General features: G+C 47.3%; 2 protein-coding genes and 1 long non-coding RNA gene across 6 annotated transcripts; 2 read left to right on the forward strand and 1 right to left on the reverse strand.

The window, feature by feature from the left end:
* Positions 1-3,266: 3,266 nt before the first annotated feature.
* CARHSP1 (calcium regulated heat stable protein 1) lies at positions 3,267-52,161 on the reverse strand. 3 transcript variants are annotated; one of them, XM_075899279.2, is made up of 4 exons: positions 52,003-52,161; positions 29,024-29,210; positions 21,000-21,122; positions 3,267-4,879 (listed from the first exon to the last, which is right to left on the reverse strand). In XM_075899279.2, exons 2-4 carry the CDS (start codon positions 29,188-29,190, stop codon positions 4,717-4,719), a joined length of 453 nt encoding a protein of 150 aa, XP_075755394.1. In that variant the 5' UTR covers positions 29,191-29,210; positions 52,003-52,161; the 3' UTR covers positions 3,267-4,716. The 3 variants fall into 3 exon arrangements, with proteins under 3 accessions (XP_075755394.1, XP_075755395.1, XP_075755396.1); XM_075899280.2 differs by lacking the exon at positions 52,003-52,161 and adding an exon at positions 51,841-51,970; XM_075899281.2 differs by lacking the exon at positions 52,003-52,161 and adding an exon at positions 51,837-51,857.
* LOC142818579 (uncharacterized) lies at positions 51,283-74,730 on the forward strand. The gene is made up of 2 exons (XR_012896112.2): positions 51,283-51,659; positions 73,776-74,730. It is a non-coding gene; the product is annotated as an uncharacterized LOC142818579 (long non-coding RNA).
* Positions 74,731-111,536: 36,806 nt separating this feature from the next.
* LITAFD (LITAF domain containing) lies at positions 111,537-142,810 on the forward strand. 2 transcript variants are annotated; one of them, XM_014574342.4, is made up of 5 exons: positions 111,537-111,719; positions 130,658-130,746; positions 138,847-138,906; positions 140,121-140,243; positions 142,415-142,810. In XM_014574342.4, exons 2-5 carry the CDS (start codon positions 130,671-130,673, stop codon positions 142,450-142,452), a joined length of 297 nt encoding a protein of 98 aa, XP_014429828.1. In that variant the 5' UTR covers positions 111,537-111,719; positions 130,658-130,670; the 3' UTR covers positions 142,453-142,810. The 2 variants fall into 2 exon arrangements, with proteins under 2 accessions (XP_014429828.1, XP_089638403.1); XM_089782277.1 differs by having other exon boundaries at positions 111,550-111,719; positions 140,121-140,286.
* Positions 142,811-144,179: the final 1,369 nt, after the last annotated feature.

Below are 144,179 nucleotides of genomic sequence, written 5' to 3' on the forward strand. Positions count from 1 at the left end.
TTTCTGGAAAAGGAATGCTAATGAGGCAAGTCAGAATTGCAAATGCCACGGGGGATTTAAATATTCCCCACGGCATTTGCATGGACATGGCTGCCGCTTTTTCCTGGCTCCGGGCTTTGCCAGAGATAAGCGCCAGTCTAGACAGGATCTTTTGGAAAATAAAGCCTTTTTCGGAAGAACCCTTATTCCTGATTTTAAGAGGAATAAGGGATCTTCCGGAAAAGGCTTTATTTTCCAAAAGATCCCGTCTAGACTGGCACTTTTCTCTGGCAAAGCCCTGAGCCAGGAAAAAGCGGCAGCCCTGTTCATGCAAATGCTGCGGGGAATATTTAAATCCCCTGCAGCATTTGCAATTCTGACTTGTCTCATTAGCATCCTTTTTCTGGAAAAAGGATGCTAATATGTAGACACAGCTGAGGTGTTTTTCTCCTACCAATGGACAACTTTGGCAGGGATTAAACCAGAGGGTCTTCTGCTAATGGACAAATAGCAAACAACAACTGGGCTGAAATAAAATCTGAATAACTAAATAAAGGGAAAACCAAGACTCAACTGTTAATAAAGGTGGCAAACAGGCAGCTGAGCGCATGTGCTTGTATCCTCCAGTGGGGCAACCAGAGATTCTGACTTATGAAACATTTCAGACAAATTGCTAGCCGATTACTATGTAAGCAGAAGATCCTGCCCTTATTTTATAGCACTCCACTCTGAGGAGTGCTTTTATATTATTTCCTGTTTGGACCCTGCCCTCTGTGCCAAGCTTTGCTCTGTGTGCGGGGAGGCTGGTCAGGTACCAATTCTGGCAAAGTTCTCAGGCATTGAAAGTGGCTTGCAAATCAGCTATAGAGTCAGACTACAAGTTCATCTAGCCTGGTATCTTGCCTTCCAACAGTGGCCAATGCCAGCCACAGGAAAGCATCAAGTGCTCCATTCTGTGCCACCCCTTGCCTTCTGGGCACCCATGAAGGTGTGATGGTCCCTTTGAAAGTTAAGCTTCTGGCAGATCATTAGCTATTGAATTTTCTGACTGAGAAATTTTGAGGCAGAGAACAAGCCAGCCAATAGCAGACTAAGGATGTTTGCAGTCAGTGCTCCCTCTAATTTCTATGTCCATGTGCAGAATGAATGTTGATATGTGCACCAATAGGGAGATGATGTGCACATAAAATTCATTCTGCGGATGAGCTGTGGTGGGGGAGGAGCTGAGGGATTTGGAATGTGGGAGGGGGCTCGGGTGTGGGGGAATGAGGGCTCTGGCTGCAGGTGCAGGCTATGGGATGGAGCTGGAGAACAGTTGTTTATGGTGCACAAGGGGGTTCCAGGCAGGTACCAATGGGTTTGGAATTTGGGAGTGGGCTCAGAGCAGGAAGTTGGGGTAGAGGTGTGGGGTCTGGCCAGGAGTTAGGGTGCAGGAGTAGGCTCAGGATTTTGATGTGGGGTCCAGGAGGATGATGGAGGGGGCTCTAGGCTGGGACCAGAGGCTTTATATGTGGGGTGCTTACTTGGGGCAGCTGCTATGGGGGGGAAGGAAACAGATGGTGGATTCCCTCTCTAAGGGCAGCTCAATGCTACATTGAAAAGTCAATCTGAGTTACACAATTTGAGTTACACTATGAATATAATTCAAGTCAATGTAGCTTAGATCTACTGACTGCAGGGTTCACACCACATTCCATTGACAGGAGAAGCTCCTGTGAACTCCCCTTATTCATCTCATGTGTAGTCAATGTGTAAGTCTTCACTAGACCTGCTAAATTGACCCCTGGTGGATTTGGTAGCTACAGCATCAATCCCAGCTGTAGTCGAGGCAAGCCCTGAGTGTATGGTACAAGTGTTGTTCCTCATGCAAAGGGATGCAGATCCATTACAATAGACACCTGACAGAAAAACTGCAGCGATCCTTCCATGATTGCGGAGAAATTCCCTCACAACTTCATCTTCTGATGAAATAAATTACAAACCATGAATGCAAAGTACCTGAAGACACCAGACCTCTGTGGCATAGTTTTCTTCTGACCCCTACTGCTGATTCTGTGTAGTTGGAGCTGGGAGGAGGGTGAGGCATGGGGAGATGGGTGCATCCCATTAGACTTGCAGGGATTTCACAGTAAATTTATACTGATCTTAAGTATGAAGTGAGTTCTTGTTCTGAATAACCTTCCCCTTCTCCTCTAAGACTTGCATAGGAGGTGGAACAAGAGAGCCCCTGGTTTCCTCATAGCTGGCTCCAGACTTTGGCAAGTCCCTGCAGAATTCTAGAGGTGCCAGAGTTTTCAAAACCTTCCCTTCCCATTGGAACTAGTACAGGAAATCCTGGGACAGGAATGCAAACCTGAACAAAGATTAGAGGAAATCTGATCTAATGCAATAAAAGATGAACTTTGGTTCATTAGGACCCCACAGCTCCTGTGGTCACAAACAGTTAACTTCACTCATCAGGCACAGATAATATTTTATTAGTAGGGCACAATTCATTGCCAAGCTGTTCTAGAACTGTTTAAAAAGTGACCTACTATCTAACAACTGGACCAGTTCTCTCTTGCAAACACTGACATCTGTTCACAGCAGGGTGAATTTGTGCTGCTGGACATCCAAAATAAGAAACTAGTTATACCACTTTCTTAAAACTGACAGTTCATTCAGAGTAATGTAGGCTATTGATACTGATCCTTTAAAATGGTACAACTGTAACCATTCACATGCTGTCAAAGGGCTGGGCAGAGAGCCAGTAAAGGACCAGCAGGATATCCTGACCTCTACACAGGGCTGAAATTCACATACACTGTTCCAAAAAGGTAGCAAGCAGCAGGTTTATAATCACCAATGTGGCGATGCCACAAACACAAGCTGATTATACGTGTTTTTGTGTGCTGGATCTTAAAGGTGTTACACCTACCTTAGTGATAGGCTGAAAAAGTCTCATTGGTCATGATTACACTGCTCAAAATAAACAAGCTTTGTGATTATCAAATAAACACCTGGATTTAAAAAAACAGAGTTTACTTAAAACCTAATGTCTTCTATAAAAGACAACACAGATCAGTCAACTTACACAACTGCTAGAATTAACTAATGTTCTTACCAGCTGGGAAACTGTAAAGTCACTCATTTTCTAACAAATAATCTGATATTGCACAGAAGTGATATTTGCAAACAACTTCACCCGCCCCAGGCCCACACCCATCCATATCCTCTACTTTTAATTCATACTAATGTTAAATACAGACTAGGTAGTGAGTGTGCATGCTGAAGATATCAAACAACAGTTATTAAATACATTTTTATTGTAAAGGAAGCAGGGAATATTAATAAACTACAGCTTACTAAACCCATAATAGAGGTTTTACATTTACAAGTGATTTAGTACAATAATTAAAAGTAAAACAAAAAATCACAGTAATTATTAACCTTCACATTTCTGTTCCTGTAATCACGGAAGATTAGAATTGGTTGGGACATTTCACCTTTTTCTGTGAAATAGCGTCATCATGCTTTCCACATCAGCTCAAGTACTGCTTTAGGGAACAGGCAAATTCCATGTAGCTAAGAGATGCAAGTGTCACTCCAACTGGGGGGGGACAACTCTTCATTTGGAAAACTTAGGAAGGACAAGCAGTATCAGAGCTGGTGCAGAAATGAATATAGTTACAGTAGTTTGCCTAAAAGCCTACAGAGACAGAAGCAGAGATTCTAGGTGGTGGTGGTAGCAATATTCAATGCAGAGCAAGTGTTGCAGGAAAACATGACTGCAAGCATTCACTATAAGGCTTTATAACTCAAGCTAACGAACTAACTTGCACAACATTTTATATACAGTGATCTGACCATGGCAGAACAAGCAAAGTGAATGTATAAATGCTAATGAACTATGGCAGTTACGAACTACTTTCTCAAGCATGCATATATGAAAAAAATCAAGGCAGCGTAAAGATTTCATTAAATTCAGGCACCATCAGAGGCTGTGAACCACTCCCACCTCTGCTGCTTTGCTACTGCTTAGAGTGAAGCAACCTACTTTTGTAACTACTGCCCTGTAAATCTGTTGCTAATCACCCACCCATCAAGGCACACAAAGTAAATTCATAAACAACCCACATTTCATAAAGCTAACAATTCCACACTCCTGCACATAGCTAATTTCCAACCCTTCCACCTGACAGTTACTAAGAAGGTGCTGTCAAAACTGATAACAGTTAGATTACACCTTTCTTGAGTGTGCTTGTTATTTAGCTTGTGAAGAAAACAAATTGAAGCAAGGAAACTTGCTCTCTCAAGTACATTTACTGAGAACCTTGCTAGCAGTAAGCCTGAGCAGTCTGCACATTTACAGCAATTTAGCTCAAGGGAGCAATATGTTACAGGTAGATACTGGGCCTCGAAGTGGAGTTCCTCAGTGCTGCCTTTTTGATAGAACAGCTATCATGCTGACCTGTTTTCAAGTTCCTAACATCTTTGGGCATCTACTATCCTTCAGGTCACAAAAGCAGACAAGCCCGGCTAGTTTTTCTTTCTCTTTTTAATAAATAAACTTGTGGAAACTTCCTTACGCTATTTTTTCCCTTAGAGTTTGTATACTGTTTTTAAGTATCATGCCTATTGTAAAAATGGTAATTTGGCCAATGCCAACCTTACCCGCTCAATATATAAAATAGTCATTTGTCAACGTGAAAGTCAGTTGCGCAGTGTGTTCAATGGTACAGCATCATGCTGGATACCTTAGGAACTGAGAACATGGCCTGACCAGGTCTCATGTTTTGTTCCAGGTGCTAGATGAGTAATGATGACGTCTACAGCCTGCAGCTTCTCATTCTTAGGTGGGATAGTGCACATCTTGTAGGTGACTTCATCGCCAGCCACTGGAACGTACTCTCCTTCAATGCTGTTAATGGGAAAAAAAGAGGACAGGCTCTAGGTGAATGTATTCTGGGACTGGAAGAATAAGTACAGGCTGAAGCTCTCTAATCCAGCAATCTCTGCTTTGGCAACATCCGTGGTCTGGCATGATCTGAGTTAAGTCAAATGTCCACTTTTCATGGGTGTGGTCAAGTGTCCAGTGGTCCTATAAAGTGTGTTTACAGCCACCAGTTCTGGCTCAGTGTTTTGTGCTGTTATTTAGCTCCAATTTAGCCCTAAATGTCTTCTAAGAGCCCAGTAAGCAGTGGAAGTGTTGGTAATGGTGCTAGATAATACTGACCTCCCGTCGTATGGCAAATTCTCTAATTCGGCATGGCTCAGGACCGGTGTTCCCTCTAAGGCAGTGGTCACCAACCAGTAGATCGGGATCTACTGGTAGATCTTGGAACCTCTGACAGGTGATCCTGAGAGGTTTGGCCAGGAGGCTATCAAGTGCTGGCACTTAAACTTCCCCTCTCAGCACTGCCGTGCTGCTCCTGCCCTCTGCCTTGGAGGTGCCCCTCACCCCTGGGAGCCTCCTGCTTGCTGTACAGGTCACAAGCACAAGGGGGAGTGCTGATGTCAGCGTGTCCCTCCCTCCACCCTGTACCCATCTCCAAAGAACAGAGGGGGGCAGGGATGGAGAGAGTTTGCTGGCTGCTTTGGGAGTGGTGCATGGTCAAGATAGGGGTGAGCCTGCCTTAGCCCCCTGTGGTAAGCAGTGCCCAGCTGTAGCTCGCATTCCAAACCCTGCCCCCAGTCCTGAACCCCTCCTGCACCCCAAACCCTTGCCCCCAGCCTGATAAAAGTGAGTGAGGATGGGGGAGGGAGGACGGAGTGAGCAGGGGCAGGGCCTCAGAGAGGGGGTGGGAAGGAGACGGGGCCAGGGTATTTGGGTTTGTGGTAGATCCTGGATTGTGCTTAAATTCAAAAAGTGATCTCATGCTTAAAAAGATTGGGGACCACTGCTCTAAGGTGTGTGGCAGCTCAGCTTCACAGGTGATTCATCAGCCCTGCCCAGTCAGACAGCTCTATGCACTGAGCCCTGAGCCTCTGATTGGGCAGGGCTGATTAAGGTGTGCTGCCGCGCAGCTTAGAGGGACGCTGGTCAGGTCCTCAGGGTGCCAGACTACAGAGGTTCTATCTTTACTTGCACTGCCTCTTCTATTGCTAAAGTCTTGCAAATCAGTGAATATCCGCTTTATAGCCGCAGGTACCCACAGACGGATGCAGATATCTGTGGCTCATTTTTGCAGATTCAGATTCAAATTTTGTACACAGAGCCCTGAAAATTTGTGGATATCTGCTTTACTCACAGTTAAATTACTCACAATTTAACATCCCTACTGCGAGATACCAAAGCAGCCTCTGTTTGCGGGAAGCTCCAGGCTCCCCAGGAGCTCCCGCCCTGGCAGGGTTCTTGTACATTTCAAAAGCAGAAATGGATGTGGACAGCCCCAGCTCATTTTGGATACGGATGTGGATGCAAATTTTGTCTCACCACAAGGCTCTGCCTATTGCTTGGTAGTGTCATCAGCTCCATAACCTGCACTTTTCTTTCACATTCAACTCCTGTCTATGGACCCACACGGCAACCCAGCCCTCTGACCTATATACACTCTTTCTGGACCCCCACTTTAAGAAAGGGAGAGCCCTATGGAGAGACTCCATTTCCTGCTGTGGTTCTTCCTGTGGGGTCAAAAGTTTCTATGCTCTCATTGGTGACTCTTTGGGACCCACACAAGCAGCAGAAGTTTTGCAGCAACCCAGAGCATCTGTCTGAAAACAAGCCAGCGGTTATTAGTCACCCGAACGCACTAGGGTAGGATCTCTAGATTCAAATAGAAAAGCAGAGCTTACACAGATATCTATGTGAGCAGTACACCCTGCATGTAGCCCAGAGCATCCAGTACTCAACTGGGGCTAGGTGGCACTTGGCAGCCAGGTTCTCAGTACAGTGAGCAGATACCTGTTTCTCGGTTTCAAATTGCAGTTTTGCTGATCACCACCACTCATTAGAAGTTAATATCTAGTCACCGTCTTCCACTGTATCTCCAAGAGCTACACTTGCCATGAAGATGCTGATGAGTCTTGAACATTGATCCACACCAGCGTCAAAGGTAAGGACTGCTTACGTGACTGTCCCAGGAAAGAAATTAACCCAAGTGAGGTGGGAAACTGAGTCACAGCTATTTGTCCATAAATACAGGTATTTCCCACCTTCTCCACACCTGGCTTTCAAGACACCTTTTTGCAGAGATGCCAGTCAGAGTGCCATGACACCCTGAGAAGAAAGAGACATGTGAAAGCACTAAGGCTGAATCAGATCAATCAATGCCTCAGTCATAATTGCATGGTTATTCCATGAGATCACTGCGGGCTACAATTAAAGATTTCCCTAAATTGTGTAGTTCTTAGCTTAACTGCCTTGGATTTCTTTTAAACATCATCTTAACTCCTGGACTTTGGGAGAATTACAATATCCTTGTGACGATTACTTTAGGTTACTGTGATATACTCTCAACCTTCATTCCCATTTTCCTCTAGGGGAACAGACCGGACACTGAAATGAATATACAAGAGCTGTGGTCTCCAACGAGGTGCCCGCGGGTGCCATGGTGCCTGCCGGGGCATTTATGTGCGCCCACCAAAACATCTGGGCTGGCCCCGCCCCTGGCGCTCGGCAGCCACGAAACGTTGGGGACCACTGTACAAGAGAGTCTCAAACGCCTTAGAGTTCTCTAAAGCTTCATGCTATGCAAAAATTCTAAATGTGGGCCCCAGGGAGCCGAATGTTGAGCCATCTTCTGTATCCTCTAGCACAATACTTGCCCCCTTTTACCTTATAGCTGTGAATAACAGTAGTGTTAAGCTTGGTACACAGGCCCACCGACCAAGTGCACTCAAACTGCATAGTCAGCTCATCACTTGGTAGATGTTTATGTGATCCAAGCAGAGCCCGCCTGCAAAGACTGCCTCTCCTGCATGCTCCTAGTTCCCAGTAGCAGGGTCAGTCATACAGAACTGTAAAGGTGACTGACCCTCCTCGCTTTCACTGACTGCTTCTAACTGTTGTAGCCCCCCACCCCCTCCAGCTGCCTGTGGCTAACAAAGCAAACACAGCAGGCAGCTGGGCTTACAGCTCAGCCCCAGCAGTGCACTCTTGAAGGCTGTGGGAGCCCAAGTGATTAATGATTTTCTAGCCAGCTCTCGCTACATGTTTCCCTAACACGAGTTAAAAAACAGCTGCAGAGCCGCTCCTCTTTCCCACAGAAATACCACTCCAGACAGACCAGCACAGAGCACAGCAGCCAACGGGGCCTCGGTGTAAAACTGCACGAGCAGTGGGAAAGTAACCTGAAAGCAGAAAAGCTTTCCCGGAGGACCTATGTTAAGGTTTCCATCCTGCTGTAATACCAGCTCCACATTCAATGCAGCCCCAATTCCACACACTCTGAGCCAACTGACCTTTCCCTCCCATGGCTCCAGGCTGCTCTGTCAACCCAATGCAGCAGCACATCCAGTGCCAGATTAGTGTATGGGCTTGTGGGGGCCTGGCCAGGTTAGAAGCAGGAGCTGGGCCATGGTAAGAGCTGTCCAGGGAGCCTGGGTCGCTGTGGGAGCCCTGGATCCTTCACCTGCCTGGATGGGGGGAGGCAGGGGAAGACCCCTCCCCCTGGCCTCCCAACAGCCACGGCAGGTGGGCTCTAGGGCAGGCTTTAGGGGTGAGCCACCAAAACAACCTCCCCAGGCCAAGGGAGAGGGGTGTCTGTCTCCATGTGGTAGTACAGAGGTACATGCTACTGGCTGGCAGGAGAGCCACAATCTCAGAGAGGGACTGATAGGAAGATAAAACAGGAAAACCTCTTGCTCCTATGTACCGATGAATATTTGAAAATAAGGCTGAGTTTGTCAACGCTACTTAAGGGCTTTGGACACTGTGATGGATAGGAGGAGTGCTGGCCAGCACTTGGTGACTAAAGGGTTAAACTCAGGTACCTAGCACAAGTGTGGGCAGAAGGCCAGAAGAACCAATAGGATACAGCGCTGAAATCTGAATTAAGATACAGATACTTCTTGTCTGCTCTTCCTTTGTGTGAAGGGCGGGAGGGAGCAGATGCAGTAATCAGAATGACCATGCCTATAGGAAATAGTGGACATGGCAGTGAACTGGGCATTGAAGTACGGAGCAGCACGGATCGTGAGTAGAGGGAAAAGGTGAATTTAGTCCTGATCAGGGCATTTTTCTTTGGTTTGCCTCATTGGTTAAACTCCTCTGTGTGACTCTGTGCCTTCCCTCCCCCATTCACTATCTAAGAGCAAACCCAGAGATGTTCTCTGCATTTTAATTTGTTTTACTCAGTTGCTCTGTAACACCTAGCAACCAAGTAAGCTTTATCGAGGATAGCTGTTTGTTTTGTTAATAAAATCCCCTTTTTTAAGGCAGCGAATTCATTCTTGTGTCTGTCTGTGTTATGCATGCATGAGACTAAGAGGTCAGATACCAAAGACTGATGTTTTGTTTTATCTCTGGGTTTTTTAAGCTCTCTTGTGGTAAAGCAGCTTGGGGGTACCCCTCTGGAAGAAGTCCAAGTGTTCCCTCCTGGGTTCAAGAAGAAAGAGGTTTTCCTTTTTTCACTTGGTGGTGGCAGCAACCCCCAAAAATCAGTGAATCTGTGACTCTGGGAAGTTTTGTAAGCAGAGGCTAGAGAGGCAAGGTATTTACGGTCTCTTGCGTGCTCCCACCTTCTGCACTTGGAGTACCAGAGTGGGGATCAGCCCTGGCAGACACCAACTGCCTTTAATTTTACATTTAAATTGAATTCTGTATTTAAGTCTTTTGGGGAGAATTTGAAAATCTCAGCCAAAATACTAAACTAGAAAATGTCGCAGACTAAGCATAGAATTGAGAAGTTTCTATGCTTAAAACATATATTAAGTTTTATACTGTCTATCAACTCTCACTTCCCATCACAATGCACTGTGATGATGTTGAGTATCTTACATTGCACTATTTTAGGAAGGTCAGTACATGAAGCAATGGAGGGGCACTTATTAAAAAATTGTCTAAATATGGAATGTTACAGTCTCACAGTTGCTATTCTTATCAACAAGGCTCTAGTTTACCCTTCAGGGATGAAGACAAGGTCCTTTAATACAAGCACTTTCAACATGATCAAAATATGTCAGAAGGAACAATCCTGCATGGCAGAGAGTTACCCTATATAGCTAGTTTCCATGCTTCTATGATCTACAAATCTTGCATACTTTGTGACACTGATTTAATTAGGGATGTTAGAGAACGTGATTTTTAGTAACGTAGTTTTTTGTGTAGCCGCAAATATTCTTATCAGTTACTGAAATGGCCCCTGGGGGCGGGGCCACAGCCAGTGCTCTCCCGGTCCCACTCCTGGGGAGCCCACTGCCAACCTGTGCTGCTGCCTCTATATCTGAGACAGCAGCGTGGGGCGGCAGGTCCCGGGGACCCCGAAATTCAGAAGGACAGAGGCCGCTCTTGCATCTCACAGTAGGGATGTTAAATTGCGAGTCACTGACCAATCAAATAGTCGATGCATTTTACATGGAGCCCAGGGTCAACTGGGGACCCCCCGCTGGCGCTGCTACTTTGAAACATCACAGGAGCCCGGCATCAGGCTCCTCGCAACATTTCAAAGTGGCAGCACCCCACGGAGACCAGGATCAGCTGGAGACTCCCCTGCTGACTCCGGGCTCCATGTGGGGCTGCTGCTTTGAAACGACGCAGGGAACCCAGTCAAAACGACATTCATTTCAAAGCAGCAGCACTTTTGAGTCCACAGCTGATCCCAGGCTCCACGCAGCGCTGCCACTTTGAAATACCACATGCAGCCTGGGGACACCCCAACTGGCCCCGGACTGCACGCGGTGTTTCAAAGTGGCAGCGCCGCACAGAGCCCGGGGTCAGTGGGAAAGACCCAGCTGACCCGGGTTCCATGTGACACTTTCGCCTTTGAAATGTAGCAACAGCTCTAAGGGTGTTGCCTCACTCCAAAGGGGAAGGCACCCTAAGGACTAATCAAATAGTTGATGAAAAATGCATCGACTATTCAATTAGTCAATTACTCACAATTTAACATCCCTACTGCGAGATACCAAAGCAGCCTCTGTTTGTGGGAAGCTCCAGGCTCCCCAGGAGCTCCCGCCCTGGCAGGGTTCTTGTACATTTCAAAAGCAGAAGCCCTGCAAGGAGCGCCCCCGCTGGTCCCATGCTCCCTGTGGCACCTGAGCCTTTAAAGAGCCCCGCAGAATCACAGCAGAACCGGCGTGATGGGAGACTGCTTCAGTGTCCGCTCGTGCCATTTCCTGCTGTGACTCTACCTCCCCGGCCCCCCACAGAGACAGTGCTGGGGGGAACCAGCTTTTAAAATTCAACCTATGACTCAGCCAAGATATTTCATGGAGCAGGGAGAGAGAGAGTCTAAAACACGTTATAAAACCCCAAAGGGATGCTTAGTCCACCTTTGGGCATGTTCAGACAGCATAGCAATGGGATGGCAACTTCACAGAATCATAGTTTAACATCAACAGACTTTGTTACTGTTCACAGCAACCGATAGCTGACATCACTTTAGCTCACTGCTGAGCAAGGTTCCCTCTAATCTGTGCGGTAACACGGCCATGCAGCTGCTTAATAAGCCCTGTCCAGAGATTCAGGGCTACCACATGTCACGTGACTGGATTTTAGGGGAGCAGCCAGATCACTGTTGCACCCGTCCGGGTGGGGGGGGCATTTGCCCCAAAAAGTTGGTACAAAGGGGGTCATGCAAGGTGTCAAATGAAAGCTTATCTTACACTGATTCTATATATGCTATTCATGTGATTGTATAATGTCTGTGTGTGAAGTTATAAGCATGTACTTTGTGTGGATACCGAATGTTTCTCTGTATGTGGCTGAGCAATGGTCAAAGAAGCTCAGCCTATGGACATGCTAATGAGCAAGTCTCCATGGAACAACAGCCCTCAATAGGTCAAGGACACACCTCAAGAATCGTGACTGATACCTAAGGGCTACCAGCAGGGAACACAGGGATAGGCCACTGGCCAGGTGACCTGCTGCAGCCAAGGAGAGACGAGGAAGGAGGTATATAGGGGCCATGTGGCATCCTCCATTGGGGGCTCAGCTCAGCTCTTCATCCCAGATTCAGCATTGGAGGGATCAACAAGCCAGAAAGAACTGTGGACCCATCCTGACATAGGATGTACACAAAGGACTTTTAAGCCAGCAGCTGTAACATCTCTGCTGCGAGCCTGCATCGAGAACTGGGAGATTCGATGCATGTAATCTATGATACTTGAACAACCTTACTCTCATGCTTTTCTTTCTTTTAGTAATAAACCTTTAGATTTTAGTTTCTAAAGGACTGACTCAGCGTGATCCTGTGGGTAAGGTCCAGAGTGTAAATTGACCTGGGATCAGTGGCTGGTTTCTTGGAAGCGGACAGAACTTGTTTGGGGAAGGTGAGATTGGGTGCTAAAACCCCGCACCTGTGTATGAGGCCTGGGGCTATCTGGGGCACATTGCTGGGGTGTCGGAAGATATTGCTGGGGTGTCAGAAGGGTTTTGCTTGTGAGGCTTCTGGCTGGCCAGGCAGGCAGCTGAAGCGCTCTGTGGGACTGGTTTGTGGCCCATTTGGGAAGGTCTCCAGTCTGGGGGCTATAGAGAGCCCCAAATTTGAACAATTCACCCTGAGCAGACACCCTCAGCGGTGCCCAGACCCACCTATGGAACTGCCTGGCTGCAGGAGGGGCACTTCTCCCTCAGCTACAGAAGCAGTTCCCTGCTGAAGACAGAGCAGTGAGGAAACCTTGCTGCGCAGTTCTCATTAGTTGTTTGCATGGTAGTTCCGAGAGCCCAATCAAACATTATGAACTGTGCTCTTGGAGAAACTCCAGGTAAAACAAATGCTTCAAACTTGAAAAGCAGAAAGACTCAGGCCTGTTAAGTGCTTTAAGAGGAATCACACCACTGTAGAAGCCTCGTAGCTCTTTGGCAGTTCAAGTCACACTTGCCTGGCTTACCTAACTGAAGCTCTAAACTGACAGATTCCAAGAAGCAAGGATAAACTCCGTTTCAAGACAATTTCAGAGCTATTGCACTGTGAGTTTTCCTTCATGCTGAAGCTTAGATTTTTTTGCTGAAATATTCACTTTCAATTCTGTCCCTCCGCTCAGAACTAGACTGACCTTTCAGAGAAAAAAAAAAATCTACTTTTCATGTCTCCAGTATACGATTTTATACCTCACTTCACAGATACAAGAACAGCTCAAAGAGACTTAAGGCAAGATGCTGGCCTTGCAACTCATCTGACAACAAGTCAGAGGAAGATGAATTTGAAAAAGAGGATTCTTATATTTCTGCCAAAGAGCCTGGAAGGATAACAAAGGCCATGTCTGATTTCCTGCACGCAATCAAGGTGTGACATGGGCATGTCTAGGTATGAAAGGAGGATGTTATGGCCCAAAGTAAACCTCTTGCCACTCAGCAATCTCTCTAGTCACACGTGTATGAACATGTGGACTGAAATGGAAATGCATCGCAAGACATCCCCATTTACAGACTGAATCTAGCTAATACAGCATCCTTAGTTACTAACCAAATGAACCTAATTCTTCCAGAACTCATACGTTAAAAAACTACAGCAAGCTGGGCATTTCTGCAAGGACTCTTTATGAGGCAAAAGGGAGGTGTGGAATAGAGCAATCCAGTAGGGAGTAAAATGGGTTCACGCACACTGTAGTTAGTACATTCCTGCTCAAAGGAAAATGTAATGCTCCTCCTAAAACCCAAGATCTAACCAACTGCAAAAAGCCAATAAGCAGGGCACATCACTTTCTCTTTCCATGAAATCAGCTGCCTCCAACTAGGGATATGAAAGACTAGTCAACTATCCGATAAGCAAAAGCAAAAACTTATCGGATAATCGATACACTAGTCGACAAGATCTTCTCCCTCCTCTCCCCCCACTTGCTGCCTCTATCAGAAAGAGAAAGCATGGGGCGGAGGGCTAAAGGGGAGGAGGAAGCTTCAGAGCGGCAGCACTGCATGGAGCCTGGGGTCAACTGGGGACTCCTTGCTGACCCCTGGCTCCACGTGGCACTGCCGCTTTAAAACACCATGCGGAGCTCCCTGCAGCATTTCAAAGCGGCAGCACCACATGGAGCCTGGGGTCAACTGGGGACTCCCCAGCTGGGTCCTGCCTGGCTCCACACCACATTTCAAAGCAGCAATGCCTCGTAGAGCTGTGGTCAGCAGGAGTCTCCAGCTGACCCCGGCCTCCATGTGGTGCTGCCCCTTGCTCCACACCGCGGGGAGCAAAGGGACTCAATCAATCCCCCGCTGACCCAGTGCTCCCCGCATCACTTTGCCTTTGAAGTATAACAATAGCCCCAGGGTAAGGCTCCCTTATAGACTAATCAAATAGTCAATTCAAATTGCATCATCTATTCGATTAGCCTATTAATCTAAATTTAACATCCCTACCTGCATACAATGGCATTTTTTGAAGTAGGTGTTGGTTCATTCACTTCTTAGCTCTCTTTACTGAGCTAGCTTCTGGTCTCACCTCTTTTGTCAGGTGAGCTTAAGGTCACATCCTGTTCTGCACTGCACAGGATTGGAGGATAAACAGGCCTTCATTGCATGCCCCCTCCCAATACACTGACAAACCAGAAGGGCAGGAGTCCCACCTATGGCTCAGTAGAACACTAGCAATTGTCACTATGGGCACATGCTGGTGTCTACCTCATACTACCCAGCCACTAGTACTCTTCCCCATTATGTCCTGCACCAGCAGGATGGTTTGGGGAACTGCTGACCAACCAGCCTGTTCTGCAGGGACCTCCCCCCCCCCCCCCCCGACTACCACACAAAAGCTTCAAACCACTCAGACTGTCTCCATCAGGAACCATGCCCAGTCTTTTTGGGAAGGACAGATGTGGAATGAAGAATAAATTAGTCATAGGCGCTATGATGCTTCAATAACAGTCAAGAAGCTACCATTAGCCCTATTAAATTGCTGGCTATGAAACCAGAACACTGGAGATAGGATATTCACAAGGACGAATATTTGCTGTAATAATTGCTGCTACAATAATGCTGTTACCTTGGTGACAGTAATTCATTTTAAAACACTACCTTGTGATTAAGAGAAGGAATTAGAAGACCCTGCCAGGAAACGTTTCATACCCACCACTGGCAAAAGGACTTTTCAAGACCAGCTCTAAACAAGGACAAAGGGCAGTAAAACCTCACAGCACTCAGCGGGCCATAATATCTTTCTAGTTTATTTACCTTTCATTATGATTACATAAAGCATGTCCAATATCTCCAGAAAGCTCTTCAATACATTCTCTTTTCTGGAATCAATACCTTATACTGAAGGCTAGAAAAAGTAAAAACCGCCAAGTTTGTGGATCAGCCTTTGTTTCAAATACATGATAAACAATCATGAGAGTCACAGTTTGAGAGACCCTTCCCAATGGAAATTATACCACACCCCTGCTATGTGCATCAGGGGCACGCAGGTCTGTCTCAACTGCACAGTTTGCAAGATTAAGACCTGTCTATACAGAATAGTGATAGAGATGTAGCCGTGTTAGTCTGGAGTAGCTGAAACAAAATACAGGACTATGTAGCACTTTAAAGACTAACAAGATGGTTTATTAGATGATGAGCTTTCGTGGGCCAGACCCACTTCCTCAGATCAAATAATGTCTATACAGAAGAAAGAGTGAAACTGAATATACACATGTGCTATCAAAGTAAAAACAAACTGAACCAGAGAATTCCCCCCCTCTGATTTCTTTCATCTCTAATAACCTTCGGTGTCACTTGTTTCAGTGGCAGGTAAAACAGAAAGAATAGTTATGAGACACACGTTTACACTGAAATGTAACTGTGCTTTTCCTTACAGTGGTGAGCATGATTCCCTCTGAGGTGTACACCTTCACGGACACGCACCAAGAATTTGAGGCTCGCTCTCCTCCTCTGCAGGGCCACACAGTGGCTGCTCGGCTGCTCCATGGCAGGGTCGTGTGTGGGGCAGCCACCACCCGGCCTTGGCCCTAGCTTCAGCCATTCCCCAGAGCAGGAGCGGTGGTCAATGGGCCCCGTGGCGGGTGGCAGTAGCTGCTCCAGTGACCAGGGCTGGGCCGCTGCATGGCAGGTGGCAGCAGCTCCCGTGGCCAGGGCAACTGGGTGGTGGGCAGCTCTGGTGGCCGACCTGCCCCAAAGCATGGTGGGTGGTGACGGCAGCTCTGGCAGCTGGGGCCAGTGCCACGTGGCAGGCAGGGCCAGAGCCAGAGCTGCGTGGCAGTTGGCTGCCCTGTTTCAGGGCCAGCCTAAGGGCGGGGCAAACTAGGTCCATGCCCCGGGCACCACAGCCAAAAGGTGCCGGGCAACTGGCATGGGTGTTTCTGAGCAACAGAGGTGGAGGGCACTGGCCAGGGAGACAGCTGCAGGGCATGCCGGAAGCACAGGATGAGGGCTGGGGGCACAGCTGGCAGGAGACTATAGAGGTTGGGATGGAGGGGGCACTGTGCAGAAGTTAAGGGCAAAGGAGGCACAATGCAGGGTTAGTGGCAAAGTGTGCACAAGATGGGATACAGGGGTTGGGGAGTCCATGGATGCAGCCACAGTGGGATTAAGGCTGGGTGGGAGTGAGACTGAGTGCCAAGTGTCATGCACCTTGTTAATTAGAGAGACACAGAGTCTCTCTCTTCCTCTCCCTCTCCCATGTTATGGGTGCCCACAGTGGCACACATCCGAACAAGTACACAGGGCATCAATATTGGTGCTCAAGACAAAATTCACTCTGCTCACAGATGAAAAATCTTAGCAGGAACGCTGGCTGTGAGCCAATACGTGAGGATCAATCTTACTAAAGTTACTCAAAACAAAATCTCAACCATTACACTGCATTTCTTGACAATGTAATCAGGACTTCCAGTTTTAAGTTGTGATCTGTGGTCGTTTTGGGGTCCAGGAGGGAGGCAGGTGCTAATCTCTGGTGGGAAGGTGACAGGTTAACACTCTCTGTTTAGAGCTTCCCCCATTATAGAAATAAGCCAAATTCACTGGAGTCCCTTGCAAGTGAGTGCAGAGAAAGCATTCCAGTTTTGTTCCCAAAGCGACTGTGGTGCAAACCTGGCCAACCAGTGTCGTGCCACTCCTGATCAAATCACATCTGAGAGAGGCCTGAGGCTGAAAAGGACACAGAGAAGAAGTAAACCCAGATCACATATTGAAAGCAACACTAAATAATGATAAGAGAGTCCTACTGAGTCATTTGGATTATATAAAGCTCCTGAAATGTGCAATTCCCATTAATGAAGAATGGTGGGTCCCATTCCCACTGTAAGAGGCTGAATAACAGAGTTATTAAATCATCATTTCTGAACTGCAAGGTGTCAGAAGTAAGAGACTGTGATATCTCCATTCACTTTCAACCAGAAAAGTGATTGCCACCTACCTGAACCACACTTATTAAAGAAAATATTGGTTGATTGAAATCTTCAGCACTTTGGTAGTTGCATATATTAACAGGGAGAGAAATGTCAACTGCTTTAAAACTGTAAATCTGAAACTCAACGTTTAAACTAAAAGCTCAAATCTGTTCTCATTAATATCAATGGAAAAACTCCCACTGGTTGTTTACTGAGAGAAGAGTTAGGCTCTAGTTATATACAGCCTTCCTGTCCTATAAAACACGGAGCTGTTATCAAACAGTATGCGGAAGGAAGACAAGGCAATTCTGCATTCAGGTATGATGAATTCAGAATGGCTGGACACTAGGAACAATGGGATCATCAGGCAAAAAGAGCCAATTCTGGAATTACCTGGTAAAACACAGATGATAGGCAGTGTGATCCAACACTAGGCTATGACTCAGGAGACCCATGTTCAATCCATCATTGCCAGTGGCCTGCCTATTCCACTCCCACCCTTGGTCTGCCTTGTCTGTTTAGACGGCAAACTTCTCAGGGCTCATCTCTTCCAAAGCATTTATGCAGAGCCAAACTGAACCTCAATCCCAACTGATCGCTCTAGGCAGGGTTACCAATACACAAAGCATGCAGCTGTGTGGGGCACCTCAAAATGTGGGACACCAAATGTCATGGTGCCCTATTCAGGTGAATGCTACATATGGGCTCCAGTGGCTCCCAGCCCCATTCCCCACCCTACCCTGCAGGCTGCACCCAGCCCCAACTCACCAGGCAGCGGTGACTGGCACAAGTGTGGACTAGAGAACGCAGGAGGGGCGAGGGGCAGCTGCGCAGCCAGTAGCCAGAGAGAAACGGTGGTTTCCCCTTCAAAGCACCACTTTTCTCTCTGGTTGGCTGTGCAGCCGCCCTCGAGACCACCTGCCTGCTCCCGAGGCTGCAGGTGAGCCTCCTTCCCTGCCCTGCTCCTCCCCCCAGAGCTTTCAGCCCCCACATCTTGTGAGGCTGCCGGTGTGCCCAAGGGGGGAAGGGGTGCTGGTGCTGGACTGCACAGGGCACCAGCAATGGTAGGAACGGCCCTGCCTCTGGGTACTAGTGTAATACAAACAAATCATCATTGTCACCATCAACAGGGCTTCAACCTGCAGATCGATCCTCTCGACTGGGGACTGGGCAGAGAACAGACCCAGCAGTAAAGCACTTCACCCAGAGACGCCTGTTTTCAAGAGCACATGCACTGTTGGTAAGTCTGGCACAAGGCAGGGCGGTTGACAACCCACACAATCAGTCTAGACTTGCATTATTGAAGTAGTAAACTGTTACCAAGAACTGCATTTGCTCCAACTTCTACAGCACCAGTATCACTGAAATATGAGTCAGGTGGAGCCAGAGTAAACAAATGCCCAAATTAAACAAAGAATTATGGAAGGACCAACCCACGGGGGCGGTGCTAAGGATGCACACAGTACAAAGTCAAACTCCATATGTGTGAACAAACTGAGTCAATATGGAAAGCATGTGAAGAGAAGAATTTTTTCACTTGCTTATATACCAAGGGTAGGAGTCTTGGATGCAAATGAGAGGAACTGGTAATTTTCACTGATGAGAAGACATTTCTTGAAACCTCTATTACTGAAACCAGGTGGGAAGGTTCCAGCACAAATGGAATGCTTAAATCAATGGCTATAGCCTGATCAGGAAGGACAGAGTGGGTAAAAGAAATGGGAAGGAGAGGGGCACTCTACATTAAAGACCTGTTACCAGTGATGAGGGTAATTAAGATTACAGAGCCATGAATGCATATGGATCAACTGCTAACTAACAAAACCCAGAAAGGGCTACTAGTGGAGTTTTGTTACATGCCACCAAATCAAACCAGAGTAGGGATGCAATAGTCGATTAACCGATAAGCAAAAGCTTATAGGTTAATACTATAGACTACACGCATTTCCTCTCTACCACATCAGTACATTTTTTTTTAGCAGGCTGGCCAGCAGCCCGGTTCAGTCCCACCCCTGCTGCGGCTCTGCATTTCAAGTGTATTAGGCAGGCAGCCTGACTCAGTCCTGGCTCACGCCAGGTCCAGGACCCACCCCCATTGCAGCTCTGCATTTAAAGTGTATTAGGAGACAGGTGGGCAGGCAGCCTGGCTCAGTTCTAGCTCACTCTGGGTCCGGGGCATCAAACCCTCCACAGATAGTGGCTGCTGCCACCCCACACTGCTGCCCCTGTATCAGAGTAAGCAGCACAGGGCGACAGGCAGCTGGTCCACGATGGGAGCTGGTTTTTAAACTGGCTCCCCTTGCAGACCAGCTCCTGCCTGGTACCTCACATTGCTGCCTCTGATACAGAGGCAGCAGTGCGGAGTGGCAGGGGGCCTCTTGGGAGTGGGGCCAGAGCTCATTAGCTGCCAGCCCCGCCCCAGGGGCTATAGAATAGTCAACTAACCGCTAAATATTCAAGAGGTTAATAGATTATTCAATCAATTGACATTTAACATCCCTAAACCAGAGAACTGGACAAATTCATCCTTAAGTACTGGGGATGTAAAAAAGGTTAACCCAGTATTAGGGTTACTGGAATGCATACTTGGTAACCGATTAACCGGAGTGCTAGCTGCATGGCACCAGCCAGCAGGAACCCAGCCCCATCTGCGCCACACAAGCCACATCAGGGCAAGCAGCATATCAGCCCCATCCACACTGCAGTGAGCCTGGCAGTGGGCCCAGACTCTGGCCCTGGCACATCAGCCCCGCCATGCCTGCCCACAGCCTTGGAAAGACACCCCACCCTGGCTGCCCAATCCCCACCAAGGGTTAACCAGTTAAATGATATAATTTTAATCCAGTAATCCTGTAATTTTAATCCTGTTGTGATCAATTTTTACATCCCTATTAAGAATCCACCTGTAAAGTGTGTTACGGAAAACTGGAATGTTGAGGGGACTTCAATATAGACACCATATACTGAGGAGGGGAGTGTCTCATGAAGCAAGTATGAAACATCATCATTTGGAGTTTCTGAAAATAATGACACTACTTCATTTAAATAAAAGGTACTGCTGCAAGTTAGCTCTATTTTGGACTTCATTATGAGAAATGAAAATAAACTTAATCACTGGACTGAAAGTGAGCATGATCTGATTACATTTAATGTGGGCAAGGCATTGTCCCAATCAGTAACTGCTGATAGCTGATGCTTCAAAAAGGCTAATTTTTGAAAGCTGAGGAAAGTTATCAGAGAAACAGATTGGTAGGAAAAACAAAGAGAAAAAAAGTGAATAAAAACAGGGAATTCTTGGCCTTTCTGTAAGGTATGCTTCAGTCAAACACAAATAACTGGACTCAATGCAGAACAACTAGGTGAAATGTAAAGGCATGTGAAAAACAGAAGGTCTGGATAAATAATCTAACAGTCCCTCTGGCCTAAAAATCTATGACTTTTTCATACTGCTCAATAATCAGCTTAGCCTATTAATTTCCATAATGTTTGGATATTTTTCTGCACTGAGGTTAAAGGCTGCACAGTAAGGACCCTTCTTCTTTATAACCAAAGTAATGGGGAGTGGAGAGGGTGCCAATCAGCTATAAATTGCAATATTCCTCTCTTCAGCTTGCAAGACTTACTCAGAAATGTGTACAAAGATGTCTGGCCCTCCATCCGCAGGAGTAATGAAGCCATGGCCTTTGGAGCGACAGAAGCATTTACAGACTCCTTTGTAGACAGGGCCTTCAGAGGCCCGCACAGTCCTGCCAGGGAGAGGGAGAGAATTCACAATCAGCAGTTGTATGTGGGCTTCCGCCAACATCAGAGCTAGAGAATGCCATCCAAACAGAATACAACAGTCCAATGCTCAGTCACACACCACTAACATGTCTCTCTGTGCATACTATTTGTACATACAATACATCCACTACACACATCTTATCTAACACCCCGACAGCCTTCACAAATGGGTCAAAATCAATATAGATCTGTGCTGGTGCTATAATCCAGCAACTGACACCCTTAAACACATGTGCTGGGATTGCATTAGAGTACAGATTTTCAGGAAGTCTTATCCCAGGAGCTTCTCAGGATATTTACATAACAGAGTCAAGAGCCAATGAAGTCAATATAAGGACTCCCCGTCCTATCAGGCCCTTAATTGCTGTGGATAACATCACCCATCAAAAAAAGCTCATCTGCTAGTTCCCCAATTGCTGACAGACCTGCAATAGCTGCAAGTTGCTATGGGACAACATGGGATATCCTGATCATGAAAAAATGTACTCAAGTGAACTGGGATAAAAACACATGATATTTTACTCATTTTTTTCCTCTCAACTATACTTATATGGGCACCCAGGCAGTCAAACTACCTGTCTAAATGCCTTACAGATTCACTAAGTTGAAATAAAATTCACTCCGTTTCCACTGACTGTGCTTGTAACTCTTTTTCCATAGTTGCTTGTTAACATTGCCTTCCAACATCCAGTTTTGCCTTTACACTGGCACACTCGCTTTCTCTTCTTTCCCCACTACTCTCTAGAACAATTCTCAAACAGGATAGAAACGACTGCAAAGATGTTTGCACCCCAGCCATCACCTGCCCAGTGCCCATCACTGGCACACAGAAGCACTTAAAATACAGACAAACTGAAAGACTGAGGTCTTAGCAAAGTAGCATTTTACTGTTCAATGAGGTGTGCTTGGGCAACCCTGGCTCATTCCAGGGTGGGAGTGTAACGGCTGAACATGGCTTTATATTCTTACTACTTTAAAAATGTGTCTCTGTCTGCCCATTTGTGCATGAGTCTTTGTTCAAGAACTCCTCCTAAATGGTAAGACCCAGGACTACCAAATTTGGCATGAAGTTTCCTCTTATCATAACTTAAAACATGGTCAAGGTTTGATTGTGCCAGGACAATGAAATGTGTGTGAATTCAGACATGCGCCTGGCCGACAGGATGGCCACCAACAGGACAGGTGTAGCAACAAGCACATCGTCAGGGGTTCAAATGGGCATCCCATGAGTTTAGACAGGACCAGGCTGAGGTCCCACTGAGGAACAGGCTGCCAAACGTGCAGGTAAAGCCTGTCCAGGCCCTTCAAAAACCTGTTCACCATCAGGTCTGCAAAGAGGGTCTTACCCCTGGCACCCAGGTGGAAAGCGGAAATAACCGCTAGGTGAACCTTAATCGAGGAAAAGGATAACCCCAGAAGCTGAAGATCCAGAAGGTAGTCCAGGACCAGGCGGCCTGGGATGGCCACAGGAGACACCCCCTTCTGGGTAGACCAGATATAAAATCACTTCCACTTAGCCAGATAAATAGCCCTAGTGGAAGGTTTCCTGCTCCCCAACAATACCTCCTGCACACGGGCCGAACATTGAAACTCCACCGCTGTCAGCCACACGCCTTCCATGGCATGAGGTGCAGAGACCGCAGGTCCGGGTGGCAAAGCCTGCCAAAGTCCTGCATGATTGAGTCAGGGACTAGTGGGAGCACAACCAGCCTCTCGCATGACAGGTTCAGGAGGGTCAAGAACTAGTGCTGCCTGGGCCACATGGGTTCGATGAGAATCAGGGACACCCTGAATTCCCACACTGAGGAGTGCTCAGTGGATCAGCAGGAATGTTGGGAACGCGTAAAGTAGACCCCCGGGCCAGGGAACAAGTAATGCATCTCCCAGAGAGCCCATTCCCAGGCCCGTGAGGGAACAGAACCCCGAGCACTTCCTGTTCTGGAGCGTGGCAAACAGGTCCAGACAGGTCCCCACCTGCAGAAGATGTCCAGGGCTACATCCCCCGAGGGCTCACTCGTGGCTGGAGAAGGACCTGCTCAGCCGGTCTGCCAGAGTGTTCTGGGAGCCTGGGAGATAGGAGGCAATCGGGTGGATACCCGCCCTGATGCAGAGATCCCCCAGGTGAAGGGCCTCCTGATATAGGTGAGAAGAGCAGGCCCCTCCCTGCCTGTTGATGTATGAGATCGCCGACATGTTGTCGGACAGGATAAGGACCAACTTGCCCCTGAGCCGGGGAGAAAGGCTATGCGGACCGCTCGCAGCTCCCTGACATTGATGTGTAGGGAGAGATCGTCCTCAACCACATGTCTCTGAGGTGGGCCGGAAGCTTGGTAGAGGCCTGGAGAATGGGACTCCGGCACAGACCTCCTCCTCCCAGATTCACCAGTCCAGAGAGCGAATGACGTTGCAGGGGACTGTCACCTCTCTGTCCCATCTGCAGTGGGCGCATGCGGAGCCTGGCGTGCTGAATGACGTAGCTGCACACGTCCATTAGGCCCAAAAGCCACATACAGGCCCTGGCTGTGGTTATCAGGAGCGTCTGCATGATCCGGACACAGCAGCGGATATAGGGCAGGGCGGCTGCCCTGGGCCTCGCACTTCAATAGGCCCCGCATCAGCGCCAAGGGTGGACTGGCCCGGCGGGATACCAGGAATTTCCTGGTGGGCCGTCCGCCAAAGGGCCGGCGGGCGGCTGCTGGAGGAGGAGGGGGATTGTGATGGAGTGCTGCAGCCCCTCACTTTAAATTCCCCGGCGCCGGCCAGTACGGGCCATGCGGGGCCAAGGGAGCGCATGCGCGGCGTGCTGAAATGCCGCACAACAGCCGAGAGGGAAGACTCCCGGGCATGGCGTAACGTTACACCACGGCCTGGAACTTTAAAACCGCGCGGCCCAGCATTGCACCGCTCGGTTCAGCATGTAGTCTGGAGCCTGGGCTGGGGTTGCGGCCGCCCTGCAAACCAGAAGGCAGAAGGTGGATGGCAGAGGAAGGGGCTTGTGCTGAGGGGAGGGGGAGCAGGTCACGAGAAGAAAGGGGAAAGCACCAAGGGACAGGGGTTCAGGAGAGACAAATGTCAGGGGGCCAAGTGGAGACAATGAGGAAAAGGGCAGGAGGGGAAGTGTCAGTGAGAGAGGGGACAGGGTGACGCTGGAGAGGAGAGGGTAAGGGCACTGGGGGCTAAAGGGAGGAGGGGGCAGTTCTGGAAGAAGGCTTGAAAGGAGGGATGGGTATGAGGAAGGTGAGGATGGAACAAGGCATGTGTGAGGACAGAGGGGCATGAGGGGAATGGGGGCAGAGGATGGTGAGGGGGTGGGCATCAGGGAAAAAGAGGGCAAAGGGCACAGGGGCAGTGCGGGAAGGGGGAGGCACTAGGAGGGTGCAGGGGTAAGGGAAGGTGCAGGTGCCAGAGGATTCTGGGGGTGAAGCAGAAGGGCAGACACCTGCAGGGGAGGGACCAGCACCAGAGAAGAGAGGCAGAGCAGTGTGTAGAGGGAGGTGTTAGGAGAGGGGATGAGGAGGGGTAGCTCACATGATCAGAGTGGGGCTACTGGAGGAGTGGGCACAGGGGGGACGCCTTTTTCCTGTTTTTTCTCCAAAGGGGGGGTCCCGTGAAATTGTGCTGCCCTGGGCCCCACAAAACTCTCATCCGCCCTGATCTGAAGTTTGCCAGAAAGGGCTCACAGAGGATTTACAGCCACAGGTGAAGTATCTGTTGGAGCAACAATTACAAAGCCTCCAGGCAGATTGGCAGGTGGGCTTCCCAAACTGCTAATCTAGAATGGTAAAACAGAATAACGAGGTGACCAATAATCTGAGATGCAGAGGTGGTTCTCCCTGGGGAGGTTGCGTAGGGGCTTCTATTCCCAGTATTTCCTGATCCCAAAAGCCAAGGGCAGGTTTTGCCCCATCCTGGACCTCTGGGATCTCAGTGGGCGGGGGGAAGAGGAGGAGAGCTTTTTTCTATTTTTTCTCCAAAGGCAGGAGGAGGTGCTTCAGTTCCTTCCCTGGGGGCTGCAGAAGTCACCATCTTGAATTTGGTCTTGACAATGAAGGAGGCACTGAGATCCCGGAGGACCAGGATGGGACAAAACCTGCCCTTGGCTTTTGGGACCAGGAAATACTGGGAATAGAAGCCCCTACCCAACCTCCCCAGGGAGAACCGGCTCTGCAGCCCCCAGGGTAAGGAACTAAAGCACCTCTCCCCACAGGAGAGCCTCGTGAGAAGGGTCCCTAAAGAGGGACAGGAGAGGGGGATAGGAGGGAGGGGCAGAACAGAAGGAGATGACATACCCCCTTCCCACCATTTCTAGGACCCACCAGTCCAAGGTAATGGACTCCCAGGCCCGGTGGAAAGGGAACGGACGGTCCTGGAAAGAGAGGGATGAGGCATCTGCCATTCCTCCCATTGCCGTTCCTGTTGCAGCGACAGAAGTCAGGGCATGTACCCTGCTGGGAAGACCTAGGAGCGTTCCTGCCTGAGAAGGAGCACCTTTGGGTAACCGGAGTGTGAATACCCAAGGACTTTAAGGTGACCCGAGTATCTTTGGGCAGATGTTGGTCTATCTGCTCAGAGAATAAGGATGGGCCTGCAAAGGATAGGTCCTGTATGGTGTTCAGGGGGCACTCCAGACCCCTGCAACCAGGAGCTGCAGCATAGAGCCAGCCCCGTGGCCACGGCCCATACAGCATCGAGGGCAGCCTTGAGCGCATCCCTAGAGATCACCGTGCCTTTCTCTGAGAGGGCTCTAAACTCAGCAGAGTGTCCCTGGGGAGCAGCTCGGAGAACATACATATGGAGGCCCAGGTGTTATAGGCATAGAGAGACAGCAGAACCTGCTCGTTCACTACGTGAAATTGAAGGCCTCCAGACGTGTAGGCCTTCCTGCCTAACAGGTCCATTTTCTTGGTGTCCCTATTTTTCAGGGTAGCAGTTGGCACTGCCTCTCCCTTTGGTTCACCGCCCGGACGACCGGAGGCCTTGGTAGTGGATGGGAGAAGAGGTATTCATTCCCCTCCTGGGACACAAAGTACATTCGCTCAGTCCTCTTGTCTGTAGGTGGGACAGAGGCCACCGTTTTGTTGATGGGTACGGCCACTCTGGTGGGGGTATCAGACTGCAAGATGTCAACAATCGGGTCGGAGTCCTCCAACACCCTCTCAGCCTGGACCCCAGTCGCTGTGCCAGGTAGTGGAGGAGGTCCTGGTGTGCCCTTGAGTCCATGGATGGCATGGAGGAGAGAGTATCACACAGGGCCTTGTCAGAGGAGCAAGATGAAGATGAAGACTCCATGGGGCGGTGGCCTGCGAGTGGACCTGAGAAGCCACAGGTGAGGGTGTGGGGAGGTTTGGCCTGGGGAAAGTGACTGCGCTGACATAGGTGACCAAGTCAGTGGGGTTGCCGAAGGAGGTGCCCTAGACCCAGAGAAGACCGACTTCGGTCTAGAGGGGCCCACGCCCTGACTCTGGTGGTAGGCCCAAGGAGTCCAAAACGGCCACTCAGATGGGCCTGGAGCCTGTGGGAGCCAGGAATGCTGCATCACTGATACCAGGACTGGCTGCGCCCATTGATGCTGTTGCTGATGAGCGGAGGTACTCTGGTGCCGTGACTGGTAGGAGTAGTACCGGAGCCAGGACCTAGATCCCCTGGACGACCAGGTGGATTCCGCCTCTGAGTCGGCTGATCCGGGGGCCAACCTGGGTGAGGCAAAGGTGGACGCAGCCGATGATCTGTTGACGAAGAGAAGAAGGGGCCATGGCCGGGCCCAGGCCCAGTAAGCCCTGAGGGGGGCCGGCAGTTGCAGTGGCTGGTGCCACACTCAGTGCCGGTTGAGGCCCTTGCCCTAATGCTGGGTCTGGTGCCGAGGCACCGGCCGGGGTTGAGGTCACCGCTGATGCTGGCCCTGTAAGCGGCGCCTGTGGCATAGTGGGGGGCTGTCTGCTCTGTAATCTGGTGTCCCCTGGTGCTGTGATGTGAGATTCTCACTGACTCATCCAAATGTGTATTACCCCAGACACCTAGGTTCAGCCTTCCATGGAGAGAGATAAAGGCGGGGGGGAGGGAGGGGCAGAGATCAACAGGAGGTTTCGGGTGAAGGGGCAGTGGCTGTCAGGGGAAGCAGGGAGAGTACAGGCTAAGCTGGAGCCGTGAAGGAGAGAGACTAAGGAGGGGGCTAGAGTTGTAGGGGCCCAGTCACCCCCATCTCAAGGGGGCCTGAGCATCCTAGCCCTAATTCCTGTAACCAGATTACATCTATGCTGTGCTGTACCCTGAAGGAACAATAAACTCCCTCTACACTACTGGCTGGTGGAGTCTGTCTGTGCTGCTACGGGGCTGCAGGGTCGGGGGAACCCCCAACTCGCCGTCACAACGCCACACTCGGAGCCAGGGTGACATGTGAAGGGATCAGAATGGAGCAGTGCTTCTTTGGATCTGGTGACCTAGCCTCTGACTGGTACCACCCAAGGTCCCGATCCTTGCCTGAGGTCGGTGCCAGGTTAGTAGAGGGGGACAGTTTAATCAGTTCCCTGGCCACCTCAAAAGCCTCGTGTTGAAGGCTCTGTGAAGTCCCCCACTAGGCTGGCATCTCAGCGCAGACTTAGTCGCTGGCCCGACCGAAAAGGTCTGAGATCAGCACTGGATGGTGCCACGTGTCCCACTTGAGGGCACATGGAGGGCACACGCTATGGGGGGGACCCGCCCCGCCCCTGCTAGACCTCCTCTTCTTCTAAGGTACCGGGGACAGGGAACGGTGCCAGGGTCTGCGCAGTGCTGGGGAGGAGCGCAAATGGCCTGATACCTCCCACACTGAGGCCAGTACGTTCTGCACTGCCGGTGCCAGGTCAGACAATGGGGCTGGTTGAGGAGGCGGTTCCATTAGAATGATTTGCAGGTGTGACTCTCTCTCCTGCTTCGTACGCAGTTTAAACACCTTGCAAATTTTACAGCCCTCAGACAAGTGAGCCTTGCCCAGGCACTTAAGGCAGGCAGAGTGCAGATCACCTGTGGCACTTCTCAGAGGGTTTGAAGCCTTGAGGGCTGGGCATACCATGCCACACGCGCCAGGAGCGTGGAGCAAGAACCGCGGTGGGTCCTTAGGACACACCACTTAACAGCTACTTAAAGAACCGTAACTGTTGAAACTAGAACAAAGAACTTTCAAATCGAGTGACTGATAAAGGCGCTTGCTAGGCAAAAGCAAGAGCACGTTTCAACGACCGTCGCAGGCGGTAAGAAGGAACAGAGGGGGTGGAGGGCCAGCTGTGGTATATGCTGGCTGGTATAGCGGCACCACTCCAGGGGACTCCCCTGCTAGCCCAACAGGTACTGCTGAGGGAAAAATTTCCAACGACACATGCACGCTACACACACACACCTACATGGAATGGACATGAGCAATCACTCGAAGAAGAATTGCTCTTTATCACAGACCCATATCATACTTTCGGCCAAAGTGACTAGACTGTGACCTCTTGGGGGAAGGCACTCCTGCAATATTTATTTCACCAGGCCACTCTGGATCCACCTTGTCTTGATGGAATCCTCATATGCCTATAATGGACAAACGGGTTACGGAAGGGGAAGGATCACAAGACAGACTACAATGGAGGGTCAGGGCCTTAACTAATTAAAAACAACCACAAACACACATACACATACTAGGGATGTGAAAGGTTAACTGATTATCCACAAATGCAGCATCCTGTCAAGCCTAACAAGGGTAGGGTTATACCAGGAAAGCTAGTATATACTTGAACAACTCTATTAACTTGGGTTTTGTGCAAATTCACAGACCACTATTAAAAGAGGCCATATTAACGTCAATAAGAGTCTTTCCCTCCTCCCACGTTGCTCCCCCAATACTCACGCTGAAAAAGTCCTGGTCCGTCGGGTTGGAAGGGGACTGGGGATAAGGTAACCTCGCATGGGAGATGGAGAGCGATCTCTTGTTCTGCGATTTTCGGGCAAGCGGAGAGAACGTGGAGACCCTGGAGGGGACTGCTCAGAAGCTGAAGACGTGGGCTCAGAAGACATTCCTGATCCCTAACGAAAATCTACAGGGGAGAGGGAAATTCCGATTTAGTCCAAGACTTTGACCTTTTCAGTAGAGATCATAGTTTTCCAGTTTCTGTTAAGCTGTCAAAGCAGGGACACTTCCCTGTACTCATACACCCAGATATTAATGCTCTAAGGTGAACTGCTATGTGTAGGATCATGTTACATACATTTTTGATCAGCCTGTTCTCATGAAATGCATCAGGAAATTCCCAACGAAAAATTCTAACGGCAACCCGTTGGCTCACAGAATCCTTGCCCTATTTCCAACATGGCTAATCTCATCTAATTAGGGATATTAGATATAAGTTAATTTAATAATCACGTAACTATACCAAACCTTAGTGGTTACATGAGTATTCAATAGTCCCCGGAGTGGGGCAGTAGCAGCCTCCGTCCATAGCGGGCCCAAGCTCCCTGCACAAAGGGGCTGCTCTGGCACCCTGCCTGCCCCCCAGTGCTGCTGCCTCAGAGGTAGCAGCGTGCGGGAGAAGGGCAGCAGCTCTGTGAAGCTCGTGCTTGGGAGGAACCATCTCCTGCCTCCCTCTTCCCCACGCTGCCTCTGTGGACGGCAGCAAAGAGAGGGGGGCAAGTGGTCTTGCGGGAACTGATACATACAAAGCCAGTTTCCTGTATGTACCGATTCCTGCATCCCTCCTGCCCCCCGCATCCTCTGCACTGCTGCTTCTCTAACAAAGGTGGTAGTGCTGGGGTGTGGAGACGGCGCCACAGGATCCGGTGCATTTAAGCCAGCTCCGTCCCCCCCTTTACTGCCTCTGATACAGAAGCAGCGGGGGGGGGGGTACCTGTAACCATTTGGATTAATCGATAAGTTCAGGCTTATCAGTTACACAACTATACGCTAACATCCCTACATCTAATGTGTAGTGACAATTTACCTATATAAAAACCCCACAAAATTAAAAAGCATTCCTAGGTTCCTGCCTATCATATTTGTATTTGATAAAAATAATTTAAATCTGCTTTCCCTACAAGCTTGGAGGCAGAGATTCTGGAATTCATTGTAAACCCCGATCCAGAGTCAAAGACCTGTCCTGCCTCTACTCAAAAGGAGAAGTGGAACTTTTATTAGAGGCAGAGGGTCTGGAGAATTATAAATCACACAATTGGTTGTTGTTTTGTTTTCACTTTTTAACTTCAAGGAAATGTTTTCAGTTATATGAAAAGTGCTCAGGTATAAATACACAAGCTGGGGGCCTGAAATCTGTGTTTATTCACAGAATAGATTCCACACAGGTAGTAACTGTACAATCCTTATTCAGCAGAACTCGTCCCCAACCTGAAGAAACCACTACTAGGAAAAAGATAAGTGAGGCCAGGTCTAAGAGCATTTTGCTCTTACATTATACTGGCAAAGCACTCCTAGCTCACATTTACACAGCAGGGCTAAAGCCAAAATAAGCTACGCAACTTCAGCTATGTCAATTGCGTCGCTTAAGTCAAAATAATTATTTCGGCTTTTGGCGCTGTCTACGCAGCAGGAAGTCTGAAGTAGAGCACTCTTCCTCCGACTTCCCTTACACCTTGTACAATGAGGTTACAGGAGTTGGAATAACAAGTCCTCCAGCTCAACATTATTTTGACAGTATGTCGAAATAACTGCTTGCAGTGTAGACGTGGACTATGTTATTTTGGAATAACGTTAGCTATTCTGAAATAACACTACTATGTAGACATGCCCCTACTGTAGACACAGATTAGACCAGCAAAACTGAACTTCTGACAAAGTTTATTCAACATAGACTCATAGGGTATGTCTACACTACCCCCCTAGTTCGAACTAGGGGGGTTAATGTAGTCATTCGGAGTTGCAAATGAAGCCTGGGATTTGAATTTCCCGGGCTTCATTTGCATGATCCCGGCCGGCGCCATTTTTAAATGCTGGCTAGTTCGGACTGCGTGCCGCGTGGCTACACGCGGCAGGAACTAGTTAGTTCGGATTAGGCTTCCTAATCCGAACTAGCTGTACGCCTCGTTCGCCTAGTTCGAACTAGCTGTACGCCTAGTTCGAACTAGGGGGGTAGTGTAGACATACCCATAGACTTTAAGGTCAGAAGGGATCATTATGATCATCCAGTCTGACCGCCTGCACAGTGCAGGCCACAGAATGTCACCCACCCCTCCTAGAATAATCCTCTCACCTATATCTCAGATGTTGAAGCCTTCAAATACTTTGAAGACCCCAAGATGCAGAGAATCCTCCAGCTGCGATCTGTACCCCATGCTACAGAGGAAGGCGAAAAACCTCCAGGGCCTCTGCCAATCTACCCTGGAGGAAAATTCCTTCCTGACCCCAAATATGGAACTGATCATAGCGAATAAGTTAGTCTAACAAAAGGGAGGTTGTTTTATGAAACTACATCAGGGGTGGTCAACTCAATAAAAGAAGAAAGCCGAAACAGCAGTGGAAAAAATCCAAAGAGTCATTTTTGTTGAGCAAACAAAAAAAAAAAAAAGGAAGAGCTCCCTACCAGCCCCCAGACAGTTGCTGAAGGGGAAAAAAAAGCAGGGGGGAGGGCACTGCTCCTTTAAAACAAAAGACAAGGCTTTTTGGCCACATCAGGCTCCCGTCGGCCACCGCCATATCGGCAGCACCATTTTGAATCGCCGCACCGGATGGCTCCCCTGCCCCAGGGAGCACAGAGAGCCAGGGACCGTTTCTAGGGGCGCCAGGGGAAGCTTCGGGAGCTGTACTTTAAGGGGGGGGAAGAGCCTCATGCAGCTCACGAGCTGCGGGTTGGCCACCCCTGAACTACATCTACACTACACAGCTGTGTTAGTCAGAAGTCACAAACTATTCATACCAACGAGCTATGCTGGGAAGCGTCTGTAGCGCAGAACTGGCCCAAGCCTCTCAGCCAGTCAAATTCTCGATTTTCTTTCCAAAACTCTGTCAAAAGGTGTCAAATGGACAAGAACATATCTACCCACAATGACTAGACATAGATCACCCAGGATTTCAATGGCAATTTTCTGTTTCTACCATCTGGGTTGGATTCAGACCAGTGACCAAGGGGCAAAAACTCCTTATTTGACTTAAGAATCGCAGTCTCATGAACACCTGCCAGTCTTGTTCTCACCTACTTTGAATAGCAGGTTCTGTGTGATTACACAAACCATCCAAAACTTACAGTTAACACATTATAGGACAGAGAGCATGCGTATACCTGAAAAGCCTCATTTAAACGTGTGGTGTGATGTGGAACACAAAAGCCAGAAAAAAATAAAAACCTATTACTGAAAGGCCTAGTCAGGGACACAAGTGAAAAAAGAGCTTCCCAAATTGCACATGACTGGTTTTGGCCAATTACAATCAGCCACCTTCTTGTTGGGGCTATAGTATATGGGTATAATCTGCGTACTTCTCCTGAGTCCAACAGCAGTAGAATGCATGTGCACAGGCACAAACAAGCCTGCTTAGCTATTCTGTAAAAAGCCTGGTATCCTGAGGCATGAAATTAGATTTAAAGGGACCCTGTCAACCCCACATATGTGAAGTTGACTAATTTTTTAAAACCCCAGTTACTGACTCTAACCCTAACCCTAAATCTACTTCCTTTTTAAAATCTTTTTTTGTGGGTTTTCCTTTTCCTCTGGTCGATATTCACAAGGGTGTTTTCAACATGGGGGAAAACGACTGGTACAGTACTGATGAATCTACTCTACACAACTACCTTCTCCACCATTGGCTCCCTGCTCCCATCTGGCAAAGGATCACTCAGGTTAAGAGCCTCTCTGCTCCATCACTCTCCTCTCCTGAAGAAATTGCTCTGCCCCTAAATGTGGAGTCAATCCCTCCAAAGACTCCTATCCCACTCAACACAGGCAAAATATCTACTCACCCAAGGCACCCACGCAAGCAGGTTTCTCCAACCTTCAACTATTCTGAGATGCCAGGTGGCCATTCAAAGCTTTGGTGTATTCGATGTTCTCATCCTTTGAGAGCACTGAGCTGCTATTTCCAAGCCACAACCAAGTCAAGTACTTGCAAAACAAAAATTGTGAGCGAGCTTGTCCAAAGGTTTCTCCTTTAGTAATATGCTAGTTTGCATATGAGTAAACTTTCCAAGACTCCTGCAGATGTGTCAATTAACACTCAAGTTCAGAGCAGCTGCACTGTGCTTTTGATGTGCTAATGCTTTTACAACACGGAGAGCACTATGACACAAATATCATGCTCTAATATCTAATTAAACAGGCTTAAGAAAAGAGACTATTTGCATTAAGCCCATTTGTTTTAATCATGCAGTGTGTTAACAAAGACTTAGGCATTGCCAAACTATGTTCCATATACATTCAAAACCCTAATTATAAAGTAGGCAGATACAGTAGGTGCAAGACAAACTTTTAGCTACATTCTTAAGCAAAAACTTTATATCCTCATTTTAGCTAAAATCTTTCACAGAGACTTTGAACACAGCAAACCAAAGCAGCCATTACATAGCAAGAAGCTGTCTGTAGAAAAGCTGTCTGTAGAAAAGCACAGTCTAAAAGGTGTATTCTTAAATTAGGGGGCTTTTTTAATGTCAGTGTATTCTATTGACTGTGTAAACACACATGCACCCTTTTTTAAGCAATATAAGATTTAAGGAGGGAAATGGAAGCGAGATGTGTATCAGGCAACATGCATGTTATTTCAATGACTCATACAGGGTACAGAACACTATTAAATACTGTCCTGTAGATGAAGCAAAATGCAGGACAATGTAGCACTTTAAAGACTAACAAGATGGTTTATTAGATGATGAGCTTTCGTGGGCCAGACCCACTTCCTCAGATCAAATAGTGGAAGAAAGCAGTCACAACCATATATACCAAAGGATACAATTAAAAAAAATGAACAAATATGAAAAGGACAAATCATATTGCAGAACAGAAGGGGGATGCGGGGGGGTGGGAAGGGGGAGGAAGGAAGGTAAGTGTCTGTGAATTGCTGATATTAAAGGTAGGGAGAGTGGGATGTTTGTGAGTTAATGGTATTACAGGTGATAATTGGGGAAACTGTCTTGGTAATGGGTGAGAAAGTTCAAAGACTTGTTAAGTCCTTGTTGGCAAGTGTCGAATTTTAACATGAATGACAGTTCAGAGGATTCCCTTTCAAGTGCAGATGTAAAAGATCACAGCCCTCAGCTAAGCCCGTCCATGACATGGCCCAGACAAGACAGGGAAAATGGAAGTGGGACTATGAAGAGCAGGGAGAGAGCAAATGGAGCAAGAAGTATGGGAGGGAAAAGGGAGTTCACAATGAAATTGGGAAAGAACTGGGGGTGGGAGGAAGGAAGAATGAATGGAGGGGCAAGCAGCCTAACTGCCAACCATCCTGGTTTTTCCAGGACTTCCCTGGAATCGGACTCTATCTTCCAGAGATTACTGAAGCCAAACTGGGAGATTTCAGGTTGCCCAGAGGCACAGCAGGCGTGAGTCAGGCTCTCTGTCTGCCCTGGCTCTGCACCACTCCCAGAAGCAGCAGGCACATCCCCGAGGCCCCTAGGGGGTGACATGGGATCTCTGCACACTGCCCCACATTCAGGGACTGCGGCCAATGGGAGCTGCAAGGACAGTGCACGTAGACGAGGGCAGTGTGCAGAGCTCTCCCCCCAGAGACCGGGACATGTGCCAGCCTCTTCTGGGAGCAGTGCAGGTCAGGACAAGCAGGAGCCTGCCTTAGCACCACTTTGCTGCAAACCATGAACCACCCTAGGTAAGTTCTGACCAGCCGGAGCCCGTATCCCTCTCCTCCTCCCACACCCCAACCTTCTGTCTCAGCCCTAAGCCCACTCCCAAAGCCCACACCCCAAACCTCCTTCTTCACCCCAACCCCCACCCCATTGTTTTAATGTGCATACCACTGTAGATCTCCGCACCCCACTTCAATCCAGTATTAGCCATTTTTATTCAGTATTGTGCTTGTTCTTGAAGCACAGAGGCAACAAGTAATACTTTTTATGGAACTCTTTCTGATAAGCCTTTAGTCACAATGAGTTTACCTACCTCCCAAATGATCTATGGAGGGAAAGGTATTAAGCAGAACAACCTGAATTTGCTATCACTTGCACCTTCACTGTATTGTTCTATAGAGAGAGTAGCACAATAATTTTGGTTGTTCTTTGCTTATCTGTCCAGTTCTGTTACTAATTTCAGGTCTCATTTCTGCAACGGTGTGCGTGCGGGCAGAACATCATTGTCTTCAAGTAGTAAAGACCCATGTGATTCCAGGATTTATTTCATTTCAGTTGAAAAAGGCTATCCCAGACTTTAAAAGTGACCTTTTTCATAAGCGCCTACGTGATTTAAGACTTGTGTACATAAGGAAATGTACCCACAGACCTAACTATAACTGTAACTACAGAGCTATAGTTATACCACTATAACTCCACATTCTGTTCTGAAATTAAATTAAGCCACGAAGGCGAGAACATCCTGTGAAAATTGCAAAGATTACTTTTTTGCTTGTCATGAACTCACAAGGAGAGTCAAAGACAGATTCTGAAAGATTAATCCTATGAGAAAACTTTCCTCGCAAATGTTCTAGCAAGAAACATGGTGTGATGTCATCAGCTTGATCCCCTCACTGGTGCTGTACAGTAACCACAGACTACCAAAATCTTCTCCCTCTCTGTTCTATGCTTCTCCGTGCTATAATTAAGGTGACCATATTTTCCCCACCCAAAAATCGGCATAACTGACCCAACAAAACTGTCGGCAGGGTGAGTGAGCAGGCTGGGGCTGCGGGGTCTTGGAATGGGGGGGTCACTTACTTGCTTTTGCACCGCTTTCAGGCATGGCCTACAGCTGCTCCCATTGGTCAGATTCTGCACACTGCCATTTCCCTTCCCCTGACTGGGGGAACAACCTTACAGGGACACACTTCCTGGAGGCTTTTCACTTTGCTCCCCAATCACGCGTCCCTGCAAGGCTATTCGCCCAATCGGGGGAAAAGAATCAGCAGAACATGGAGCCATTTCTGGCTCCACTTATTCCCCGAAAGCTGGATCATTAGCAATCTGCTTCTGTGTCAATTAGTGAGTCACAAAGATCCAATTATCTATCATTTTAGTAAATGACAAATTCTCGATTTCTGTAGAGAAGGAGAAAGCTCAGTTTCTGGGGAGGAAGGAAGAAGGTGGAAGAAATACCTTTGATCTGTCAAACTCTCCCTACACCCAGAAAGCTGATTAGTCCCTAAACAATCTTTTCAGACCCATGGCAGATATTCTGCCACAACGAAGTATTAGAACAATACTTCACTGGCAAAAAATTTAGTCTCTTTCCCCACACCTGCCCTGACCAAAAAACAAATTTAAAAAACCCCATACACCAACTTAACCCACTAACTGCCAAACTCCTCGGGCTTATTTAAATTCCATCGGCTTCAGATAAAAGCACCAAATTTTCATGCATAGTTTCAAAATAGGGAAAGAGGTAGGATACCTGAGTTAGAGATATCAGCATGTGGATGACTATACAATAATCGATAAGCCTGGGCTTATTGACTTGTTGACTCCCCTACCCCCCTACACACACACACCTGTTGCAGCAGGGGTTGGAGGGTAGCAGGAACCGGTGCCCATGCCAGCTCCCCACAAGCACCAGATCCACCTCCCCTGCCACCCTTGAGCTGCTGCTTCTGATAGAGAGAGGCAGCAGCACAGAGGGTGAGGGGGCAGGCTGGAGCCAATACACACGGGGAGCCAGCTTTCAAGCTGGCTCTCCATGTGTGCCAGCTCTGCAGACCCACCTGCCCCCCACCCCCGCTGGCTCCTACAGAGGCAGCAGGGGAGGCAGGCAGAAGGTGGTGTTGGGGGGAACTCGCCTAAAAGCTGGTTCCCCCCAGCACCAGCTCGCCTGCTCTGTCCTCCCCCCGTACTACTGCTTCTATCAAAGGCTGTAGCACGATGGGGGGGGGGGGGGGGGAGGAGGCTGCTCCATGGCAACAGTGTCTCTTTGTGGGCGGGTCCAAGCTCCTCAAGGATAGGGACTGCTGCTGGGGAGCAGCCTCTGTTTGCGGGGAGCTCGGACCCCCCGTGGACAGGGGCTGCTGCCACCCCGTGCTGCTGCCTCTGTATCAGGTCTACATGGGGAGCTGGTTTTTAAACTGTCTCCCCTTGCAGACTCACTCCCACCTGCCACCCCACACTGATGCTCTGATACAGGATAGCAGGGGATAGCGCGGGATAGCAGGGGGCTCCCTGGGAGTGGGGCCGGGACTGCATTGGTTGCCGGCCTACCTCCGGGAACTATCAAATAGTCACGTAACTGCTAAGATTTCATGTGGTTACCCAACTATTCACTTACACAATATCTAACACCCCTAATACTAATGTACCTGCGCTAGTGTAAGGTCTCCTGTGCAGCCAGTCTATGCCAACGAGAGAGCATTCTCCCTTTTGATTAGCCACTGAGAACTATTCAGCCAATACAGCGCTGTACACACTGCCACTTATGCCAGCAAAATTTGTGTCACTCAGGTAGATAAGAATATTTACGCTCAGGAGCAACTGAAATTTTGCTGACACAGGCTATAGTATAGCTAGGCCCTTAGGATCTGTTCATCCTCCTTCTGTTCCACAGAAGATCTCCAGTACAGATGTTCAGCACTGTATCCTTGCACAGTCATGCATAAAGACCTCTGCTCCAGCTCCTGTGAGAGATTCTCCTGCTGGAGTACTTCTCCTAATAGCTTCACCAATTAAGCCCTCTAGACAGAAATGGTTCAGGTATCAGTCTGGAAATTCATCCCTTATTAATCAGATTACATGAATTTAAGACTATTGAATGATTTGACTGACTGCAGATATTTAATGGAACAGCTCTCCTAAGTAAGCAAACTGAAGCCTGGGGAATGTGTACTTCCAAAAATATAATTATGAAATCAAATCAGCAATTGCACTAATCGAGTGAGAACATCAGGATTAATAAACTTCAATTTTTAAACCACTTCAGGGTCCTCCTGTAATTTTTACAGTAAACATGGCAAAAAGGCAGATATATTGAGCAATACTGATAGGATTTTATAAGTACTACATTCTTATTCTAGCTACTGTAACCCCAATGGCATTTTACCCTAATCTATAATCAAACACCTGACAATTTTGCAAATACAAAGCAATCAAGGCACAGCAACAGAGCCATAGTAAAAACTCGAAGGGTGTGTCTACACTGCACCCATAGCTCAAAATAAGCTACATAATTAGCTTATTTCGAGTCAATTTCAAAATAGCTTATTTTGAAATTTGGCACTGTCTACACAGTACTTATTTAGAAATAAATCACTATTCTGAAAAGTCCCTTACTCCTTGTGGAATGAGGTTTACAGGGACGTTGGAATAGCGAGCCCATTGTATTTCAAAATAATGGGTGTACTCCAAAGACGCAGAATAGCTATTTCAGGATATCTCTGGTATCCCAAAATATCACTGCAGAGTTGACGTAGCCTAAGCGTCAAAGTTAATCAAAAAATAAACTGAAAAACTAACATATATGAGAACAGCATAAACTGGCAGATGAAGTATGGGACAGGGAGCCAGAAACTACTAATTTATAATCCTGAATCTGACAACACTGACCTTTGTAAGTCATTACATATCTGTGCTTCAAGATACCTAGATACTCCACATTGGTGGTGTGGGAATTAAGTAATGTTTGTACTGCACTTAGAACACAGAACCCCTTTAGCACAACATGCTAATGGTACTCAGCTATATATTTTCTTTCATTTAAGCCACAATTCTTGTCTCATTACTCTCTATGTGTATGAAACAGATTGGGATCAGGCTGAAAATAAACTCGCTGCCAATCCGACTAAGAAAGTAGTAATGTTTACTCTCTTCGCTGCACCAGTGAACAACTGCATCAATTGAAGGTGTGTGTCTTTCACTTGCAATACAGTATTAAGGACAGAAGGTGTTTGTTAGTTCTGAATCTTTCTCCCTAATGATCAGCTCCAGTTCCTGCCCCTGTTGATGTTCATGACTTTGCAAAGCAATGGCAAAGTGAAACAGAACCAAGCAAAGGCAACAGAGATGTCTGTCCTTAGACTCAAAACAGCGCACTTGGGTTCACATTCAGGTTTTCCTCACAACCAAAAGGACATACAATTGGATTTCCAAGCTCTGAACAAGAACACTTGTCATAATTCTAATAGTTACCAATGTAATACACAAAAGCACTTATGCATTATTTCAAATAAGGGGTTGTTCAATTTTATTACAAAACAAAATGTTATAAAATGTTATATATTTATGTACATTTACATAAAATGCCATAAAGCTGTTTCCTTTTCAAATATATACCAATTATCTGTATTACAGCGAATGTAGCCACTTTACCTTGTGTCCAGTTAGATCCTTCCCAATCTTGACAGCCCAATTAATACTACAGCATGTAGGTTCAGAAAATAACTTCTGTTTTCCCACAATGACTAAAATAAAACTTGGAACATGGCATAAGCAAGATCTGCAACTGCAAGAACCAATAACAGTTTGAGGCAACATACCCATAAATCATGGGTGGGGAACCTAAGGCCTGCGGACTAGATGCAGCACCTGGGTTGCCTATTTTGGACTCTGAGACTTAGGGCTTCTCCCAGCATTGGGGAGCCCGCACTAGCGCTCCAGTCGTCCGTCCTCCCCCCCCCCCCCGCCCCGCAGCCCCCAACTGATTTTTCTGTGAATCAGCAGCACCAAACCCAAAAAAGGGTCCCCACCTCGACCATAAATCAAAAGCTCTACAACAGTGTTTCTCAACCAGTGGTACGAGCACCTTTAGAGGTATTTGAGGAGTCTGGAGAGTACATCAACACAACTGAAATTTGGAGAAAACTGAATTTTTGTTTTAAGTTTTAGAGCACTTTATTATTTTTGTAATTTTTGCACCCAAAAATTTCATCACACGCCCTGTTATGATTAAGTTGTTTAAACAAATGTGTTGCAAATGTGTTCAGGGCCGTAGCAAGAAGGGGCTCGCGTTGGGTGCATCATGAGGGGCACAAAAATGCAATAAGTAAAAATAATAAGCTACAAAAGTAAAGAGCATGATGCATGCTAATCTTAGGACAGGGGGCGCATAATTAATATTTTGCCCCGAGGCCCAAAAATACCTAGTTACACTGCTGCCTTCATTTACCATTATCCGCCCAGAAGAAGCACTTTGGAAAGGCTCTGGGCTTTTCAATAAACACTGTTTGCATTAAGTATCATCTGAACTAAAGTAATTTACCATTCTCGTGTCAAACCTACAAAGCAGATCACATCCCACCTTACCAGCTGGCCAGGCTGAAGTTAGCAGGACACACAGGGTTGGGTACTTTTCTGAGTTACTCTGACTAGCACTGTTATCTTGGTTTCGGTCAAAAAAAGCTGAATTGTTTTCATTTACACTGAAGCAACTGTTTCATGGACAAACATCTTTGGAAAGAAAATGCCTAACAGCTAAGGTTGCATTTTCAAGGATTGATTACAACTCTTACATGGCCTTCAGATGTGAGCATTCCCATCAAGTATGTACCTGAGAACACAGCAACTTCCTCACAACAGTTTCTTTTTTGTAATAAACAACCACGTACGCAACTATCAGTTCAAGAAAACCACCACCCCAAGGCCTCCAGAAGCAGTGGTGATAGTGTCTAAACAAGTAGTATCCAGATAAAACATTTAGCTTCATTCTTGCTTTGTTGGCAGTATGAGTAATTCTCTTTGCTGAATGCTTGGGTTCTGGTGAACACAACAGCATACAAAGAAAATGCTTACATGCTTTAAAGCAGTGGTCCTCAACCCTTTCCGGAGTCTTTGTCATCTTGTACAATGGGGAATATACCATTGAGCCAAGTGTTCCCTGGTACCAGGCCCAAGCTCAGAAGGTCCCCGTTTCTCTCGCTCCTCTTCTCCCTCCTCCCATGTAATGATGGGGAGCCCAAGGTACCCTCGGAGCTGTAGCTCCTTGGCCAGCTCCCAGCCTAGAAAGCTGGCCCTGGAGCAAGGAAGGGCATGGACAGTAGGTGACCCCATAGCTTGGGGAGGCAACCCCCCCACAAGTCCTGCCTCTTCTTTCTGCTGGAGGCCCCTTCCTTTCTTGCCCTGCAGGGCTCACCCCTCCCACTCTGGCCACTGCTGCAAGGTCAGCTATTAAGAAATAACGGGCAGGGGGGAGCTCTCTCCAAAGGGAGGCTTAAAGGGCTTAAGAGAACCCCAACAGAAAGAAATATCCAAATGCATCTTCCTGGGTTCTTAAATGGCTTTTGCATTTGGGTGGTCACAGCGTACCACCCAAGGACAGGGAATCTATGACCTTGGGGAGTTTTCAAACAGAAGCCTCTAGAGGGTATGTTTAAAGTCTCTTGTGGGCCCCCACTTTCTGCACTCAAAGTACCAATGTGGGAATAGTCTTTATGGTTTCCCCACAGAAACAAAGAGTGGAACAAAAGAACAACAAAAGTACCTCAACTTTTCCTCAATATGTGGGACAGTCTTACTATATACAGTGTTTCCCAATTGTATTTGGCCATGGAACCCTTTTCAGCGTTTCAGAATTTCAAGGAACCTCTAGGTTTGTCAAGCAAACATTCCTTCCCCAAGACCCCCCCACTCCTTCCTTGAGGCCTCATCCTTTCTGTTCCCCTCCTCTCCATCACTTGCTATCCCCAACTCTTATACATTCTCACTAGGTTGAGACAGGAGGTGTGGTCTCTGGGGTGGGAATGAGGGATTTGGGTGTGGGAAGGGATGAGAAGTACAAACTCTGGGAGGGAATTTGGATGCAGGAGATGGGGATGTTGGCTCGGAGAGGGGGGTTCAGGCTGGGGAGTGCTGGCCTCAGGTGGAAGATTGGAGTGCTGAGCAAGCCATGGGCTTGTGGATGTGAGGGTGCAGGAGTTTGGGCTGGATATGTGAGGGGCTCAGGGCAAGGAGGTTATGAGTATGATGGGCTCGGGACACAGATTTGTGATGTGTGGATGGTGCAGGAATGTTGTGGCAGAAGACTGAGGATGTGGGGATGCAGGAGTTTGGGGATGTAAGAGGCTCAGCACAGAGGGTTCCAGTGTATGATAGGCTCAGATTTGGGGTCAGGTGGTGCAGGAGTGTTATGATGCTGCAGTGAGATGGGGGTTTGGCCCCAATTGGGGGCTTGTTGGCCTGGCTTCATTTTTAAATAAAATATTATGTCAAACTCAAAAGGTTTTAGCATTGTCTTTATTTATGAGAGGGGTGAGGAACCTGATTTGAGTCAGGGGTCACTGACCCATGGAAAAGTCAGTTGGGGCCACACAAGTGAGATACAAAAAAACAAAACACCCTCCAAAAAACCCCAGGCCTCACTAATGTGGTTCCAACTGTGCTGGTGGGGGCAGGGGACAGAGTGCTAGTGAGTGCTGGGGCCAGGGAGAGGGTGCTGCTGGGTGGCAGGGTGCTGGCTCAGATGGTGGGGTGCTGGGGCAGGATGCTGGGGCAGATGGCGGGGTGCTGGGGTCAGGGACATGGTCCTGCTGGGCACTGCGGTGGGTGGCAGGGTGCTGGGGCAAGGAACAGGGTGCTGCTGAGTGCTAGGGACAGTGCTGCTGGGGACAGGCTACTCATGGGGGGGACTGGACAGGGGCAGCTGGGACCAGTAGCTGGCAATCCTGCAGCACTTATGGGTTCCTAGAAGGGTGCGACTGCACTCCCCCTCCCCAAACAGCTGACGTGCGCGTTGCTTGAGCATCAGGGGCTGTTCACCCCAGCAACTTACCTCTGCGATGCCTTCCTGAGGGGGGAGGGCACGGGGAGTCCCAGGGCAGACCACGCTGCCTACATAGTTGGAGCTGTGCAGCCCCGGTTCCCCTGAACTTCCTCCCGCACTGCGCAGAAAGGCCCTGGAACTAAGTTGTCAGGTGCCACAGCCCCAGCTATTCAGGCAGCACGTGCTGGCTCCTTTGGGGAGGGGAAGTGCTTCCCTCCCCACTGTGGGTCACAGCACCCCCCTGGCGTGCCAGCCTGGAGCAACTGTTCCCTCTGCCCCTGCCTCCATACACCTCTGCTGGCTAGCTGGCTGTAAGGAAGTGACAGTCCGCTCCCCCTTTTCTGTCAGTTTACACTGGCTTTTACTCTACGCATTGGGATAATGCTGGCGCTTTCTCCCCCTGCTCCGATTCTGCTCCCATTCCCCTGTCTCCCTCTAACCCCCCTCCCCCCCCTCCCCCTGCCCTGTCTCTTGTGGCTGCAGCTCCTTTTGAATTCCCCGCTCTGGCTCCACTCTCCTAACCCCTCCCCCTGACGCACGTGCCATCTTGACATCCCGTCCTGCCCCCTCCCACTCCAGACGCAAGGGCCGGCAGGCAGCTGATGTCTCCCGGCTCAGCATTCCCCCAGCGGTGGAACAGCCCTGCTGTGCCGCCACGCAAGAACAGAGGGCACAGACAGGCGTCTGCCCCTTGCGCGCCCCATAAAAGGGAGGGGTCGGTGAGGACTGCATGCGGGACAGATTAGACCTCCGCCCTGGGATGGGTCCATCCTGTCATACTGGTGCTCTCTCTTTCAGAGGGGCGGGGGAGTGGCGGCTCCTCGCGGAATCCCTACTTTTGCTTTGCGGAACCCCAGGGTTCCACGGAGCACCAACTGGGAAACACTGCTATATGGATCCAGATACATTCCAATCACACAGGCTGAAAATTGTTCCACTCTACTGGGGTAGGGATTTGTCAGAATTGATCAGGTAGCTGCTGGCTGTGCAACTTTAATGAGCTGAGATCAGGACCACATACAGTGACTGGTGAGACAGGGTGGTCCTGAATAGGGATGTTAAAGTCTAGTAGACTATCCGATAAGCATTTGTTGACTATTAGACGAGTTGATTACCTCCCCCTTTCTGCCTCTATTGTGACCATCCAAATGCAAAAGCCTGCTGGGGATATTGTACATTTCAAAGGAGAAATGTGGAAGTGCCTATCAACTAGTCGAGGGAAATTCCATCGACTACTCAACTAGTCAATTAACCCCATTTTAACATCCCTAGTCCCGAAGACATGGCTATGGAATGTCAGCATAAGGAAAGAGAGAAATCAATGGGGAGTTTTTTCTGCTCACTATGAAATTTCTGCTCACCGTGATCACTGGTAAACCCACATGGGTGCACATCTCAATGAAAAACTGGGAGCTGAGGAAGCTGTGTATAACAGTACATACAGTCTTGCAGAGGTATATGATCAAAATTAAAAATGCCTCTGAGACTCTGTACTGCATATACTATAGCACTGCCACGCCAGACCTGCACTCTCTCTGGGACTGAACAGACTCCTGTCCTCATACAAAATATGATCCACAGGCCAGATTTAGCCTGCCAAGGCACCAGATCCGGCCTGTGAGAGCCTCCACCAGCTCTCTGCCTACCCTGGCCCGGCTCGGCACTCAGTGAAGCTGGCTGCTACAGGGCAATATGCTTCTGTGAATGCTGAGAGCCCGGGGGAGGGGGCAGAGGCGTCTCACATTGCTTCTGCCCCCAGCAGTTTCCACTGACTAGTTTCCAGCCAATAGCAGCTTCCTCTTTGCAGGACAGAAAGGATGTGAAGTGCCCCCCTTCCCATCCTCAGGGCGCAAGGCAGGGGCCCTGGTTAAGGAACCTGCTGAGCTGCTGGTCTCCCAGCCAAAGCTGTCTCTGGTACCCCAACCCTCTGCCCCCTACCTCAAGAAACCTCCATTTAAACTGTGGAGCCACAGCGGGGTTAGCTCCTGGGGGTGGCACAAGTTGGGACTGAGCAATCCCAGCTTGCACCAGCTCCAGGACCACTGCACCTTTGCCTTTTAAATGTAGTAAGAGCAGCCTGGCAGATCCGCAACAGGGGACCAGCTTCAGTCCCAGCTCACAACGCCTCTCTTTTTTAAATGTCTGCCTGGCTCTTACTAGGCAGAGCCACAACAGTGGACCCAGTGCCTCCCTTGCCTTCCTCCCCCCCCCATCCCCCACCACATGTGGAGATCCAGCACCAGCTCCTGCTCCCCACCCTTGCAAGGGGAGGAGCGAGTAGTGACTTGACTAGTCACTTATATCCCATGGGAAGATGCCATAAGATGGGGTGGGGGGGGTTCAGGTGCTCAGGCTGCATTGGGCACCACAATTTGTAAGATTGCCCCTGCATAGTGTACCTAATCCACTGCATCAAATGCCTCAGCAAGCATGTGGATGAAAAAAACCTGCCATTACAGGCAGTCCCCGGGTTACATGGATCCAACTTACATCGGATCCCTACTTACAAACGGGGTGAGGCAACCCCACACTAGCTGCTTCCCCCCAGCAGACCAGGGAGACGCGGAGCGGCTTTTCTCAGCAGACACCTCAGCTTGAGAATAAAGGACTGAGGGAAGTGAGGTGTGGGAGAATAAAACTGAGCTCTGGAGAAATGTTTGGCTAGAGTTTCTCCTACAATATGTACCAGTTCCGACTTACATACAAATTCAACTTAAGAACAAACCTACAGTCCCTATCTTGTATGTAACCCGGGGACTGCCTGTATATCCTCTTCAATGAATACACACAGAAAAGCCAGCCAGCAGGAAATGGGATTTAAGTTTTGCAGGGCTTACAAGAGGGTGGGATTGGTAGCTGGTCACCTGGCTAGAGGGCAGTAAAATTCAAACTGCTTACTACAGCAGCCGATTCAGAATCGTGGGCCACTTCCCAGTGGCCAGAATCAGCGAAAAAATGCTTCTAGGTGTCTACGTTGCATATATATTGACAACAAAGGAAGGAGGAAAGAAAAAAGTGGAGCTGAAAGTTTTTTGTCAATGAAAGTGGACAGTTTTCCTGACAAAAGTCATGCTGCAGTAAGGATGTTAAATTGTGATTACCGAGCTAATTATATAGCCAATACAATTTGTATGGACTGTACAATTAGTCAATATGACCGTTGTGCAGAGCCAAAGCAGGGGTAGCTCCGAGAGCCACCTGTGCTGTGGCTCTGCATTTTAAATATAGTAAGACCTATCAGGCTCTTACTACATTTAAAATGCAGAAGTGCAGCATCCACAGGAGCCGGGACTACTTGATCCTGGCTTGCGTTGAGCCCAGCAGCCTCTGTTCGCAGCAGCCAGAGATGGCTGCAGGCAGGTGCTGGAGAGCTGATAGAGGCAGCAAGGGGCAGGGGGAAGAGACTAGTCAAGTCACTACTTGGCTATCTGATAAGCTTATACTTATCGGATAGTCGACTAGTTGCTTACATCCCTATGCTGCACTGTGCACACTCACAGTTTCATCGCCAAAAGGCACTTTTCCTCAACAGAACTTGCCAGTGTAGACAGAGATGCAGATATTCTCAGAGTCCTTTTTCCTGCCAGCAGGTCCCTGCTCCGCCCCCACCTCTCTCCCCTAGGCAGACTCCTGGACATACTGCTAACTTTGAATATTCAACATTTTATGCTAACAGTGCTTAATATAGCATATCTTAACATTAATTCCCCTATGATTGTTACATTATTAATGCAGGTTGGAAACTGGGTTTCTTAATGCTCTGTTCTAACAAAGCTTGTGTCATTTCCCGGCAAGATTTAGAAACCCCAATTATTATTAAAAAGGGATTTGTCATTTCAGTTTATCCATTTTTATTCATCCCAGTGCAGGAGAACAGTTACAATTGCCTTAAACATCCTACTTGAGCACAGGATTCTCTAATGATATGTAAGCGATAAAAATGTGAGTTTTGTTTCTTTATGATGTGTGAAGGAAGCTGCAAAAGTTTCCCCATCCTCTACTACCACTTTGCAATCTCTTCACCTGCTTAGATGTTGGGGGGGAGGGGACCTAGCATTAGAAATTCAGGTCTTGTTTTTTATTTTTTCCTTGAAGATTCTATGTATGAATGAAGAACTAGTAGAATTATTACATCGGAGAAACCATTAAAGTGAAACTCGATTAACTGAGATGGGAAATAATTTTTATTCAGGCTATTCAAACCCTGCCCCTTCACAACTATGCTTCTAGAAATCTCACACTCTGAGTCACCAATAAAGCCTACAGCAAAAACAGTGAAGATAAGCTTTGACACGTCTCACGCTTCTGAGCTGGGGGGTGGACAAGTATAATTTGTATAAAGTCCATATAATTTTCATATATATGAAAATACACACACTCTCCCCCTTTCACACACACACTTTGCTGATCACATTAGGTGGTATGACAGGTCTTACCCAGGCCCCTCTGCTCTGGGATGAATTTCATCCCTAGTGAACTGCTTCTTGAGTGTTTCATACTACGGAGCAGAAAAATACGATGAAGATGTCGTTTAAAGTGATACTGCGTATGCTTGTTTATGAAGAGTCATGTCACTATCTTTCTGCCAGAAGAGTAGGATACTTCCTCATTCACAGAAAGCAGAGCTCATACCATGGGAATTAATGTTGAAAAAGACGTGAGACCTCAAGCATGTTTGAGCAAGAAACATGGGGTGATGCTTCTCTTTTGCCTCATTGAATGTTATTCTTGGTGGCATAAGTCACACATCAGACACCACAAATCCATGCACACAGATTATGAAAATGAAAAAGAGCCTCAAGAGAAAATTACAAATCCATCACCCAGCTAGCATAAGTCAACTTAAACCAGTGGATTACAGATCTGAACAAGAAAACAGTTAACATCTACTACAGCATTAACTGCAGCTGTGAATTATCCTACACGGTGCTCAAGAAACAATCCTGCCACAGAGTAATAAAAAGAAATGAAAACTGAGGAAATGGAGATAACTGGTCAGCCCAGAGGCTGCCTTGGACACGAGGAAAAGACAATACTAGACATATCATAAGCCACAAAACTACTCTTTGGAACCTTTTTAGGAAACTGTCTTTACCCTGGACTGCAAGCAAAGAGATGGTAATTACTTGGATGAACTCATGTGATTTATCCTATTAGCTGTACTAGTGCAGGTTGAGAGTCACTAATTGGGCATAGAGAAAAACTGTCCTCTCTTGCCACAGTGGGCGGGATAAGAGGCAATGGGATCAAACTCCAGAATAGCAAATTCAGATTAAATTCAGGAAAAACATCCTGAATATAAGGAGAATGGAATAATCTACCTATGGAAGTCATGGAAGCTCCTGCACTGGAGATTTTCAACAGGAGACTGGATAGGGACTTCTTCCTGATTTAAAATGTAATTTCACTCATTGACATGCTACATTTGTAGCATCTTTCATTATGAAAGGCTCCAAACCCTTTACTAGGCTATTTTCATACGTAGCTTTAATCCACTGGACTATTAGGATTACATTTCTCTTTTTCCTAGAAGATGCTTATACTTCAAAATATTGTACCCTGCCATGTCCTCACTTCCCCCTGACCACTCAAGTTAGTGGACATTTGACCAATATATTCATGCTTAGTTCTTTTAATATTCCCTCGGAAATCAAGCCTTTCTGCTCTTTAATCATTCCAGTTTCTCTTCTCCCAGTTTCTTCCACGTTATCTACAAATTTCCAGTACTGAAGTCCCAAGAAATTAGTAAAGCCTGCAAGGGAGACATCATCTCTTTCAAACACACGTCTGTCTATAGGTATTTGTTATCCAAAGCCCACTGAAGTCAATGCAAAGATTCCAATTGACTTCAGCAGTCTGAGTACATGTGAACTTTCAGACAGATTGTTTTTGCCCTAGAATGTATTTCTGACTGTAAGTCCGTAAAGTGCAGAGATCATGTCTAATTCCGCATCTGTACAACTCCTAGCACAAATGAGGTCACAATCTTGATCAAGGCCTCTTGGTTCTAGCGTGAATAAATTAATAAATGCTACAATCAAATTTTATACAGTATTTGGCCACGTGATCTAGCACTTTTTGAGGATGAAAAATAAAAGCCAACAGATAAATCCTCTGATTGGCATATTTCTCAGGCTTAAACGAGACTTACAGTGAGCCAACCTCCATTATTAATAAAAAGCTGAAAAACAATAAATATTTATATCTGCCAAATAGAAGAATATAAAAATCAGAGCCATAATTTAAACTAAAATAGTAAAAAAAAAATCACAAAAAATAAGTGTCAAACATTTCAAACAGCCTCGATTTAAACACAACTGTTCACCCTCTTTTTAAAGAGATCACTTCTGGCCCTAAATAAAGTTTTGTAAACAACATTCCTTAGCATTAAATTTGTAAATTCCTACAGAAACACTGCAGTGGAAAAAACCAAATGGACATCCACTCCTGCTAGTGCAGGGCGGTGCCAAATCCAGCCCACCAACTCACCAGATGGACCCACACACACAGCGGGGAGCTCTAGGCAGGCTCCCCGCTTGCCTCTCCGTACTCACATGCCCTCAGCTGTCACAGCCACTTCTCTTTCACAAGGGGGGAAAGAACACGAGCTGTCCCCGACCTCAAAACTATCCCACTGGCTGGTCTGAAAAGCACCATGCCCCCTCCCCTCTGGCTTGTAGTTATTCACAGACGCACATGACCCCTGCACCCTGTGCGGAGACAGGACAGGCAGGGAGGCTGCCTCAGAAACGTGCTAAGCTACTGGCAGGCAGTCACTCAAGTACTCCGGCCACTCCTTCCCCCAACCCTCTGCCCCCCACGCCTTCTCCCTTATCCCACATAACTCAAACCCTCTGCACCCCAATTCTCTACCCCAGGTCACAACCCCCTCCTGTGTAGGTCCCAACCCAAACATCTGCACCCCTTCCTGTACCCCAATCCCCTGCCCTAGGTCACAACCCAAACCCTACACCCCAGTCCAGAGTTCCAGGTCACAACCGCCTCCTTCACCCAAACTCCCTTCCAGACCCTACACGTACTCCTGCACCCCAATCTCTTACCCCAAGCTCCCTTCTGAACCCAACCTCCATCCCAGAACCCACACTTCCTCCATTAATATCATGGAAAAGTGAAGCGTTTGATCACTTTCCAAAAAAGTGGGAGAAAAAAGGAGAATTATTAGAATTATAACAGAGAAAGAAGGGAGAAGGGAACAAATGAATCTGCCAATAGTAGTGACTGTGCTAATGAGGCTAACCGATTGGACTGGAAGTGTCCCATACATAGCATTTGATGTCAATGACCTGTTAAATGTAAGGAAGACTGGTTTTATAATACTCAGATGGGTAGCAGTGTTAGTCTGTAACTTTAAAAACAAGTAGTCCGGTAGCACCTTAGAGACTAACAAATATAGTATCATGAGCTTTCATTGGGCAATACCCAGTTCCTCAGATGAGAAGTGGCATCTGAGGAAGTGGGTTTTGCCTACAAAAGTTCATGATACTATTTTTTTTGTTAGCCTCTAAAGGTGCTACAGGACTGCTTGATGGTTTTAATAGGCCATCCAGTTAATGTCTTTGTTCAGGCCTCAGACTATGGCTTTTTCCAGCTTTAATAATTTAAGGTGCTACTTAATATATAAGAAATATTGCTACTATTTGAAATGTCCAAGTGTCCCTGTAAAAAGGTAACAAAAAATATTTTGTACACTTTTTTCTTCCTGTCTATCATATAAATTCCATGGCAAGGTAAGAAGGGTTGCTGGGGTTCCCCTTTCTACTTGAAAAGCTTGTCTTTTGGGTTCTTCGCTCATGCATTGCCTACATTTATTACAGAAAAAAAAAACTTTGAGTGGAATAATTATATATTCACAGTTTACAAGTGAAAACCTGTGCATTCCAAAAGGGTCTACTGAGCAAACACTGGTCTTGAGATGAATTCCTTCTTGTTAAAATAAACACACTGGAATGAGAGAGATGATGAAACCTCAGTGTGAATCACCTTCGGGAGTGTTAGGAGTGAGGCCGGGCCCAAGCCTCCTTTTTTCCCCCAGGAAGCATTTAAAAGTCCAGTCACCAAATATACTAAGTAAAGACTCTGTATAACTACAAATCTACCAGAGAACACTCACGAAACTGAAATGAAAGGACCTTTTCAAGCCTTCTGTATTGCCCGCCTGCCCCAGTTTCAAGGAGAGCCTCTTCCATGCAAAAGCTCAGTCCTTTGCCCTATTCTATCCCTCCAAAGAGCCCTCTCGCTCCAATGAATTTCAGCAGTTAAAGGACGTCTCTATTTTCCTCCCCCAAGTGTCCTGACTGATCGCTTTCGATGGCTGGCCGGCGCGAAGACAAAGAAATGAGTTGTACACCCGGAGTTTGGGGGCCACCATTCAGACCAGACTGGAGGAGGGCGGAGAGAAAGGGAGCTCGCAGGGAGTCGGGATTTGCTCCGCGCTGATTCTAAATGCAAGAGCATCAGCCAGGAGAAAGCGTGAGGAGGCTCCCAGCGCACGCAGCCAGGTCTCTCCTTTCAGCCATTGTGTCGGAGTGTGCGCCCCTCCTCGGCTTTCTGCTCACTGAGCCTGCCCGCTGAACAACTGGGGCTCGTCCAGACCAGCAGAGGAGTCAGAACAGAGGCTACACGGGGCAGCCCCTGTCGTGCCCCCGGGCCTGCGGGGCATGTAAAGTGGGAGTCTCGCAGAGCTGCACTTCGCAGTAAGTTGCAAAGCCATTGTTACAACCGGATGTCTCGCTCCGGCTAGCGCACACTGGTTGCACAGCCCCTCGGGGATTGCTTGGCGTGCGAGCTAGCTGCAATCTGCAGCCGTCCCCGCCCCACCGCTCGGGCAACCACAGCAACAGACCTGGGCACACCCCCCCCCCCCGCTCAACTTGCAATCTGCGCGCTTCCTCCCTTCCCGGGCCGGGCGCTAGACGAGCGAGCTGCACGCTTCCTCGCGCCGAGCTGCGTGCTCCCGGTCTCCCGAGCAAGTTGCTTTGCTGGCCCTGCACGGCGCCCCCCGCCGCCGCCGAGTCCTCACGCAGCCGGCTCGCTCACCTCCCGGGAAACTTCTCTCGCTGGGCACCAGGCTCCGGCTGCTGCAGCTCCGATCGCTCCAGGGGCCTGGCCGAGTGCTGGCGCCGCCTGCAGGGAGGGTGGAGTGGGCAGGGCTGAAAGGGGCGCCACCCCCTCGCCGGAGACAATCGCACGGGGCGGGGACAGGCTCCGCGCGGAGGCGCTGGGGCCCCCGTCGGGGCACACGGACGGCAGAGGGAGGTGCTGGGGTCTTGGGGCAGGCTGGGGGAGAGATCCCTGGGGGATAGCTGAGGGGAGGGGTTGCTACGGAAGGGGGCCAGCGCTGGCAGAGGGCTGCATACACAATGGGTAAGACTTGGAAGGAGTCGATTATTAAACAGTGAATGTGCATTTTACTGTGCATCCCCCAAACAAAAATATCCATCCTGCATCATCAACATTTACAGACAGGCAGCGGAAGAAAACTGCTGCTGCAGAACTTACTAGAGTTTGATAGAAGGGTTGATTGAAAACCTTGAGTTTCCTGACAAGTTGCCTGTTCATGGGTACAAAGCTTTTTTATTTTTTTAATGTTGAGGTCTAATGTCATTAATTATTGGCTGATAGCTCCCCAGCGGCTGAGTCCCCTGTCCCCGCGGCATAATTTCCCACAATCAGCGAAATATAATGAATAAAAATGAAAATGCTTAAAATAGATGAATAAAAAAAATAAAATCCATCAAAATTACAAAAATAAAGAGTGAGTTTTGCCAAGCCTACGACTGGGGGAGCACTAAGTGCTGCCGTGGGCTCATAGTTTGAAAACAAACTCCCTGCCTCCCCCACAAGAGTAAACCAGCCATAAGGAGGTGAAAGCTCCTCAGACTCTTGGGGCAGTTTGGAAAGTTCCAGGCTTTGGAAGCAAAGTGTTTGGCTTGCTGTTATGTCTGCAATAGGAAGACCACAGGCTAGATGCCTACAAGTAGCTGTAGTAAATCTGTTCCTTGGAAAGTGGTAGGTAGGGATGTAAAATCCTGTTTAACAAATTAACTGATTAAATAGGGGTGAGCTGGAGCAGCCCCCCACACTGCAAGGGGGCTATTCTAGCCTGGCTGCTTGTGAGCCTTTGCTGGGCTGCTGGCTCCCAGCCCATGTGGGTTGCACTGTGTAGCAGGTGGCGGGCTGCCCCTGGGTAACAGTTAAGGGTTACTCAGTAAGTATCTCCCATTAATGGTAATGCTGCTTATCTGGTAACCAGGTAATGGGCTACCCATTCACATCCCTTGTGGTAGCTATGTTGAAGGAACAATTCCTACAATAATTTAGCATTGTTTACACTGGGGCTTAGTTTGGTTTAACTACAGCTGTGTCTACACTGCACTTTCATCAGTAAAACTTTGTCAGTCCTGGGTATGTTTTTTTCCACACCCCTGCCAATAAAAGTTTTACCAACAAAAAGCACTGGAGTGGACAGCAATTTGTTAGCAAGAGACACTCTTCTGACAACAAAGCTACCTCCTCTCATGGGGGTGATTTATTTTGTCAGCAGGACAAAACAACAAAGACCAGCTACATGGCATACCTTACAACAGCACTGCTGTAGTGGTACATCTGTGTCGCAGTAAGCTGTGCTGTGTAGATTATGGACGTGACTGTGTAAATGTCAAAACAGTTAACAGATGAGTCTGTATCACAGGTAGCAGCATGGGGAAAGAAGAGGGCAGGAAGGAGCCAGTGCTCGTGGGGAGCTGGCTGTTAAGGGCATCCCACAATGCCCTGCACTATCAGTTCCTCATGAGGATGTGCACCACCAATGTAAGAAGCAGACGTGTAGACCAGGGGCGGGCAAAAGGGCCTCCTCAGGCCGGATCCTCAAAGAGTGTCCATCCTCGAAGGGTGCCACATGCTCCTTGAAGGGTGAGAGGCGGCTTCCCACGCTCTCCCACCCCCAGGCCCTGATTGGCCTGGAGGTGGGGGAGTGTGCCAAGCCTCTTCCAGGGCATGGGTGCCTAGTGGGAAGGAGGAGCAAAGGGACTTCCCCACCCTCAGACCAATCATGGTCTGGAGGTGAGGTGGCCCTGCTCCTTCAGGAGTGGCCTGGGGCTACTTCAAAAATTGTTGAAGTGCCCCCCAGGCAAAAATTATTGCCTACCGCAGTGTAGACACACACAAGCAATGCAATTACTGCAGTGGCTGTATGCTGATATAAAATACGTTGACCTAATTTTGTAATGTAGACATGTTGAAATTTGGGGCTGTCTACACAGCACTTATTCTGAAATAAATCAGTATTCCAAAACATCTCTTACTCCTCGTGAAATGACGTTTACAGGGATGTCGGAATAGTGAACCCTTTTATATTTTGAAATCATAGGCATGCTCAATAGACATGGAATAGGTATTTTGGGATACCTCCAGTATCCCAAAATAGTGCTGCAGTGTAGACGTAGCCTCTATGTCTTTAATCCATCATACTCCCATTCTCTGGAAGAAAACAAGGGTTGCCAGCCCTACAGGATTGTCCTGGAATATCCAGAAATTAAAGATTAATCTGTAATTAAAGATTGTCGTGATGAAACCTCCAGGAATACCTATAACCAAGATTGACAACAGTGGGTTGGGACATGCAATTACAGTTCAAAGTCCGCAGGTTAATGAAGGGCTCTGAACAAGGAGCAAAAGTTTCATAATTAAAAGCAAAAAAAAAACCAAAAAACACACCGCTTAAAAATAATTGCAACACAAATTCAATAGGATTTTATGTATTCAAATTACCTCTGATACTATGCACTTCTATTGTGTGGTTTCTTCAATCCTCAGCAGGTGCATATTTAATTGCTGGTACTACTGAACAGCAGACAAGCTGAATGAAGATCACTAATTCTAACAGATGTAGGAAAACAAAATTCTTCTATAATATCTGAAAACCCTATATGACCTGATGAGACCATGTAAATTCACTTAAGTCGAGCACTATGTTGGGTCATCCCTGTACCAATGTGTTTAAATTGTAGTTAACGTGAGCCCCAGTCCTGCAAAAGATCATATGTATACTGAACTTGAAGGGTATCCTATTATCTTCAATGGCATTACTCACCTGATTAAAGTGAAGCTAGCACTGTGCTTAAATGTTTGCAAGATCTGGCCTATGGTATGCATCTGCAATACACAAAGGTTAAACTGTACTAGCATCAATTTCCAGAACACTGTGGACTAAAATATCATGCTGTAAAATACCAAAAAAATTATTAAAACAAAATGGGCCAAATTCATCCCCACCATAACTCCAGTAACTTATAGGGAGTTACACCAAGGAAGATTTGGCTCAATGAAACAAAAACAGAATTTGCTGGTTTTCATGCTACACAAATATTAATAACTCGGGATCATTCTGTTTATTTTTTCTGTGCAAACAGAGTCTCATAAAAGACAAATAAAACATGCCAGACAAAACAAAGAAGCTTTTATCTTAGTAACAGCCAGAATGCATGAACCATCTGAGCTCAGACACTACAGGATACATTTTGTCTGCAGAGAATAACATAATATTGAATTAATGCTTCCATTTAGTGAATGAAAAACATGATGTAATTGTGTGTGTGTGTGTGTATATATATATATATATATATGTGTGTGTGTGTGTATTTGTGTGTATATAAATATATGAAAATTTAAGCTGACTAGTATGAAAGACATCCCAAAGGTGGACAAAGCAGTAGAAAATGTATTAGGAAATAACCTTCTACTGACAAGGGAATGGGCTAAATAAAACAAATTGATCTTTTCAGTCTGCTTTCCATGATGAGAAATGTAGCTGTGGTGCAAGTTACATATCAGCTATACATGGCTCAGAAACGTGTAAGTGGTTTGTAGCAGTGTAACATCCACTGATTTAGTATTTAGTGGCCGAACAAAGCTTGTTCAGAAAAGGAAGAAAAAGGAAACTGCAAGCAAGAAAAAGAACAAACAGAATGGATTGGAAAACCACATTTTAATTCACCATCCTCAGTATTCCTGGGGCCACATTCAGCCCCAGGAATTCAGAGGTGCACCTCTAATTGGGTGTTTAGTAGAAACACAGGGGCTACGTCTAGACTGGCATGATTTTCCGTAAAAAGCATTTGCGGAAAAGAGCGTCTAGATTGGCACTTTTTGTGGAAAAGCATCCATGCCAATCTAGACGTGGTTTTGTGCAAGAAAGCCCCAATCGCTATTTTCACGATCAGGGCTTTTTTGCGCAAAACAATACCACGTTGTCTACACTGGCCCTCTTGCGCAAAAGCATTTGCGTAAGAGGGCTTTTGCCCAAACGGGAGCAGCACAGTATTTCTGCAAGAACACTGATAATCTTACATGAGATCGTCAGTGTTCTTGCGGAAATTCAAGCAGCCAGTGTAGACAGCTGGCAAGTTTTTCCGGAAAAGCAGCTGCTTTTGCAGAAAACTTGCCAGTCCAGATGCAGCCTTGGAGTCAGGCTCACAGGAAGGAGCTTTAAGAGGGAGCCCCTAAATAAATTCTTAGGCTATGTTTTCACTGCAGACTTCTTGCGCAAAAACTTGCGGAGCGTCTACACTGCACGCACATTCTTGCCAGTCTAGACGCAGCCAGGGATTGCCAGACTAGATCAAACCAGAGTAATGGTCTACCAAGTCCACCATTCTATTGCCAAAAGCAGACAGCATGGACAGCTTCAGAGGAAGATGAAGATAACATTGCAGTAAGCAGATATGGACTTATGCCAACAGGGAAATTCTTTTCCTAACACTAAGAGGATAGCTTGAAACAAAGAAAACTGTACTCACTTATTTCAGGGACTGAATTTGGACCCTACCGAATCAATATACGTTACAGACCAATCTACTGGATGCCAGATTTCTGACTAACTTATGCCCACAGTGACATTAGCCTGTGCATTTTACCAAAGGCTCCATCCATGCAACAGTCTTGGCAGGCTTAACAGACAGTCTTCAGGATTCAGTTTGCTAATGCTCTCTGCTAATCCATTTTTACTGACTGATGCTGTCCAGACAGGCCATACTTTTTTTAAACCCTTATTTTAGAAACTATTCAAGCTTGTAGCATAAATAGAGCTTGAAATGTCTCCTTTGTTTTTCTTTTCCTATTTATAGGCAACAAACACATCTCAGAATCACTGCAAAGTTAATATTTTGGTTTAAAATTTACATGTGTTTTATTTAGTCACACCTAACATCTAGAGATGTGAATGAGGAACCAGTTAACTGGTTCCCCAGTAAGCATCACCCTTACTGGGTAACCGTTAACTGGTTCCCTAACAGCAGTCCTCTGACTGTACCCTGCCATAGGCGAAGGGCTACTCCAGCTTTGCCTAGGATCCCACTTTAACTGGTTAAACATTTAACTGGTTAATTGATTAATGAAGATTTTACATCCGTACTAACAATATGAGAAAGAATAGATAATAAGGCCTGTGTACAAGTTATACTTAAAACTGCCACAAAGAGGCTCAAATGCTGTTTCTCTCATTGGGGAATAAACAGTTTGTGTTATTCCAAAATACCAGGTGGTGATGGCCAGATATGAGCATCTGGGAAAACACCATGAGACCACTATAGGCTTAGCTATCATATGAGGATTGGACTGTCCAGATGCTCAAACAGCAGGAAATGGGATTCAAATTTCACAGGGCTTGCAAGAGAGGCAGAGTGAGTAGCTTGTCACCTGGCTGCAGGTCAGTGGAGTTCAAACTGCTGTGTAGGATGGCTGATTGGGAATTTGGGCCACATTATGGTTGTCAGAATCAGCAACAAAATGTCTCAAGACGTCCACGCTACATGTTTGTTGACAACACAAGGAGAGGAAAAGAAAAAAGTACCTCATGCAGTTGGAAGTTTTTGTTGATGAAAGGGGCCATTTTTTCACAACGTAAGTCATGTTGTAGAGTACATGCTCACATAGTTTTGTCTCTACACATTTCCTCAACAAAACCTACCAGTGTAAACAAAGCCACAGTGATAGGGCCAATTATTTCTCAAGAACACACATTCAACAGCGTAGTACCATAGGGAACTTTTCATTCATTTAAAATGAATGAAAAGAGTAGAATGATTTCAGATGCATTTCCATTACTTGGACTGGGGAAAAAATCAGATAATGGGATGGATCTCAGTAAGATTATCAGAAATGCCCTTATGCAAACAGATAGCACAAGGCCACGTAAGTCCTCTAAATAGATCTTAAGTCGTAGATGGGATTTGTACTACTGCTTTACATGAGGGTGGATTTCATGCTTCATTGCTAAATGCCACCATTCTTGATGTAAATCAGCACAGAATCACCATATGCCATCTTTTATATGAAACCTCAAGCATATGTTCCATATCCTGTTAAAAGCTGTTTACCATATACCAGAGAGAGATATAGTCACCACATTTTATAATCTCTTTTTTCAGATAAACAGCTGATAAGTCACTGTGTGCCCACATTATCTTAGTCACCTGTTATTTGAATCACACTTTTGTTCAATCCCACTCAGTTTACGTAAGTGTAGGAAATGAATGGCCCTCTGCTCTTCACTGATGAGTTATAGCAGAAGGATCAGGGTAAATACGGAAAACACTAGTGTTCATAAAAGAAACATACATTATAATTGTATGTGCCCTTGCCATAGTTAGGATGTTAGTGGGTAGAGTTAGGATGTGTGGCCAAATACAATAAAGGAAATGCTAACAGTGTAGGCAATAATCTTTTCCATGCCAGTGTAGGTGCACAAGGCAGTAACTAATTTCTTCCGTCCCTCTTTGTCGTTTGTCTGTGCTTCCATCTAATCTATGGAACTGAAATCGACTGTTCTGCCCTCCCTACTGAGGCCTTTTTTTAAGGTTTTGGTTGGGTACCCTCATTTCCTCACACCAATTGATTTCCGCTTGAAACTGGCATGTGGAAATCTATGTACTGGCATTTGGAATACATGCCTCAAATATGTCCAATGCTTCCTTCTGATCTTGGAGTAGCTGATGATGGGTGATTTCTTGGATCTCTGTGTCGGTGATTCACTTTTTCCATTCAATGCCCAGGATCTATCGCTTATTTTGAAGGTGTCTAGTTTTCTGTCTAATCTTTTAAAATAACTCCAGCTTTCATGCCCATACGCTAGCACTGAAATTATGTTCACACTGAAAATCTTCAATTTTTGTCTGGTGCTGTATATCTTTAACTTCCAAATGTTGATGAATTTAGTGAATGGTGTGGATGCCTTTCCTATCCTTGATGTCACTTTCTTCTTGAGATCTCTGTTGGTTAGGATGGTGCTGCCTAGTCTGTTCTGTTTTCTTGATGAAAGTTGCAGATCTGATTGACCTGACATTAACATTGGTCTGATAGTGAGGTCAGAAGTATAGGCTGACAAGAAGCTGAAAAGCAACAAAGCAGCAGATGATCACATCATAGCTGAAGGGCCAAAAAGCACTTAATATCACCACCTTATGAAACTGGCACAAGTGTTGATGAAGTCTGGGAAAAGGAGATTTCTCCTGACCTATGGAAACATAAAATCATTGTTACAATATTAAAAAGGGATGCTCTAACTAACTGTAGAAAATGGAGAGGACTTATATTACTCTCTGTTGTCAGGGGAAGTCTTCTGCTTTGTGATACCATGAAGGATGAAAGGGGCAATGGATGCAAAGCTTAGAACTTAAGGACCAAGAAGTCCTGTGTAGACCTTGTACACAATACAAGGTCCATCACAGAACAATGTATAGAATAAAAGACAGGACTATGCAGCACTTTAAAGACTAACAAGATGGTTTATTAGGTGATGAGACTAACAAGGCTGCATTTCTATCAATGTATAGAATGGCAGGCTTCCCTTCTCATCAATGTCATTGACTTTCATTAAGCATTTGACAGTCTGCACAGCCATACCTCATGGAACATTTTAAAGTCCTGGGAATCCTAGCAAAAGTTGTCAACATGATTAAGGCCGTATATAGAGATGCCAAGTGCTCTGTAAGGGTGAACAACCACATCACAGAGAGGATCAAAGTAATCACTGGTGTGAAACTGGGCTGCATTTTATCTCTGCTATTGTTTGGTGTTACCATAAACTAAATAATGAAATGTATTACAACCCAAACACTGGCACAGCATGGATTGATAGCAAATGCCTAGAAGATCTAGATTTTATCAGTCATATTACCCTGTGGAGCCATACCCCCAAAAAGCTACAAATGAAGATAGATAACCTGGCAAAAACAGCAGGCCACAATAAGAGTCACTCCATTTTTTCAGGTCTGTGACCTTCAGTGCACAGATTTATTTGTTATTTTCCACCCTGAAAACTGCACCAAACAAAATTTTGAAGGAGATAAAAGAACTACAAAGTAGTGATGGCTGAATGCCAATGACTCAAGTCCCTACTTAGTGCTTTCTTAATTTTGATGTTAGGTTTTTTTTTTTTCTCATCTAGGTATAAACTCCATCATCCAAAGGTGTCAAATTGCTTTACAACTTGGCTTCACAAGACACCAGAGGGAAAAGTATACATTAAGTGTAGCTTAACAAATATGTAAACTACAGAGAAGTTAAGTGACAAGAGTAGATGAAGATTATTAATAAATGTACATAATAAAATAATTATAATGGAAATATTTAAAATAGCACTGTTACTGCAAGAGTATTGAATCAATCCTTTTGAGTGAAATCTCTTCAGTGGCAAGTCTTGATCTTTCCATCATTAAACTCCATAAGATACTTTATTCATCTTTAAAAAGTCTCACGGGGCAACCAGATGTCTGTAACATTAAAAACAACAATTAGTCCATTGACACCTCAGCCCTGGTCTACAGCCCTTATTTCAAAATAACAAGCGGCGCATCCACACTACCAAGCCCATTATTTTGACATAATGGATCAGTTATTTCAAAATAATACCTCCTGCTTTCCATGAGGAATAATTCTTATTTTGAAATAGTTGTTTCGAAATAGTGGTAGTGTGAATGCTCCATTGCTGCTATTTCAAAATAACTATTCCCCAGAGTCATTCAAAGTAATTACTCCCCATTGCTTCTGGGGACTCTAAGTCGAGATAGCAAGTCCACAATAACAGAGCCTGCTTCAGACTAATTTTGAGGCTTCCCTGTAGGGTGGACAAGCTATATTGAAATAGTTATTTTGGGAATTATTATTTCAAAATAAGTGATTTCAAAAGTGTAGACATTCCCTTGGAGACTAACAAATATATACATATAGTATCATGAACTTTCCTGGGTATAACCCACTTCATCAGATGATGAGCTGGAGTGGAAAACAGAACCAAGATATTTACAATGCGTGTGTGTGTGCGGGTGGGGGGAGAATACTTGCCAACTGTAGGCCTGGTGCTAATGAGGCTATTTAAGTGGGCTGGAAATGTCTCATTCTTAGCTTTTGAGGTAAAAATGCAGTTAAAGACAGGGAAGACGGGCTTTATAACATCTTTGTTCAAGCCTAGGGAAACAGTGTCATATTTGTAGATTAATACCAATTCTGCACTCTCACTCTGTATTGGTAAAATTCCTTTGTAGAAGAATGGCTACTTTTAAATCCATGATTGAGTGCCTAAGAAGGTTAAAATGTTCCCCTACAAGTTTATGTGTGTTACCATTTCTGATGTCTGATTTGTGTCCATTTATCCTTTGCATGATAAAAAGTAACAGAAGTAGCTGTGTTAGTCTGATCGTGATAAAACAAAAAACAAACATACAAACAAACAAACAAAAGCAGTCATGTAGCTCTATCCTTTGTGGTAGAGCTATCCGGTTTGGCCCATGGCACATGGCAGAGGGCATTGCTGGCACTTGATGGCATATAGAATGTGCAGTTGTATGAGCCCCTGAGGTTGTGCTTGTGTGGTTAGGTCCTGTGATGTTGTTGCCTGTATAGATATGTGGACAGAGTTGGTAATGGAATTTGTTGCAGGGGTAGGTTTCTGGGTGAGTATATCAGATATGCCAGTCTCCCCTGCCTTTAACAATTGCATTTTTACATCAAAAGCTGAGAATGGGATACTTCCAGCCCACTTAATTAACCTCATTAGCACTAGTCCTACAGTTGACAGACATTTTTTATTTGCTGTTATAAATATCTTGATTTCTGTTATTTCCCTCCAGCTCATTTGATGAAGTAGGTTTTTCTCACGAAAGCTCATGATACTGTGTGTGTGTGTGTGTGTGTGTGTGTGTGTACTATGCCAAGAAGAAAGCAGAATTGCCAATTAATCAAATATAATCTGTTTATTTTGCTTGTCATAATTATGAAACCATATGTTAGATGTGAGGGGTAAAACTATATTAAGAGTATAAAAGGAGGAAAAAGAATGGTCTCATGGTGAAGGAATTGGACTTATTCAGAAAACCTGGCTTCGATACATCTGAGATATGTCCTTTGGAGAGCTAGATTTTCTAGAGTTCATCATGCATTAAGATACTGATTTAAAATAGCCAAATGCTGAGCACTGCTGAAAAACTGACCACTTTAGTTAGATCCCTAAATAGAAGCTGAGCTCTTGAGTTTAGGAAATTAATCTTTAGGACTTTGGGAAATTAATCTCACCATGCTTCAATTCCCCATCTGCAAAATGGGGTAACGCTACTTCCTGAGTAAGCCAATGGAGGATCAGGGTCAAAATACACAAGACAGATGAGGGGCAGAGGAAGGGATTGAACCTCTAAATAGTCCTGTTCATTGCTAAATAGTCCTATTCACTATCCAAGGGACTAGTGACGAGGGTTAAAGTTAAGAATAAAATTAAGTCTTTTTAGGACTGTGGTTCTTTGGAGCAGGAATTGTGTCTTGCTATGTGACATGTACAGTCTCTAGCATAACACAAATATTCCAAATGAAATAAAAACAAATCAGCATATGCTGGGTCATCTGCTTAGGAAGGAAAACACTGCCTACCATCTGAAAACATTCTCTTCAAAAGCAGAGCTAGACTAGAACCAATCTTATTCTCCTCAATGCTAGAGCTATTAATGATAAAAAGGGACTAAAAAGGAAAAGCATGTACAAAAATCAAGATGGGGAAGAACTGTACAAGAATCAGCTACACAAAATCTGTGGGAAAATCCTATTGCTGGTTTGAAAGCCTGACACAGCTGTATGGGTGTGGGGGGAGGGGCTAAAGAAATCACGCTTTTCAAGCAGCTCAACACCACAATCAAAGTACAGGCTGAGTAGTGAGCAACATAGTTGTCAAAAGAGGCTCTGATCCTACAGTAAGATTTGTTTGGATAGAGCTTTATTGAAATCTATAGGTGACTGAAGTCAGGAGGAGCCTGCACTTCTTTGGATCTCTTTTGGGATCCTTTTAATCTTTTATTCAATTTTTAGTAGAAACCCCAAAACCAAAAAGTAATCTGTATAATACAGAATTCATCCAGAACTTGTTATTGCATCTATCATCCATACGCTTACAGTATTTATATTTGTTTCTTCAGACATATCAATACAGGTTGGACCTCCCTGGTCCGGCACCCTTGGGACCTGAGATGTCCCAGACTAGGGAGTTTGCCAGACCAGGGGAGGCCAGTGCTCCCCTGCTGACTGCCCTGCTGCCAGACTCCTCTGCTTGGGGCTCCCCTAACCCTAGCCCAGCACAGATCCCCACCCCGCCCGCTGCCTCAGGATCTCTCAGGGTTCCCAGCGGAGACAGTTTGGTTACTGCCAGCTCTGCAGCAGCAGGGTATTCCCCGGGGTTCCCAGCTGGGGCCACCAGGCCACCCCGCTCCACTGCTAGGGCTGGCCCAACTGCCACTTGGGATTCCCTGGGTTCCCGAGCTAGGCTATCCACCTCCGCCAGACCCATTTCAGCCGCGGGGGGGGGTCCCTGGCTCTGCTGCCACCAGGGATTTCTGGGGGTTCCTGGCTGGGCTGGCGTGGCCACTGACAGTCCCACTGCAGCTGGAGGTTTCTGCCCCGGCTGGCCCAGCAGATGCCAAGGACTCCTCAGTCACCACATGGCCCCATTTATACCAGGGGTTCCCCAGCCAGGGCAGGAGCTCCCCAGATACTGCCTGGCCCAGCTGGGGCTCCCCAGCCCCTGAGTTGCTCCTGCCTCTGGGGCTCTTTGGTCCAGCAACATCAGTGGCCCTGCTGGACCACAGATGTTGCCAGACCAGAAAGTCCCAGATTTGGGAGGTTCAACCTGTAGTAAGTTTCCCCCATGCAAGACAAACGTACAATGTGTTCCCACAGCTGGAGTGTGTGTCACTTTACTGAAAACTACTACAGGCAGTCCCCGGGTTACGTACAAGATAGGGACTGTAGGTTTGTTCTTAAGTTGAATCTGTATGTAAGTCAGAACTGGCGTACAGATTCAGCCGCTGCTGAAACTGATCAGTTTCAACAGCAGCTGAATCTTGACGCCAGTTCTGACTTACATACAGATTCAACTTAAGAACCCCAGGCATCCCCAAGTCAGCTGCTGCTGAAACTGATCAGCGGCTGATTCCAGGAAGCCCGGGGCAGGGGCTTCCTGTAGTCAGCCACTGGTCAGTTTCAGCAGTGGCTGACTTGGGGACGCCTGGGGCAGAGCAGCTGGGGTGCTGCTGGGTTGGTCCAGTAGCGCCGCCGCTCCTCGGCGCTACTGGACCAACCCAGCAGCACCCCAGCTGCTCTGCCCCAGGCGTCCTGATTCAGCCGCTGCTGAATCTGACCAGCAGTGGCTGAATCAGGACGCCTGGGGCAGAACAGCTGGGGTGCTGCCCGGTTGGTCCAGTAGCGCCCAGAGCGGCGCTACGGGACCAACCGGCAGTGCCCCAGCTGCTGTACCACAGGTGTCCGGAGCAAAGCCATGGAGCACGGGGGCAGCGGGACAGCCCAGACGCACCATAGCTGTCCTGCTGCCCTCGGGCTCCGTGGCTTTGCTCTGCTTTGCTCCCCGTCCCCCTGGTCTGCAGACCAGGGGGACGGGGAGCAAAGCAGCGGAACACGCGGGCAGCAGACAGCCCAGACGCATCTGGGCTGTCCGCTGCCCGCGTGCTCCGCGGCTTGGCTCTGCTTTGCTCTGCTTTGCCCCCCCCCCCCCCCCGGTCTGCAGACCAGGGGGACGGGGGGGCAAAGCAGAGCCAAGCCGTGGAGTGCGTGGGCAGCGGACAGCCCTGTCCGCTGCCCGCGTGTTCCGCCGCTTTGCTTCCTCTCCCTGGTCTGCTGGAGACCAGGGAGAGAAAGGGCCCCGTTCGTAGCTGCGGATCCGACATAAGTCGGATCCGCGTAACTCGGGGACTGCCTGTATAGGAAAGTATAAAATATTTGATTTTTATTTGCAGCTATGTCTGCATTACCTGGGGGAAATCCTCAGAAAACACTACCAAACAATAGTGAGTTGTATCGGAGGAGACAACAGTGTTTCAAGAACAGCAGGCTTGCTAGTCTGTGGAAAGCGTGCCAAGTTTAAATCTTTGATGACCAGATATAACATTCATAGGAAGTGCTCTGGAAAGTACAATCAGACAGCACAGGAGACCCACAGAGTTTCTAACACCAAACAGCAATCAGCCCCACTTGGTGAGAAATATACTAGGGAGGGTCTAACTCACTGACCTGTTCAATCACAAGCAGATTGAAGGCTCAAAAGAGGATGACTTTGAAAATAGGGTTTTAAAACCTAAACTGCTGAGATTTGGTAGCATGTTTTCCTATAGCTCTTAAATCAAGAGGAAGATTTTCAAAAGCTTTCATAGGTGCCAGCTCCTGTGTGCAGATACAAGACACACATGGATGCAGATACAAGACACACATGCACAATACCTTCACAGGGGGATGTCACAGTGCAAGGTGGGTGCACACAAATACTACAGGTAAGGGAGTTATCAGGGCTTGGCTGCAGCATACACCTTCTGTTTTCACAATTGCATGGAGTGTGCTCAGACTGATTACAAAGACACTTGCTTGGTCATTACCATCCCCTGGCAAATATTGACCTCCTGTGGTCTGGCAAATTCTGTGGTTTGGCACCGATCAGGTCCCAAGGGTGCCAGACTAGAGAGGTTCAACCTAGGGATGTTAAGTAGCGATTCATTTGCTAGGTGAGTAGTCGATGGAATTTCCATTGACTACTTGACTAGTGGACAAGCGCTTCTGTGTTCTGCCTTTGAAATGTACAAGAGTCCCCATTGGGGGTTCTTGTGCATTTTGAAGTTGGAACGCCGCATGGAGCTCAGGGCGAGAGGGAAATCCCGCTGACTCCAGGCTCCATGCGGTGCTTCCGTATTGAAATGCACAAGAACCCCCACTGGGGACTCTTGTACATTTCAAAGCTGGCATGCTGCATGGAGCCTGGGCTCAGCTGATCCCAGGCTCCATGTAGTGCTGCCGCTTTGAAATGCCACGAGGAGCCTGACGCTGGGCTCTGCGTGGCATTCAAAGCATCAGCGTTGCACAGAGCAGCTGACCCCGGGCTCCATGTGGCACTGCTGCTTTTAAGTACATCACTCTTCTCTTCCCCTTTGCTGCCGCTATCTGATACAGGCAACAAGAGTGGGGAGCAACTAGTCTCATTTGTGTATCGGATTGTCGACGAGTCCTTTACATCTCTAGTTCAGCCTGTACCATTCTTCAGAGTCCTCCTGTGAAATTCCCTAAAACATCATCCTTTGAGGTTTGCAACACATCTTAATGAGGATAACAGCCTCTGGGCTCCTGATTCTTCTCTAACTGATGCTAATGGAAAAGCTTCCATTGACCTCAGTGGGAGAATAATGAAGCTCATAATTCATCTGATGGAAATAGCAAAATGATCCCATCCTCTCCCTTGGCATTCTTCCCACTGCCCTTAACTGCATTCTGACAGCAGATTGAGAGCTTGATTTGCAGCTGGAGTTCTGTATCAATAGAGCTGACACTGTTAGGTCATGAAGTAAATACCTGTGTATTAACACCAGCAGGGATGTTATGTGATGACTCAGGAATAGGCATCCGAACACTGGCTTGACAGAGAATCTGTGAGAGTGCTGGTTTGTGCTAACAATCAACTGACCTACACACCTGTCTTGATGGAAAGGTTTGTTTATTTTACTCCCTATAATATCAACTGGACAGTACTATGGTTCGGAGTTGTATATTGCTTGATTACACAATGGTGAGAGAGGACTGTGAAGAAAATGTCATTGCGTTCTGTTTCAAAATGCAGAACAGAGAAGAGAATTATGCAGTCCTGTTACTGAGGTTAACATGGACGTAAGCTGCTGCTTAGACAGGTTGGCCTAGGAAAACAGTAATAGCCATTTAATTTCATATCTGACCTCTTGCAAGGGGACAACCATGATGAATGGATGGGTATGTTCTGTCTTTATGTAGGACCCTACAATTCTGAGAGTATATGTTCTGAATCAGAGTACTGGAAGGATTCTCCTTGCACGAGCAATTAGACCACAGTTCAGAAAGATGTTAAAGTAATGTGTTGAATCAAGGCCTTAAGGAGCATCTGCTTCGGGGCTCAGAGGGATCTGGCCTCCATTACCTTGCTCCCATTTCCACTGTGCAATGTGGATATACGCAACTGATCTGATAGTACTTTACACTCTCTTTGTGCTTTTAACAGGCGTAAATGATTACACAACTTACAAAGCAATAGAGTTAGTACCAGGCCCACTGACTGCAGAGGAATTTCTCATACAAGAAACAGTTGCAAAATCAGGCACAAAAAACTCTGATTGGACAAAAATGAAAAAAGATTGCTGTCATCTATGACTTTCCAGGGAAAACTTTGATTTTTCAATAGAATTTAAAATTTTGGAATTTTTTGACATAAATCTGGAATGTTTTTGAAGGGGTGTTTTTTCAATTAAAAAAATCTAAATGTTCTGTGCAAAGAAGGCACTTTAAAAAAATATGTTACTCAAAACCCTCATTTTCTATTGAGAACAGTATAGATGGAACAATTTTGGCTAGCCCCAACCAGGGCCGGCCCACAACATTTTGGCACCTGAGGCGGGCAGCTCAAATGACGCCCCCATGTCCCCTCGCTTGGGCCAAAACTTTGAAAGGTCTCAATTCTGCCTCCTTCCTGTTCTTCTCCTCTCATGGTGCTGCTCTGCCATCTCTGTGCCTATAGAGCAGAGAGAATGCACCAGCAGCAGACACAATTTTCTACACTCTAGCTCCTAGTGGCGATCCCCTCCCACAGTCTGGCACCTATCATAGTATCATAGAGCTGGAAGAGACCTCAGAAGGTCATCAAGTCCAGCGGCCGCCTCAGTTCGCCTCATGGTAAGGCCAGCCCTGGCCCCAGCTGTGCTATCCCAATTTACCCAAATATGTACAGTGACTATAGCATAGTCACTGGCCAGACTATCACAGAAAGAAGCTATATCACAAGAAGCGAATGCATTCACCACAGTTCTTAGCATAGTGTGCTTTTTTCAATGAAAATTATGTCATCTATGAAAGAACATGTATTAGACTCTATATGACAGAAATAAGTTTTAGCACTGATCCTGCAGCACCTTAAAGACTAACAAAAATGTAGATGGTTTCATGAGCTTTTGTGGAGACAACCCACTTCTTCAGATGAATGGAGCAAGGGGTCCAGAGGTACAAATTAATAGCGGGAAAAGAGGGGAAAAGGGGAAAGAAAAAGAAGGAAAAAAATCTTGTCTGAGTGTCCATGCTAAATGAGGGTAATGAAGTGGGCTCTAAGTGCCCGATACTTAGCTTTTGAAATCATTAGTGTGTTGACATCAAAAGCTAAGTATCGGGCACTTTCAGCCCACTTCCATTAGCCTCATTTATCACGGTCACTCTAGCTGACAAGATTTTTTCCTTTTCTTTTCCTTCCCCTTTCCCCTTTTTCTAATATTGATATGTACCTCTGGACCCCTTGCTCCATTCATCTGAAGAAGTGGGTTGTCCCCACAAAAGCTTGTGATACCATCTACAGTTTTTGTTAGTCTCTAAGGTGCTGCAGGATCATTTGTTGTATTTTAAGTTTGTTTAAGTTAAAGACTAACACAGCCATCCCTCTGAGACTATATTATAGCAGTGTAAGGCTCTGGACAGTAAGGGTGTGTCTAGACTACATGCCTCTATCGACGGAGCCATGTAGATTAGACAGATCGGCAGAGGGAAATGAAGCCGCGATTTAAATAATCGCGGATTCATTTAAATTTAAATGGCTGCCCTGCTGTGCCAATCAGCTGTTTGTCAGCAGATCGGGGCAGTCTGGATGCGCCGCGGTTGACAAAGAAGCCTTTGTCGATCGGCGCAGGTAAACCTGGTTTCACGAGGCATACCTGCGCTGATCGACAAAGGCTTCTTTGTTGACCGCGGTGCGTCTAGACTGCCCCGATCTGCTGACAAACAGCTGATTGGCAGAGCGGGGCAGCCATTTAAATTTAAATGAAGCCGCGATTATTTAAATCGTGGCTTCATTTCCCTCTGCCGATCTGTCTAATCTACATGCCTCCGTCGACGGAGGCATGTAGTCTAGACACACCCTTACTGTCCAAAATGGAATTCCAATTGACTGGATGGTCCATTCTGATGACAGACTTGCCACAACTCTTACAATACACTCCTGTGATCTCATCACCATAAAGAAGAAAATCCCTCCATCTGCTATGTTAAAAATAGATAAAACAAAGAGGAATAGTAAACAACCTTTTCCTCAGTGTTCCCCTTCCCCTCCACACCTTCCAACCTCCTATTTACTCTTTATCCCTAGAGCCCTGCAAATCCACAGATATAGGCTTTATATCCACAGATATCCGCATCCATGGATATGGATGCAGATATCTGCAGCTCATTTTTGCGGGTATGGATTCAGGTGCGGATACAAATTTTGTATCCATGCAGGGTTCATCCTGTCAGGGCTGTTCCCCATTCTGGTATGCCGAGTGCAGAAGGTGGGGACTCACAAGAGATCTTAAATACCTTGCCTCTACAGGCTTCTGCTTAAAAAGAACTCCCCAAAGTTACAGATTCCCTGGCCTTGGGAGATAGGCTGCCGCCATCAAGTGAATTAGAAAAAACCCTGAAAACCAGGAAGAAACACTTGAACTTCTTCCCAAGGGTACCCCAAGCTCTTTTGCTACAAGAGAGCTTGAAAAAAGAAACAAAACCACAGAAAACAAACTGTGTCTCTGATAGCTGACCTCTCTGACTAGGCAGGTACACACAGAGATCTCCTTTACCTTCCAGGATACAGGACACCTTGAAAAGGTGATTTTATTAACACAACAAAAAGGTATACTTGATAAAGCATACTTGGTTGCTAGGTGTTACAGAGCAACTAAGAAAAGAACAGATCAAAACACAAAGAAACACAGTCTCTTTGGGCTGTAGCTTAGATATGGTGAATGTGGGAGGGTTGGCACATGGAATTCACACAGAGAAGTTTAACCAAACAGAAAAATAAAGAAAAATACCCCGATTGCAACTATACATACATTTCTCTATCTACTCATGATCTGTACTGATCTTAACTTCAAGGCCCATTCCATTCCCATGCCCAAATTTTCTTGTAGGAATGGTAATTCTGTTTGATTACTTCATCTTGCTTCTTCCAGCTGCTGACTTAGAACTCACACAACGAACAGCAGTCATGTACCTATATTCAATTTAAATTTCAACAGTCTTTCTTATTGGCTTTCATGGCTTTCTGCAACCTCCCCCCCCCCTCCGCCAGCTACCTGAGTTGAACACTTCAGTCACCGGGTGCTGGACAGCGCTCCTCCTGTCCATCACATATCCCCATTTCATATGCTGTGATTTTTTGGGAACGGAAGAGTGCTTGTAAAAAATTTTTTAAATGACAGGTTTCATTTACATGGGAAGTCTAAGCCTGCACTGTCCCCTGAGCACCATTATGTACCCCTTAAGACATTACAGGCAGTCCCCGGGTTACGTACAAGATAGGGACTGTAGGTTTGTTCTTAAGTTGAATTTGTATGGAAGTCGGAACTGGTACATATTGTAGGGGAAACTCTAGCCAAACATTTCTCCAGAGCTCAGTTTTATTCTCCCACACCTCACTTTTATTCTCAAGTTGAGGTGTCTGCTGAGCAAAGCCGCTTCGCGTCTCCCTGGTCTGCTGGGGGGGGGGGGCCCAGCTTCGCGTCTCCCTGGTCTGCTGCGGGGAAGCAGCTAGTGCGGGGTTGCCTCACCCCGTTTGTAAGTATGGATCCGATGTAAGTCGCATCCATGTAACCCGGGGACTGCCTGTATTTTAAAGGTATGGAAGCAAAGACAATGACAAATAGCAGAAGAAAGGTGTTTATAGCCACTGCTCTACCACTTCCTCTTATCCTTACAGTAGGAACTAATTGTTATAGTGAAGAGATACACTGAACCAATCGAAGAAAGAGAGTGATTTTTGCTATCCTGACAGCAGCTGGCATCTCAAGCAGTCAGAGCTAAGTATGGAGACATCTACGTTACAACAGTGTTAGTAGGGGCTAGTGAACGTGACTCTACATGTCGCACTGAAAAGCAAGCTGCATCCTCCCTTCTACCACAGCCCTTCCCTGCTGCCTGAGTCCTTTCTTCAGCAGGATATTCCACTGCTAGTTCTAGCTGTGTAGATGGGAGGCACAGCCGGGGGGAGCAGAAAGCCATGTAGTGTGGCGAGTATACACTAGGGATGTTAAATATCAGTTAATTGAATAGTCGAGTAACCTCATGAATTCTTAATGGTTAGTCGACTATCCTATAATCCCCGGGGGTGGGGCCAGCAGTAGAATGGGGTGCCAGGTGGGAGCTAGTCCATGAGGGAAGCCAGTTTAAAAACCAGCTCCCCTCGCAGACCAGCTGCCTGTCGCCCTGTGTTCTTGCCTCTGATAAAGAGGCAGCAGTGCGGGGTGGCAGCAGCCCCTGTCTGGGTGAGGTCTGAGCTCCTGGACCCTGTAGAAACCAGAACTGAGCCGGACTGCCTGCCTGCCCGGTTCCTAATACACTTTAAATTCTGAGCCACAGTGGGGGTAGGCCCTGGACCTGGCATGAGCCAGGACTGAGCTGGGCTGCTGGCCAGCCTGCTAAACAATTTACTGGTGTGGGGGAGGGGGAGAGGGAAATGCATGTAGTCTATAGCATTAACCTATAAGCTTTTGCTTATCAGTTAATCGGTTAATCGACTACACTATTACATCCTTAGTACATACCCATAACCTTCAGGCATCTTTACTCTGCTCACCTAGACTGTACCTGACAGCCTGCACTGCTGTAGATCCCCATGCTAGAGGAGCTATATGAGATGTACAGTACCCACTGCTGAAAGAAAGAGACACATCTCCAAAAATTACAACCCATAAAATATCTTATAAACCAGTAATTCAGGACTGACAACAGTTCCTTAGTCTACAGAGAAAATATGAGATCATAGATCAGTTATTTGTTCAGTCAACACGTGAGCTTGTCCATGCAGTTGCTATGTGATAATTCATCCTCCATCCAGCCAGAGCCTTACCTCATTTCCAGCAGTGGAGAGCTACAAAAGCCTTTTTCCTGCAGCTTGCCCACGGCCAGAGTCTTTCACTAACACTAGCTGCACTCTGCAGTGTGGATGCTGCCTGTTTTTCACTGCAGCATGTACGTACACACCCACTACATGCTGCCAACCCTGGGGCATAGTGCAGACTCCCTGCATAAGAGATTTTCAGCTGGAATTCAAGGTGCTGTAGCCAGGCACACAGTGTAAAATAAAACCTTGCACAGAGGTATCCCAGGATAGTGGTGTCCTAAGCTGTGTTTGTATCAGCGTGCATCTGACTAATATTCTACAGAGGGAAAAATTTTCTTAGCCACTTTGGCTGCTCCATAGTCTTTTTTTGTAACTCTCCATAGTCTTATAGATAATCAGATTACAGCAAATCACTCCTCCCTGTCATTGTTACTGGGTTTAGCCCACCCAAGACAACAAGGGGACAAGATCATTATGGGCAGCTCAGTGTCTAAGGCTACATCTACCCTGCACATTTATTTTGAAATGAGCAATTTTGGAAGATACCTTCCAAAATAATTTATATCAAAATAGCATGTCTACATACCAAATGTGCATTGAAATAGTGGTTAGCTATTTCGAAATAGAAATAAATTGAAATAGTGCTTAGCTATTTCAAAGTGGAGTTGGGCAGTCTACAGCTATTGCAGCTTGTGCTGCAAGTGATACAGCAGTGTCTGCAGGCTGCAGACCAGACCCTTCAGGAACCCAACCCCCAGCTCCTCTGGAAGACCCTCCTTGGATCTCTGTGGGCGTGATTCATGCAGCTGAATTCCTCCTGCCCTCCCCTTCACACCGTGCCCTGCCGCCTTTGGCTTCTGGACACCAGTGCAGACTGGTGGGACCAGATCACCATGGAGTGATGGGGAGACCAGCAATGGCTCCAGAATTTCAGAATTAGGAAGGACACGTTTACGGAGCTCTGTGAGTGGCTCGCCCCTACCTTCAGGTGATGGGACACTCGCATGAGACCCACCATCCCCATCCATAAGCATGTTGCCACCACCCTCTGGAAGCTCGCCACGCCGGATAGCTACCGATCCATGGGGAACCAGTTCAGTGTGGGGAGATTGACCGCCGGGGCTTTGCTCATGCAGTTATGGCATTCTCGGGCTATTGTTCCAAGGCAGGGGAAGGGGGGAACTGCTGGAATGGGGTTCTCTAGGGAAAGGGGTGGTGGTGCAAGCCCCCCTCCCCGGGACGTTTTTTCAGTCCCATCCTTGCAAAGCTGTGCCAGGGGATGGGACAAGTGGGGGGAGGGTTGCTCTTTGTGGGGGGAGGAGGGAATGAGGGTGTTGGCTGGGGGACCTCCCAGGGGCCTTGGCATCCTTGTGAATCTCTGTTTGTTTGTCTCCTGCAGGTGGTGTGAGCCATCAACCTCTGTGATGGACACCATCATCACCACCTTTGCCAACATGGGCTTCCCCGACTGCAGGGGGCCACTGACGGCACCCACATCTCCATCTGGGCCCCCTGACCACTGGGCATCTGTCTTCATTAACCGGAAGGGTTACTTTTTGATGGTCCTGCAGGCCATCACGGACCACTGGCAGTTTACTGACATCTATGTCGGGTGGTCAGGGAAGGCGCACAACACTTGCATCTTCCTCAACTCTAGCGTGTTCCAGAAGCTGCATGCCAGAACTTCTTTCCCCTACCGCACCATCAGGGTGGGGGATGTGAACATGCCCATCTGCATGGTGGCCTCCCTCTCTTGCCTTGGCTCATGAAGCCATACACCAGCCATCTCAACCTCTCTTGGGAATGCTACAATGCCAGGCTCAGCAGGGCCCACATGGTTGTGGAGGGCGCCTTCGACCAGTTGAAGGCTTGTTTCAAATGCCTCCACCCCTGGCTGGACCTCGGGGAGCGCAACATCCCACATGTGGTAGCTGTGTGTTGTGTGCTCCGCAATATTTGTGAAGGGGGACGGATGGAGGCTGACCTCATTGGCAGGGCCTTTGAGCAGCCACGCCCAGCGGCCATCAACACTATAGTTAAAGCAGTGCAGCTTCTTTCTGTAGGAGCTTAAATTAAACCAGTGCAACTTTTGTGTTTAGACAAGTCACTAGGTGCCCTGCATAGTTACAAGGCAGGGAACACGCCCAGCATAAAAAAACTAACAGGAATTCCCATCGCTGCATGTCACGTGAACAGCATGTGACTGTCGATGGAGAGATTCCGAGAGTTCTAAAAAACATAGCATGTGTTAGGATTACTGACAGCCATTCTTTGTGCTAGATTGTTACTTGTAATGAAATAACTCGGTGGCTGGCGTCCTCTGGATTAAATAGTGTCAACTCAAGTGTGATGGACTTCCTGGAAGTTCTGATGTAATTCTATCTATTATCTTGGAGATTACTGCTCAATAAAGAACATCCTATGAAAGCTTAGGAAATAACTTACACCCTACTAGCAAGAACGGAATGACCTATCATTTGTGTGAGCTGACCCTTTCAAACAGAGATGAGATCTTGTTGACATCTCAAATCTGGACTATATTAGAACAGATGGAAGCAGGAAATGTGCAGACTTTGCCTTTTAGCCTTGTTTGGAGAATGAAGAATGCTTAGCTCTACATAGCACATATTCATCTGCAAACTAATCAGTCATCACAAACCTTTGTGAGGCAGGGAAGTATTGTCGCTAGTTTATAGATTGGAAAATGGAGACACAGCAAGGTTAAGGGAAATTTGAAGCAAAACAAAAAAGAAACATTTAGTCTTGTGTTATCAGAAGCTGCAAGATCTAACCCATCATGCACAGCCCTGATTTCCTTGACTGCTTTCAGAATTTAGACGCTGTTCCTAGAGGAGCTCATTGGATAAAGATTAAAAGACACTTCTGCTGATTCACATATTCTTTCATAGATCATATGGTAGAAATGCTGTATAAAACCAACTAGGATTTGTTTCTGCTCCCACAGAAGTCAGTGGATAGGACTGGACCAATGGCAGGACTGGAGCCAAAAGACAAAACAAGGTCATGCATTCCAAAAAATATTTTTAAAGAAATTTTTATTTGAAAAAAGTGAATAAAAACAAATAGCAGTTCTCAGTTAAATAGCCAAACTACAGTCATGTATGTGAATTGTGACCTCACCTCATATGATTTTACTGGCTCCTTTTGAAACTTTACAAATTATGCTTCATCCCTAGGATTCCACATTAAGTCTAATTTAGGGTTTTGTGTAACATCCACCATGTTAGTATCCAACCATTTACTTTGCAACTACTGCACACGAATATGGTGTTAGGTCTTGCAAACCTTTTAAAAGATTTCAAAGATCACTAGCTGAGGATGAATCTTCAGGGCTCCGGTTTGTATAAACAAGCCAGGAATTGAGTGAAACATGTTATTGCTTAATGAGTATGCTCATCTTTGAGAAACTCCCTGTTGCATTCATCCCTCTGGTGCTCCAGTAGCACAATCAAAACTAAGCAGCATTACCCATGTGTGTATCTTAGTTTAGAAGCTTCTCTCACTTGTACCTTTACCAAACATTTTTAACTACAAGCCACTTTTATTGACTGAGGTTAGCATCTGCCCTTCACTATGAAAGTGATAATTTCATAGAATGAGTAATTATGTTTAACAGAAGCCTGGGCTTCTAAAACACATAATTTAATTACTAACCAATCACATTGAATTTAATGTCTGTTTGAAAGGTTTAATTTGCTGTGAGGGTAGAAAAGATGCTGTATATGAACCTGTTGATCTTTCCAAGAACTCAAACATATTGCCGCAGGTGGATAGACATCTATCAGGGATGATCTAGATGGTGCTTGGTCCTGCTGTGTAGGCAGGAGACTGAATTTGATGGCCTCTTGAGGTCTCTTCCAGTTCTACTTGTGGTGGCATGCCGGGTACCCTGTGATCCTGCACCCCCATCTGCAGCAAGACGAGACTCCACCAGCCAGTAGAATAGGGAGGATTTATTGTTTCTGTGAGGTACCGCACAGCCCGAGTCCTATGTGAGCATTGAAGTGAGGGGGCAGGCAGCCTCAGATCCCTTGGGGTAGGGGTCCACAGGCCCCTGGCCCCCCCACTACATAGCTCAGTCTCTTCTCATGTTTTCCCAGCCAAAAAACTGCCCCTTCACCAAACCACGCTCTTCCTTTGTTCAAAACCCTTCCCTGCTCAGGTAAGAACCAGTTGGGCCATTGTCTACATGACCTGAGGGCCTCAGGGCAACCCCCCACTGGGCAGTGCTTACAGACACGGGCCAGTAGAGGTCACCCACAGCCCACACATAGCAACCAGTGAATGCCCAAATGGAGAGCACCTCCACTACATCACACTCGTATTCTATGATTGTTGAGGGTTGAATGACAACATATTACATTCCCTGGGGCTTCGGTTGAGTTGTTTCAGTCTGTCCCAAAATCCAGGCTCAGAGTTTCAAATGTTAAGCAATAACATCCTCACTGAAGTCCACAATGGACAGGCAGTGGAGAAGAGAGTTTCAGGAGCATGTCCTGTTACCATGAACACATGGAGCCTATCCCTGCCACCATTCCAGGTGAGAAAATAAGAACATAAGAACAGCCATACTGGGTCCGACCAAAGGTCCATTTAGCCCAGTGTCCTGTCTGCCAACAGTGGCCAATTCCAGATGCCCCAGAGGGAGTGAATACAATAGATAATCATCCTCGTGATCCCTCTCCTATCATCCATTTCCAGACAAACAGAGGCTAGGGACACCATTCCTACCCAACCTGGCTAATAGCTATTGATGGACCTAACTTCTATGAATTTCTCTAGCTCTTTTTTGAACCTTGTTTAAGTCCTAGTCTTTACAACATCCTCTGGCAAGGAGTTCCACAGGTTGATTGTATGCTGCATGAAATCCAGTGAAACCCATGCATGACTTGTACAGACTAATAAATAGATAAAGCCAGTTGGAGCAGTCTTATGTTCATATATATATATTTCCCTAGTTTCCTAATGGGTGTGCATTTTTTGTGTGGTCATGCTGGTATTCTTTCAAGGGAGCATGCAGCAGGAGCCCAACTCTGCATCTCTTGCCTTTTCAACATTTGAACTCTGAGAATTCATCTCACTCTCTCAAGGAAAGTCTACAATATTAATTAAATCAACCTAAGTTTCATTAATATACAGCCATCACAGTAAATGAAACGGTTTTACACATTCACATTACGTTTTGTGTCGGTGGTGTGTGTTCTCACCAGGAGTGATTGCTTAAATTTAACTCTGGTGAGGGACATTGTCGGACAGTTTCTGAAAGGCAGCAATAGTTGATAGTTGCTTACACCGTGTACACATTGATTTAGCTTCAACCAAACTACTTTGACCTGTGTACTATGTCTTTGTAGTGGGGTGGCTGCCTCAGTCCAGCCGGGAGTGGTTAAAGCAGGCTGGAGGGAGCCTGCGCAGAGCTCCAACTAATCAGGAAAATGCTCAGAGGGAGCCAAGCAGAGGGCAGCTTGCTGGGGAGTCCATGTTTATAAGGAGCTGCTCAACAAAGCAGTGGTCAGTTGAGTCCTGACCAGGGAGGGTGCAAGACTGGTTCCCTGGGTGGAGCAGAGATGGGTAGGTTCAGGGGAGCAAAAAGAGGGAGGCTCTGGTCTGCTACCTGCCAGGCTGTAGGCCTTGACACAAGGGACAGGCGGATGCAGGGATTGTGGGGAAGTGGCCCAAGGAGCATGAACAGTAAAAGGGAGAGAAAGAGGGAAGACGAGGCTGCTGCCAGAAGGTCCCTGGGTTGGGACCTAAAATATTGGGTGAGCCTGGGTCCCCCCTTCCCACTTGCACTGCATCTAACCACCACCGAGCATAGCCTTTATAGACTGTGGTTGCCCCTGAGCTGAGGGACTAGACCTTGGCTGCAGTTGTCTATGGTGGAAAGTGTGAGACTAAGGACTGCTAACAGCACCCCGCCACCCCAGAAGGGGCATGACTAGAGTGGTAGGCACTGCCAGAGGGCAGTGTCCCAAAAAGGACGCTGCAGTTCAGGGAGCAATGTGGGTACAGATGATGGAGACATCAGAGTAGAGAGTGATGATGGGTGAAACATCAGTGCCCTGCTGATCAAATCCCCCTTGTGACCAGCAGGTGGTACTCTGGTAGTGAGTCGACCCTCCACACACACCACTACAGCCTCTCTCAGAGGTGGATTTTTTAAATCGGTGTAGTGGGCAAGTTATGGTGGTGGGAGCAATATTTTAGTGAAGACACTTAGGCTATGTCTACACTTGACCCCTAGTTCGAACTAGGGAGGCAAATGAAGCGTAGGATTTAAATATCCCGCGCTTGATTAGCATAGTTGCGGCCGGTCGTCATTTTGGAAATTGACTAGCCCGATTTAACTTGCTGCTTATAGACGCGGTACTCAGAGAAAACCCCCTTAACTTGAATTAACTGGTACTCCTCATACAATGGGTTGCTGTGTGACATTGTCTTCCCCTTCGCACTGCAGAGTGAGGCTGGGGAGTATTAGGCCCTGCATAGTGGGGCAAAGGAGTGGGAGTATTAGGCCCTTTGTCTTTATTCAGTTAGAATCTGGATCTGAAATTCCCCAGTCTGAGGAGTTTCTGGGGCTCTCTCCCTTCAAAGTTGTTAAAATCACCATAAATATATTCCTGATACATACAGAAACGAGGCCCAGAGAGTCACTCAATGAGACTGAGCATGCCTCCCTGGCTACTCCCCCCCCACCTCTGGCTCTCTCCCACCACTGAATCACATGGCTGTCTGTGAGCACTGTGTACAAAGGGAGAAAGCTCTCTGCTCCCAGTTACACAGCTATGCAATAGGACCAAACATAATGCAGCTGATCACATGCTGGGAAAAGTGATGATTAGACAGATATCTGGCACTTCTCTGTTGTATCACTCATTTAACTTGTGTTACATTGATTCTGCTGATTAACATCACTCCTGAGACAGGCTGCATTGATAGATTGGGCATGTATCAATCTGCTGATAGATGGAAAAGAGGAAAATTAAAAGGAAATGGAATATCTTCTGCTTCTATATCCCTTCGGCCCCTATGACTAGTTCAGAATACAGGCACTTTATCCAAGGATACTAAAAAACAAATGCATCTAAACAGATTTGTGGCACAGAAAAATCTATTTTTCTCCTCTGAATTTCACAAGAAAGTCATTGGCTGATTCCTTTGAGCATTCACTTGCCTCTTTTCTATGAAACAGTGTGGAGGAGTTGTGAGGGGCAAGTGGGTGGGGTGGAGGGACATTGTAGCCACTGTCATATAGATGCAGTTCACAATATTTGGATCCAGCAATTCAAGGATTAATAATCTCCAATTCTCCTGGATAGGAGTTGCAGCATTCCTAATGGACAAAGGCACCTGGCAACAGACAAATGATGATACAGCCTTGCAGCTAATATTTTAGCTCATGTTAATTAGGGACAGAGCTGTGCAGAGCAGCCCCAGAGTTGCAAAATCTAATTGCTTTTCTTTTCTTTTAATTTAAAAGGAAGATGCATCACCATAGCAGAATTATTAGAGAAAGGAGTGCTGGCTTCTAATTAACCTGCTCTCTGGACTTTGACCCTGCCTACAAGTAAAGATTTTCTCAACAAATTTGCTTAGTGAGTGCCTTGTGATTTTTGCAGTGTACAAGTGCTAGGGATTTTATCTGTCAACAGCAGCTGATTGAAAAGCAGAATGTGTTAGTGAAAGCCTCATATAAACTACTGAAAAGTAGATCAGATATGGGAATTAACTATGTTGATAATGTTCTATTAATAAACTCCAAAACTGGTAGAATCAGGTCTTGTCTAACAGAGCTCTGTTGATGGTGCTTAAATTACTCAAGGAAGACCCCTATAGTCAACAAAGACTGTGTAGTATCCCATTCCCATCAACACAAATTGTTGTAGTCTCTCACTGGGACAGCCAGGTTGGTCATGGCCATGGAAGAGACTGGGGTGTGGAATCTTGAACAGTTTTATACACAGAAAACAAGGCTTTCGAGGAGGTCTCTGGTGAAAGCTATTGTATTAAAATGTTACTGTTGGGAAACAGTCCCATAGAAGAAGGGACGTAGGGTGTGCTCTTTAACACAAATAAATAACAACTTAATATAGGAAAACTTGAGCAGGTAGAAAATGTATGCACATAAATCTCCAGCTAACACCTTCTCTAGAGACTGTGCCTTGGCATGGCAGGTAGACATGTTCCAATACCCCGAGAGTTAGGTGTAAGGAAGGGAATGGTTCTGCTATTGTGGGGAACTATTTTGGCTTCTACACTAATCACAGTGAAATGGGCTAGTGCAGTGGTCACCAACCAGTAGATTGGGATCTACTGATAGATCTTTGAGCCTCTGACAGGTAATCCTAGAATCACAGAGCTGGAAGAGAGCTCAGAAGGTCATTAAGTCCAGCCCCCTGGCCAAGGCAGGACCAACCCCAACTAAATCAACTCAGCCAGGGCTTTTTCAAGCCAAGACTTAAAAACCTCTAGGGACAGAGATTCCACCTCCCTAGGGAACCAATTCCAGTACTTCACCACCCTCCTAGTGAAATAGTTTTTCCTAATATCCAACCTAAACCTCCCCCACTGTAATTTGAGACCATTGCTCCCTGTTCTGTCACTACTGAGAACAGCCTCTCTCCATCCTCTTTCTAACCTCCTTTCAGGAAGTTGAAGTCCATTATCAAATCCCCCCTCACTCTTCTCTTCTGCAGACTCAACAAACCCAAATCCCTCAGTCTCTCCTCATAGGTCATACGCTCCAGCCCCCTAATCATTTTGGTCGCCCTTTGCCAGACCCTCTCCAATGCGTCTACATCCTTTCTATAGTGGGGGACCCAGACCTGGACACGATATTCTAGATGTGGCCTCACCAGAGCCCAATAAAGGGGAATAATTATTTATCTGGATCTGCTGGCAATGCTCCTCCTAATGCACCCCAATATGCCATTAGCCTTCTTGGCTACAAGGGCACACTGTTGGCTTCTCATCCACTGCAATCCCCAGGTCCTTTTCTGCAGAACTGCTACTTAGCCATTCAGTCCCCAGCCTGTAACAATGTTTGGGATTCTTCCATCCCAAGTGCAGGACTTTACACTTGTCCTTGTTGAACCTCATCAGATTTCTTTTGGCCCAATACTCTAATCTGTCGAGGTCACTCTGGACCCTATCCCTGCCCTCCAGCGTATCTACCTCTCCCCCTAGGTTAGTGTCGTCTACAAACTTGCTGAGGGTGCAGTCTATCCCCTCATCCACTTCACTAATAAAGATGTTGAAAAAAACCTGTCCAAGAGCAGGTCCTAGGGGCACTCCACGGTTGCCAACCTGACATCGAGCTGTTGATCACTAACCATTGGGCCCGACAGTCTAGCCAGCTTTCTATCCATCTTACAGTCTATTTATCCAATCCATATTCCCTTAACTTGCTGGCAAGAATATTGTGGGAGACCATATCAAAAGCTTTGCTAAAGTCAAGGTACAGGCAGTCCCCGGGTTACGTACAAGATAGGGACTGTAGATTTGTTCTTAAGTTGAATCTGTATGTTAGTCGGAACTGGCATCCAGATTCAGCCACTGCTGAAACTGATCAGTTTCAACAGCGGCTGAATCTGGACGCCAGTTCCGACTTACATACAGATTCAACTTAAGAACCCCAGGCGTCCCCAAGTCAGCTGCTGCTGAAACTGATCAACAGCTGATTCCAGGAAGCCCGGGGCAGAGCAACTCTGCCTCGGGCTTCCTGTAGTCAGCCGTGGGTCAGTTTCAGCAGCGGCGGACTTGGGGATGCCTGGGGCAGAGCAGCTCGGGTGCTGCTGGGTTGGTCCAGTAGCGCGGCCGCTCCTCGGCGCTACTGGACCAACCCAGCAGCACCCCAGCTGCTCTGCCCCAGGTGTCCTGATTCAGCCATTGCTGAAACTGATCACCAGCGGCTGAATCAGGACTCCTGGGGCAGAGCAGCTGGGGTGCTGCCAGGTTGATCCAGTAGCGCCAAGGAGCGGTGCTGCGGGACCAACCGGCAGCGCCCCACCTGCTCTACCACAGGCCCCGGGCTTTGCTCCACGTCTCCCTGGTCTGCTGGGGGGGGCACTAGCTGTGTCCCCCCCAGCAGACCAGGGAGATGCGGAGCAAAGCGACGGAGGACCCGGGTCGGACCGCAGCGCTTCCAGATCAGCGCCGCGGTCGGCCCGGGTCCTCCGCAGCTTTGCTCTGCGTCTCCCTGGTCTGCTAGCTCCCCCAGCAGACCAGGGAGACGGGAAGCAGCTTTTTTCGCCCCGGAGGAGGCGGGCGGCGGGACCAGGCATCCCGCCGCTCCAGTCCTCCGGGGCGAGAAAATCCCCGTTCGTAACTGCGGATGCGACATAAGTCAGATCCGTGTAACTCGGGGACTGCCTGTATATCACATCCACTGACTTTCCCATATCTACAGAGTCAGTTACATCATCATAGAAGCTAATCAGATTGGTCAGGCACGACTTGCCCTTGGTGAATCCATGTTGACTATTCCTGATCACTTTCCCCTCTTCCAAGTGCTTTAAAATGGATTCCTTGAGGATCCCCTCCATGATTTTTCCAGGGACTGAGGTAAGGCTGACTGGTCTGTAGTTCCCTGAATTGTCCTTCCCTTTTTTAAAGATGGGCAGGACATTTTTCCAATCATCCGGGATCTCTCCCAATCTCCATGAGTTTTCAAAGATAATGGCCAAAGGCTCTGCAATGACACTTGCTAACTCCCTCAAGGTATGTCTACACTACCCTCCTAGTTCGAACTAGGAGGGTAATGTAGGCATACCGCACTTGCAAATGAAGCCTGGGATTTGAATTTCCCGGGCTTCATTTGCATAAGCGGGACGCCGCCATTTTTAAAACCCCGCTCGTTTGAACCCCGTGCAGCGCGGCTACACGGGGCACGAACTAGGTAGTTCGAACTAGGCTTCCTAGTTCAAACTACCGTTACTCCTCATTCCATGAGGAGTAACGGTAGTTCGAACTAGGAAGCCTAGTCCGAACTACCTAGTCCATGCCGCATGTAGCCGCGCGGCACGGGGTTCGAACGAGCCGGGATTTTAAAATGGCGGCGCCTGGCTTATGCAAATGAAGCCCGGGAAATTCAAATCCCAGGCTTCATTTGCAAGTGCGGTATGCCTACATTACCCTCCTAGTTCGAACTAGGAGGGTAGTGTAGACATACCCAGAGTGGTTAAAGTCGCCCATGAGAACCAGGGCCTGTGATCTGGAAGCTTCTCTCCATTGTCCAAAGACAGCCTCATCTACCTCATCCACCTGATCCGGTGATCTATAGAAGATCCCAACCACAACATCACCCCTATTGTTTCCTCCTCTAAACTTAACCCATAGACTCTCAACAGTCTTTTCTCCCTCTAAATACTGGTGCTCCGAGCAATCATACTGCTCTCCTACATACAATGCAACTCCTCCTCCTTTTCTCCCCTGCCTGTTCTTCCTGAACAGTCTATGCCCTTCCATGACAGCGCTCCAGTCATGCGAGTCATCCCACCAAGTCTCTTCCTAACAATCCTTGTGCCCGGAACAGAGTCCCATGGTTGAAGAAACCAAAGTCCTCTCTCCGACACCTGCACAACCATGCATTTACTTCCTCAATTCGACAATCCCTACCCGGACCTTTTCCTTCAACCGGAAGGATGGACGAGAACACCACTTGCGCTTCAAATTCCTTGATCCTTCTTCCCAGCGCTACATAATCTGCTGTGACCCACTCAAGGTCATTCTTGGCCGTATCGTTAGTTCCTACATGGAGAAGCAGGAAGGGGTAGTGATCCAAAGGTTTAATCACTTTCGGAAGACTTTTTGAGATTGCAGGTCTGGACTTCTTAGGAGGGAGTCCCTGACCACCACTACCACCCGTCTTCTTCTTTTGGGGGTGGTGGTCATGGAACCCCCATACCTTCCGGTAGATGGTGTTCCCTTGTGACTTCCCTGAGAGGTCCCTGCCAAAGCATTCTCCACCACAGTGCCTGTGGAGAGGGCCTGATAGCGGTTATGTACCTCCACAGGGACGGGGGATACCTGAGTTGGCCGCCTTCTCCTTCTAGAGGTTACATGCTGCCAGTTCTCTTCCTTATCCTGTGCTTTCCTGACTGGCTTTTCAGCTAGCTGTGCCTGCAGGATTAAATGCTGCCTTTGTCAAGGAAGTCTTCATCCTCTCTGATAGAACGTAGGGTCAATACTTGGGCCTCAAGTTCTCTAATGTTTCTTCCAACATGGGGATCAGCTTGTGGTGCAGATGAAATCCCGTCTTTCTTCCGCGAGGAAGACAAACATGGCACATGCTGTGCAGGTAACAACAGCAGACCTATCACCATCCATCCCTGGCTTCCTTCTGAGAGATTCCTCAGTTGTTATGAAATGCCTCCTTGAAGGGCAGGAGTGCAGCAAAGAGATTGTAAAGAATGGCGAGTGTATCTCACCCCCTTCCCAACTCCCTCTCCAAACTCCCTGTTAACAGCTCCTGGTCGCTGACTACAGGCAGTCCCCGGGTTACGTACAGATAGCTCTGCCCTGGGCTTCCTGGAATCAGCCTCTGATCAGTTTCAACAGGCTGAATCTGGACGCCAGTTCCGACTTACCTCCAGATTCAACTTAAGAACCCCAGGCGTTCCAAGTCAGCTGTTGCTGAAACTGATCAGTGGCTGATTCCAGGAAGCCCAGGGCAGAGCAACTCTGCCTTGGGCTTCCTGTAGTCAGCGCTGGTCAGTTTCAGCAGCGGCTGACTTGGGGACGCCTGGGGCAGAGCAGCTGGGGTGCTGCTGGGTTGCTTCAGTAGCGCCGCTCCTCGGCGCTACTGGACCAACCCAGCAGCACCCCAGCTGCTCTACCACAGGCGTCCAGAGAAAAACCTGGTCTGCTGCGGGGGAGGCGTACTAGCTGCGCTCCCCCACCCCCCACAGACCAGGGAGACGCCGGAGCAAACCCCGTTCGTAACTGCGGATCCGACATAAGTCGGATCTGCGTAACTCGGGGACTGCCTGTATAAAGCCCTGGACTGCTTGATAGTTCTTCCCCCTAATCAGGCTCCACCAATGAGCAGAGGCTTCCAGATTTCAAACCCTGATTAGAAGCTCACAGCTTTCACCTGCCAGCCACAGTGCACACTCTGGGGGAGGGGAGCAGGGAAGGGAAAGGAGAAAAAAACAGTTTTGCCAGGAAGCTCTCAAGCGCTGGCACTTCAGTTGCCCCCCCACCCACTGTCGTGCTGTTCCCGACCTCTTGCCTTGGAGCTGCCTCTTGGAAGCCTCCTGCCTGCTGTGCAGGGTGTGGGAGGGGGAAGTGGGGGTGCTGATGTCAGTGTGTCTCTCCTCCCCCCAATCCTGTACCCCATCTCCAAACAGAGAGAAGGGCATAGAGGGCCCTTGACAATGCAAATCTCTGTCACTCTCACACACTATGTGTGTCTCTGTCATTCTCACAATCACGTACTGTCCTTCCCTCTCATCTCCTGACCCAACATGTACATGGGGGGTTGTTACTATTACTGCTTGCAAAGGGGGATATTTTTAGTACTTTGAGTACTAAAATGCCTAGCCTGTCATGTCTGGAGTAATTAGTCCTCTGTTTAGTTTTGCTCCTGGAGGTGACTGGCATGTCCCTGCAGTGCCCTGGGAAGGTCAGAGCTGGGGTTCTCCCACATGCTGTCCTTGCCAGCAAACACCACTCCTGCAGCTCAATAATGAAGAAGTGGAGGCTGTGGGGTTAGTGCCTGTGGATGAGGGCCAGCAAATTGAGCCATTGCTGTGCATGCCAGATGCTTTTGGGGGTGGGGTGGGGTGGGGCTGCCTTAGTTCTGTTGCTTCATCCCTGGGGCAGCTGTCCAGGACTTGAACCTGCCCACTTTGTGCTCCCCATGCAACTGCCCTATCCCCTGGTCAACTCTAGTGCCCACCTGACCACCTTCAGAGGGCCCCTTATCCTCTGTCTGGTCACTCCCAGGGTGGGCAGAGAGGGTCATTTGAAGGTACGGAGGTGGAGTGGGATCTCCAGTGAACTTGGGGATGGGCACTAGTCTCTGGAGCACAAAGTGATGAGCTTGATCCCACCCCCTCCACCCACTCAGGTAATGGCTGGGCTGCCAACACAGATTGCCTGAGGGATGGACCAGGCTCCTGCATTAGGAAAGTAGGACAAGGGATGCTCCCAAAAGCAGGGTGATGGACCCTGGAGCGGCCTAGGGCAGTACCTCTCCTATCCTCGGGGTACTCAAGAGAAGTCTGGGGGTACATCAAGACAACTGAAATTTGGAGAAAACTGAATTTTTGTTTGTTTTACAGCATTTGTATTTTTGTACTTTTTGCACCCAAATATTTCATCACCACCCAGCTACAATTAAGTTGTTTCAACAAATGTGTTGCAATGGTTAAAAAAAATGCATGTGAGAGAAAACTGGAGGTCCTTGCAAATTTTTTTTGGAAAAAGGGGTATTTTATAAAAAAAGGTTGAGAAACACTGGCCTAGGGGATAGGGCATTTGCCACATGCCCAAGACTAGAGCCTGCACCCCTACCCCAGCCTGGTGAAAGTGAATGAGATTTGGGGAGGAAGGGCAAACAGAGCAAGCAGGGTGAGGCCTCAGAGAAGGGGTGGAGCAGAGGCAGGCCTCATGGAAGGGGGGAAGGAAGCCGGGCAAGGGTATTTGGGGCTGAGGGAGATCTTACATCGCACTTAAATTGAAAAAGTGATCCTGTGGTTAGAAAGGTTGGAGGCCCCTGGGCTAGTGAAAGGATTTGAGTCTCGCTTTCCTTTCCCAAGAGGCCTGTTCAACCTTAAGGGCTTTTCTTTCACTTTACTGTGCGGCAGAGTTTTTGTAACCCCAACAACGCTGGGACCAGGATTTCTGGGGCTTAACTCCTAACCTTGTTGTGGTCACCTAGGGCTGGGGCTGGGTGTCCGCACGTCTGAGTGCTCTTTTCTCACTGACTATTTCCCTAACCTACTGATGATTACACAGTTTAAGGAAATACATTTTAAAACCCCCAAAAAGGAAACATGGAAAGAGTCACTAGAAGACACATGACTCCGCTCTGAGGCACGGAGACCTCACGAACGGTGTCTCTGCAACGTCAGGGCAGTTCACAGTTTGTTTCTTGAAGGTCCCAGGCCGCCTCCTCCTCAGGCCCTGTCTGTGCTGCAGGGATGCTGCAAGTCAGACACTTGCTCTGGACCCTTCTCCCCAGGCATTAGACCCTCCCCAGTCTGACCCGCAAGGCCTCTTGGCTGGTGAAGTCCCCATGTGCTGTGTCTCTACCCAAGGTCCCCCCTGCTCTCCACACCCAATTCCAGCCTGTGCTAGGCCCAGCACCACTCTGCGGTGCTGCCTCCGGCTCCTGGGCTGCTTCTCCGCCCCTCCAGCTTTGTGGCTCCCAGCATGGCTTTGCTGCTGGGCATGTCTCAGGGTCGGTGACTGCAACTCTCCTCCCAGAATGGTTTGACTTCTGGGCTTTGTCTCTGGCTGCCATGGCTCCTCCCCAGCTCAGCTGAGTCACACATTGTCTCCTTAGCGCGACCCCACTCAGTCTGACCCAGGCAAACCCAGCTCTCAGTGGAAGACAGGACTCTCCCAGACTGTCATTCTCTCATTGGCCTGCCTGTCCTGGCAATCAGGCTGACCCAGAGGCTGGCCTCTTCTCATTGTTCCTGGGGGCTGTCAGTCTCGGGATCCTGATTTCTCAAAAGACCCTTCCCTGCCTTTTGATCCTGGGAACTAACCAACCAACCCCCCCCCCCCCCCCCCCCACTGAGTTTAATAAGGTGCCAACAGTTCCCTTACAGATGCATCAGGCTCTTTTAGGTCTCCACAGCTGAGAGATCAGGGACAGCACGAAAAGCAGCTACTCTTGGTCCCCACAGGCTGGGGGCTAAGTGATAGGCCAACAGAGCCTCATGAAAGTTAAGTTATAAAAACATTACAAGGCAACTACTCCTTGTTAGATCGGGAGCATGTGGGCTTGCTTGTGCCTGTGATATCTGATGTCACTTTCAGCTGTCCATTAAAGACAGACCTTCTTGTTATGACATACCTCACATGACACTTCATTTCTGTTGAGCCTAAAGTCTGCACACTTGCTTTCTTATTAAAAAGATATTGGCCGCTCACATTTACTATTAGACCAAAACATTGAGCTAGTATTTGGGGTCTCATGGATTGTTCCCAGAGATGAATGCTACAGTTCTATCTTTCTAATGCAGTCTTGTTTGTTTATTCAAAGTGAACATACAACACAATGCATGTTTCCTTGAACACAGTAGGAATCAAACAACAGGAGGCGGTTTCTTTGCTCATGGTTCCAAGCTCTTTCTAGCCAGTTCTGTGCCCTAAAAGTTCTCTCACTATTTGCTTTCTCTTAAGCCAATGTTCCTGGGCTTTACTGCTGTCTTCTCTGTCACCTTTTGTTCACTCTCACACCGCAGCAATCAAATCAACCTTCCTACCCACTATTTGTTATCAAACCTCTGGTAGACTCCTTGGACCACATGGCCTAGCTTGCATCCAGGCTAGTCCTTGCGTAGTGATTTTCCATTGTATCAGTTTCTGTTACACAAAGGAACATTTAATTGTTCCTGCGTTTACCTGGATGGAAGACATCTATCATGCCCAACAGTTTAATTAAGGCCATGTGATCACCCAACTCCCACCATTGCAATCATACTTACATCATGCTCCTTGGAATCCTTCTCAACCCCAGCCTCGGGCATTAATAACTCAAGTCAACAAAACAAAAAATGAAATTTTGGATTTTATTCGCCTTTTTTGAGCCTTTATGAATCAGGCTTTTAAGCTTCTTCCAAAATGAAGAGAACTGGACATTTAGTTTTAATTATTGAGAGAGAGCTGACATTATCCTTATGTCATCACAGAATTACAGAAGCCCATATGTAGGCTACGTCTAGACTGCAAGCTTCTTTAAAAAGAAACTTTTCCGGAAGAGATCTTCTAGAAAAGCTTTTTTCGAAAGAGAGCGTCTACACAGCAAAAGCGCATCAAAAAAGCGATCTGCTTTCTTGAAAGAGCGCGTCCACTTTGATTGGACACTTTCTCGCATATAAGGCCACCTGGAACCAGTTCAGGGAGGGCATTAGGTCAGCAGTTGCTTCCGGGTGCTGCTGCCTAGGCCTAGCTGAGAGACGTGCTTAAAGGGACCCCCCGCCCCCAGACAGCTGTTTCTCTGCTTCTGCTGTGTGCTTGCCTACCTCTCCGAGGGACAGCAAAGCTTTAGCAGTGCCTGCTCTGGTTGCCCAGCGTTTGGACACCCCAGCAATCTTTGTGACATGGAGCTGGAGCGGCCCCTGGCCATGCGATGGCCCCGCACTGCCATGCTGCAGATTCTGCAGCAGTTTGTGCAGGCTGCCTTCATGGCCCTCCACAAGCTCGACACCAAGCTCATGCCTGAGACTCTTGCAACCGCCCCCCACCATGGAGAGACGGTTTTGGGGCTGGACACCAGTTCTGACTGGTGGGACGGGCTAGTCATGGAGCAACCAGCAGTGGCTCCAAAACTTCTACATGCAGAAGGCCACCTTTCTGGAGCTGTGTGCCTGGCTCACTTCTGCCCTCCAATGACATAACACTCACCTGTAGCCCGCCATCCCCCAGAGAAGCAGGTCGCCATCACCATCTGGAAGCTCGCCACCCCAGACAGCTACCGGTCAGTGGGCAACCAGTTTGGCATGGAGAAGTCCACCGCTGGGGCCCCCTTATGGAGGTAAGGCACTGTAGTCCCTGCGGGGGGAAGAGGGAAGTCCTGGAAAGGGGGACCCTAGGGAAAGGAGGTGAAGGGCTACAGGGATGAGCGAGGGGTGGGGAGGAAATCCTGTACCGCAGGGAGTTCTGCAGTCCTCCCCCTCACACAGCCCTGCTGCTGGGGTGGCAGCTTCATAGGGGGTGGCTCCTGGAGTGCTTGAGGGGGGATGGGTAGGAGGGTGGGCAACTCCCAAGGGCTCAGGCACTCTCTCTGGGTATGTCTACACTACAACGTTAATTCGAACTAAGCTAATTCGAACTAACGCGTCTAGAACTAAAAACTAGTTCGAATTAGCGTTTTGCTAATTCGAACTAGCAAGTCCACATTGAGTGGACCCTGAACTGCGGTTAAGGATGGCCGGAAGCAGTGCCGGCAGGGCATCAGAGGAGGACTTAGAGCGTGGAGATGCTGTCTCAGGCTAGCCGAGGGCTGCGCTTAAAGGGACCCGACCCCCACCCCGGACAGACAGTTCTCAGGGGTGCCCCGCTTGCAAAGCAGTCCTGGCTTGGATTGCCCGGACTACCCACACTGGGCACATCACACCACTCGGCCATCAGCCCGGCTGCACTTGCCGCAGGCTGCCATCTGGGGAGAGGGGGCAATCAGGGGGCTGCAGGAGAGCTTCCACCCCCAGAAGCCCGCAGAGCCAGCCCAGTCCTCCCCATCGAGGGCTCGTACCCCATTCCTCCCTCACCTCCTTCCACTTACCCTTCCCTAGCCCCCCTTCTTATTGATGTACAAAATAAAGATAATGTTTCTTCCAACATTGACTCTGTCTTTATTGAACAAAACTGGGGGAGACTGGGAAAAGGAGGTGGGAGAGGGGAAGAGAGAGGCTGGGAGAGGGGAGGGCAACTAACATGATCAGGGGTTGGGAACAGGTCCCAGATGAAGAGAGGCTACAGAGACTGGGACTGTTCAGCTTAGAAAAGAGGAGACGGAAGGGGGACAGGATAGAGGTCTCTAAAAGCAGGGGTTGGGTGGAGAGGGTGCATTCAGAAAAGTTCTTCCTGAGTTCCCATAAAGAAGGACTAGAGGACACCAAAGGAAAGGAATGGGTAGCAGGCTTCAAACTAGTAAGAGAAAGTTGTTCTTCTTCCCAAAGCAAATAGTTAACCTGTGGAACTCCTTGCTGCAGGAGGCTGTGAAGGCTACAACTAGAACAGAGTTGAAAGGGAAGTGAGATCAAGTCATGGAGGTTGGCTCCATGGAGTAGTCTTAGCCAGGGGGTAGGAGTGGTGTCCCTGCCCAAAGTTTGTGGAAGGCTGGAGAGGGATGGCACGAGACAAATGGCTTGGTCACTGTCTTCGGTCCATCCCCTCCAGGGTCCCTAAGGTTGGCCGCTGTCGGCAGACAGGCTACTGGGCTAGATGGACCTTTGGTCTGACCCAGGACGGCCATTGTAAGCTCAGGGCTCAGGGTCGGGGGTCTCAGTGGACCCCCTTGATTTTCATGCACACCTGCTCCTGGGTGGCCAGGCTGGCAGCTCTCCTGCCCTAGACAGCCACTTTCCTGTGCCTAGTGTGGAGATCGTGGACAAGTTCCACGATGTCCGCACTAGCCCAGGAAGGTGCCCGCCTCTTGCAGTCCCGGGCAAGCTCCCGGGAGCTGCCAGCCTGGTCCCGGGAAGAGGGGGTGGGCTGGGGGACATCGGGTGGGTGGCTCTGTGCCGTGCCAGGTGCAGGGTCTGCTGGCTGGGTGCTGGCAGGCTTGCACCTGGCACGGGCACCGTAGCCAGCCCGTGGCCCTTTAAGGGGTCTGGGGCCGGGAGGGGGGCATAGAGTTTCCCTGGTGTTGGCCAGGAAAAAAATTGCTTTTGACAAAACCCTTCTTTTCATTGGAAATGTTATTGTAGTCCACAGATTTCAACTATCTCAGGGTATGTCTACACTACCCTCCTAGTTCGAAGTAGGAGGGTAATGTAGGCATACCGCACTTGCAAATGAAGCCCGGGATTTGAATTTCCCGGGCTTCATTTGCATAAGCGGGGCGCCGCCATTTTTAAAACCCCACTCGTTCGAACCCCGTGCAGCGCGGCTACACACGGCACGAACTAAGTAGTTTGAACTAGGCTTCCTAGTTCGTGCCCCATGTAGCCGCGCTGCACGGGGTTCGAACGAGCGGGGTTTTAAAAATGGCGGCGCCCCGCTTATGCAAATGAAGCCTGGGAAATTCAGATCCCGGGCTTCATTTGCAAGTGCGGTATGCCTACATTACCCCGCTAGTTCGAACTAGCGGGGTAGTGTAGACATACCCTCAGTTACAGAACACCTCTACAGCTGATAAACACCTCTAAATAAGTGACCACATATTTAAAAGCTGCACAACATCAGATTCAATATCCAACTATAGGCATTTGAACATTTTAGCCTCTCTTCACACCTTTGAAACTTAGTGATGAAAATGATTCATGGCTTTAAACTATGTACATTTGTGCCCTGTGTAACAGGGTAGATTATGTAAAGGAATTTGTTGATTGACATTTAATAGATATGGTAATTACTACTCCATTTCTTGTTGACTGCAGAGAATTTGTCAGAGTTCATTTGTAATTCTGGTAATTAGCTTGTAAAGTTGCCTGCTAAAAACAGGTATTTCAGAGGGTAGTGAATCTGATACAGTCTAACCGGAGGCTTCTGAAGGTATAAAAAAACTAGACTGGACAAGTTTGCGTTTGTTTATTGCAAAACTGAATAAGAGATTGTGAATCAGTTCAAACTGTAGATGTAAACACATCTTAATTCAGGTAGCGCATGATCCAAAAACCCATCAAAGTCAACAGAAAGATTTCTGTTGACTTCAATGAATTTTAGTTTAGTTACCTTGGGACCTGTAGAGTGACTCCCCATATCAATACAACTGTAATGTTGTACCATACTAAGGATGTTAAATTGTGGTTACCAAGCTAATAGATTAGTCAATAGGACCTCTCTGCAGATCTGCAGCGGGGGTAGCTCTGGGAGTCAAGCTGTGGCTCTGCATTTTAAATGTAGTAAGAGCTGATGAGACTGCTTGGTCCCAGCCCGCATGGAGTCCAGCATCCCCTGTTCACGGTGGACAGCCCTGTGTGCCACGAAAGGGGGATGCTTCTGAAGCAGCCTCTCTCTGCGGCGGACAGGGCTGTCTGCGGGAAGAAGCTGCCCCACGCTGTGCTGGATCAGCTGATTGTCGGCACAGCATGGCAGCCATTTTTATTTTAATGAAGCGAGGACTATTTAAATCCCCACTTCATTGACTGTGTTGGGTAAACTAGTTTACATAGACTCATGAATCACAGCATAACATACACAGTTTGTATAATAACTTGACATCTCAAAGTGGCAACACAAATATCTGCCAATCTGAATATTCCATTTTAGTGAGTTTGAATTTCTCTGGCACCCACTGTTACCTACAGAACAACCAGTTCCAGGAGCAGCAACTTCACAGTAATGAATGGTGCCTTCTCTATGCAATAGGAATTGGACTAGATAGATAGATAGATAGATAGATAGATAGATAGATAGATAGATAGATCTTGGCAAGTTTAATAATCCATAAAATGCTGCCAAATATTCTGTAAAGATTATTTCCAGAAAGCTGTTTTCATTGAAGATAAAGCTATTTTGCAAAGCATGGTCTTGTTCTCTTTGACTCAACACCTTTGCTTTCAGTGGAATATGTTCGTATTCTTGCAAATGGTGACAAAAGACATTAAACAAGAAGCTATCATAAAAAATGTGCAGAAAGCAGAATATGTTGTAAACAAATTATCCTTAGTTGTGCAATGGGAAGCAGTTATTCATTTTCCTGTAAAATGATGTCATGCCTCATTATGGGAATGTGTTGGGTAACCATCTTTGTCACCAAAGTGACTGCATCAGAGAGTTCTCTGACATGATAGAGAGCAGAAAAGGAACAGAAACCTGGAGAGGTGATGAAACTGTTCCAAGAGCTTGGAATAATCTCAGTCATTAGGTTGGGAGACATTATGCTGAGCTATGCTAAAGGTTGTAGCTCCACACTTTGTTACTTAAATCAGTGGCTCTCAGCCTTTCCACGCTACTGTACCCATTCATGAATTTCATTAGTCTTCTGTACCTCCAAGTTTCATCTCACTTAAAAACTACTTCCTTACAAAATCAGACATAAAACTATAGACATGCCATAGCACACATAGCATAGAAAAATTGCTGACTTTCTCATTTAGCTATATATTTTAGAAATGTGCATCTGTCTGTCTATCTGTTGGTCTGTTAGTTCAAGAACTCCTCCTAAATGGTAAGAGTTAGGACCACCAAATTTTGTATGGGAAGTGCTGGGAATGAGACTGTTTTCCAGAACATGGGAAGGGAGGAGGCAGAGATAGGAGGGACATGATGCTCACAGTCACCCCTGGGGGCAGCGAGTGCAGGGGACCACCAAGGGAGTACCTAGCAGGGTTGTCGCTCGCCATCTTGCCTGCCATCAGACCAGGTAAGTGGGCCCCCCTGCCTGAGAGACAGTCCCTGGTGGCCCTGACCCCTGCCTGGGAGGGGAGAAGGGGGAAGGAGAAAACCCCCTGCTGATCTGCCCACCCCAGGAGGGGGGGAGTAGAAAGCCCCCCTGGACCAGCAGGGTGTAGGGAGGAAGCCCCTGCCAGCCCTCTCCAGACTGGGGAAGGAAGAAAGCTTCCACTGTCCCCACCCCAGCCTGGGAGGGAGCTGGGAGAGGGAAAAAGCCTCTGTCGGCCCCACCCCACCCCAGAAAGTGGAAGGGGGGAGGAAAAAGAACCTATGGACACTTCCTAGGGAGGGGGAGGAAGAAAGCCACACTGACTCCCCACACCCTGGGAGGGGTCAGAGGGAGGTAGAAAGTCCCTGTCACACATGGAGGAGGGAGAAAGCCTCCGCCAGCCCCAGTTGTGATCCACTCCTCATGGGAGGAATATGGCAGAGACCTGCGTCGCTTTCCTCCTCACAAAGGAATAGTGCCCCTTGAGAAAAGCCTGCAGTGTGCACCTGTACCAAGAACTGACTTTTCCTCTGGCATTATAGAAGGCCTTACTTCACTAGAACTCAGTGCTGGGGTGGGGGTCGTAGAACACTTCTGCATTAACTGCTGCATACTGTGCTCCACCCATCACCTCCTCTTCCTTACAGACTGAGTCCTCCACAAAGGGTATGTCTACACAGCAGCGTTATTTCAGAATAGCTTATGTTATTCCAAAATAACCAAGAGCGTGTCTATGTGATTGCCACTGGGCAGTTTGAACCTGGGACCTCTGGAGCTTAGCGTAGGAGCCTCTACCATTTGAGCTAAAAGCCAGCTGGCTGTCAGCCTAGGCTGTAAAGCTCCCTTGCTCTTAGCTCTCACTGTAAATGGTCTATATGCCACTGCATGGGAAAGTGAACCACACTACGTGTGTGGGTTACATCTACACTGCAAGCCATTATTTCAAAATAACGTCGAGCTATTTCGACATTAGCTTCTTACACTGACTCCTGTAACGCTCATTTTATGAGGAGAAAGGGAAATCGAAGGAAGAATGTTCTTCGACTTCCTGCTGTGCGCTGAAAGCCGAGTTAAGCTATTTCAACTTCAGCTACACAACTGACATAGCTGAAGTTGTGTAACTTAATTCAACTTTTGCCCTGCTGTGTAGACGTGCCCCAATAGATTAGCTTGAAAGAGAGCAGCTTCCCTTACATGGCCTTACTGCTGTCCTATGGCTAGCCTGTGCTAGCTTTCTGACAACCTCTCTCTGTGATTCTAAGGAAGGCAGACAGATGTCAGGTTCCATTCCTTGGCACCAAACAGCCATCTTGCACAGATCTCCCAATAGCACTATAATAAGAAGGTAGGAAAGACTACTACACTAGACAAAGACATACTACACAGTATGGGAAGGAGATGGGCAGTCCTTAGTGGAGAATGAACAGGTTAAGAACTATTTAGAAAAGTTGGACACACACTAATCCATGGGGCTGGATTTAATGCATGCCAGGGTACCGAGGGAGTTGACAAATGTCATTGCGGAGCCTTTGGCCATTATCTTTGAAAACTCATGGAGATTGGGAGAGATCCCGGATGATTGGAAAAAGACAAATGTAGTGCCCATCTTTAAAAAAAGGATGGACAATCCAGGGAACTACAGACCAGTCAGCCTTACTTCAGTCCCTGGAAAAATAATGGAGGGGATCCTCAAGGAATCCATTTTGAAGCATTTAGAAGAGGGGAAAGTGATCAGGAATAGTCAATATGGATTCACCAAGGGCAAGTCATACCTGATCAATCTGATTAGCTTCTATGATGAGGTAACTGGCTCTGTGGACATGGGGAAGTCAATGGATGTGATATACCTTGACTTTAGCAAAGCTTTTGATACAGTCTCCCACAGTATTCTTGCCAGAAAGTTAAGGAAGTATGGACAGGATGAATGGACTGTAAAGTGGATAGAAAGATGGCTAGATTGTCAGGCTCAACAGGTAGTGTGATCAATGGCTCGATGTCTGGTTGGCGGCTGGTTTCAAGTGGAATGCCCCAAGGATCGGCCCTAGGGCTGGTTTTGTTCAACATTTTTATTAATGACCCGGATGAGGGGATGACACTAACCTGGGGGAGAGGTAGGTACATTGGAGGGCAGAGATAGGGTCCAGAGTGGCCTAGACGAATTGGAGGATTGGGCCACAAGAAATCTGATGAGGTTCAACAAGGACAAGTGCAGAGTCCTACACTTGTGATGGAAGAATCCCAAGCATAGTTACAGGCTGGGGACCTAAGTAGCAGTTCAGCAAAAAAGGAACTGGGGATTACAGTGGATGAGAAGCTGGATATGAGTCAGCAGTGTGTCCCTGTAGCCAAGAAGGCTAATGGCATATTAGGTTGCATTAAGAGGAGCATTTCCAGTTGATCTAGAAAAGTGATTATTTCCCTTTATTTGGAAGTGGTGAGGCCACATCTGGAGTATTGTGTCCAGTTCTGGGTCCACCCACTATAGAAAGGATGTGGACACATTGGAGAGGGTCCAGTAGAGGGTAACCCAAATGATTAGGGGGCTGAAACACATAACCTATGAGGAAAGACTGAGGGATTTGGGCTTATTTATTCTGCAAAAGGGAAGAGTGAGGGGGGATTTGATAGCAGCCTTCAACTTCCTGAAGGGAGGTTCCATCGAAAAAGGCTGTTCTCAGTAGTGACAGATGGCAGAGCAAGGAACACTGGTCTCACATTACAGTGGGGGAGGTTTAGGTTGGATATTAGGAAAAACTATTTCACTAGGAGGGTAGGGAAGCACGGGAATGGGTTACCTAGCGAGGTGGTGGAATCTCCATCCCTAGAGGTTTTTAAGTACTGGCTTGACAAAGTCCTGGCTGGGGTGATTTAGTTGGGATTGGTCCTGCTTTGGGCAGGGGCGGGACTTGATGACCTCCTGAGGTCTCTTCCAGCCTTGGGATTCTATGAGTCTATGATTCTAAGTTATACTTGTAGGCTACGTCTACACTGGCCGGCCCCTTTTCCGAAAGGGGCATGCTAATTTTAAACTTCGTAATAGGGAAATCCGCGGGGGATTTAAATATCCCCCGCGGGATTTAAATAAAGATGTCCGCCGCTTTTTTCCGGCTTGTAGAAAAGCCGGAAAAGAGCGTCTAGACTGGCCCGATCCTCCGGAATAAAGCCCTATTCCGGAGGATCTCTTATTCCTATTTTGAAGTATTCCTTTTCTACAAGCCGGAAAAAAGCGGCGGACATCTTTATTTAAATCCCGCGGGGGATATTTAAATCCCCCGCGGATTTCCCTATTACGAAGTTTAAAATTAGCATGCCCCTTTCGGAAAAGGGGCCAGCCAGTGTAGACGTAGCCATATAGTTAAAGTGGTACCCATCTACAATTTATTCTGTAATGTCCAGAATGCCAGTAAAGCCTGAATACTTTGGGTTGCTACAACTTTAGAGAATTATAAACAGGCGTGGTCTTCCAGTGACACAGGTGCTACTGATGCTAGATACATATACAAGCCAAACTTATTCCACAGTTCTTATACCTCTTGGCTGCGTCTAGACTGGCAAGTTTTTCTGCAAAAGCGACTACTTTTGCGCAAAAACTTGCCAGCTGTCTACACTGGCCACTTGATTTTGCGCAAAAGCACTGACGTTCTACTGTCTGAAATCAGTTCTTCTTGTGCAAATGCTTTGATGTTCCCGTTCAGGCAAAAGCCCTCTTCCGGAAATGTTTTTGTGCAAGAGGGCCAGTGTAGACAGCTAAAAACTGTTTTGCGCAAAAAAGCCCCGATGGCGAAAATGGTGATCGGGGCTTTCTTGCGCAAAACCGCATCTAGATTGGCACGGACGCTTTTCCGCAAAAAGTGCTTTTGTGGAAAAGTGTCCGTGCCAATCTAGACGCTCTTTTCCGCAAATGCTTTTAACGGAAAAACTTTTCCGTTAAAAGCATTTGCGGAAAATTATGCCAGTCTAGACGTAGCCCTTAAGAATGGGTGCCACTTTAACTGTAGCAGTATAACTTACCTACCTTATTCTTATAAGTATTCCTCCATAATTGACTCAGAGGAGTAGCCATGTAAGTTTGTAACTATAAAAATGAGAAGTCCTGTGGCACCTTAGAGACTAAGGCTACGTCTACACTGGCCCCTTTTCCGGAAGGGGCATGTAAATTTCAGCAGTCGTCGTAGGGAAATCCGCGGGGGATTTAAATATCCCCCGCGGCATTTAAATAAAAATGTCCGCCGCTTTTTTCCGGCTTTTAAAAAAGCCGGAAAAGAGCGTCTACACTGGCCCCGATCCTCAAAGTAAGAATAAGAGCCTCCGGAAAAGGGCACTTTTTCCGGAGGATCGGGGCCAGTGTAGACGCTCTTTTCCGGCTTTTTTAAAAGCCGGAAAAAAGCGGCGGACATTTTTATTTAAATGCCGCGGGGGATATTTAAATCCCCCGCGGATTTCCCTACGACGACTGCTGAAATTTACATGCCCCTTCCGGAAAAGGGGCCAGTGTAGACGTAGCCTAACAGAAATATATAGGAAAAACTTAAAAAACAACAAATAGACTAGTGGCACCTTAAAGACTAACAAAACGTGTAGATGGTATCATGAGCTTTCGTGGGCGTAACTCACTTCTGAAGAACTATATAGAATCATGAGCTTTAATGGGTAAAACCCACTTCATCAGATGAATTGGAGTAGAAATAACAGAAACTATGATATAAAACAGATGAAAAGTACCTGTCAAGTGTACCTGTCAAAAGGTGTTAATTAGTCTAATTAAATGGGCTGCATGTGTCCAGTTCATAGCCTTTGATGTGAAAATGTAGATGCTAAAGTCAGGAGAAATTGGCTTTGTAATTAGTTAATCCATTAATTTCTTTATTCAAGCCCAGGGTAACAGTGTCAAATTTATAGATGCATTCCAGTTCTGCAATTTCTCTCTGTAATTGATTAATGAAATTCCTTTGTAGAAGAATGATCACTTTTTAATGCATGATTAAATGACCAGGGGGGTTAAAATGTTCCCATACAGGATTGTGTGTACCATTTCTGATGTCTGATTTGTGTCCCTTTGTCATAGAGGGTGTCTGGTTTGGCCAATATACATGGCCCAGGGGCATTGCTGGGACTTGATGGCAGGTATCGCATTAGAGGATGTGCAGTTGTATGAGCCCCTGACCTTGTGGCTTATGTGGTTAGGTTCTGTGATGGTGTTGCTTGTATAGATATATGGACAGAGTTGGCAGTGGGGTTTATTGCAGGGGTAGGTTCCTGGGTGAGTGTGTGATGGTGCTTGAAAAGATTTGCTTCAGCTTGGGGAGGGGGGGGGGCGTGTTGGTAGGTGAGCATTAGCCTGTTTCCAAAGGCCTATAAGAGTGAGGGATCATTTTCCAGGAAAGCCTATAGATTATCAATGATGTCCCAGAGGGGTTTAAGTTGGGGGCTATAGGTGATGACCACTAATGATCTGATATTTTCCTTGTTGAGCCTGTCTTAAAATAGTTGACTTCTGGGTACTTCTCTGGCTCTGTCAATCTGTTTCCTGACTTCCCCAAGTGGGTATTTAAGTTTTAAAAATGCCTAATACAGATCTTGTAGGTGTTTGTCTCAGATACACCCGGATTTGCACAAGCCTACAAAGGGCTTGGCTGTAAACAAGTGATCCTGTGCTGTGTCCTGGATGGAAGTTAGAGGCATGCAGGTAAGAGTATTTCCAGTTCAGGGTGTTTATGTGACCATCATTTATTTGTATTGTAGTGTCAAGGAAGTGGATCTCACCCCACAATATGCCAACATTTTTATACCTGACCTTGAACAACTTTTCTTCAGCTCTCGTCTCCTGCCATCCTCCTCTACTTACGCTACATTGATGACATGTTCATCATAGGGAGCCACGGGAAGGAGACCCTTGAAGACTCCCACACCATTATCAAACTCAGCTGGAACAGTCCACACCTACTTTCTCTAACAAACTCCTAGCACTGTATATACATTTGCTTTCTATATAATAAAAATATCCCAAAAGAGACACTTCCCTCTTTCCCTCTTCAGGAGAGGCTGTGTGACAGGTGTTATAGGTGATCTGGTTCTCCATCCTCATTCCACCCAATCTCCCATTTATTCCTGAGCTCTCAATCCCACAGTTATTTCAGTGATATACCAGGCAACGTCTACACTACAAAGAAAAGATGGAAATTATGAACGCAATTTGCGTCTTTTTCCGCTTTTCTGTTAAAAGAGGCTTTTCCTAAATTTGGCATGTCTACACAGCTCCAAATTTTGGAAAAACCTTCTCTTTTGAGCCATCCCTTCTTCCTTGTGAAACAAGGATTACAGAGACGGCAAAAGAATGCATTCGCTTTTTTGGAAATTTGTCTGAAAAAGTGGACACATTCCTTAGCCACGGCATTGCTTTCCAGGATACCTCCAGTATCTGGGAAAAGAGCTGCCGTTTAGACGTAGCCCCAGTCAGAGCAGTCAGATAGATTCAGTTCAGTCCAGGACCTCTTGGTGGCACTATCGCATGACTCTTCCCACACAGCCTTACAAACCATGGAACCAACATCAGGGACCGAAGCCAGCTGCCTGCACACTTGGAAAACCCTCCTCACTAGTGCTGACTGAGGCAGGGAAGGGCAGATTCATCCTTCACGAGCTCAGGGTGCTGATAAATAGGGCACCTTGTTTACAAGTAGGATCTGTCCCCTATCTTGCTGAGTGCATTAAAAGTCATATCACAGCTTTGGACGGACACTCAGGGCACAAGGTCTTTGCATAGAAGCAGCAGTTACATGGTTTGTTTAAACCAAACACAAGACTGTGTCTCCCACGTGTGATTTGTCCACCTTTGTAATTATCAAATAAAACTAGGGTTACCAGATGATTTCAAAAAAATACCAGATGCACTTGATCTCAGAAGGGGCAGGTCGGCTGGGAGGCGATCAGGGATGGCTGGGAGGGGGGAGGGGGGAGCACGGCCGGCCGGAGGAGATTGGGGGAAAGAACCAGCCGGTGGGAAGCAGGGCTGGCCGGGAGAGGGTTGGGGGGAGTGGGCTGGCTGGGGGGAAATGGCCAGCAGGGAGCAGGGCTGGCTTGAAGGGGTTGGAGGGAGTGTGTGGGGGGGGGGGGGAGAACGGCCGGCGGGAAGCGGGACTAGCCGAGGAGCACACAGATCCCGGGGTGCTGCCCGTCCCGCACATGGTCCCAGCAGGGCGCAAGGGCAAGTCCAGCCCCAGGGATTCCATCCCTCCCCACTCCCCCCCGCCCCCCGCCTTTCCTCTGTACTGCATAGTTGCATGCTGCCTGGCTGGTAGACACATTCACGCAGTGTGAGCATGTCTACTAACCAGGCAGTACGCAACTTGTTGTATCATGCAAGCAAGGTACTAACAAACTTCAACAGGCCTTTATTTACCAAAGATGAAACCTCTTTACAAAGCTGCTGCTGCCCCCTCTTAGCTCCTTTCCTCCCCTCTCCTTCCTGTTTCCTGTGCTTCCAGACTCCCAACAGCCAGTGCTCCCAGTTCTAATCATTACAAACAGCATCTAAACATCACACAACTATGTACTGATACTCATGCTAATAATAAAATTTAATATGTTCCGTATTTTCTCAATTTGTTTCCCGAACAGAAAGCTAAAATACCGCGCTGTCCGGTTCAAAACCCGACACCTGGCAACCCGAAATAAAACTATGAAAATAGTTTCTTGACATTATATGCACATGGATGGCTCCAATTTTGTTTTGGAAAGAATTTGCAATTGCCCATATCATGTAGGCCATGTCATGCACATATTCTTTCTTCTGTCAAAAATGGCTTCTATGGGCAGTGCACTTTGGGTACTCAAGTACTCAAGTACTTCTAGCACCTCATCCTGCACAATAGAAATGTTACTATCTACCACAAGGCCCATAGAAATCATTCTGCTGTGGGTATTACAAGTTTCTTTCCAAGAGGCTGTTTGCACTGAAGGACTTTCTCTTTTAGGACACAATCCTTCTAGCATTGAAGTAAATGGAAGTTTCGCTATTAATTCAATAGGTCTGTGTCTACATTGGTGCGATCTTGCGCAAAAGCGACCACTTTTGCGCCAAAACTTGCTGCCTGTCTACACTGGCTGCAAGTTCTTCCACAAGAACACTGACATTCTACTGTATGAAATCAGTGTTGCTTGCGCCAGAACTATGATGCTCCTGCTCAGGAATAAGCCCTCTTGCACAACTGTTCTTGTGCAAGAGGCCAGTGTAGACAGGCAACATGAATTTCTTGCGCAAGAAAGCCTGATGGCTAAAATGGCCACCAGAGCTTTCTTGCACAAGAGAGCAGCTACACTGGCATGTAGAATAGTGATAGAAATGTAGCCGTGTTAGTCTGGTGTAGCTGAATCAAAAAAAAGGACTATGTAGCACTTTAAAGACTAACAAGATGGTTTATTAGGTGATGAGCTTTCGTGGGCCAGACCCACTTCCTCAGATCAAATAGTGGAAGAAAATTTTCACAACCATATATACCAAAGGATACAATTTTAAAAAATGAACACATATGAAAACACACATGTAATAAACCATCTTAGTTAGTTTTTGATTCAGCTACACTGGCATGGATGCTCTTGCGCAAAAGCACGTGCCAGTGTAGACGCTCTCTTCTGGAAGAGTTTTTGCACAAGAACTATTCCACAAAAGAGTTCTTGCGCAAGATCATGCCAGTGTAGATATAGCCCTATAGGAGGGGGCTATGACCTGTATGCTGATCTGTGAGACATTTTTAACATATTGATTTATTGGAAGAAATTCCTTTGCTTTTAGAGGTAGGAAAGCACAGTCCTATAGTCCATATGATACTAAGGAAAAAAATGTCACAGCTCATTGGAGTGCTGGTTACAGCCCATTGCCTGACTGAGCCACCATAACATGTCCTTTCTAGCTTCAGATTTTTTTACTCCCATACTCTCCTACAATCTGAGGCATTCATAGCTTTGTGATTGTGGATGTAGAAATCCTTAAGATCTAATGATCAGAACAGGAGATGTGAACATATAAGACATGTCTCTGGGTTTGTTCTGTCTCCCATCAACATCCTCTCTGTGCCTGCTATATAAAAACAGTAACAATAGCAAACTCCCTAGTGGATTGCATCAAGTCTCTGGAGGGTTTCCCATTTGAAGATCAGAACTCTGATGAATGTGGGGTTTGTATTAATGGTGATGATGGTGGTTGGGATGGCTCTACGGGTGTTAGTGTAAGTGTCAGGACTTCGCCATGTTTCCAGCTTGACATTTTCTTGGTGAGGATTATTAACAACAGAGCTGGCTGAAAAATAAAAATCATGAAGAAAATTAGAAATTTAAAAAATATTTCTGATTCATGCATTGAAATCTTCTCAGCTACATTTCTCCATTTACGGTTATCAAAATCTGATTTTTTTAAAATCAATTTAATCTCTTCACTCAGAACACAGGCAATCTCTGGAATTCCTTGATAGAGGATGTGATGAAGGTTAAGATTTTAACAGGGTTCAAAAAAGAGCTAGATAGTTTCATGGAGATTAGGTCCATCAATGGCTATTAGCCATGATGTATAGGAATGGTGTCCCTAGCTTCTGTCTGTCTGGAAATGGGTGACAGGAGAGGGATTACCTGTTGTGTTCCCTCCCTCTGGGGCCGCTGGCATTGGCCACTGTTGGCAAACAGGACACTGAGTTAGATGGACATTTGGTCTGACCCAGTATGGCTGTTCTTATGTTATGTTCTTACATAGGATTTCCAGGGCCCCCAAAATAATTAAAAAACAAACATTTTTTCACAGACATCAGTGTCAAAAAAGGGCATTTTCACAAAAAAAGACTGTCACTACACCGGCCCAGTGGAGTCCAAGGGAGAAGCTATTGCTGGGGAACTGGGAGACGCGCTTTTCTGCAAAAAAGCCCCGATCGCCATTTTCGTGATCGGGGCTTTTTTGCGGAAAAGAAATCTCTGCTGTCTACACTGGCCCTTTTGCGCAAAAGTCTTTCAGAAAAAGACTTTTGCCTGAACAGGAGCAGCATAGTATTTCCGCAAGAAGCACTGATTTCTTACAGTAGGAAGTCAGTGCTTTTGTGGAAATTCAAGCGGCCAGTGTAGACAGCTGGCAAGTTTTTCTGGAAAAGCGGCTGATTTTCCGGAAAAACTGGCCAGTCTAGACACAGCCAGTGTGTTGTGGCCAGATTCCCTGCTGAGGGAGTGGTAGACATATTTGCCACTCACAGGGCCCTGGGTTGGGACCCAGTGGAGCAGGGTGGGCTTGGATACCCCTACCAGGAAGCTAACCCCAACCCTATAGACTCTGGGGTACTAGGCTACACTGCCCTGAGACCAGGGCTACTTACAGACTCTGGCTGGTCAGCCATACTGCCCTGTGAACAGGGCTACTAACCAACTTGCTGTGTCACCCTTAGACAAGGGGGTAGTTGTTGACTCTAGCCATTGGGCCATACTCCCCTTCAATCTGGGCTGCTTTTGGACTTGGTGTTACCCCGAGACAAGACAATATTTATGGGCTCTGGAGACAGTTGGCCTCCCTGCAGCAGGGGCAGGCAGCAGCAGCATCACCCCGGAATATTCTCACACCTGTGACGGGGTATGCATATGCCACCACAGTGGTACTGAAGCAGGATGCAACCCACTTACTTAGCTTCCAGTGCCTTCTTTCTGTTTCTTTCAGGGAAGTCAATGGAAAAACTGATTAACTTTAGGTCAAACCCTTAATCTTTTTAAGCCACAACATCTATGACTACATCGCTGAATAAGTCTGTGTGGGTGCCACAAGCATGACCAGTGACAAAACACATGATTTTAGTATGTTTTTATTTAATAGAACAAAGAAATGATCTGTGTCACTTTGGTTAGCCTGCTGCTAAGCAAGATTCAATTCCTTACCATAGAGACCTACATGGCAGAGTACAGGATTTCAGACTATTATATGGCTTTTGTTGTAAAAGACAGACTATTTTCCTGCATGTTTCAATGGCCTTTATTGCTCTCTGCAGCAGGGATGGGCAAGATGTGGCCCACAGGCTGGATCTGGCCCACTAAGCCATTTGATCCAGCCCACCCTGCCATGCCTCTGCCCCTAGGCCAATTGAGGCTTGAGGGCAGAGGAGTGCACAAAGTCTCCTCCCCCAACCAGGGGTACACGTGCCAGAGGGAACAGCTAGCTGTTCAAAATGGCTAGGCTGTAATTCCCTCTAGGCGCCACGCACCCCTGGCAGGGCAGGGCAGAGCGGGGGATGAGGAATTGCTCCCCCGCTTCACGAGGGAGTGTGCAAAGTCTCTCCCAAAGCACACTTTGTCTAAAGGGAACTACCCCTTCTGCTTGAGGCCCCACCTTTCCACCTAAGGCCCCCCCTCTTCCGGGGCTGGCCCACAACCACTATCAAAATTGGTGAAGTGGCCCCCCTACAAACTAATAGAATAGGTTTGTATATCATGTTGCCTGCTGTTGAATGATTTTTGTTCATTCATTTTTGCATTTTATTTGAGCTATCTTCAACTTATTTTTAGCTAGGCGGGTGCACTATTTATATATTCACTTCTCACATCAAAGCAATTGCATACTACATCTGAATCATTTCAAGATGTCTGAAAATAAGCATACGTCATATCTGAGTTATTCCCATGTCTTGTCTGGAAACAATTGCATAATTTGTGTTTCATCAAAATATTGTGTTAAAAGATATATCTCCTAGATACCCCACAGATAGATAAACAGTCCACAGATGCTGTTATTCATTGGGACATATGATCAAAAATCATAATTCTGCCTAGTTATTGTCTATGGAGATCTATGCCTCTATGGGTACATCTAGACTACAGGCTTTTGTCGACAGAGGCTTTGTCGACAGATACTGTCAACAAAGCTTCTGTCGACAAAGAGCGTCTAGACTACATCCAGTACTGTCGACAAAGCAAGCCGCTTTGTTGACATGAGAGTGTAGACGCAAAGGACAGTGTAGATACAATAACGCCTTCTGTTGACAGAACTCTGTCAACAAAAGGCATTATTCCTCGTAGAATGAGGTTTACCGCCATTGACAAAACTGCCGAGTTCTGTCGACATCGGTACTGTAGACGCAGGTATAGTTTTGTCGACAAAAGTCCACTTTTGTCAACAAAACCCTGTAGTCTAGACACACCCTATGTTATGTTTGTGAGAGACTGAACAGCAACACACTGGTATTAAAAATCTAGATTCAATCACAAAATACTTTCAATTCCACTCACCATCGATCTAAAGCTGCTGACCTACTGGTGCAAAAGATGCAACTCCAGTGACTTCACCAAAGGTTCTATGTGCAAAGAGGATAAAGGAAGGGGCACCAGGTCTCAGAGAGGTTTTCACTGGAATTGTAGCTCAGAAGTCGTTTGGAACATATAGACAGCTGCTTTATGAAGAACAGGATTTGTAATTATTCATATTCCAGTGGCATACAGAAGCCCTGTCACAGGTGAGCTGTTCCTTACAGAATTGGGCTGAGCCTCACCTGTGTCATCCTTCAACTGAGACAGGAGTGGCCTGAGGCCAGCTGCGGCAACTGGCGCCCCAGGCAGGTGGCGCAATTGGCGCCCCTGCCTGTACGGCCATCAATGGCCATTACATCATCACGGGGCGCCCCAGCGCCCCTGAACTGAGACCAAGGTTTACTGGGCTAGCTGCTGTATCTCAGCAGTATGACATAGGGATGTAATGTAAAAGCTTATAGGTTAATGCTAAAGACCACGTGCATTTCTCCCTCCCCCCAACAATCATTTTTTTTAGCAGGCTGGCCAGCAGCTTGACTCAGTCCTGGTTTGCGATGGGTCCAGGACCTACCCCTGCTGTAGCTTTGCATTTAAAGTGTATTAGGAGCCGGGCAGACAGGCAGCCCAGCTCAGTCCCAATTCTTGCTGGATTCGGGAGCTCAGACCTCTCCTGGACAGGGGCCGCTGCCACCCTGCACTGCTGCCTCTGATACAGAAGTGCGGGGTGACAGGCAGTCGATCCGTGAGGGAAGCTGGTTTTTAAACTGCCTCCCCTTGTGGACCAGCTCCCGCCTGGCACCCGATGCTACTGCCTCTGATACAGACGCAGCAGCACAGAGTGGCAGGGAGCTCCTCTTGGGTGGGTCCAGAGCACACTGGCTGCTGGCCCCGCTTCCGGGTACTATAGAATAGTCCAGCAACCGATAAGAATTCATGAGGTTAATTGACTATTCAATTACCCAATATTTAACATCCCTAGTATGACAGCCAGTCCTGGTCCCAAAGAACTAGCAGTTGAAGTAGATGAAAGAGAAAGTAGCTGGTGTTGCCCATGTGCTGTACACATGGTGAGCGAGAGACACAGGAAGAGCATGTGAGTGAGTCAAGGTCACAAAAGGAACGTGTGGGGGAGCTGGTTAGTGAACTTGTGGGGCACGGGTAACTACGCTACCAATCGCCGCTGAGGCTCAGGCTGGAGCCCCGCCCTAGGCTTCAGAGCCCAAGCTCTAGCCTGAGTTGTTTTTAGCACCGTTACTTTGGCCTGAGGCCGTTCACCTTGGCTTGGAGGCTCGCTGCCACGGTCTGCGTAGATGTGCCCTAGGGACTGATCTCCTCTGTGGACCAGGCATGGAAGGGGGCCAGTAACACTCAGCAGGAGGTTACACTTCTATGCCTTTGCTAATGGGAAAGAAGGGCCAAAGGGCTAGTTGCAGTGGGGTGGAACACAATAGCAGTCCTGGCGTCAGTCATGCTTTGGGGTTAAGGTCTGCAAAGGGACAGGGAGAAGATGGAAGGGGGCAGGGCATTATGGTAGAATGGGACAGGTGTTGCATTCTTCAATTGGTCTCGCCCTGCACATCCCTGAGGTGCACTGATCCTGAGCCAGGCCCCAACACCCAGAGCTTTTACTGTGGTTAGTGCCCCACTACACTGCCCTCGCCATTGGCCTGTGCTTTCAAGGCAAAGGATTGGTTGCCTTTTCAAAAGATATGTGCTAGTGGAACACCAACAGATCCTGGTTATCAGTGGGCAGTACTGAACCTGGAACCCCCGAAGCTTAGTTTGAGTCTCTACTGCTCTCTTATCTAGACCTAAAAGGCTCATTAAGCTCTAGGTGGTCTAGGTGCCACTAGTGGGGGACAGCACCACACCAAGCAGGCACAGTTACAACTAGTTCAACCAGAAATCATGAACTTGATGCAGGAATCAGTGGGTGGAATTCTATGGCCTCTGTCATGCAGGAGGTCAGATGACATTGCCAGGCCTGACATACTCCCTACACCTCACACACTGTGATCAAAAAGTGTCATGAGTACATTACTGGAAAACAAATGCCTCATACTTGCCCGATGTATGCATGTGGGGTGTCCAAAGAGTTACAGCTATATGCTAAAATTATGTTCTTAACATGAGTTTGGCAAGCAGTGCAAAAGCCCAGTCTGCCCTAGATAAAGGAAAGTGTTGTCAGGCAGAGACAATAAAGGCACATTTACAAAAAAGATAAACAAAGCTGTCAACCAGGCAAGGGGAGAAGATGCCTCTTGCATAGGTCTTAACTTCACATGAGTAATGGAATCAGTTGATTTTATACAGTATTATTTCACTTTAAAAATGTATGAAAACTAATGACACTGGTGATGAACATCATTGTGAAATGTGTACAATCACATGGTGTGAGGGATTATGGATCCTTAATAATGTTACGCTTTAAAGCTCTGACTAAGGAGTGTTTGAACCTGGCAGGTTAGGGAGAGCTGATAAACAGGTTTTTTCCTACACAGGCGGAAAGGCAGGCATCTACCTGTCTCCAATGAAATTAAGCAAGAGGTGACCAGAGTCAATGGAATCCTATTTGTATACAATCAGCAGGGTGATAGGAAATACACGTCAAAGCAAGAACAGCATGAGGCCATCCTGAGCCTGGGGACAAAACAGTGAGTTAGGGAAAACAGAAGGCAAGAGAAGCTGCCATCTTGGCATTCATCGCAAGGGGCCAGAGCTTTTGCAAGCTGAGAAAGATGGTTCCTTCAGCCAAGATGCAGTGTCTGGAAACTGAATATAAGTGAAAAACCGCTTAGGGCAAATATCTTTCACCTAGGAAGACAAGGGAAATTAGAACCTTCTACTTCTGTGGAAAGTCTTGACTGAGAGAAAGTTGGTCACAGCTGGACCAAAATAAAATTGGTAATAGAATCATAGAACTGGAAGGGACCTTGAGAGGTCATCAAGTCCAAATCCCCTGCCCTCATCACAGGACTAAGCACCATCTCATCCCTGATAGGTGTTGATCTGAGCTGCTCTTGAATATCTCCAGTGATGGGGATTCCATATCCTCCCTAGGAAATTTATTCCTGTGTTTAACCACCCTGACAGTTAGCAAGTTTTCCTAATGTCCAACCTAAACCTCCCTTGCTGCAATTTAAGCCCATTGCTTCTTGTCCTATCATCATAGGCCAAGGAGAACAGTTTTTTCTCTCTGCTCCTTGTAACATCTTGAAAATTGCTATCATGTCCCCTCTCAGTCTTCTCTTTTCTAAACTAAACAAGCCCAATTCTTTCAGTCTTCCCTCATAGTTCATGTTTTCTAGACCTTTAATAATTTTTGTTGCTCTTCTTTGGAGATTCTCTACAATTTCTCCACATCTTTCTTGAAATGTGGTGCCCAGAACTGGACACGATACTCCAACTGAGGCCTAATCAGTGCAGAGTAGATAGGAAAAATGACTTCTTGTGTCTTGCTTACATGAGATCTTACTAGGGTTCACTAGCTTACTTTAACCTCTGGAATCAGGTGTCACCCAGCTAGTTAGAATAGCACCCACAGTGCCCACAGTCAGCAGCATGTGTTTCTACTGGTACTGTGCTTCTGCACATGCCTTGACGCACATAACAAACTTTATTCCACACACAGATGGAAAAAATTAGAGAACAATGTGCCACCCCCTCTTGCTTTTTTATAAATACAGCAGTTTGGTGGAAGAGGTATCAGGGACCCTTCTGCCTAGAAATGCACTGATTAGTGATCAAATACTGACTCTCCTCTGTCTTCACCAAATGCACTGACACCAGAAGAATCTCTTCTCAAAGCTGAAAATTAAGGCAATGCAAGTGACTTGATCAAGGAAATGAGCTAAAAATGAGCCAGAAAAGCCTTTTACTCAATCATAAACACAATCATAAGGAAAGTGCTGGATAGAAACCTTATGGCAACTGCCTTGCTCTTGTCCCCTCACTGCCCCTATAAAAAAATGGGACCATTTCCAAACCAGGTCAGAAAGTCAACAGATGTATCATTGACTTCAGTGGAACTTTGCCACCAGATGGGAATCTGTTCCTGTATCTTGCCCGAACTCCCTGTAATAGCTTGAGATGAGGGAGGGAAACATATTTACCCATAACCATCAAGATGTTTCCATCCACTCTCTGACACTTTGAATTCCAGTTGCTTCCTTTACTCAGAAACTGGAAATAGCCCCAGTTTTAGCTACAGCCAGCAAATCCTTCCTATTTTTAGTCATACCCATTTGGCTCAATGCCTTTAGCTTTGGTTACATTGGTGTAAATCCACCATAATTCCACTGACCCCAATGGAATATTCTGCATTTTTACCAGTGAAAGAGTTATACACTGAAAAAAAATATCAATATTTACTAAATACATATTTTGTTTTACATAGTAAAGATATAAGCCATATATATGACAGAAAATGTATCTGAGTTAACCCTCATAAGCGCCTACAGTGTAATTAAAAATAAAATTCCAGTTAGCTTGTGCTGGCTTTCATGTAACAAAACAAAGATATGGAGCTGAAAAATTATCCAGGGAACAAACTGGGAGCAAACTTGTAGCACTGCATTCTTTCGAAGGATACTTATAATAGCATAGGTGTTAGTAGTAGGCTGGAGCCCAGGGCTAATTGGGGTAATTAAATGTTAGCTGCCAATATTCCCTCCCTGAAACTTCATGTGGATGAGTTATTTTTCACTTCCTGGGCTCCATGGTGGTTGTGTCGCTGGTCAGTTGTGCGCTGCTTCCCTGCCCAGGGACAGCTGCATTTTGAAAAGGCGAGTGAAGTGATTGCCTGTGAAGGAGCTTGCTGTCCCCATCTGCGTACAGGTAAGAGTTCTGTACGGAATGGGTGCACTATTTAGGAAATTCAGCAGCTGGGACGGGTAAACAGGCCAGAAGGAGGTGACAACTGCTGACTTTATAGTGCAATGCTCTCTCTTTCTCAGCCTTGACAAACCTGTGAGCTCTTTCTCCTCCTGTTAACTGGCTGCTAAGATCTGAAAACAAAGGGATATTTTAAATTGAGTAGATCAGATAAGAGAAATGTCAAGTCTTTCTGATCTCGTGATAATGTGGCACCAAAGAGATAGGAAAGGCCATAAGCCTTTGTGAAGTGATTTGAGCTTTTAGGCAAGTGCAATGTACACCTCTGTTTCACTAGCAAGGGAATGACTAGTCACAACTACTCGTGAGAAGGTCACATATACGTACGAATGCTGTGTGAAACACTAAATACGGTTTTGGCACTTTCAAAGCATAGGACAGATTTCATTGTGGGTTTTATTTATATAACTGCATAAATGGTAGACCCATAAGGTTGGAAGCTGCTTTTTCCTGTAACTAATCACTGGCATTTCTGTAATAAAGCTTAAGTAGAACATTCAAAAATAGAGCTGCGGAAATCTTTTCGAGGGGGGCAAAAGGTTTATTTGTCAAAAATGCAATTTTAGACAATGCAAAATTATTCATAAATCCACTGAATAGCGTCGGCCAAAAATGGGGGCTAGATCACAAAACAGCTCACAGCAATAGCAATCCAGCCATTAGACCTCTCTCTGAGATGTGGGAGAGCTAGCAGCAATTTGCAGCAGTAATTTGAACATTGGAGTCCCTTCTGCCAGGTGAGAGCCCTACCTATTAGGGTCTGGGGCATTGGGAGGCAGGGCTCTCTGTCAGTCCCCCTAGTTGTTCCACTGTGTCTAAATAATTAAAGCAAAATGCAGGACAGACTAACACGGCTACATTTCTATCACTATTCTAAATAATTAAAGAGGCTGTTGGGGGTGACAGGAAACCCAGAGCAAGTGACTGTCTGAAAGGCTGCATTAGCCTGGTGATTACAGCACTTACTCATCCATCTTGACAACTCAAATTCCAGGAGGGATTCCTTCCCCTGTTTCATGAATCTAGCCCTTGAGAGAAAGCAAAACATTTTCGGTCAAACAATGTGTTTCATTCAACCCCAAACAGACTTGTTTTGATTTATCAGACTTTTAGGGCATTTTGCAATTTGGTTTGACCCATCTTGATTTTCTTCTTTCTTCCTTCCTGTACAATTGTCAGTGACACCTCCCCCCAAAAAAGACACGCTCAATCCCACTTGCTGGCTGACTGCTGCATGGTGTGCGGCTCTGAGGGACACACAGCTATCTGAGAGGAGGAGCTTCCATTTGGGTTGATGAAATCCAGGGGCATTAACTGTTACAGTAAAACTGGTTTTAAAGTGTTATAAAGGTTATAAAGTTTTAGCATCTATCTGAACAGGATATTTGCCAGTCAAATTGGATTCAAATTAATCCTTTTGCATTGTGGAGGAAGTTGGAGTCCATCAAAGTGAGATTTAAACTAAATCTGCTGTCACTGTCACTCTGGCCCCTATCCCTACCCTTCATTGCCTATTGTTCTGCCCTCTGGGGCAGAAGAGAACAACTTTTCTCCATCACTTTCATGGCAGCTTTGCAAGTATTTGAACACTGTGTCATACCTAGGATTGGAAGAGACTTCAGGAGGTCATTGAGTCCAACTCCCTGTCAAAAGCAGGACCAATCTCAACTGAATCATTCCACCCAGGGGTTTGTCAACCTGCAACTTAAAAACCTCGAGGGATGGAGATTCCACCACCTCCCTAATATCCAACCTAGACCTCCCTCACTGCAATTTGAGACCATTGCTCCTTGTTCTGCCATCAGTCACTACTGTGAACAGCCTCTCTCCATCCTCTTTGGAACCTCCCTTCAGGAAGTTGAAGGCTGCTATCAAATCCCCCCTCACTCTTCTCTTCTGCGGACTAAATAAGTCCAGAGCCCTCAGCCTCTCCTCATAGGTCATGTGCTCCAGCCCCCTAATCATTTTGACTGCCCTCCACTGGACCCTCTCCAATACATCCATATCCTTTCTGTAGTGGGGGGCCCAGAATTGGACACAATAATCCAGATGTGGTCTAACGGTGCTGAATAAATCACTTCTCTAGATCTGGGAATAATCACTTCTCTAGATCTGCTGGCAATGCTCCTATGAATGAACTCCAAAATGCCGTTAATCTTCTTGGCTACAAGGGCACACTGTTGACTCATATTCAGATTCTTATCCTCTGTAATCCCCAGGTCCTTTTTTTGCCAAAGAAGCTACTTAGTCAGTCGGTCCCCAGCCTGTAGAATTATTTGGGATTCTTCCATCCCAAGTGCAGGACTCTGCACTTGTCCTTGTTGAACCTCATCAGATGCTCTGTCTCTGTTAATGTAACCCACAACTGTATTTGCTTTTTTTGCAACAGCATTGCACTGGTGACTCATGCTGAGTGTCTGGTCCACCACAATTCCCATATCCTCCTCAGCAGTGCTGCTGCCTGGCCAGTTATCACCCATTCTGCATTTGTGCATTTGGGTTTTTTTCCCTAGGTGGAGCACCTTACATTTCTCTTCGTTGAATTCCATTTTGTTGTCTATAGCCCAGTTCTCCAATTTATCAAGACCCCTTTCAATTTTAGCTTTATCCTCCATAGTGTTTGCAACCCTACCCCCTCAGCTTTGTGTCATGTGCAGATTTGATCAGTAAGATCTTTATTGCTGTATCCACGTTGTTAATAAAGTTGTTCAGTGGCACTGGATCCAGAACAGATACTTGTGGAAGCCCCCTGGAAACTTCCTTCCAATCGGACATCCGTCCATGAATTAAGAGTTTCTTACTATTTGCGGTTGTTTAACCAATTATGTGTCCACTTAGAAGTAGTTTTATTGCATTTCTCCATCTTACGTATCAGAATATCACGTGGGACTGTGTCAAAAGGTTTGCTAAAGTCCAGGTCTATTATGTCCTCCATATGCCCTCAGCTACCAAGCCAGTTACCGGTCAAAGAAGGAAATCAAAGTGGTTTGGCCTGACTTATTCTTAATAAATCCATGCTGATGGCTTGTGATTACCTCTTCATCCTCCAAGGATTGGCAAATGTCATGTTTTGTACATTGCTCGTAGCGCCCCAGGTACTGAGGTCCAGGCTGACTGGTCTGTAGGTCCCAGCTCCTTCTTTCCCATGTCTTTAAGGATGGGCACTCTGTTAGCCTAGTCCAGCCTTCTGCCACCTCGCCTGTCATTCATGATACATTCTGATAAAAGAAATATTCTGTTACTATAGAATTCTAGAAATGGGGATCCTTGCTTCTCAGGAAGCAGAAAGTTATCCTGGAGCACGGGGGGGCTCTCTTGGTCTCTAGTCTCAATGTCGAGCAGCACCTCTGGGTGAAATGGACTCTTTTGTAGTTTTATTTCAGAGGATAGGCATCCACAGTGTCATGGGGCCTCCCGTGCTTTATGGAAATTGGCTCATGAATATGCATAACTCGAAAATGCTTTAGACAAAATACCTCATGTAACATATCAATTTTAAAGTTACAATCTGCTGAATGTGTATATCCTCTGTGCAGGTATCATTCTTGTATGTGAAGTTATAAATAAGAAGTGTGGATCTCTTTATAATTCTAAATGTGCTAATAGCAGAGCTGACAGCTTCTGTGGGCCCTGGGCTAGGGGAGGGGGGCCCAGCGTGGTGCTCTCAGAAGGGGTGGGGCTGAGAGCAGCCAGCCCTGAGTGGTGCCCAGAGTATGACACCGTGCTCTGAGAGTGATTTAAAAGGCCCAAGGCTCTGGCCACCAGGATCACCAGGCCCTGGTGCAACTGCCCCATTGCCTTCCCTTGGCAGGCCTGTGTGTTAATGAGGCCTCCCATTACCGATGCTCCAAAAACTTAATGATTCAATGATCAAGGCAATGACCAGTGAATAGTTTTATTTTTCCTGAAAGCCCAAACTGTGGTTGGTCCTAGAAAGAAATGTGGCCAGGCCATCTGATGCTGAAACCCATTTTGGATCTAGTACTCAAGGTGAGAAAAGTTTGGACTGAACACAAAGAATTCCCACATTGGGCAAAGGATATGAGGAAGAAAACAAAGGAGTTGCCAGGTGTCAGAAGACACCCCTCCTGCCCGCTCTTAAAATGCCTGTTAGAAACATCTAAGGCTGAATAGGCGAAAGCTCAGGCCCAGCTAGGAGGTGCTTAGCTTGTAAGAACAACTGGGTAGGGCAGCATTTCCCAAAGTATGGGTCACGGCCCGGTACCGGGCTGCGGGAAAAAAATACCAGGCCTCAGCGTGGCTGCCAGGAGGGGAGCAGCGCGGGGCGGGCTGGGAGGAGGTGTGTGTGTGGGGGAAACCGGCCGCTGGGAAGCAGGGTTGGGGGCAGCGGGGCTGTCCCGTGGAGATGGGGGGGCAGGTGGCCGGCGGAAGCAGGGTTGGGGGCAGTGGGGCTGTCCCGTGGAGATGGGGGGGCAGGTGGCCGGCGGAAGCAGGGTTGGGGGCAGCGGGGCTGTCCCGTGGAGATGGGGGGGGGCAGGTGGCCGGCGGAAGCAGGGTTGGGGGCAGCGGGGCTGTCCCGTGGAGATGGGGGGGCAGGTGGCCGGCGGAAGCAGGGTGGGGGGCAGCGGGGCTGTCCCGTGGAGATGGGGGGCAGGTGGCCGGCGGAAGCAGGGTGGGGGGCAGCGGGGCTGTCCTGTGGAGATGGGGGGGCAGGTGGCTGGCGGAAGCAGGGTGGGGGGCAGCGGGGCTGTCTTGCGGAGATGGGGGGGCAGGTGGCCGGCGGAAGCAGGGTGGGGGCAGCGGGGCTGTCCTGCGGAGATGGGGGGCAGGTGGCCGGCGGAAGCAGGGTGGGGGGCAGCGGGGCTGTCCCGAGGAGATGGGGGGGGCAGGTGGCCGGTGGAAGCGGGGGGGGCAGCGGGGCTGTCCCGTGGAGATGGGGGGGCAGGTGGCTGGCGGAAGCGGGGGGGGGGCAGCGGGGCTGTCCCGTGGAGATGGGGGGGCAGGTGGCCGGCGGAAGCAGGGTTGGGGGCAGCGGGGCTGTCCCGTGGAGATGGGGGGGCAGGTGGCCGGCGGAAGCAGGGTTGGGGGCAGCGGGGCTGTCCCGTGGAGATGGGGGGGCAGGTGGCCGGCGGAAGCAGGGTTGGGGGCAGCGGGGCTGTCCCGAGGAGATGGGGGGGGCAGGTGGCTGGCGGAAGCGGGGGGGGGGGCAGCGGGGCTGTCCCGTGGAGATGGGGGGGCAGGTGGCCGGCGGAAGCAGGGTTGGGGGCAGTGGGGCTGTCCCGTGGAGATGGGGGGGCAGGTGGCCGGCGGAAGCAGGGTTGGGGGCAGCGGGGCTGTCCCGTGGAGATGGGGGGGCAGGTGGCCGGCGGAAGCAGGGTGGGGGGCAGCGGGGCTGTCCCGTGGAGATGGGGGGGCAGGTGGCCGGCGGAAGCAGGGTTGGGGGCAGCGGGGCTGTCCCGTGGAGATGGGGGGGGGGGGGGGGGGGGGGGGCAGGTGGCTGGCGGAAGCGGGGGGGGGCAGCGGGGCTGTCCCGAGGAGATGGGGGGGCAGGTGGCCGGCGGAAGCAGGGTGGGGGGCAGCGGGGCTGTCCTGTGGAAATGGGGGGGCAGGTGGCCGGCGGAAGCAGGGTGGGGGGCAGCGGGGCTGTCCCGTGGAGATGGGGGGGCAGGTGGCCGGCGGAAGCAGGGTGGGGGGCAGCGGGGCTGTCCCGTGGAGATGGGGGGGCAGGTGGCCGGCGGAAGCAGGGTGGGGGGCAGCGGGGCTGTCCCGCGGAGATGGTGGGGCAGGTGGCCGGCGGAAGCAGGGTTGGGGGCAGCGGGGCTGTCCCGTGGAGATGGGGGGGCAGGTGGCCGGCGGAAGCAGGGTTGGGGGCAGCGGGGCTGTCCCGTGGAGATGGGGGGGCAGGTGGCCGGCGGAAGCAGGGTTGGGGGCAGCGGGGCTGTCCCGTGGAGATGGGGGGGGCAGGAAAGTGGCTGACGGAAGCAGGATTAGGGGTAGTGGCAGTGCCAGCTCAAGCCATTCTTGTGCCCCTGAGCATGCGGCGCCCCTTACAGCTGCAATCAGGTGTCCCCCATAGGTTGGTGCCCCGGGCAGCTGCCTGACTAGCCCCCCTCTTAATCCAGCCCCGCGAAGATCGGGGATGGCAGGCGGCGGAACCAGGGCTGGATGGGGGGTATCAGGAGGAGGAGGACGGGAGAACCAGCTGCCGGAAGCAGGGCTGGATGGGGGCAGCGAGGCTGGTCGGGGGGGTCATCGGGGGAGCGGGGCTGACCAGGGGAGATACGTGGGGGGGAACCGGAGACCGGAAGCAGGGCTGGACGGGGCCAGTGAGGCTGGTCGTGGGGGGGGGGCCATCAGGGGAGTGGGGCTGACCAGGGGGGATTGGTGGGAGGTGGAGGGGACCGGACACCGGAAGCAGGGCTGGATGGGGGCAGCAGGGCTGGACTGTGGAGATCGGAAGGAGAAGGGGGGTGGGGAGCGGGACTGACCCAGGCATATGCAGACCTGGGCACATGAGTGAGTCCGGCCCTCGGGATTCCATTTCCTCCCCCCCCTCCAGTAGTTGCGAACTGCCTGACTGGTAGACACACTCACGCAGCATGAGCACATCTACCAGCCAGGCAGTTCGCAGCTAAGGACTGATACACCTAATTATAATAAAACTTATCTAATTAGAAAATACCGGACATTTTATATGTCTGGTAATTTCTCAATTTATTTCGCGGACAAAACCCTCAAATACCGGACTGTCCAGTACAAAACCGGATACCTGGCAACCCTACCCTTCCTTGCACCCTCCCTCCTAGCCAGATACCCTACCCCCAATCTGCTCCTGCTCCCGCCTCCTGGAGTGCCTATGCGGCGCCGGGTTCCCCCAAGCTCTGGCCCAGGCTGGGAGGAGGATGCAGCCGGGTGAAACACTGAAAATTTATTCATTTTTCATTCTTTTTTTATATGAGTTTATATTTTTGGGCTGCAAAAAACAGTACTGAAAAAACCGGGTTCCAACTAAAGTAAAAAGTTTGGGAAACCCTGATCTAGCCAGCTTTCTATCTATCTTACAGTCCATTTATCCAATCCATATTCCTTAACTTGCTGACAAGAATATTGTAGGTGACTATATCAAAAGCTTTGCTAACGCTGGCACTGGGGGCTTTGGGAGGACCAGAAACAACTCATTTGAATATTCATCATTTGCTTAATGAATATGCAAATGAACTTACCAGTCCTCCAAAAGCTCATGAATGGATTTCCTGGTCCCTGTGTCAAAAAGTTTGGGAACCCCTGGATTATAGTAAGAATGTGCATGAAAAAAGTTTCTTAGTTGATTAGGATTAGATGGTATTTTTTGTTTATTTGTTTATTTGTTTTCACTTTTCACCCCTTAAATCAGGGGTCAGAAATCTTTTCAAACCAAAGACCCCAACTACCTCAACATTCAGAACAAGTGGTCAGCAAAGAACCAATATAGGAATGCTCATTTGCATGACTGAAAATATACAACTTAATATACTAATAATTGACATGATGATTAATAATAGTATAAATGAAACATTGTACTCAAGGTCTATTATTTAATGGGACTTCTGCTGCTGCATCTTTTCACACATGTCTTTGAAATTTACATCATAACTGGTCAAATTCAGCTTCATGTATACATTCATGCGGTCTTCTCTCAGTCTTGAGCACAAATTACCTTTGATGTGATTTAAATTACCTTTAATGTGCTTGCTCACACATATAGGTGGAGCCAAACATTGAAAATAAGGCCAAGCCGACATTCTGATTCGTGTTGTATATGACAGAAAATTCTTTCCAAGAATGCAGAATCAGATTATCGTTGTGCTCCAATTTCTTTGTGTCAGCCCTTTTGTGCAGTTTTGTCAATTCTGCATGTTGTCGAGCAAGGCATTTTAAATCAGAATTCAGCTTGATGAATTTTTCCACCCCAACATCCAACTCCTTGAAATATGATATTTCCATTTCCAAATCACTGACTGATATGACTATCAAATCCAGTGCTCCATCAGACTTCTTATGTGGACAAATCATAAACTTAAACAGAGCACTGTGTTTGCAAGCTGTTGCAAAGCAAAGGTGTTATTTGGATATTCTCTCTAATAAAAATCACAAAACATTTGTAATCTTTCAAAATATGTCAGTCTGCCCATCTAGATATCTTGGATGAAGACAGTCAATTTTGACTCAAATCCAAACACTGCCTGCTGCAGAGTCAGGACTATAGTTCCTTGCTCTTGTAGCTTAAGGTTCAACGCATTCAAATGACTGGTAATATCAATGAGATAGTAAAAAAGTCTGAAAGCTTGAAGTGTTTGACATTCGTAGATCAGGGTATTCAGAACTGACTTCCTCGAGCAGAGACTGAAATTGATGGTAATTAAGGACTCAGGCAAGAATTCAATTGACAATGCATATGGCCAATCCCGTTACATTTCCAAATTCAGTTCCATAAGATTGCGCACAAAGTGCCTCCTGATGTATAATGCAATGAAAGTTCAAAAGTGGGCAGTTCAGCTGCTCTGAGAGAAGCGTAAGGAATCCCCTGAATTTACTGATCATTCTAGGTGCACTGTCCATACACACAGACACAAGATTATCCAACTGTATTTCTTTCTTGTTTAAAAAGTTCATCAAAGATTTAAGGACATTTTTGTCCATTGTTTGATTTTTTTATTGGTAATATCTCAATCATTTTTTCATGCACAACATTTCCACAAATATATCATCCCAGAATACACAACTGATGAATGGCATGTGTCCAAAGCAAATGAAAAATAAGTAGCTGTACTCATATTTTGCATTTGTTCCTTGTCTATTATGGGCCATTGTCACAGCTCTGTCATTAACTGTTTTTGCCAATAATGGCTTGTCTTGAATTTTCTGTAAGATTTTGTCCTTGTTGTGAAACTAGTTAAATAGTTCATAACTGATTTTTAGCAGGTGTCTCGTCACATAATTCCCATCAGTGAAAGGCTTCCCCTCTCAAATAATGCTATATGAGCCTGCAAAACTTGTGGAGTTTAAGCTCGCACTTTTTTGGACCATGCCAACAGGTTATTTTGTTCCATGTTCAGTTTCTGTGGCAGCTCCCCTCAGGCTTTTTTTTCATGCATCACCGTTGGGATATTTTGTAGCAAATGCTGCATGTTTTGTCATGAAATTCGTTGTTTTGTTTGTTTGTTTGAGAACAGTCTCTCACTACAAATGAGACAGTGTGGAGAACCAGACCTATCCACAAATGCATACAAGTCTGCCCACACCTTTTGAAAATTTCAGTACTCATCACCTCTTTCTCTTTGCCATTTTTACTGTTAGGGGGTTACAGAGTTCACCATCATGTATGGTGACAGAAAGTTTTCTTGATCAATCAAATAAAAAGAGAATATGCATGACCCCAATGAGTGGAGAGGATGGCTGGTTGTTAAAATGAACAGTTAAAGGTGAAATAGACCAAAAAAAAAACCAAAAAAAACCCACCCATCTTGACATGCATAATTATGCATTTTTAAAATATCAATTTTTTCAACATTTTTTAAAAAATATTAGACAGGGTAGGATGGATTTATTTGGGGGGTTGGTCCCTTTTGGGGGCTGGTATTCTGGGTTTGAGCCCCTTATATAGGTGAGTCATACCAGATCTGAACAGGTTCAGTGTCTGTGTTGCTCTGCAGGGAGCAATAATCCCAACTCTGTGCATTGGCTAGGGGAGACCAGACCATCTAGCCCAGTGGTACAGGGTGGCAGGAAGCCCCAGAGGGCAGGCAGATGTCAGTGGCATGATCAGCAAACGGGATTTCTGTGATCCAACTTGTCACTCATAGCAAAAACACTGACAGTCCCCGGTAGCTCAGAGATTGTCAATTTCAGGTTGAGAGAGGCAGCTGGCTGTCCTCAGCATTGGTGTCTAACTGATGCCAAGATCAGATGATCAATTTTTCTGACTGTTTCTTAATGTTTAAGAGAAGATTCTAACTTTCCTCTTGAACCCGGACTTTTTCCATCTTTGGGCCAGAATTGCTGAAGCTGTAGTGTGTAGAAACTATAAATCAGGGGTGGGGAACCTCAGGCCAGGAACAGGATGTGGCCCTGGGTTTTCCTGGATCCAGCCCACAAGGCTCCGCCCCTCCTCCCAGCATTGAGGAGCCTGCTCTGGTGCTTCAACCCCCCCAGTGCCCCACTGCAGGGATGGAGCACACAAAATCTACTAGGATGTCCCCCCACCCCCCATGCTCTGGTGTGCAAGGGGAATGTGGGGAGTGTCTTTCTCTTCACTCAGGGGCCAAGTCAGTGAGTATTTTATTTTTTGGGGGGAAGGTGTTCTTGGAGGTTGTTGGTTTTTTTTTTTTTTTTTTGGCGTCTCACTTATGTACAACCCCCTGTCTGATTTTTCTGTAGGTCAGTGGCCTCTGACCCAAAAAAGGTTCCCAACCCCTGGTAAAAATTATGCCGTGCTGGCAGGGAGAAGCTCTCAGGAGACCAGTTGGTGGTACCCCTGAGCTGAGCTAGTCAGAAATATTTTCAGATGAAACAGTTTCATGGGAAAATGTTGATTTGCTGAAGCAAAATGTTTCACTGACTTGAGCACAACGGCAACAAAAGCTTGATTGAAACACAGGGAGATTTCCATTTCCAGGTCCCTCTGTGTCAGTTCAGGAATATTTTTAATTTTTTCAGCCCATTCACAATGGCGGGGGGGGGGGGGGGGGGGAGCAGAGAATCCCCAAATCTAAAACATTTCTGGACTGGGAAAGTCATTTTCCATCCATATCTGCTTGGGAACCAGAGCCCAGTTGTTCTTTCAGTTCTCCTGGCTCATTTCTTCTTAGATGGGTCCTCACAACATGGACAGACAATTGCACAACTTTTGTTGACTGCTATACAATTGCATAACAACAATGACACGCTGCAAGCAGGGCCAGCGTTACACTTGGGCAGCTGAAATTGTCTAGCCTTCAGCCATAGGGAGTGGAGTGAAGCTGCTCCTTGGGGAGACAAGACCCCCAGCCTGTGGCCTCAGCCCGCCCACTCTCCACCCCTACTACCATCAGGCCCTGTGCTCTCCCCACTGCCTCACCCTTTCCTCACTGCATCTCTCTGCTCACCCCTTCCAGCCAAATTCTTTAAATGAAATGTAACAAATGACACGTGAGGGAAAAAAACACTCTTCTAAAATTTCTTTCTAAAGAAAATGGATCATGTTTTCCAATGCATGCCAGGCTGTGACAATTGGACATTCAGGAGATACTTAATGAAAAGCACTATATTTAGGAATAAAATGGTCAGCCACAGATATTTTTAAGATACCCTGAAGTTGGTCACAAATTTATTTGCAAAATCTTTGTAGTACTGGCAAGTCAATTTGTCCTGTTGAATAAAAGAGTAAGTATTATAGAATACATGATGCAGCCCTTCTCTGTTTTACATTTTCTTTATCATGATTTCTAAGCTGATTTTATGTTTTAAATATACTCTTAATCATTCCAGATTACTACATATTTAACCCACTAAAACAAAGACATTATTTTAATGTCAGAGCAGTTTAGTAAGTTCATTGCTTTTAGAAAAAGGGAACACTAATTTATTTTGTGTAATTTTCATAACAAGACCTGTTTATGTAATTTTACTATGGCTGTATCTAGACTGGCCAGTTTTTCCGGAAAATCAGCCGCTTTTCCGGAAAAACTTGCCAGCTGTCTACACTGGCTGCTTGAATTTCTGCAAAAGCACTGACTTCCTACTGTAAGAAATCAGTGCTTCTTGCGGAAATACTATGCTGCTCCCGTTCAGGCAAAAGTCCTTTTGCGCAAAACTTTTGTGCAAAAGGGCCAGTGTAGACAGCTCAGATTTGTTTTCCGCAAAAAAGCCCCGATCGTGAAAATGGCGATCGGGGCTTTTTTGCGGACAAGCGCGTCTAGATTGGCACGGATGCTTTTCCGCAAAAAGTGCTTTTGCGGAAAAGCATCTGTGCCAATCTAGACGCTCTTTTCCGCAAATGCTTTTAATGGAAAACTTTTCCGTTAAAAGCATTTCTGGAAAATCATGCCAGTCTAGACATAGCCTATATGTTTATGTTAAAATATGTTTCCAAAGATTTTAGGCTTATCAAGACTTTTATATATTAGTAAGGTACTGATTTCAGTGGAGGGTTATCTTAAAACTAGTGCATCAAATAACAGAAGTAAAGGAAGCTTATTTGTCCAGCTATCTTGAAGAAAAGGAATGTTGTCCCTTTAAGGGCTCTTTTCAACAGGGGAGTGAAAGGAGAGTAGGGATGGATAGAAAGCAAAGTCTTTAGAAGCAAAGTCTATACCAGGGATATTCCACTTTGTAAGCCCTGGAGGCCACAGTGATACTCATAGCACATGCTATGGGCCACAACTTAAGTGTGGTTGCATGTACATGCAAATATATATGCAAATAGCTTCTTTCACACTAACAGGCATGAATACAAAGATTAAGACAAGACTACACAACACATAGGCCTTATTTAAGTCAGTTCTGTTGATATTAATAAAATGCAATATTTACCCAATTTCCTCCTATATAACAGAACTTTCAATAAGCAATGACAGTCCAGGCATTTAACTACTAAAACACATATCAACAGAAGCCCATTTTATTGACTTGCCATTGTGGAGCATGTTCCCAGTGAAGGCCATGTTCAAAAGACTGCACCCGTGGGCTGCATGCTGAGCCCCACGTAAACCCAAACTGCACTGCGGGCCACAGGCAAACGGGCCACCAGCCGCATGTTGAGTAGCCCTGGTCTATACTCTTGTACTATAGTAATTAAAATGCAAATGTATATTTTAGATGAGGGTGGCCTTTCTGTAATGCTGGCATATCCTGGCCAACTGCAGGCAGTGAATCTGGGACCTCTGGAGCTTAGTGCATGAGCCTCTATGAGCTAAAAGTCAGCTGAGTCTAAGCTAAGGCTGTAAAGCAGACTCATTATTCTCTCTGCCCTGGTCTACATGAGGTCCCTTTATTTCAAATCTAGCTGGAGTTACCCGGCATTGCTCAGGAAACCAGAGGAACAAAATGCAGAAAAACGGTAGTCCATTATCTTTTTTTGAAAGGTAGAAAAGTTGCACTGATTTCAATAGGGATTAAAATATAGGTCCGCGTCATCCCCGGAGGCAGTGGGCGACCCCGGGTGGAGGGGAGGTTACATGCAGAAGGGACACCCCAGCTTGGACCCAGGGCTGCAGGTGCTTTGGGGGGCAGGGCGGGTGCCCGAGCTGTTGTGTGCGTGGGAGTCGGGGTACTGCATGCCAGCACCGGGGGGGGGGGGGAAGAGGGTCACTTATGTAACCTCACAGGCGGGAAGGGGCGAGTCCCGGTCGATGCTGGGGGCCGCAGGCGGTGGGCATGGGACCTAGGGTGGGTGGGGTGGCCCCTGCAGCACAGCACGCAGGGTTACTTTTTGATTTTTACAGCTTGAGTTTGGGCCTGGTTGGGTTCAAAATATCTTAAAACCTTCTCCTGGATGAAAGGTTATCCCATGCAAAGTTTGGTTGCGGTAGCTCTTATAGTGTCCAAGTTATTAGCGCACAAACTTCCAAACATTCACACTACCAAGCCTGTTATTTTTAAATAAGGTGCTAGTTATTTCGAAATAACAAGTCCTGCTTTCCTGAATAATTCTTATTTCAAAATAGTTATTTCGAAATGGTAGTGTGGATGCTTCACTGCTGCTATTTCTAAATAACTGCTCACCAGTCATTCAGAGTAATTACTCTCTAGTGCTTCCTGGGGCTCTAGGTCGAGGTAGCGTGGACGCATTAAGGGAGCCTGCCATGGACTAGTTTTGAGGCTTCCCCTGTAGTTGTGGGCATGCTATTTCAAAAGAGTTATTTTGGGAGTTATTATTTAGAAATAAGTTGTTTCAAAATAATTTCCTAGTGTAGATCTCCCTCTGTAAGAGGTCTCATTACCATTAGATGGGACAGTACAGCACACCCAGTAGGTTTGTGGGTTACATTTTGAAGCATTTATATGTCTGAAGATACAAGCATTTAAGACTAAAGCTTAATACTCAGATTGTGCATCTAAATATCTATGCAAGGATTTTTTAGAGATGTGATTTTACAATCTTCAGTAACAAACTAATGAAATTTAATTTAAACTAATAAAATGTAGTTTACAATACATTTTACACTTAGGTCATGTAGACATAGTAATGCACACCTATGTTATCAGTAACTGGCACATGCCCGTTAAATGGTTTCCTTACCACTTAATGGCTCTTTCACAGGTTCAATGATACGCTAATAGGTCTGGCAAGCTGGAAGGCTTTTCACTTTTAAGTTAACAGATCCATTTTGGGGGAAGTGTGGGTCTGCAAGTAGCAGCAGCCTGCTTTGGGAGCCTTCAGGAACCATCAGAATAGGGATAGGAAGAAGGGAGAGGTTGAGCACTAAGACACTTGCCACCCAGGGCTGGCCTTACCATGGGGCAAACCGAGGCGGCCACCTCAGGTGCCAGACTGGGAGGGGGGGCACCACTAGGACCCAGAGAATTGAGACCTTTCAAAGTTTTGGCCTAAGCGCGGGGACATGGAGCGTCGTTTGAGCTCCCCGCCGCAGGTGCCAAAATGTTGTGGGCCAGCCCCGCTGCCACCCATGTCTTCAGCTTTTGTGTGTAAGGACTCTAGTGGCCTGAGTATGGTATTGGAATCCAAGGGCATCTGAGTTCTGGACTTGGGTCTTTCAATGAGTCACAGGATAAATCACTCACCTGCTCTCTGCCTCAGTTTCCACATGCACAGAATTGAAACAATTCTACCTGCCTACCTCACAGGGTGGGGTGAGGATTAATCAGTTTTTGTTTGCACAGAAAGCTGAAAGCTTGCTATAGGCTAAGCATTGTGATTTGTTATTACTGCCCCCTCTGTGTGATCATTGCCCATAAAATTGGTCTGCGCACATGAGATGAGATCATGCGATTATGCTCCAATGGGCATCCACTGCAGCCATACAGGAACAGAGGTGACTGTAGCTCTTATAGGAAAACCTTTCTTGCACCCAAAGCAGCAATGGGTAATCTCATCTCCAGCCATAACCATCCAGTCTGGAATGCATCTAAACATTCATGGGCAAAGAGCATAGCATTGGCTAATGATGTCCACACATACCATCACAAGGGATACTGGCATCTTATTTCTTAAGTGCAGGGAAAATCCAGGCTGGATTTTGTCCCCTCCTAACAATTCATCCCTGATTGTGGCAACATCCCTGAGTAGAAGCTCATGTGATTGGTTCCGGTTCCCATTTAAATTGACACCAAGACTCTCAAACTCGTATGTGCCACACTTGCTGCAGTTAAAGTCTGTTTCACTGCAAATAGAAAACACTTTCGACTCCTCAAAGGTGGCTTGGCTACGACACGTCATTGAGGCAACCTGTTACTAGACCCATTGCGCGTTCAGGAGGGTTCTTGCTTTTGCTGACCCAGCTTTGTTGTTTTGGCAATAAAGAATAGTCTAGTGATTAAAGCCCTGAGCTGGGGCCTTGGAAATTGTTACCAGATTTGCCCAATACTCTTGGGTATGCTCATTTATCAGGGTTACCTTATGGGACTGGGGGAAGGTTAACAATTCTATTAGTGTGCTGTTGGTGCTTACTTGTGCTCTCATATGGAGCTGAATTCTCCCTGCTGCCAATTCCCCCTCCCACTGGAGCTCTCCTGCAGGAACTAGGTTCCTCAGGATGGGGTTCTTACCACCTTGGCAACACACACAGACACACACACCCACTAATCAGAGCACGTCTGAGAGGACTGGGTACTCGGCCCTCATAAGCTGACCCCCTCATATGTCCCTGGACTCAGCAGGCTGGGTTTCACAGCAATGCAACACTGCACCCTCATGTGCCTTTGGACTCCATGGGCTGGATTAAACAGCACTTTAAGCTGCCATCCTCATAAGCCCCCAGGTGCAGCACCCCCTATCCCCACTTTCACACCACAGTCATTCACTGGTAAACCACACGATGAGCAAACCCAACAGGATTTTGGGCACTAAAGGGATCTTTAGCTTGGGTACAAGAAGCGTTGTTGTAGAGCGAATGGGGAAGCCAAAACAACACCCCTTAAGGAAGAGTGAGCAAAAGAAAAAGAAAGAGAGAGAAGCAACCAGCTTAACAATGAAAGTGATTTATTTCTGAGTAGTGAATAGATATCAAAAAGTTACAAATATTAAATCTAACAATTACAATATTAAATCTAAATTGAAACTGATTACAAATGTTAGGTAACCATATAACAGTTTACATAGGGCAGGGTCAGGAGGCTATGCTTACAGAGATAGTTGATGAGAGAGAGAAAGAGAGAGAGAGAGAGAGAGACCTCACCACTCCACGGAGCTTGCACTGATCGGGGGTTCCCAGATGATGATGGTAGCCGGGGGGTCCAGAGGGCAGGAGAAAAGCAGGACAGAGCCCCCAGCATGATCAGACAGGAGATGAAGAAGTCTCAATGGAACTGATGCCGTTTAAGTCCAGGTATCAGAACAGTTTTTCTTGGGGCAAAGATAGGCGTTTTTATAGGGATAGTTCAAAGAGAAAGAGGAGAGACAATAGAGACCGATCACCCCTGGTTATGGGTGATGTTCCTTGAACGAGCTCACAATGCAACTAGGCAGTTTCAGTATTTTAGATGTCAATAGGATCGTTACTAGAATTGGTCTGATAATGACTAATTTGGGTGTGAGCAGGCCTGGGTTCATTAGCATCTGGAGCAGGGATTTCCCATCAGGCAGTGCTTCTCTGCTTTAGGTGTCCCATAGTTCACTGCGGTTCCTGCCTTGGAAGAGCTGCTCTCCATTCTGTATGCTAATGAGATGTCCCTCTGTTCCATCTTTAATGCAAATGAGGCTGGGGTGTTTCCTTAATTGTATCACCCTTGTCTGAAGCAGTTTAGGTGTGTCTTCCCCGACCTTTTCATTGCTTTGTCTTTGATTCTAGCAGAGGCCTGAGGGAGGGGAATGGTTTTCCATGAATGTCACTCCCTGGCTCCCCAAGAGCACAAGGCTGACAGGTGACCATGTTCTGGTTCCCCAAGAAACACAGAGCTGGTGGGTAACAAAATCTAGTGCCAGTTCCTCTCACCACAGATTCCCTGTGTGACCCTTGACAGGTCACTTAATTATGGTATACCTCAGCTCCCAATTTGTGTGTCGAGATAGTAGTATGTCCCTACCTGAGTGGGATGTTAAAGTAATTGTTAGAAAGGTTCTCAGGGGCCAGATGTATAAATAGATGTGTTGTGTGCTGAAGAAAACTACTTTTTTTCCAATAGCAAATTTCATAAACCAGCAAGGAGTGCTCATCTCTTGGCCAAATGGAAAAACATTCACCCATTTAATGAAAAAATGCAGCATGTTCAGTGTAAAGGATCTGAGAAATTGTCCAGAGTTAAGGGGCTGTTACAAAGCCAGAGACATGTATTACAATCACCGCTGACCTCCAGTACAAGCCATGGATTTCACCCAGCAACTGCTGCCTGTAGCCCTACTACAGCTGGTTTGACTTCAGCATCCTCAAAACAAAAACACAAAATAATCAGATGTCCAGCCTTGCATTAAAGAATCCAAGAGAAGGCAAATTAACCACACTTGCTAATTTGTTCCAGTGAACAATTACACTGAAGTCAGAAATGTGTGCCGTACATTAACCCTCCTGAAAGGGATGGTAGTTCAACACAGTATTTGCTGAGAAGGGAAAAAATGTGTTCCAGTGACACATTAGATTTTCTTCTAGGTTTTGACAAGGAACAGCTCAGACAATGGGGTTTTTTAATATGAGAAGGCTTTGCTTTGTCACAAACTGTGAGTTATTCCCCTCTCCCTTTTTTCTGTTCAGCAAATAAGTTAGAGGTAATTTTAGAGAGAATTTCCTGACTTATCAAATGAGCAGTTCGAATGCCACAGCTTTGCACAGCTTCCTATAAGAACTTTAGAACTAGCTGTAATCCATGCACATTCTAATCTAAAGAAACCCATTACTGATCATGGAGAGAGTGTATTTCTTTTTCTTTTGGAATTTAGAAGTTGGAAGGTATATACCTGGGTGCAGGGGCGGATATAGGGTAGGGTGAACGGGGTGGCCGCCCCGGGCCCCGCGCTTCAGAAAGCTCCACGCATGCGCCGTGGCGCTGCTGCGCATGCGCATGGCGTCACTGCACATGAGCCGTGGCAAAGGAGGGGCCCGTGGAATTATGCTGCCCAGGGCCCCGCAAAACGGTCATCTGCCCCTGCCTGGGTGTGACTCATTTGATGAATCAGGCTCAGTTTCATTACGGAGTTAATTAATATAAACAGCTCTTTATTATAGGAGGGAGGGATAGCTCAGTGGTTTGCGCATTGGCCTGCTAAGCCCAGGTTTGTGAGCTTAATCCCTGAGGGGCCCATTTAGAGATCTGGGGCAAAGCTATCAGGGATGGTATTTGGACAGGGGACTGGACTCAATGATTTCTCAAGGTCCCTTCCAGCTCTATGAGTAGGGATATCTCTATATGTTATATTATTTATTAGGAGGCTGGGCCAAGGCTACAGGGTTTTTAGGGTCAGGATGGGGCTTAAAACAGGCATTCTTCATGTAAAGCCCCGTGCTCTGAACATGCAACCTCACCTGTTTTGTCACCACACAAACTCCAAAATCCTTTAAAACTGAGGGTGTATATTTCCCCCTCATCATCATTAAATATAATGAGAGTTTAGTGGAATTTATCATATAAAGATGCCATCCTCTTGAGGGCACTCTAGTTTCTCTCTCAAATGCAAATTCAAAGAGCCAAGGCTGGAAATTCTGGGAGCTGGATTACCAGGGAAAGTCCTTAACAGAGCACTGTGGGCTGAATGTTACTTGCAGTTCAATTTTCCTTTGTGCTACTATTTGCAGGCAAACTGGAGAGATGACTTGTGAGACGAGAGCGGTAACAGTTCCTATGGCTGTATTCGAAACTAACGCAGCGCCCTATGCACCAAAAGGTAGGTGGGTTTTGTTGCTGAATTTTCAGAAAGTGTTCTTGATGGCTAATCCTGCAAGTACCAATGGGCAGTTCTCACTATGGAAAAAACCTCGCTCCAAAATGCTAGATTCTGCACTGTGCTGGGAGTTAGGAGGTGTCCATGCCCATGAAATCAAACCCAGGCAAGTGTCTTCCTTGGATTGTAACATAATGTGCCACGTAACTGACCTTTTCTTGACCACCACTGCTGCCCAGAGTTCCCCTCCCTACATTAGCACTTTTGCAGCTGGACTGTATACCTGGGAATGATTCACTCTCAGTGCTGTCCCATATGTTTATCTTTTGAAAAAGCAGATCGGTTTTTCGATGCGCTTTGGCAGTGCGGACGCTCTCTTTCAGAAGAAATTTTGTCAGAAGATCTCTTCTGGAAAAGCGTCTTCTGAAAGAAGTCTGCAGTCTAGAAGCAGCCCCAGAGAGAAGCCATTCACCCTCAAAGTGCTAGCTTTTCAATGGTATGACTGTCAGCACAGGCCAGCAGCAAAGGGAAAGAGGATTAGCTGGAGAACCCCAAGGGCTTCTGTACGGGGTTCTGATGAGGCATCCTACTGACAAACTGTATGTCCATTGTAAGAACAGAGACGTTTGGGTTGTTCTGTGTCCCACCAACCTCACACATTGGGGGGGGCATACAAATAGGGCACCAAATTGAGGCACGTGCAGAGAAGCTGGAAGGCCAGAAAATGGTTGGTCAGACTGGGACATTACTGTGCAGCAAGCAGCCAGCAATGTAGATTCACACCCTGTCTTGCTACCCAGTAACATCTTGTGTAGGACAGCCCTAAATCTCCCACTCAGCTTTAAGTGGAGGGAGTCAGGTAGATCCAGTTCAGTTTTATTCACAGGACAGTTTCCTGAAGCTTTCTTTCACTGGGGAAAATCTACAGTGGGGGCTGTCATGATCCAAGTAGCCAAGGTCATTAATACCCTTCTAATATGGCTATTGTGGTGGGGTGATAGATGGAACACACATCCCTACCTTAGCATCTGACCAACTTGTCCAGGAGTATATAAACTGCAGAGCTACGTCTAGACTGGCCCCGATCGCCATTTTTGCGATCGGGGCTTTTTTGCGCAAAACAAATTTGAGCTGTCTACACTGGCCCTTTTGCGCAAACGGGAGCAGCATAGTATTTCCGCAAGAAGCACTGATTTCTTACATGAGATCGTCAGTGTTCTTGCGGAAATTCAAGCAGCCAGTATAGACAGCTGGCAAGTTTTTCCACAAAAGCACCTGCTTTTGTGGAAAAACTTACCAGTCTAGACACAGCCCAGGGGTACTTCTGGATGGTACTGCAGGGTCACAAGAACTATTTCACTGACATCAACATGGGACGGTCAGGAAAGGTGCATGTGCATGATGCACACATCTGTAGGAATGCCTGCTGTAACTGCCAGCAGGCAGATTTGCACGTGGGCCCTCTGAAGCTTAGTATGGGAGCCTCTACCAGCTAGAGCTATAAAGCTAGCTGGCTCTCAGGCTAGCTTGTAGAGGTTTCTTGATCTTATCTGCTGCAGTGCAGGTGCTACTGCATGGGACAGTGAACCACATGACTTGTGGGGATTTCATGCTTCCCCTAGCTGAGGAAGTGTGTCCCCAGCTTCAGAGACCTAGATGAGATCCCTTATCCTTGCTAAGTCCCAAGGGTGCTGGCTCTGTCCCTGTGGAGCCTGGTGCTTCGAGGGTGGGTGGGGCTTGAACTCTGGTTCTGGAGGCAGGTGCCTTATCCACTGTAGGAGGCACCCAACCTCCCAACAATCTGGGCCCCCCGTTATCCTTCCTTTGTTTCAAGGGTTCCAGGTCCATCCATCCATCGCCAAAGCTGGTGTTGGGTGACCCCACTTTGGTTGGGGGGGGGGGAGCCTGGATGAGCCCTGACTTGTAACTGCCGCCAGACGGATTTGAACTTGGGACCTCTGAACCTGGTATAGGAGCCAGCTGGCTTTATAGTTCAAATGTAGAGGCTCCTATATTAGCTTCAGAGATTCCAGATTCAAATCTGCCCAGTGATGGTTACACTGCCTCTTTGGCAAGCTGCAAGCTGGAACTGTTTTCCCAGATAAGAAAATTGCCCTCAGAGACATTGAAATGCCACTTGTGATCCTTGGCGACCCAGCCTACCCCTTGTTCCCATGGCTTATCAAACTGTATATGGGCAGCCTGGACTCAGTAAGGAGCAGTTCAACTACAGGCTGAGCAAGTTCAGAATGTGCTTTGGGGCATTTAAAGGGAAGGTTCCAAAGTACACTGACTAGGTTAGATCTCTACAAATGCAACATTCCCATTGTTGTGGCAGCCTACTGTGTGATCCATATTTGTGAAAATAAGGGGGAAGTTATCTGGCAGGGTGGGGGTCAAGGTATAGCACCTAGTCAGGGATTCTGAGCAGCCAGATACCAGGGCAATAAGGAGAGCACAGTGCAAATCAATGAGTGGCCAGTTGTAAGAGTGATGCACGTTGCTTTCAACAAGGTGCCATTGCATTCAGTGTGCTTGCCTGTGAACTGCCCCCCTCCCTTCAACACAAGCAATAAAGAGATTGTTGCTCAGATATCACATGTTTTTATTTATGGAATGCAGCAGGGACAGAAAAGGACTCCAGGGTGGGAGCTGCAGCTGTGAGGGGAGGGGGATGAGTGCAGTTGCAAGAAGGATAGCCTTTTGCTTCATGACTCATCCCTGAGGATTGACTGTGAGGCTGCCCTTGACTTCTCCCCATGTTCGAGGGCCCCTGAGAGAGGAGACCATGGAACTCAGGCTATGTCCAGACTACAGAGTTTTGTCGGAAAAACAGCCGTTTTTCTGTCAAAACCTGAGTTATGGCCACACTGCAAGCGCTTTCTTTTGACAATAAACTGAAAGAACAGAGGGGGGTTTGCACAACTGCTAGTCCTCATTCTATGAGGAAGAAGCCTTTCTCAAAAAGGCGTGTGTGGATGGGGAGGAGGGTTTTTTTTTGCGCAAGAAGAGGCATCCAAGAAAAAGCACAGGTGTCCTGGTGGCCACTCCATACAATCCAATCACAACACTATAGTTCCTGTCTCCTGGCCCCTCTTAAAGCTGCAGGCACCCTGGACAAGCCTCATGGCAGGAAGTCAAACAGAGAGCAGCAGTTAACTGCACAGCTTTCCCTGCCAAAGCCATGTCTGCCCCTGAAGCACCCTGCGATCTCCCTGGCCCTCACAGGAAGCAGCCCCAGGGGCTATCTGGCCGACATTTATGGCCAGATAGTCACCTCCCTGGCGGAGCGCAGACACCCACCCTGGACCATGGAACAGGTCTGGAGTAAAGTAAAAGAGCTCCGCCAGGGATATGTCTGGGCCACAGACGGCAGCTCCCACTCAGGGGCAGGACCCCACACCTGCCCCTACTATAAGGAGCTGCACCTGATCCAGGGTCCAGGTTCTGCAGGACCAGGAAGGCAGCTAGAACAAAGTGCTGCAAAAACTGCAGCATGGCCATATGGGGCCATCGCATGCCCAGGGGCAGCTCCGGCTCCATGGCACCAAGAGAAAAGCTGCGGCATTCAAAAAAGAACAGGGCAACCACAGCAGGCACTGCGAGAGCTTTGCTGTCCCTCCAAGTGGTAGCCAGCACACAGCAGAAGCACAGAAACGTCTGTCCAGGGAGAATCCTTTAAGCGTGTGTCTCTGCAAGGCTCCGGCACCAGCACTCGGAAGCATCTGGTGACCTAAAGCCCTGGCTGAAGTGGTTCTGGGTGGCCTTTCATGCGAGAGAGCATCCAATGAGTCTGGATGCTCTTTTTTACAGAAGCGCATCACTTTTTCAATGTGCTTTTCTGTGGGGACGTGCTCTTTCGGAAGAACTCTTCCAAAAATGCTTCTTGCGCAAAAAGCCTGTAGTCTAGACATAGCCTCAGTGAGGAGGGCATCTTGGTCTGCAAGGACTGGAACTGCTGCCTGTGCATGTAGGTGTCCTGGAAAGCCACCATGTGGCCCAGCACATCGGCCATTGATGACAAGACTCTCTTCTTATTCCTTACTTCCAGTTCCCTGCATGCTCTCCTGTCCTCATGCTCCGCACACATCTCCTCCAGCAGCGTATTCCTCCACTTGCTTACATGCTCCCTGTCCAAAAGGGTGGATAGCAGTTGCTCCTTGAACATGTCATCCCTAGATTTCACCTTCAGATTTGTGCAGTGGCAGGGCAAGGCTCAAGCCATGCTTCATTGGGGATGAGCTAATGCGGATTTATTGCAAAGGCATCAGCTAATAGTGTCCCCTGCTTTATCCAGGTTGCCATGTTAAACATCAGTCTTCTCTGAATCACACAGAGTGATAGGGTATGTCTAGACTACATGCCTCTGCCGACAGAGGCATGTAAAATAGGCTACCCGACATAGTCAGTGAAGTGGGGATTTAAATATCCCCAGCTTCATTAAAATAAAAATGGCTGCCGCGCTGTTCCGGCTCAGCTGATCATTGGCACAACGCGCAAGTCAAGACGTGGATCAGTCGACAGGAAATGCCTTTGTCGACCGCTCCTGTAAACCTTGTTCCACAAGGCATGAGGGAGCAGTCAACAAAGGTGTCCCGTCGACAGATCCACGTCTTGACTCGCGTGCTGTGCCGACAAGCAGCTGAGCCAGCACAGCGCGGCAGCCATTTTTATTTTAATGAAGCTGGGGATATTTAAATCCCCGCTTCATTGACTATGTTGGGTAGCCTATTTTACATGCCTCTGTCAGCAGAAGCATGTAGTCTAGACAAACCCGTAGGGAGTAGATTCTGACTGAATTTGGACCTTATGCTGCAATGCTGCCAGACCACTTCCTGCTGGCTTGGTGTGGAAAGGTGTGCTACCATGGAGACTGGAATAAAGCAGGCCTCCCTAGAAACCTTGTGAAAAGGATGAAAGAGAACCTCTATGAGTGTTATGGAGATGTGCAGAGAGGATTCCCTTTCCATCTTCAGACATGTTAAAAAGCTGTCCCAGAGACCCTCTGCTGTGTAGGCACACAGGCCGCCACAGATCACACCCAGTAACCTTAATGCACTTGTAGCAATATAAAAATTGTGAACTCACCAGAATTGCCCTCCCTGGGATCAATGCTTGACTGCAAGATGTCCTGGGAGGAGGGGATTGTTTCCAAGGTTTTAAAAAGTTCTTGGCTCTCAGTAACTTTGTTTGTCCCATACACCTGCTGACCATTCTCCTTCGCCGCTTCCTCATCTCTGCTGTCCTCCACACTGCTGCCCTAGGCTGCCAGAGGAGTGTCTTTGGAGAAATCTATGTACTGGATAGGGGAGCTGGTCGGGTCCCCCCTCACCCAGGATCTCATGTAGCTGCTGATAGAAGTGGCATGTTTGCAGCAATGATCCAGACTGTACGTTTGCCTCCTTTGTCTCCTAGTACGACTGCCTCAGCTCCTTTATTTTCACTGGGCACTTCTGGCATATCTTTTGTCCTCCATGCCCTTTGAGGTCTTTGCATAGATGATATCTGTATTGCTTTTGTTGGTTTGTAGTTTTGTGAGAACAGGTTCCTCTCCCCATACAGCAATGAGTTACGGGATTTCCTGCATGTTCTATGCTGGTGCTCATCTGTACCCCCAGGAATTCATAGAGCTCATGGTCAGGTGTGCTGCTCGGGTGCGCTGCCTGCTCTGAGCTCTGCTTGTCATGCTAGCCACATAGGAAATGAAATTAAAGTTTCAAGAGTCATACCGGAGCGGTTGACAAAGGCTTCCCTTGTCGACCAGGCCGTGTCTAGACTGCCGCGCTGTGCTGGATCAGCTGATTGTCAGCACAGCGCAGCGACCATTTTTATTTTAATGAAGCAGGGATTATTTAAATCCCTGCTTCATTGACTATGTCGAGTAAACTAGTTTACATAGCTCCGTCGATGGAGCCATGTAGTCTAGACACACTCCCAGTGTAGAGCAGGCCTTAGACTAGTCAGGCTTTGCCCCAAATTTTGTGCTGCAGTGGCTCTAAAGCATCAATGGAGGAATCTGCCAGAGGCATAGAAGGACATGAGGGCTCAGGTTCCAGGCTTGATGCCTGGGGAGTAACCCGGCACACAGCTGGCCCAGCATGAAGGAAATGGGAGGCTTTGAACATTTTTGCATTCCCCGTCCTGAGCTGTGCCATTTGCTTCTGAACTGTAGCCCAGGATCTAACCTGGGGTCATGTGTCCTTGTGCTGATGGTGTTTGCCAACACTGCGCTTTCTTCTCCTCCTTCCCTTCCCAGCACTGCTGTTTGGCATTGGGATGGGCTAGTTCTAGAAAGGCTAACACGTGTTGGCCAGAGTAGGACCTTGCTCCTTGAGCAGGACCAGTACAGTCAAAGTACAGTGCAGGGTCAGAGAGCCAAGAGATATAGACAGACTATGCCTCTGGACTACACACTTTGCCTGGGGGAAGTGATGTGAACAGGAAGTACCACAGAGACAGTAACCATCCTTTGTTGCCCTAGTCGCAGGAAGGCTGGCCAGTATTTGGTTCTATAAATCATCAGTTAAGCTGAGCTGGCAAACCTATAGGCAGATAGTTCAAGTGCTTTGTGCTCTTGCAGAGATTTGAGTGTTGGGTCAGCTGTAGCCACATTCTTCTTAAACAGGCGATGTTTTGATTGTGACCTACAAATGCACGAGAGATTTCTGATAGTGGGTGGCTCTTTAATTTAGCAAAAACAACAAGAAAAAGCACGGCAAGGTCCAATGGGTGAAAGCCGAAATGAGACAAATTTAGGCAAGGAATAAGGAACACGGTTTTAAGCAGAACAGATGATTAGCTCCAGGAACAACTCAGTTAGGGATATGGTGGGTTTTCCAGCACTTTCTAAAAATCTCAGCTGTAGCTCCAACAGAAGTGATAGTGAAATTACTGGGGGAAGTTCTCTGGCTTAGGCAATACCACCAGAGGTCAGACTCAATACTTACAGAGGTCCAGGGACAGCCTGCCGCTAGACTAGCTGCCAGCAACTGACGCCCTACGCAAACCATGCAATCGGCGCGCCCGCTCCCCAAGGGCAGATATAGGCTGAGGTTTTTGGTAAACTGGGAAACATTTTGCCCCTATTTTCCATTTAATGTTTTTTAAGCGTATTTATTTAAACAGGCATAATTATTCGGTTTGTCTGTCCAACCAATGTTGGATTAAAATAGAGACACAAAATTTTCAGAATAGATTTGTACTTGACAGTTAGACGATATTTCAGTACGATTTCAAATAAAATGCATTACAAATGTTAATTATAATTTTTATTATTACAAATCCAAAATAGTCCTGCTTTAACTGCCATTACCACCACATCACTGGGGAGAGGGGGGCTGGCGATGGAGTGCTGTGGCTGGAGAGAGGGGGGCTGGGGACGGAGTTCTGTGGCTAGGGAGAGAGGAATAGGGAGAGGGAACAGAGTGCCAGTGGGGGGAGAGAGTCCCCTGCACCCACCTCCTCCCAGGATTCCCCCCCCCACAGGGAAGCCGGCGTGCGCCTCTCCCGGGGATGACCCCCTACTCCTGCGGTGCAGGGGAAGTCGGTGCGCGCCTCTCCCAGGGACGACCCCCCCCTCCCGCAGCGCAGGGGAAGCCAGCATGTGCCTCCCCCGGGGACGACCCCCTCCCCCCGGCGGCACAGGGGAACCTGGCGCGCGCCTCTCCTGGGGCCAACCCCCCCTCCCATAGTGCAGGGGATGACCCTCCCCTGTGGCCAACTCCCCACGCTCCTCCGCCGGGGCTGATTCACCCCTCCTGCGGCACAGGGAAGCTGCAGCGCTCCTCCTCCAGGCATTACAGGAAGGGGAGGTGGCAGGGAATTTGGCACCCCATTTAACTTGGCGCTCTAGGTGGCTGCCGAGTTTGCCTATAGGCACGGGCTGCCCCTGCAAAGGTCCCTTTTGGCTTTCATCAAACCGGCCCTGGCTGACTTCCCTCAGGTTGTCATTGGTTCCATATCTTGTAGTACATCTAGCTGAGATAGGACTCTTGCGAGCCATGGCATAGCAACGCCTCTCCAAACTGTGACTGTCCAAGATTCCAAGTGAGTGTCTTGGAGGTAGAAGCTTCTGCATCATTGTATTTTTTTTTCTAATTTCAGAGGATTATTGTTGCCCTTCTGCCCCACCATATTCATGCATGCAACCACCAACCCCTGTTGGTAAGTACCAGAAATGCTTTTTCCTGAAGGCGCTCAGAGATTTAGTATATGGACCAAGCAAAAGCTCCCCATGGCGCCCCTTGGCTGGAAACAGTGGACTGGGCCAATGGGAGCAGGGATGCTCCATGGCTACAGAGCCTTTATCTAAACAAAGTGGCTTTCTCAAAGTGAGCCTGCCACCCACATTGAGGAATATTGTTTCAGGATATTGCCTTAATCAAAGAGCACGTGAACAGTTGCATTAGGATAGATTTTATTTTAAAATTCAGGATGCAAACCTGCATTTTTCAAAGTACTAGCCAACCAGTCGTTGATGGGTGGAAGAAAGAAGCATTCTCAGGGGAGGGGGGGATGTTATTCCAAGAGCATTCACAATGGGTTTACATTGGACTCTTGCCAGTTTGGATCTTAGCACTTCCCAGTAGGACAGAGTATACTGAACTAGATAGATCACCAATGTGATTGGTCAATATCTGTAAAGCAAGCTCTCTAAACCACATATGTTAGAAACATACCATCTGATCCACTCCCAAACCTGCTGAGTGTAACTTCTAGATGTAGATTTCTAGTGCAAATGCTCACGATTAGCAATTCAGTGAGCTTTTCATTAAAATTCTGAAGCAATTTCTGACAATTCACTTTTCAGATATAGCTGCCATGCCAGCAAACTTCTTTGTGTAATTATTGACAGAAAAACAGAAATGGGGCACAGATCCAGGCCAAAGCAATTCATTTGGAAATCTGAATTATTTGCTAATAATGTTTCCACTCTTCTGCCATACCAAATAGAAAGACATTTATCAAGTCAAGCTACCTTTGCAATGCTGCTTCAGTACACAAGAAAGCATGGGAGGGGGCAGTACAGCTATTCAGAACTTGCTGGTTTCACTGTAGAGTGCAAAGAGTATTTTGGTTCCATTCCCAGGAATTCACACCCCTCCTCGTGTCATTCTGAACAAAAAAATACCAAGCAAACTTCAGTCCATTTGAACTCAAACACAGCTAAACCTTTGAGTTGAATAGATTGTGAATAGAACAGCTAGATGGCGTTGCTCTTATTTCGATTGATTAAGCTGCTATAGAAATGAATAGGTTGGCCGGAGGAGGGGAGGGGGAAGGAGAGGAGGGGAGCAAGGGAAATGGTAAGGGAAAAATCAGTGGAGCATAATGGGTGCAATTCTGATTCACATTTTACTTTTCTCATTTCTTCCTAGAAACAGTCTATGTGGTGTCTCAGCCTCCAGTCATTGTAGCAGGAATCTTTACAAGCAAGCCAGCAGGAACAATATGTCCAAGCTGTCGCCAACCCATTACCACCCAAGTCGTCCACAGAATGGGTAAACTGACCTTCCTTCTCTGCACAGCCATGTGTTGTTTTGGGTGAGCACTGAGTTTATTTTAGAGATTCTTTTAGCACAAGGTTTACAATGTTCATTCCGCCACAAACATATTATAGCAGGGGCTAATAGCTACATAGCTATTTCCCCCCTTTCCCCAACGACCAGTGTCAGTGCAGTCCCCTGTACTCTGTATGGCTACGTCTACACTTCAGGCTTTTTGCGCAAGAACACTTGTTCTTGCACAAAAACTTGCGGAGCGTCTACACTGAATGTGCATTCTTGTGCAAGTAAATTTACAGTAAAGCGTCAGAACAGAGGGCTTCTTGTGCAAAAGTTATTCCTTTCCTGATGAGGAATAAGCCCTCTTTCACAAGAGTTCTTGCGCAAGAAGGAAGTGTGGACAGGCAACAGGGGTTTCTTGCACAAGAAACCCCTATGGCTAAAATGGCCATCAGAGCTTTCTTGTGCAAGAGAGCATCCACACAGCCATGGATGCTCTTGCGCGAAAGCACATGGCAGTGTGGATGCGCTCTTGCACAAGACCTTTTGTGCACGAACTCTTGTGCAAAACAGTTTTTGCGCAACAAGCCTGCAGTGTAGATGTAGCCTATGAACTTATTAGGATATACCCATTGTTCTCAATGCAAGTCAGAGCTGAATTTAAATTGTCATTGCCACCTCATTAGTCACTGAAACAGAATGCAGACAGCCCTGTCCACCTTCCTGCCAACCTTCCCGAACCACATAAGATCACAGCATGTTCTCATGCAGTTCCTGGAACAGTGGGTAATATCTCCTGTGGGCAGCTAAGCAAGGGCCATGTAACTTCTACCCCAACAGTAAACACTGCAACCACTTTAAGCCTCTTTCATGATGAGCTGTTCCCATTATCACAGGGTAGGCCAGGGCAGCCTGAAGCATTTCATCTCCTGGTGGAATGCTTCAAAACCACATTCTCCCAGGAGCGTGTCTCAAAGTAGATAGAGAATATTCTCTCTGCAAAGTGTTTTCCATCCATGCCACTGGGACAAAAATGTTCTTTGCACTGTGACAGACCCAGACCAGCTGCCTACCACACACTGGTGGAGGGAACGCCTGCTGGAGCTTGGGTGAACAGCTTTCTCTTTCCTGAATAAAAAAAGGCCAAACCTAAGTACAGCATAATCAGGCAGGCACCCGGGGTCAATTAGAACATGCTAGAAGCAAAAGGCTAATTAAATAGCTGCAGCCAATTAAGGCCTGTGATGCTGCTTTAAAAGGTCTCTCCCTGGCAAGAAAAGGGGAAGGAAAAGAGTGAAGGACAGGAAGAAGGAATTGTGGTGTAGAAGTGCTGTGTGGGTGTGATGAGTAGGTATCAAGGGAAGGGTGCTGGGAGGGATTGTTTGGGGAGGAAATGGCCCAGGGAAAAGCTGCCAGTTTGAAAGCAGCAATAACCCTACCGGTTGCTGTTGCCGCCTTAGGATCCCTGGGTCGGAACCTGCAGTAGTGGGTGGGCCTGGGTGCTCCCCCAAACCTCTCCATGACATCTCAATAGGGTTGCCAGATGGTTGAAACAAAAATACTGAACGTTCCCCCCTCCCAAAAAAAATAACCACTTGCAAAAAATTCTGTTGAAGGGGGGAATAAAAGGGGGGGGGGAGAGACCAAAGTTGTTGAGCAAAACAAAAAAAAGACTCCAGGGACTTAAGCCCCAAAAAATTGTTTTCAAATAAAACAGCATTAAAACAGCATGTCCCCTTTAAATGCAGGGATAGGAACCAGGGCTGGCCCGAGCCCTTTTGGTGCCCTGGGCCACCCATGAGGTGTGGGCCCGCCCCCCCCAGGGTGCACAGAGCATGTGTGGGCCGGCCACAGCCGCTGGCGTGCAGCCCGGGGCACACGGCACATGCACTGCCCGGCCTGGCCGGGCCAGTGCTGCTGGCGCTCAAGCCGGGGCGTGCAGGGCCCCGCAGCCGTGGGGGGAAAGGCGATGCTGGCCGGTGCCGCGGGGCTGGTGCTGTGGGAGCCGGGTGCGCGGCGCCTGATGGCAGCTGTAAGGGACGCCGTGCGCCCCATCGGTAGGCGCCCCGGGAAGCTGCCCGGCTCGCCCATGCCTCAGGATGAAATGTGAGCTCTGGCGTGCTGGCTAACACCTCTCTCTACATTTCTTGTGTCCCATTCTGCTCCAGGTGCAATTTTGGATGCTGTTTCATCCCTTTCTTCATGAAAAGGTGCAAGGATGTAGACCATTATTGCCCCTGCTGCCGTTTTCATATCTACAGATACAATAGGCTCTGAACGCAAAGTCAAGCCTCAGAGATTCTCAAGGCCAATTCTCTTTGCTCTGCTACTGATGTAAGAACTCCTAGATCAGCTGTGGCCAAGCCACATGTGGCTCTTACCCTGCCCTCCAAACGCGTGCCCCTGAAAATGGCCCCAGCTCCCCGTGCTCACCGGGGCAGAGGAGCCGTCCGGTGCAGCCATTCAAAATGGCATCTTCAGGATGGTGGAGGCCGGTGGGAGCCTGATGTGGCCAAAAAGCCTCTAACTGTGTTTCTTAAAGGAACAGTCATTTTTTGACCAAATGCGTCTGGGAGCTTTTTTTATTCTTGCTCAACAACTCGCCTCCACCCCTTGGCTCTTTGCATAATTATTTTGGCTGTTTGCCTGTAACGGGTTGGCCACCCCTGTCCTAGATTGATCTCCTTCTGTGACATATGCAAACCCGCAATGAATCCCTCAGATAATGTCAGCATCAGGATATTAGATTGTTGCACTGAGTTTTGAAAATGCCTTCAGAAATAGTTTCATGTCAACATGCCACACAAGTTTTATTTCCTTGTTTGGATATTGTTGCCTTAAGCTATGATGGGACTGGTGGATAGTAGCTTTGGTGCTCTCATACCTTTTTTTAAAAATATCCAGGTGGGACGTGAGTGGGGTGTTATGTGTCAAAACCCTCCACTTATTAGAAAGCTTAGAAATACATGTTAGATCAGTGTTTAATCTCTGACCTATTGGCATCTGTGTGTCAGGCCTAAAGTATGGGTCAACCTAGCTACATCACTCATGACGACTGTGAAAAACATCATGTGCTGCATGATGTAGTTACATTGCACACTAAAGCAGCTAGGTCCAAGGAAGGGACGAATTACCTAATCAACAGACAACCCCCTTCCATTACTGTAGGAAATGTCGATACTACAGCATCACAGCTGCAACTCATAGCCAGGGCCACCATAGGGCAGATGTAGTCTCTTATTCTAAGTTCTCTGCCGGTAAGAAATGTCTTACATTTGTACAACCCCCACCGTTAGCAGGCCCCAGTCTGGGCTGGGGATTCTGGGTGGGACGTTACTGTAACTAAATGTGTATTGTTCAGTTCACGTGAGCTGTAGGATATAAATTATGAAACGGAGGTTGCAGATCATACAATTTGTGGGGCAGAAATAAACCTTCTATTTGTTTAACAGTTTCAGTAGCATTTCCTATTTCTCTCTTGGGTCTCTGGTCTAAACTGTGCCTTGAACAGAGGACTGGATGGACTGACACTGCATCTGCCACCCTATTTACACTTCAGCATCACCAAAACCAGTAACAGCAAGGAGAGGGGGGAGAGGGAGAGAAAGCACATGTAGCGGTAATAATCAGGCAGGAAAAAGCAACAACTGTCCTTTAAAAACTTCCTCTCAAGACCTTACACTTCCCATTCCAAGTCACCTGCACCACTGACAAAGCTACCAGTGAAGAGTTCCTTCCCCTCTCCCAACTGTTCATCATGCCGCCTTTGCTTGCTACAGGTTTATAAGGTAAAGAAGGGGCCAAGTCAGTGTCCCACCATGCTCCCAGCTCTACAATGGGAAGAGTTGCTAACGGCAGCAGATTAGGGACGTTAAATTGAGGTTATTTTAGTAATTGAGTAGTTGATGGAATTTTTATCGACTACTCAATTGC

Source organism: Pelodiscus sinensis, chromosome 15 (assembly GCF_052426305.1).
Source record: "Pelodiscus sinensis isolate ZL-2025 chromosome 15, ASM5242630v1, whole genome shotgun sequence".
Taxonomy (NCBI): domain Eukaryota; kingdom Metazoa; phylum Chordata; order Testudines; family Trionychidae; genus Pelodiscus; species Pelodiscus sinensis.

Excerpts from the sequence above, each read along its gene's own strand:
- LITAFD (XM_089782277.1), top strand. The coding sequence starts at position 130,671 with ATGACTTGTGAGACGAGAGCGGTAACAGTTCCTATGGCTGTATTCGAA. Across the intron at positions 138,907-140,120 it reads GCAACCACCAACCCCTGTTG|AAACAGTCTATGTGGTGTCT; the intron begins GTAAGTACCAGA and ends ATTTCTTCCTAG. Across the intron at positions 140,287-142,414 it reads ACAGCCATGTGTTGTTTTGG|GTGCAATTTTGGATGCTGTT; the intron begins GTGAGCACTGAG and ends ATTCTGCTCCAG.
- CARHSP1 (XM_075899279.2), bottom strand. The coding sequence starts at position 29,190 with ATGTCTTCTGAGCCCACGTCTTCAGCTTCTGAGCAGTCCCCTCCAGGG. Across the intron at positions 21,123-29,023 it reads CGGACCAGGACTTTTTCAGC|GACTGTGCGGGCCTCTGAAG; the intron begins GTGAGTATTGGG and ends TCTCCCTGGCAG. Across the intron at positions 4,880-20,999 it reads ATCTTTGTACACATTTCTGA|CATTGAAGGAGAGTACGTTC; the intron begins GTAAGTCTTGCA and ends TCCCATTAACAG.